Below are 142,835 nucleotides of genomic sequence, written 5' to 3'. Positions count from 1 at the left end.
CATCATCTCCATCACTCCATACTCCATCATCTCCATGACTCCACCATCTCCATCATCTCTATCACTCCATTATCTCCATCACTCCATCATCTCCATCACTCCATCATCTCCATCACACCATCATCTCCATCACTCCATCGCTCCATCATCTCCATCATTCCATCACTCCATCATCTCCATCACTCCATCATCTCCATTGTCTCCATCACTCCATCATCTCCATCACTACCCACTCCATCACTCCATCACTCCGTACTCCATTATCTCCATCACTCCATCATCTCCATCATCTTCACCACTCCATTATGTCATCGTCTCCATTGCTCCATCATCTCCATCACTCCATACTCCATCATCTCCATCACTCCATCATCTCCACCACTCCATTATGTCGTTGTCTCCATTGCTCATCATCTCCATCACTCCATCATCTCCACCCCACCCTCATCTCCATCATCTCCATTACTCCATCATCTTCATCACCCCATCACACCATCGTCTCCATCATCTCCATTGTCTCCATTACTCCATCATCTCCATCACTACTCACTCCATCACTCCATAATCCATCATCAACATCTCCATCATTCCATCATCTCCATCATCTCCATCACTCCATCGCTCCATCATCTCCATCATTCCATCACTCCATCATCTCCATCATTCCGTCACTCCATCATCTCTATCATCTCCATTGTCTCCGTCATGCCTCAGTTGACTCCATTCTTTAACAAAGGACACTTGCCAAGTTAATGCACAATGCTGGAGAGAAACAGTTCGTTTTCAGGGGAGTCTCAGCTGCTTCTGGAGCACTGCAGACCAGTTGGTTGATGGAATAAATATATCTAGCTAGCTGGCCAGCCAGTAATAAAACTCAACATGAGAGGAACTATAAAGTCAACAATTGGACTTTCACTCCTGATTTCATTTTTCATGTCTTTATTGAGATGCGAGTAGCATATAGTAAACACATTTCGAAGTGTATGTGATAGGTTTGTCGTATGATACACCCATGGCACCAGCGCCCCAGTGAAGACAGTAAACACATTCATCACTCCCCAGGTTTCCCTGAGCCTGTCGGTCCCCCGACCCACCACCCTCTGCCCATCAAAGGTTCCCTGTGGGGTGCCTTTGCAGTTTCTGGATTTTATGTGTGTAGGTTCATCAAGTACCTGCGTTTTGTCTGCCTTTCAGTTAGCATAATGTTGAGTAGTGCTCCATCGCACGGATCTGTCACAATGTGTTTATCCATTCACCTACTGATGAGCATTTGGGTGATGTCCAGTTTTCGGCTATTACAAAGAAGGCTGCAATGAGAGTTTATTTAAAAAGAAAATCAGAGATGAACACCTCTGCCCAAGACTGAAAACTCAATGACAAATGGATTTCAAGTGGGACCCACGTGAAAGACCTCCAGAATGACTGCATGAGGAGCTCTCTCAACCCACTCCCCAGCAAAACTTTTGAAAATGGTTTAAAACCAGTCATTTAAAGTCTCTGCTGTATGAGCCTAAGAATAAACATTTATTCAAGAAAAGCTACTATTACTATTATAATTCGACAAGAACAGCAAATGTCCCTGGTATTTGAGCTAAAACCTGCTCTCTCCCAACTGCTTCCAGCTCAGCAATGCAGATGCACTCCAGAAGCTGCAGCCAAGCACATGGGCTCTGCTGCCCACAGCTCCTAGTCGAAGGGCCTTCCTCCTGGAAGGGGCAGGGCCTTACTTTTCTCATCTTGTCTGCAGTTGCCTGTTGCTGAGACTAAATCCCAGGTGAGTGTGGCCCCGCACCGGAGATGCTCTTGTTCTGCCCAACCCGTTTGTGGAATGGATGCTCAGCCTGCAGCCTTGGGAATGGTGCTCCTAAGACTGCAGGAGCCTAGATCTCCTTGGTCTGGTTCATAGGCATTGGTTCCAGGCTGGGAGAGTCAAGCCCAGAACACCGTGTGTCCCTCCAACACACACACACAGTAGAGCACAGAGCCTGGGGTGTCACTCAGAGAGAAGATTGCCATTGTCCCCACTCTGCACTCCAGGGCTCTGAGATTTTGCCCAGAGGAAGAAGCAGACCCTCGTAACAGCTCCCATTCTCTTCCCAAAGGGATGGTTCCATTTGCAACAGAATTTAGTAAAGTGCAAGCCTCACTGGACATGAAAATAAAAGACATCCAAATTGGGAAGGAAGAAGCAAGCTATTTCTATTCACAGATGATATGATCTTGCATATAGAAAATCTTAAGGAATACACTAAAAAGCTGTAGAACTAATCCACAAGTTCAACAAGGTTGCAGAATACCAGATCAATACACAAAAATCAATTGTATTTTTATATAATTGCAACGAGCAATCTGAAGAGGAAACTAAGAAAACAATTCCATACTCAAAAGTATCAAAAGAATAGGTACTTAGGAATAAACAAAGGAAGTACAAAATTTATACTCCGAAAACCACAAACCGTCATCCACAAAAATTGAAGATCTAAACAAATGGAAAAATATCCCATGTTTATGGATTCAGAAGTCTTGCTATATTAAGATAGCAATATACAAACCATTGCAGAATTTTCTCCTTAGTTCAGCTAAAACTGGGTTCTTGTCACACGACCAGGAAAATCTAGGCACACGAACACATTGAAGGGTGAGCAGAGCAGGATTTTCTAGGGCGACAAGGGAAAAAAAGAAAAGAAAAAAACTCAGCAAAGTGAGATGGAGTCCTGCTAACAGGCTCCCACCTCACAAATTGAACCCCAGGCTGTGTGGTGGCCTGGGATTCAACTGGAACTGAAGAGGCCAGGCTCCTCCCCTGCCCGTGGCTTCACTCGTTTCCCCAGTGCGCATGTGGGCATGTGCAGACAAGGCCCTGGGCAGGTTCCCTCATCTGCACAAAAGCATCTGGTGTAAACACTTGTGGGATGGGGCAGAGATTCTGGGCATTTGGCTGTCTCAAACCCAATCTACAAATTCAATACGATCCCAATTAGAACTCCAGCCAATTTCTCTGTAGAAATTGACATACTGGTTCTAAAATTCGATGGATTGTTTTAGTCAAAACAATCCTGAAAAAGAAGATCAAAGTAGTAGGACTCACATGTCCTTATTGTTGCTGGGGAGCAATGGCTAACTCAGCCAGTGGCATGGGGGTAATGAATTTACCAAGACAGTTGTAGGTAAAGAAAGGCAGATTTATGAGAGAAAGTAGGAAAATATGTTTTGAGGAGGCAGTGGGCAGCCCATAGGAGAGAGGCTGACTAGAGGAGACCAAGGCTTGCTGGGCATTTTATAGGGTGGCATTTATGCTGAAGAGTGAGCTATCTTGCAGGTGTCTGGTGATAGCTCAGCACAGGAAAATTGTGAGCTGTTTGTGTGGGAGGGCTGTGTGTTCTGGACCATGAAGAAAGGTAGATTTGTCACTTACCTGCTTTATCTCTTTGCTTTCCCCTGCTCCCACCAGCCTGACTCCTCTTTTCTAATTAGGACTCCACACCTATTTCAAACTTACTAAGAAAGCTATAATAAATCAAGAGAGCATTACACTGGCATAAAGATAGACATATAAATCAATGGGAGTCCAGAAATAAGTCCATGTGTCTATAATCTATTTTCAACAAAGGACTATGTAACACTGCTCTCGAATGTGCAGTTCACAATAGGGTTCACACTCCTGTGACAATCTAATGCCGCTGCTGATCTGACAGGAGGCAGACCTCAAGCAGTAATGCCGGCAGTGGGGAGTGGCTGTGAATACAGATAAAGCTTCGCTCCCTCGCCTGCCACTCACCTCCTATGTGTGACCTGGTTCCTAATAGGCCACAGACTGGTATGAGTCCATGGCCCGGGGGTTGGGGACCTCTGCCTTTCAGGGAAAACTGATTAGATCATTGTTCTGTGCTTGTCAATGTTCTCATGCAGCCAACTAGACTTTGTCACCACCACCATTTCTTTCCTTAGAGAGGCTTTGTGGTGGCTTTTAATCCCATTTTGGCTCTACAACTCAGGTCCAAAATATGTCCCATACTCTTCCTCTAAGAGAGGACATTGGCCAGAAAGCAAGGAGAAGCTGTATCCGGAAAATAAAATATCTGTGATCAATGCATCTCCTTGGGTCACTGGGCAGTTTCACCATTCCATAGAGCTGGTAAGATCTGAGCCAGGCTCTTGGCGGGACCTCAGCTCACTCTGCAGTCTCTCCCAGCTTTAGACCTGGGCTTCACGCCTTCCAGCTGTGTGACCTTGGACCAACCGTCAGGTTCTCTGCTCCTTGGTTTCCCCATGTATAACATAGGAAACGCCCCTCCCGCAGTACAAAGTGAGCGCGCAGGGGCTGAGCGTGCCCTTTGCTCCTCTCTGAGCCAGCAGCTCCCACTCCAGCACCTGGAGAACCAGTTTCTTTTTTTTTTTTTTTTTTTGAGACGGAGTCTCACGCTGTTGCCCAGGCTGGAGTGCAGTGGCGCGATCTCGGCTCACTGCAAGCTCCGCCTCCCGGGTTCCCGCCATTCTCCTGCCTCAGCCTCCTGAGTAGCTGGGACTACAGGCGCCCGCCACCGCGCCCGGCTAATTTTTTGTATTTTTAGTAGAGACGGGGTTTCACTGTGGTCTCGATCTCCTGACCTTGTGATCCGCCCGCCTCGGCCTCCCAAAGTGCTGGGATTACAGGCTTGAGCCACCGCGCCCGGCCGAACCAGTTTCTTAAATGTTGGTTCAGTGGGAAGCAGGAGCAGACCTCTACCCCGGGACCCCTTCCTGCTCCGGAGCCTGTTGGCTGCCCTGTCGAGGGAATTGCGAACACACACGCTTTAATAAAATCCAAATTTCAAAATGTGTGTACTCTTTCCCGGAGTCTGCACAGGGGGAAGAGAGAACAGGAACTTCACAGACTGCGGAAGAAAATACGGCCGTTCTGGAAGGATTCACACACTCAGAACCATGGCGTGGTGCTCAAAGGTGGTGTGAAGACTGGGGCAGGGCTGAGGAGTCCTGGGTGCTGGTGTGGAATCTCCCCGGAGACAGCAAATGCGCCCAGCAGAAAGGTACCCGGACCTTCTTTTTCATCTAAAATCCATAGCTATTTGAAATTTCCCATCTTACTTCATCAGATTCATCAAAATTATGTATTCACTGATTCTTTGCCGTATTAGAGCATTTTGTTCAATTGTCAGCAAGAATATGTCAAATGGTCACATCCTAGTAACATTAGGTGCAGAACAGTCACCCAGCTGATGACCTCACCCACCATGCATCTGCTCACAAAATGGAGGGAATTAAAATAAGCTCAGCTGATTGATTGTAGATTGTGAGAGAAAGATTTGGTGGAAATAACCTAGCCAAATAGCATGCATAAAACATCATTAACACCAGCTTGGCCAGGCGCAGTAGCTCACGCCTATAACCCCCAGCACTTTGGGAGGCCGAGGTGGGAGGATCACTTGAGCTGAGGGGTTCGAGACCAGCCTAGGAAACATAGTGAGCCACTGTCTCTACTTAAAAAAAAAAAAAAAAAGAGGCCAGGCGTGGTGGCTCATGCCTATAATCCCAGCACTTTGGGAGGCCAAGGCTGGTGGGTAACAAGGTCAGGAGATAAGAGGCCATCCTGGCTAACAAAGTGAAAGCCCGTCTCTACTAAAAAATTTTTAAAAATGCCAAGCGTGGTGGCACAAAACTGTAATCCCAGCTACTCAGGAGGCTGAGGCAGGACAATCACTTGAACCCAGGACACAGAGGTTGCAGTGAGCCAAGATCTTGCCACTGCACTCCAGCCTGGGCAACAGATCGAGAGTCCGTCTCAAAGTAAATAAATAAAACAAAAATTAAAAAGAAAAGGAGAAGAGAGAAATCTTGTGATGATCCTCAATCAGCTGTCCCACAGAGTCCATAATGGAATTAAAAATCTGAGTTTGCCCCACAATTTAAACTCTAAACTCTCTTCATTTTATTCTCATTGGCAAAATTATAATTGTACAGGAAGAACCATGAGATTTAAATGTTGTCATTAATTATACTGCTTATAAATACCCCCAATAAATCAAATTAATTAGTTTTAAAAATCTTCTATCACTCTCTTTACCTGCATATATAACCATTATATTGTGGAACATTATAATGTGGAAGATTGCTTTCCTTAAAATCCAGTCCACCATAAGGAAAAATGCATAGACACCAATGATTAAATAAATGCTCCAGGGCCATGGACCCCACCCCTGCACAAGCTCCAAAACCACAGACTCCACCCCTGCACAAGCTCCAGGACCATGGATTTCACCCCTATGGAAGCTCCACGACCACAGACCCCCAAGCCTGTGGAAGCTCCAGGACCACAGACCCCAACCCTATGGAAGTTTCAGGACCAGGAACCCCACCCCATGGAAGCTCCAGGACAACGAACCCCACCCCTGTGGAAGCTCCAGGACAACGAGCCCCACCCCTGTGGAAGCTCCAGGACAACGAGCCCCACCCCTGTGGAAGCTCCAGGACAACGAGCCCCACCCCTGTGGAAGCTCCAGGACAATGAGCCCCACCCCTGTGGAAGCTCCAGGACAATGAGCCCCACCCCTGTGGAAGCTCCAGGACAATGAGCCCCACCCCTGTGGAAGCTCCAGGACAATGAGCCCCACCCCTGTGGAAGCTCCAGGACAATGAGCCCCACCCCTGTGGAAGCTCCAGGACAATGAGCCCCACCCCTGTGGAAGCTCCAGGACAATGAGCCCCACCCCTGTGGAAGCTCCAGGACAATGAGCCCCACCCCTGTGGAAGCTCCAGGACAATGAGCCCCACCCCTGTGGAAGCTCCAGGACCACAGACCCCACCCCTGTGGAAGCTCCAGGACAATGAGCCCCACCCCTGTGGAAGCTCCAGGACAATGAGCCCCACCCCTGTGGAAGCTCCAGGACCACAGACCCCACCCCTGTGGAAGCTCCAGGACAATGAGCCCCACCCCTGTGGAAGCTCCAGGACAATGAACCCCACCCCTGTGGAAGCTCCAGGACCACAGACCCCACCCCTGTGGAAGCTCCAGGACAACGAGCCCCACCCTTGTGGAAGCTCCAGGACAACGAACCCCACCCCTGTGGAAGCTCCAGGACCAGGAACCCCACCCCATGGAAGCTCCAGGACAACGAACCCCACCCCTGCACAAGCTCCAGGACAATGAACCCCACCCCTGTGGAAGCTCCAGGACTACAGACTCCACCCCTGGACAAGCTCCTAACCCTAACCCTGAACAAGCTTCAGAACCACAGACCCGACCCCTGGACAAGTTCTAGGACCACAGGCTCTATCCCTGCGCAACTAGTTGAAGTAGCACCTCATTGCCTTGGCCCCTGCAGTTTCCACTGGTGTTTGCACTGTCAGCTTTGCAGTGCTTCCTTCCATGCCTAGTAGAACATTGTAAGCTCTGCTGCTTGCTAGACACCTCTTACAGAATCCCGAAGAGTGAAGAGAACAAGTACCTGTGCAAAGACACATGACCGTTAAACAACTACTAACTCCGAAGGCGTTCAGAAAATCTAGTTTGCTTTGCAATTTACATTGAAAATTTGAACATATCCTGTCCAATCAAATTTGCTCAAATCTTTTAACTACAAAGCTAATACTTGCTTTTTGTAAACCGTAAGATGTCAAACAGTATAGAGGATGTAAGGAACATGGAAGTCTTCTCTTGGATGGCAGCCCCTGGAAGTAATCACTGTCAGCAACTCACTGAACTTTTTTTATTTGTCAAGTACACATATTCGAGATTTTGATTTTTTTTCTTTGAGATGGAGTCTCGCTCTGTCACCCAGGCTGGAGTGCAGTGGCTCGATCTCAGCTCACTGCAACCTCTGCCACCTGAGTTCAAGTGATTCTCCTGCCTCAGCCTCCTCAACAGCTGGGACTATAGGCGTGAGTCACTGCGCCCCACCATATTTGTTTGAATAAAAATGTGGTCCTAGCCTATGTAGTTTTCTGTAAATTGCTCATTTCACTCAATAATGTATCATACAAAGTTTCATTCCATACATGAAAGGCTTCTTCATTCCTTTGAGCAGTTACAAAATATTTTGTACAGATTTGCCTTAAGCAGTCCCCCAATTATTGAAATTTAGGTTGTTTTCCGTTTTTCGCTATTCCAAGTTGAAACTATGATCTTAACCCACATGTATCTTTACACAAAATTATGCTGTAACTTATGTTCCTAGAAGTAAAATTGTGAAAAGAAAAGGTAAGCACATTTAGGTTTTCAATGGATACCACCAAATTGCCCCCCACAGTCTAGCGATTTTCACCTCTGCTTAAAGTGGTCCCAGAGTATCTGTCTCCTCGTAATTTTGCCAACCCTGGATAGTAAATATATTTTTTAATTTTGGACCATCTGATTTCTTCCTGTATGAATTGTCTGTTTCATAGCTTTTGACCAAATTCTTAGCGTATGTTCCTTTTAGTTATTAATCTACAGTAACTATATTATCTGTATTTACCTTTTTTCTATTATCAATGTCATAAGTATTTCTTCCACATTATTGCTTATCAATTCACATAAACTTATTTTAAGGTACTCAAATCCATCAATAATTTCCCTCATGGCATCTGGTCTTTGTGCTATACACAGAAAGGGCTCTCTCAAGCTAATGTGTCCAGAACTGGTGGGTTCTTGGTCTGGCTGACTTCAAGACTGAAGCCGCGGACCCCCGCGGTGAGTGTTACAGTTCCTAAAGATGGTGTGTCCGGAATTTGTTCCTTCAGACATTGATGTGCCCGGAGCTTCTTTCTTCTGGTGGGTTCATGATCTTGCAAGGCCTCAGAAGTCAGGCTGCCGACTTTCTCGGTGAGAGTCACAGCTCTTAAAAGCAGCGTGGACCCAATAAGCGAACAGCAGCAAAATTTATTGTAAACAGTAAAATAATTAACTTATCACACTCCACAAAGTGACAGAAGCAAATTGCTGCTGGTGTGCGGCACCCTGCTTTTATTCCCTTATCTGGCCCCCACCCACATCCTGATGATTGGTCCATTTTACAGAGAGCTGATTGGTCTATTTTACAGAGCGCTGACTGGTCCATTTTACAGAGAGCTGATTGGACCATTTTACAGAGAGCTGATTGGACCATTTTGACAGGGTGCTGATTGGTGCATTTATAATCCTCTAGCTAGACATAAACGTTCTCCAAGTCGCCACTAGGTTAGCTAGATACAGAGTATAGATTGGTGTATTCACAAACCTTGAGGTAGACACAGGGTGCTGATTGGTGTATTTACAATCCCTTAGCTAGAGGTAAAAATTCTCCAAGTTCCCACTAGACTCAGGAGCCCCGCTGGCTTCACCTAGTGGATCCTGCCCCAGGGCCGTGGGTGGAACTGTCTGCTAGTCCCATGCCATACACCCACACTCCTCAGCCCCTGGGTGGTTGATGGGACAGGGCACCGCGGAGCAGGGGGCGGCCAGGAGCCCACCGCTGGGGTTGGGGGAGGGTTTGGGCATGGCAGACTGCAGGTCCCAAGCCCTGCCCAGTGGGGAGGCAGCTGAGGCCCGGTGAGAAGTCAAGCGCAGGGCAGGCACTGCTGGGGGATCTGGCCCACCCACCCTCTGCAGCTGATGGCCCAGCTGCTAAGCCCCTCACTGCCTGGGGCCAGCAGCGCCGGCAGGCAGCTCCGAGTACTGAGCCCACTGAGCCCACGCCCATGCCTGCCAGAACTCGGGCTGGCCTGTGAGCCCAGCGCCCAGCTACGGTTCCCGCCCCTGTCTCTCCTTCCACATCTCCCCCCAGGCAGAGGGAGCCGGCTCCAGCCTCGGCCAGCCCAGAGGGGGGCTCCCACAGTGCAGTGGCAGGCTGAAGGGCTCCTCAAGCGCTGCCACAGTGGACGCCGAGGCTGAGGAGGCGCCAAGAGTGAGGGCTGCTACCACATTATCACCTCTCACTAAGGTTATGCAAGTATTCTCCTGTATTGTCTTATAATACTGTAAGTTTTCTTGTTTACCTTTCAGTTTTTGGTAAATATGGAATTTAATAACTACCTCTCACTAAGATTATGCAAGTATTCTCCTGTATTGTCTTACAATACTGTAAATTTTCTTGATTACCTTTCAGTTTTTAGTAAATATGGAATTTAAAAACTATGGAATTGTGTATCATGCAAGTTAGAGATCAGTTTTTTTTCAATTTATTGCAAGTTACTAAAAATCAGTTTACAATGTCAAAAACTCTATTCTTGACACTTCACAGAAATTGTTCTCCAGAGGTTTGTAGCAGTGCTTTCCCACGTCCTCGCCAACATGAAGGGTTACCCGTGGGGGTACTCTTTGCTCATTTCACTGCCAAAAGCAGTGTCTGGTTTGATGCTGCCCCTCTTTAATTACAGGTGAGACACTTTCTCCCTCACAATGACAGATCATTGTGGTGACATGTCACAATTCCATCTGTGGTCTGGGCTCAGGCAGGAAAGTTAAATTGCCCAGGTGCTTGGCAGAGGCTTATGTCAAAGTCAAACCTGCAGAAAGTTTTGGGGATGAGATTTAACAATCCCGCACATATCTTGTTTCCAGTTATGAGAGTCAACCCCTCCTATATGTTGGGTCTAAGTACACAAGTCAGAATCTCACTAGTGGACTGAATTCGTGCATGAGAGCCTCCCAGGGCCTCCCACCTCTTCTGCTGGCTTTGCCCTTGTGAAGTCACCACAGGTGTGCTTCTCCCAGCCCATCTGTGTCTGTGACACTCCTCCAGGGATCTCAGTGTTTTCATCCACATTGTCACCACTGCCCTCCTCCCGGCTTGTTTTCAGGCATCATTTTACTTTTTAATATCTTTCAGTCATTTTATTTTACATTGTCTCATAAACAGAATAGCATAATTTTGCATTTTAACCTAGTCCCAGAGGCTTTCCCCACTCAGTTTTATCCATTCTTATATATTGACATAAGTATATTGTGTTTGTTCTCATTTCTGGCTCTTTTGTTTTCATTTCCTTACTTCTCCTCTTATATTAATACTATTGAGTTATTCCTCAGCAAACGTCAAGACAGTGCTTGCAACCAATGTTTCAAATTTATACTTAATTTGCTTTCTTTGACTCTTATTCTTCCTGCTTTATGTAACAGGAAACAGATAAAGCCCACCACAAGAGCAATGTTAAGATAAAGTCAAACAAAAAAAGGGAAAACAGAAGCCCTAGAAAGAGTTTTCTGCAGCCACAGACCAGGCACTGCACTTTATTTGAAGTCCCCAGCTTTGGCAACATGGTTCAAGTGTAGGCTCCAAGACAGAGCTGGGGAGGGGCAGGCTCTTGCAGGACACTGGCTCAGAGGCGTCCCTCCCTCACTTCCCTGTACCTGGACAAAAACGGGAAACATGGGAAACGACTCATTGTCTCTGAACCTCAAGCTGGAATTGTGGTCTGTGTGTCCCAAGAAGATGGCTTTCTCAGCAGCAACTTTAAGCTCCTAGAGACTTTGGCTCCTGTGTGTGAGGGAGGAAGGAGGCGATGGACCCAGGGCCATAGGGTACCTCAGTCTTCAATCCCCTTCCCTGCCATGGGGTCTGCAGTTTTGAACTACTGGAATGTGAATGCGTCTCTCAGTGGTGCTTCCCCACCTTGGAAACAGACTAGCCATGTATCAAGCTGAGATGGAGGGAGCACAGCACATTTTAGGACAGGTCTTCTCCTTTTAGAAAGAAAAACAAAGTTAAGTTATTTGAAAACTGCAGTTTTAGGAAAGAAAAATGCTAAGTTTTATAAGACCAGAAACCTGAAACACAGCCTTCAGAAGACCCTCCTGGGCCCAGGGGCCGCCTTGACCTGCTGTTGGACCACCTCCCTGTGGTCTGTCCAGCTGCCAGACCTTTGGGATCCGGGATCTTTGCTCTGGGATCTTTGCTGGGCTCGCATGGATGGGACACACCACTTTACCTTTATGGTCCCAGAAATTCATGACACTGGCAGAGAAACCCTGCCCAGCTCTCCAGAGCCCGGGCCCCTCTCCTCTGCCCCAGAGCTTCACCTGATGGAGGCTGCACTGCCAGTCTCCTGGATATCTCAATCTGGTTTAAATATTAACTTGCAAAATTTCTCAAGCGTTTTAAAGGAAGGATTTCAATTTTCCATCCTCCTTACCCCTTCAAGTCATCCCTCATTTATCCCTAACTCCAAAATGAGAAGATACTAATTTTGTACCTGTTTCTAGTAAAGAATTTCTATAAGATTATCCAACAAAACCCACTGGCCATCCTGGCACTTCCTGGAGCCCCCAGCTAACTGGAAGTGTGCATTGCTCTAATTTAGTGCCCCAACCCCAATAACTCCTGCACATGAGAAAGAAGCAAAAATTAAACACAAATGATCTGGAGGAGCAAAATTAGCTGTTTAAATAATCAGCTGGCTCAGTGCAGCTTGGCACAGGACACACAGTGGATGTGAGTTGGCTTTGAGCTCCTTGGCTTCCAACCATCATCTTAGACAAAAGCTCAGCCTCGGGAAGCCCCATTCTCACTTGTAAAGATGTGACAGGAACCACCTCCTAGACCTCGCGTCAGGGTTAAGTGAATAGCATTTGCAAAAATGACTGTGAAAGTGACTCACACTTGGCTGGGCATGGTGGCTCATGCTTGTAATCCCAGCACTTCAGGAGGCCGAGACAGGCAGATCGTGATTTCAAGAGATCAAGACCATCCTGGCCAACATGGTGAAACCCTGTCTCTACCAAAAATACAAACTTAGTTGGGCGTAGTGGCATGTGCCTGTAGTCCCAGCTACTCAGGAGGCTGAGGCAGGAGGATCACTTGAACCCGGGAGGCAGAGGTTGCAGTGAGCTGAGATCACACCACTGCACTCCAGCCTGGGTGACAGCGAGGCTCCGTCTCAAAAAAAAAAAAAAAAAAGTGACTCACACTTACTTGGCAAAAGATAAATTTGAGTTTCTTTCCTTTTTCCTCCTGAAGGCCCTTTACCATCCAGCAACAAGCCAACATGGCTCAGTTTACTGATTCTGGGTAAAAGTACCTTGCTGCATTTCAGAAAGATGTTTAACAACAAAATTGACAAAAGGTTATCTGATCATTTGAATAGAGATTTCTCCCAACAGGATATACAAATGACCAATAAGCATATGAGAAGATGTTCAATGTTACTAGTAAATGCAAACGAAGCCTACAGTGAGATGTCACTTCACAGCCACTAACTTGTCTGCAATCAAAAGGCAGATTATAATAGGGATGTGTGGAAATTGGAACCCTCATAGACTGCTGGTAGGGATAAAGAGTGGTGCAGCCACTTTGGAAAACAGTTTGGTAGTTCATGAGAAAGTTAAACAGTTGCCAAATCACCTAGCAACTCCACTCCTAGGTCTATATTCGAGAGACTTGAAAACATACGTTCATGCAAAAATCCATACACTGATGTTCACAGCAGCATAATTCACAATGGCCAAGAGGTGTAAATAACCCAAATGTCTATCAACTGATGAACAGATAAAACGTGGTATAGCCATACAACGGAATATTATTCTACCATCAAAAGGAATGATACTAGTTACAGAATAGATAAACCTTAAAGACATTATTACGTTCAGTGAAAAAGCTGGATACTAAATGCCACATGTTGTCTGATTCTTTTTATATGAAACGACCAGAATAGGCACATTCAAAGAGACAAAAAGCAATCAGTGGTTGTCAGGGGCTGGGGGAAGGGAAATTGGGGAGTGATCGCTAAGGAGTTTGATTTTTGGAGGGGGATGTGATGAAAATGTTCTGAAATTATACTGTGACAATAGTTGCACAACTCTGAATATACCAAAACACCCTAAAATATACACTATAAAGGGGTGTAGAATTGTATCTAAATAAAGCTGTTATTTAAAAGATTGTATGTTTAATTCTAAGTAAAGAATTGTCAATGAGTTGAAATAATTTCCCAAGTAAGTTGATAGTTTCTTGTTCTTGCCTAATAAAGTGTTAGTTTCAAATATGTATTTTTGATCCAGCAGGAACTGAAACTGGAATTTAGCAAGCGCACAGCCAAGCCTGGACCCTAAAAGGGAAGTGAGGAAGGGTGAGGATTCAGAACACAAATCCAGAAAGAAGACAAGTGTGATGAGGGGGTGACAAGGAAGACCCACAAGGCCACCGTGAGCTTCCCCAGGCTAACACAGCCACTGGTCTCAGGGCAGTGTGGAGTATCAGCCTTGCCCGAGGCCAGGGCCAGGGCAGCCCCGCTCTCTTCCTCTCTTCACTGTTATCACAGCCAGAGCAGCTGTGAAGTGCCCATGAGGCAGCTCCTAAAATGGTGTTTCAACAATGTGCCTGACCAGATGATGCAGCAAAGCTATTTTCTGTGCTTCTTGGACTGATAACTGAAAACAAATTATGCAGAGTAATATTAGGAGCTAAGGGTTTTGAATTAGATTTTTTTCTTTAGCTATGAAGAGTTATTCTGTTACCATATTTTGAGCTGTGGTGGATTTGTCTATAATTCCTAGGTGGATTTGTGTACTTAGCTTAAAAGCTCTGTGATTGTTCCTTTAACAAATATCTAAATAAATCATTAAACTTTTTCAACATGGTGAAACTACAGCTTGACTCCAGAGCACATAACCTAAGATATAAAAGGACCCAGAGGGCCAGGCACCATGGGTCACGCCTGTAATCCCAGCACTTTGAGAGGCCAGGGTGGGCGAATCACGAGGTCAGGTGTTTGAGACCAGCCTGACCAACATGGTGAAACCCCATCTCTACTAAAAATACAAAAAAGCCGGGCGTGGTGGCATGCGCCTGTAATCCCAGCTACTCAGGAGGCTGAGGCAGGAGAATCGCTTGAACCTGGGAGATGGAGTTTGCAATAAGCTGAGAATGCACCACTGCACTCCAACCTGGGCAACAGAGCGAGACTCCAACTCAAAAAAAAAAAAACCAAAAACCCAGAGAGTCTCGGTTGGAGACATTAAGGGTATGTCTGAGAACCCTTGGGATCTGCTTATGTTCTCTATCAGCCCCAGGTAGGATCTTGCCTAAACCGTTCCACAGCTATGAACATCTAGCCCATGGGCAATGCCTTTTAAAAATGAGTTAAAAGACTCACACACCTTCATTCAGCAAAACTCTGCATATGTCGTCTCGGCCTCATGGAACTGATAGCTGACCCTTCAGAAATGTCATGGTCCCTAACCTCTCCTTGCTATTTATTTATTTATTTATTTATTTATTATTTTAATTTTATTTATGCATTTATTTTTAGATGGATGGGATTACAGGCACATGCACCACCACTCCCAGCTAATTTTTGTATTTTTAGTAGAGACGGGGTTTCGCCATGTTGACCAGGCTATTCTCGAACACCTGACTTCAGGTGATCCGCCCGCCTCGGCCTCCCAAAGTACTCTTTGCTATTTTTAACCCATATTATAGATTTAGATTTTTGTTTTGTTTTGTTTGAGAATAAGAAGGTAATTTCAAGCTGGGCACGGTGTCACACACCTACATTCCCAGCAGTTTGGGAGGCCAAGGTGGGAGGGTCACATGAGCCCCGGAATTCAAGACCAGCCTGGGCCACATGATAAGACCCCATCTCTACCAAAAAAAAAAAAAAGCAGCAGCTAATTTTGTTCCTTATTTCATTCCTTTATGCACAAGCCGCTTTAAAATACACTTGACATGAATAGCCGGCCTTGCCTCCAGCTCCTCCACACGGAATCTGGCAATCCCAGGTTCCTCAGCGCTCCGTAGGGTGGACCTTCCATCGACAGTGTTTAAAATCACAGACTGTAGGGTCAGACAGGCCTGGATGTGGATTCTGGGTCTCCTGCTGATCCCCCGAGTGGACTTCTTGAAGTCTCACCTGTGCGGCAGGTGGTGCTGGAGCCTGAGATGCCTGCATCGGGCTGGGGGTGCTCAGCCTCTGCCCACTGCGGCCATGACCTCTCCAGGTGGCCCAACCGGGCACAGGACGTCCACGAACAGTCCACGTCTGCGCTAAACTTGGTGGAAAAATGGCCTCTCCGTAGCGATTGTGTCCTTGGTTTGCAAGCCTCGAATTTGCACCTCTTTTTTGAGGTGGCAGTTTAGGGTTGACTCTGGCAGCGTTTTCTGAATGTGTCTGTCTGTGTGTCCCCACCTTGTTCCACCCCACAAGGGTTGTACTCTGCCAGCCCTGCCAGCCCTCCCTGATAGGCCCTAATGCAATGAACTTTAAAGGATCTACCACAAAACTAGAAAGGCTGCTGTTTGGTCCTGAGAACATTATTCTCTTTTCAATCTGTCTCTTTCCAGAGAGCAAACAGTTCATAAAGACTGACAAATAGTCAAGAAGTAGATAAAATCTTCCCATTACACAGAAGAGCCATGATGTCAGCTCTGTTCCCTCCTGGACTTGGCTCAGAGAGTTAGTGGGCAAACGAGCATCCTGTCAGCAGCCTTAGTGTAAAAACCAGCCACCCACGAGCTCTGATGACCTGAAAAGGTCAAGTACCAGCTGCATTTTCAGACCCAGAGATGTGTCTGTCCCATGTTACACTGGGTATCAAATTAATTGAAACCTATAGAACTTTGAAATACTTTAAAACCATCATAAATATAATGGATGGAGCAGTGAGAACAGAAGCCTATCCTGTGTGAGGTGGGCACACAGGAAATATGTGTTAAATATAGAAAGGAAGAAAATAAAGGAGGGAGAGAAGAAGGGAGAAGGGGAAAGAAGGAAGAAAAGTAGTCCCATAGTGGAAGAGGAGGGGAAGAGACAGAAGGAGGAGGAGGAGGACAGACGAGGGAGGGGGAAGAGTGGGGAATGGGTGGGGAGGGGGAGGGGGAAGGGCTGGGGAGGGGAGGAGAAGTGAAGGGGGAGGGGGAAAGGGAGGGGAGGGAGATGAGGAGTAGGGAGGATAAATGAGGAGGGGAGGGGACAGGGGAGGATGGACAAGGAGAAAGAGGAGGAGGAAGAAGACTTGCAGGCGTGGCCCAGGCTGGTACTGGGGTGAGGGAAGGGAGTGCCTCCTGCAGAACAGGAGGGTGTTGCCCTCGGGTGTGCAGGGCTCACCTGAGGAGCCTCCTTCATTCTGAGCCCTGAGCGCCGCCTCTGCCTCACTCCCATCCCCACCCTGCAATGGTGAAGCCAAAGTCGATACAGCAGTGGCTGCTGTGTGTTTTCTCCAGGTCAGTAGGACATGGGCCTGCTGGACATCGCGGCCCTTTGGCCGTGGCTCTGCCGGGTTTGATTGCCACACTATTCCCTGCTGCCAAATCAGTCAGCGCCACCAGAAGGGTCACACAAGGCCACTCTCAGGACTCCCAGACCTCCTCTGTCTCAGAGAAGAAGGAGGCCACTATAAAAGGGCGATGTCTTTGGCCTTAGGGTGCATGTCAGCCCCTCTGGTTGCTATGTGGATAGAGCTCCAGATGTGAGGGAATGTTCTAGAAATGCGACCTGGGCAGCTGATGGAGTCCAGGCCCTTCGGGTGCTAACACTGTGAAACGTCTCTGTTCCAGAAATGGTTGCCAAGCCTGGAGGTCAGACTTGCTTAGCAGAGAAGGCAAACTCCACTGAACTACAGCTGGGTTCAGCACATGGGTCTGGTCAGGAAACACACATTGAAACTTTATTAAAACCAGCAAGACTGACACAGGCAGCGGAGGGTGACGTCTGTCCCATGTTACACTGAGCTTGTTTTCAGGTCCAGAGATGTGCCACACTGGGCTGGAGCCACTCCTGAAATGTCATTCTGTTCACGCAGCTGTAAAGCTCTCAGTATTTACCAACTAGGACTTTTCTTGTACAGGTATTTGTTTAATTGTCTTCTCTCCTCAACAGTAACTATAATGTCCTAAAACTCTGTAGACAATAAATAGTTCTTTAAAGATCAGATTTAGTTTTTATGTAACCCACAGGTTGGGGAAGGGGAACCACAAATTGTACTGACCCTCAGAACAGTGGCGAAATGGAAAGAACACCTTAAACTGAACCCTTAGGGAATCCATCTGTAAAACCCCACTGCCTCTCAGATTCTGTGATCTGGGCCCCAAGACAACTTTCAGAGTCCCTCGCCTGCGTAAGTGGGTGTCTGGCGAGAGACTTTCAAAAAATGAAATGCCCCAGGCCAGCAGCCATCGCCTAACAAGGACCTTAGAGAAAAGCCCATGGACGCATGGAGAAATGGTGCCCACTAGCGGCAATCTCCAGAATGGACGTCCTGTGAAGTAGATGCGGCCTGCAGTGGCTCACACCTGTCAGCACCTCAGGAGGCTGATACGGGCGGGGGGTGGTGGGGGACGGGGCGGATTGCTTGAGTCTGGAAATTCAAGACCAGCCTAAGCAACACAGTGAGACCCTATCTCTACAAAACATACAAATACTAGCCGGGTGTGGTGGTGCCTATGGTCCCAGCTACTCAGGAGGCTGAGATGAGAGGATTGCTTGAGCCTGGGAGGTTTAGGCTGCAGTGAGCAGAGATCCCACCAACACACTCCAGCCTGGGTGACTGAGGGAGATCTTGTCTCAAAAACAAATAAAAAAGATGCCGCTGACTGAAGTACCCGGGCAAATTAACCAGACACTTGGAGATTTTCTCATTTTCTACGAGGCTGAGGGGAAAATTTAAGGAGCCCACAATTCCAACACCCCATCACTCTTTCTCATGTTTTTCCCCATGTTTTCATCAAATCATAAGTTGTGGCAAAATAATGTCCAATTCTCAATACATACAAAGTAACCCAGAATAAGGAGGACTGATCAAGAAGAATGTCACCAATCACCGAGTGCCACATTCACTGGAATCAGCAGTTCGTAAGCATAGTTACCTGTGTGGCGTTGGGCGGGGGGGCTGTAGTGTGTGTGTGTGGTCTGTGTTGTGTGCACTAGTGTGTGGTGTGTGATGTGTCTGTGGGGTATGTGTGTGTTATGTTGTGTGGAGTATGTCTGTTGGGTTTGTACTAGTATGTGGTGTGTGGTATGTTGTGTGTGGTGTATGTGGACTAGTGTGCGGTGTGTAGTGTGGGGGGGTGTGCACCAGTGTGTGGTGTGTGTGTGTGGTGTGTGTCTATCTCCAGATTAGATATTTCATGCTTTTTTCAGTGAACTACTGCTGTCATTTTAAAAAATTATCCTCAGCACTATGTTTCAGGCGATAATGATAATTCGTCTTGGCATAAGCAAACTGTGTGTTAATAAAATATTTTTGGCACTGAATAACACCTGTAAGCATTGTAGATTATCCAGAGGCAGTTTTTTTTTCACATATCACTGTGGGGAGCTTTTCCTCATTCATCTTACGGGCCCTAAGTCACTGCGTTCCAGCCAGACGAGGTTCTCTGCATTCCCTGAATGCCCTGGGCCTTCTCCCACCCCCACTCCCTCCCCATCCACTGGGCCAACCCATCCTTCAGTTCCGTTTTGGCATCCCTTTGAGGACTGCCACTGTGGCCTCCACAGACATCAAGCCTGTGTTTGCAGGGCCCTCCACAATCTGCACTCCATCACCCGCTCCTGGCAGAACACTGGCACAGGAGACCACAGCACGTGTGAATGAGTCAATCAGAAGAACAACTTGTACTAGAAAGTGCTTTCCCAAATTTGACATCAAAATTGAGATCAGTGAACACTTTCATGGCTCATGACAAAGTTCATATCCACCTAACAAAAAATGAGGGCATTATTCAGTTAATTTAATAGTGAGAAAGATAATCAGATAACCAGCTAGAGATCACAACGTTTCTGAATTGGCTGTTACCCTCATGTCCGCAGGGCTGGGCCCATGTCTGCGGACAGCAGTCTTTGAGAAGCTGCAGAGGGAGCCTGTGCAGGATGACTAGTGCTGCTGTGTCCTGCAGGTGGTGGGACAGGATGCTAGGAAGAAAAGGTGTCCGGCGGCCGGGCGCGGTGGCTCAAGCCTGTAATCCCAGCACTTTGGGAGGCCGAGACGGGCGGATCACGAGGTCAGGAGATCGAGACCATCCTGGCTGACACGGTGAAACCCCGTCTCTACTAAAAATACAAAAAACTAGCCGGCGAGGTGGCGGGCGCCTGTAGTCCCAGCTACTCGGGAGGCTGAGGCAGGAGAATGGCGTAAACCCGGGAGGCGGAGCTTGCAGTGAGCTGAGATCCGGCCACTGCACTCCAGCCCGGGCTACAGAGCAAGACTCTGTCTCAAAAAAAAAAAAAAAAAAAAAAAAAAAAAAAAAAAAAGAAAAGGCGTCCGGCACCTCAGGATGCTCTGTCCGGGTGGCTCAGCTTGCTTCTCGTAGCCTCCCAGTCCTTTTACTGCAGTTTCAGGAGGTGATGCTGGCGACGCGGAGCCCGGCAGATTCCTCTCCAGGCTTCCCTTCACCCCGCAGAGCTTCCCCACACTGGCAGAACTCGATCACTGCCACCCAGAGGGCATCGTCTCTGAAGAGGCAGGGAGAGGGGGGAAGCTGCAAACCCCAGGTTGATGTTCTCGGTGTCCCCACAGCCTGCTTTTGCCTTAAAACCCCAGGTATATTCACGAATGGGTACGACACCCAAGAGGCCATTGTCAGCTCAGGGACTTGGTTTTAGTTGCAGCTTTGGGACCTCGGTTAGGTAAGTTACCCTCGCTGGGTCTTACTTTCCACATCAGTAAGTGCCACAAAGCTTAACATTTCTAAGCCAACAGAAAGCCTCAATTTTAATTAACAAACATTTACTTATCAATCATTTTTTACCTGGATGGAGGTTAATTTAAAAAAAAGGTATTAACCCAGAAGGTTTTTCTTTTTAAGAGTGTTAGTGGGGTGCTCATGTCCCGGCGGGGAAGCTCTGAACTTCCTCTGCCCAACTCTGCAGGTGACGCTTACAGCCCCTGTCTGTGGGGTCCAAGTGGACCTGGAGGTCTCCAAGGCAGCACCGGAGCAGACCTGCAGCTGCAGGATGTGGAGAAACGCAAGGTAGATCGAGATTTGACGTTTGGATAGATGTTAATTCTGAACCCTAGAACTGTCTTTGCAAAATGACAACAAAGACATATTTGCCAATCATTGACTTCTTAATCGTGGCTTTTGCTCTTTAAAAGCTTCAACATTTTGCAGTTTCAGCCAACAGAATTCTCTAACTTTGTAAACTGCTCTCGTGTGGCGACAATACCACCTCACTAATCAGTGAGAAGGGTGATTGTTCTCTCTTCCTTTCAGAGTCATTTAAATTCTTGAGAAACCACTTGGCATATTTAATATTCTGGTCATACTGAAAATCCAAGTCTTGTTTTCCTGACCATATTTCAGGAACTAGTTTAAGGAAGGATTATCTTTTAAAACCACAAAACACAGATTTTTACACACTCAATTTCACAAAACTCAGTATTGCAGAATTGCAAACATGCTCTGTGACTCAGTCTCCAGGGCTTAACTTCCCCCTTGTAGTAAATTTAGAGGGTCCTGAAATTTTATCTTCTTTAACAAGGGCAAATACTGGGAGAGAATGTAAGGAGAGGAAAATTAACAGAACATTCTGTTAGACAAACCAGCCTCAGGCATGTACATATTTGGCAGAGCTCTAATTTTGTTTGCTAACCTCTGATCACTACCTGAAATGGTCTCTGCAGGATATCAAGGCATCAGCAGTGCTGTGCTCCCGGAGCATCTAGGTGAGAATCCAGTCCCTGGCCTTTCTCAGCTTCTGGAGGCCACCTGCACTCCCGGCTCATCTACCCACCTTCCCCCTCCCCTCCCCTCCCTTCCCTTCCCTCCTTCTCCTCCTTCCTTCCTATCTTTAAAGCCAGCAGCAGCATCTTCCAGTCTCTCTGACTCTCACCCCTGCTGCCCACTTTCATGTGTAAGAACTCTTGTGATTACATTACACCCAGCCACACAACCCATCTTAACTTAATCACCTCTTACAAAGTCCATTTTGTCATGTGAGGTAATACACAATATTTGTGAGCCCTATCAGTTTAACCAGTTAGTAAGTGTGGTAGAGGAAATACAATGATGGAAGGTTTTGAGGAAAGAAAAATAGCTCAGAGCAGTCTGAACTATTTGAAGGATGCAAAATTTATCAGGACGTGAGTGTGAGACTCACTTCAGTCACTGCTCCCCATGCCACGGGGGCAATTGTTTAAGGCATTTTGTTCCTTACTGCTGCGTCACCCATTATTTTCACGTTTCTGGAGTCTGTGAGACAAAGAAAAATCTATAGTCAGTCAATAGCTTATGTTGTTTTAATGTAAATTCTTGATAAACAACCTAAGTTGCTTTCTTTCGTATGTTAAAATCTATTTGCATTTCTTTCCCTGTGAACTGTTTTTTGTCTTTCTCCTGAACCATTGATCTCTTCCCACTTACTTATTACATATATGTAAAGGGAATACTGGCTCTACGTTATAAGGAAATTCGCATTTTGTGATAGGTTTCCAATTTTTCCTAGGTTGTCTTTTGACTTCCTTTGCTGTTTGTGCACACTTTTTTTTTTTTTTTTTTTTTTGGTAATGAGAGTGCGTTGCTCTTGTTTTTAAAATGTTGACTACATTCTGGGGAAGGAAGGCTCAGCTAAAGCCCCACTTTCCATTGCTCAGCCACCTGCTTTTTGCCCGTGTGGGTGGTCCGGCCCCGAGCCCTCCTGAGTCTCTCGCCAATGCCCAAACGCGCCGCAGTGATTCCGGGGAGGCCGCGCTCTCGCCCCACGGCGGCCAGAAGCCCACGTGCCAGGAGAGGCATCGGAACCAGCAACTCAGGGCCGGTTTCCCGCGCCAGATGGGACTCGTTTGCTGGGGAATTCCGGGGCGGGGCCTGTCTGGAGCGGAAGAGCCTGGGCGGCGCACCGGGACTGGGCGGAGGTGCGGGTCTGCGGCCTTCGAGGTCTGGGGCGGCGGCGGCGGCGGCGGCGGGCGCGGGCACGGGCACGGGCACGGGGCGTGGCGCGGAGCGGGCAGGAGGCGCGCGCCGGGCGGCGGAGTGCGGCGTGAGGCCGGGCCCGCGCAGCCATGAACCTAGAGCGGCTGCGGAAGCGCGTCCGGCAGTACCTCGACCAGGTGGGCGGCCCGGACTGGGAGTGCGGGGCCCGGGCAGGCCGCGCCGGGTCCATTTCCGCGTGGCGTGGGGCTGGGTTGACTGCCGTCAGGGCTCTTGGTGGGGAAGGACAGGACCGGCCCTGGGCCTTCATGTGGGACCAGCATCGCTGTCTCCGCCTTACCCCGAAGGGAGCGGCCCCCGCCGCTTCACAGCCTGGGGAGTGGAGGCCCCGGAGCGCAGGGGGCGCCTCACTCGGGTCTGAGCCTCGTTCTGCGCCTGGGGAGGTGCCCAAGAAACACCGACTATTCAGTGCAAGTTGAAGGACAATTTTTGAAGGAAAGTTGCAGGGCTAGCGAATAAAACATTTTTGAGAGGTTTAGTTGTAATTTTTATTGGACTGAATTTAAGTGAATAAAGATGTGCAGAAGCCTGTTGTCTGAAATCAGTACTTTAAAAATTCTCGTTAACTATGTCTGTGTTCCCTGCACTACCTTTGAGTGAATAACAGTGTTTAAAGGAAAGAAGTGTCTTCGAGAATCAGCAGCATCAGTTTTATCTATAATGTCGTTTATTTTTTGTTGAAATGCTTGCTCTTTCAGGAAATTGGAAAGGAAGGGAAAGAAAAGCCATGGTAATGCAGAATTTTCGGAATTGGGTGCTAAATGACGTGGCCACATGTTCGCAGTCCATTTGGAGGGCAGTGTTTTTGTTTACCATAAGTCAGTTGAATTCAGTGTTTTGTGATCGTAGTGAGGAACATGACAGGCCTGGTTTCCAGACGGAGACTCCGGTATTGAGCATATTTGTAACCATCCCGTTGCCATTCCTCCTGCCTCGGGCTGGCAGCAGTGGTCCTGGCTTGCCTCCAGGGGAACTGAGGCAGAGACTGTAGAAGACTGAGGACCGAGGAGCAGAACAGGGACTAAAGCTAGCCGTAGGTCACTGGGTGGCTGGTTCTCATTGTTGGCTCCTTAATTTTTGTTAGACTTGGAGGAGGCGAGTTCTTCCCCATGCTCAGTGAAGCTTAGTTAATTTATGTGTGTGTGTTTTTAAATTTGAGTGTTATTAAAACTGCAACTGTTTTATATAAGGTATTTGCGTATAGTGTTCTATCTACTAAAATTCACTTTGGGATCCATTAACAGATCGTTGAAAGTGTTATATAAATAGCACAAGAATTGTTAGACTAGTTTTTGCTGTTTCACTTGCATTTCACTTGTATGTTTCGCGATACATTTTTACAGTGTATGAGTTTTAAAAAATTGTCTTCATGAGTTGTATATACACAGATATTACAGTAATATTTGTATTGTGACATTGAACTAAAATTCACCCGATGTGAGATATAAGATAGAGATGTAACAAATTGTTGTTTTGAGATGTAGATTTATTACATAGAATTATAATGATATTAGATACCAGTTTAAGAGTGTTGAAATAACAGGGCAGTTACCACTTTTTTTTTTTTTTTTTTTTTTTGATATGCAGCAACAGTATCAAAGTGCTCTATTTTGGGCAGATAAAGTAGCTTCACTCTCTCATGGTAAGTGACAATGCTAATTGTTTTTCTGATTAATCTTAAATTTTTTTCTATTTCACCTTGTACCTCTGACCACTTCTGTGAATTTTTCCCTCCAGAGGAACCCCAGGACATCTATTGGCTGGCTCAGTGTCTTTACCTGACAGCACAGTATCACAGAGCCGCCCACGCACTCCGGTCACGGAAACTGGACAAAGTAAGTAATGGTATGAACTTCAAAGCTCTTCAGAGCTTTAAAAAAATGTCATTAGTGGTCGAGCGCGGTGGCTCACACCTGTAATCCCAGCACAATATCACAGAGCCGCCCATGCACTCCGGTCACGGAAACTGGACAAAGTAAGTAATGGTATGAACTGTAAAGCTCTTCAGAGCTTGAAAAAAATGTCATTAGTGGTCGAGCGCGGTGGCTCACACTTGTAATCCCAGCACTTTGGAAAGCCAAGGCGGGTGGATCGCGACCTCAGGAGTTCAAAACCAAGATGGTGAAACCCCGTCTCCGCTAAAAATACAAAAATTAGCTGGACGTGGTGGCAGTCACCTGTAATCCCAGCTACTCGGGAGGATGAGGCAGAGAATTACTTGAACCTTGGAGGTAGAGGTTGCAGTGAGCTGAGGTCACACATTGCACTCCAGCCTGGACAACAGAGCGAGACTCCGTCTCAAAAAAAAGTCATTAGTGTTTTAGGTGTATATTCCATTATGTTGAAGTTATTTAAATTTATGCAATTTTTCTTTGTTTTTGTTTTTTTGAGGTCTCTGTGTCACCCAGGAGTGCAGTGGGATGATCGTGGCTCACTGTAGCCTCAGACTCCTGGGTTCGAGTGATCCTTCTGCCTCAGCCTCCCTAGTAGCTGGGACTACAGGTGCATGCCACCACACCCAGCTAATTTTAAAATTTTTTTGGTAGAGACGGGGCCTCACTATGTTGCCCAGGCTAGTCTTGAACTCCTGGTCTCAAGCAGTCCTCCTGCCTTGGTCTCCCAAAGTGCTGGGATTATAGATGTGAGTCATCACAGTAGGCCCAATTTTTTTTACCGAATGTGAAGGGAAAATGTCTTACACCTCATCTGTCACCTTCTTTTTCCCCATCTCCCGTCTAGTCTAAATTCTGAAGACTGTTTTCTAAACAGCTGTGAAATCATGGATATTCCTTTTCCTCCCCACTCATACGTGTCAGGCCTTTGATTCTTTGTCTGTTCTGCTACAGCCTCTCTTCTTGTCTCTTTTCCACAGTAACAGTTTTTCTCTGCTCACCTTCCCTGTGTCCAGTTCATCTTGTGAACTGTTACAGGGGTGAGTAGTCTTCCTAAAACACAGATGTGATTATATTCCCACAAGGTCATTCAGTGACTTCCCATTACCTACAGGATAAAGTCAGATGCATCAGTAGGTCTGTGAGGCCCTCCATGATTTCTCTCCAGTCTGCGTCTAATCCACCACCATCAATACCTGGAGCACGTGCTCCAGTCACGTGGGGCTGCTGTGAGCTCCTTGGACACCCAGCAGTTATTCACACTCAGTGCTTGAAGTGCTGCCCAGCGCTCCACTCCTCTGACCACTTACTCGCTGCCTCACTTGCTCTCCTGCAGATGTTTCCTTCTCCACCTGGCTGGTGCTTTCTGTGACCCCCTTTCATCATGCTTACCTGTTGTGCTTAGTTCATGTCTTCCCTACCGTAACCTCCTGGGGCAGGGCCTTTTTGAATCCTTGGTGCCTAGTAAACAGTAGGTTCATAATAAATATGGTTTAACAAGACTGGAATTTTATTTTTTTAACTGCAAGAGTAAAACGAGAAATTATGAAATTAGCTCTATTTTATGCTTATGGCTTGCTTTGAAAGTGAAAATACGTATTATTTTGACCACTATTTAAACAAATTAATTTCTTTCCTAGTTGTATGAAGCATGTCGTTACCTTGCAGCTAGGTGTCATGTAAGTATGCTCACAATTTCATTTTTATTTGGTTGAATAAAATGAGTGTTATGCATCCCTTATATATGTGTGAGAATTTTAGTGATGTAGCTTAGCAGGTTAGTAAAGTATTTCACGAGGAAGTGTTCTTTTCCTTAGTATTGTTTGCTGTAAAATACTGATTCTTCATTTACTAAAAGCTGACATGCATGAAGAAAATTCTACTTTAGACATTTTATATTTAAGTAATGGATATAATATATATTATCCTTTAAAAATCTGGATCATATGTTTAGTGTTAGAAATTGTGGGTGATGAGTGGCATTTCTGTTTTCCCCATAGTATGCTGCAAAAGAGCACCAGCAGGCCCTTGATATTCTTGATATGGAAGAGCCAATCAACAAAAGATTATTTGAAAAATACTTGAAGGATGAAAGTGGCTTCAAAGATCCCTCCAGTGACTGGGAAATGTCACAGTCTTCAGTAAGTAGTACTGTTAGCACACCTCAGTAACGGCAGCGAGAATTGCCCCCATTACGTGGTAGAAATACATTATTTTCTTTTACCGGCGTGTTACTCTATTAAAACAATTGTGGTTGCCAATTTATTTAATTTGCCCGCCAAAACCAAAAAAGATTCTGAGACATTTCTGAGCCCTCAGTTGGAAGCTGTAATTGTATCTGCAGATGCCTGCATCCAAAATAGGCTGCCTTGAAATCTTCCTTCTCCGATGTCTTAAGCTACTCCCTAAAAGTGGAATAATTTTTCTCCTTTCTGTGTTTCAACAGTGTTTTGGACCTACACCAAGAAACTTCGATTAGCTTACATTGTTTCTTTCCAGGAAATGGTTTTGTGTTCCTGTTTGCTTCAAAGTACATTGCTATGTAATTTTGTGTATTTCAGTTTGTATACTTCATATCTCCATGAAATTGCACATTCCTTGCTGGCAGAAATTGTATAATAACTTATTAAGTGACATTTATAGATCACTAATCTGGATTTTTAAAAAAAAAAATAAAAACTTATTGAGGTTTAATTCATATGCCATGCAGTTCACCCATTTAAACTGTATGGTTTGATTCCTTTTAGTATATTCACAGAGCTTTGCAAACCTCACCATGGTCAATTTTAGAATATTTTTATTATTCAGAAAGAATCCCTGTAAGCCTTATCTGACCTACCTACCAATTTATCTTTTTTCCCACATCTTTTTTTTTTTCCTTAATTAAGACGGGGTCTTTGCTTTGTTGCCCAGGCTGGAGTGCAGTGGCACAGTCACAGCTCACTGCAGCCTCAACCTCCCAAGCTCAAGTGATTCTCCCACATCAGCCTTCCGAGTAGCTGGGATTACAAGCACATGCAACCACAGTCAGCTAATTTTTTTAAAAATGTTTTGTAGAGACAGGGTCTTACTGTGTTGCCCAGGCTGGTCTCAAACTCCTGGGCTCAGGTGATCCTCCTGCCTTAGTTTCCCAAAGTGTTGGGATTACAGGCATGAGCCACCGCACCTGGCCCATTTATTCTTTATATTTTTGGTAGAACTTTATTCGTCTACTTTTCACCTTAGATAGTTATTTTTAAGCATAAAAATATTACACATTCTAGGTTTTTTTTTTGTCTGTTTTTTTTCTGGCCACTCATTAATTTATGTGTTGGGAAGCACATTCTTCTGCTAAGAAATGCATTTATGAGAGTGTCTGGTACAGTCATTATTTTAGGACCTCTTATCCATTAACTTACCTGCCACGAAATGTGTGATTTATTTGTAATGATTGTTATCGATTTTGTGAAATTATATTTTTAAAAAAAGCAAGTCCCAGGATATTGCTTATCTTGAAGACTCTCATAATTATTTTTTCTAAAATTTTACTTTACGAATCTTCTTCATATCCTTAATGATTTTAGCTGCCTGTTGCTGGATCATCTTTCAATTCAGTTATGTGTTTGAGGTCCAGAGTCTAGAATGGGCATCAGATTTCCATATCTTCTTGTTGATGGTAGTCGTGAGATGGCCATTGAACACCTTACCGTGTGCTAGCACCACAGAGAGGGTAGCACCTCTAGACCTCAGAGTTCTATAAGTTAGTGTTTTTACCCTTTTACAGACGAGGAAAGGAAATGGAGGCCAAAAGAGGTTCAATCACTTGTCCAAGGTTACAAGTGGCAGAGCTGGGGTTTGAACTCGGGTCTGTCCTGCCCCAGCAGGCCATTATGCTGACTGCTCTGACCACTGTGCTGCATTGCTGCCGGTTTCTGCTCATGAAGATCCTTTTGAGGGGTGTCTACCTATCACACTGTCAATCTTGGAGTTTTATACACATGCATACACACTCTGTTTGCCATCTCTAAATCATTGCACTGTTTTGGACAAAACAGGTAATGAACCTAGTAGCTGTGACATGGACTTTTGTTTTAAAGATGTGTTGGAACAGAGCGGTTAGAGCCCAGGGAAGGTGAATTGAAGAAACTTTGCTGGTTTTTTTTTTGTGTGTATATGTGTGTGTGTTTTTATTCATGCCTTGAGAGTTGTGATTAAATCCCTTTAAATGCAATAAAAACTTCTCAGTATTCTAAGACACAATTCTCTATCAAAAGTTAAGTTTAAGGGCCAGGCATGGTGGCTTATGCCTGTAATCTCAGCACTTCGGGAGGCCAAAGTGGGAGGATCACTTGAGGCCAGGAGTTTGAGAGCAGCCTAGGCAACACAGCAAGATTGTCTGTACAAAAAATTTTAGGAATTAGCTGTTCGTGGTGGTGTTCACCTGTAATCCTAGCTACTCAGGAGGCTGAGGTAGGAGGGTCACTTGAGATCAGAGGAGTTCAAGGCTGCAGTGAGCTATGATCGCACCCCTGAACTCCAGCCTGGGAGACAGAGTGAGACTCTGCCTCTAAGGAAAAAAAAAAAAAGTTAAGTTTAAAAATACTGACTTAATATGCAACTCATTATTTTTCCAACAGATAAAGAGTTCTATTTGTCTTCTACGTGGGAAAATCTATGATGCTCTAGATAACCGAACTCTGGCTACCTACAGCTACAAAGAAGCTTTGAAGCTTGATGTCTACTGTTTTGAAGCATTTGATCTTCTAACATCACACCACATGTTGACAGCACAAGAAGGTTTGGAAACTCAGGTGTTTTATGTTTAGCAAAATTAATATTGTTTGGATTTTTTGCCTCTGAAATCTTCTAAGTCAACAGCAGGCCACGTACGGGTTTAAATAGACCTACTGACTTTCTTAGTCTTCAAATGTAAAGCACATTGCAGAATGCAGTATTGTACGGTGCCTTGTGCTGTCCGAATCCAGGGATTGTAATAGGAAGAGACCATCTTTTTGAGAAGTGATTGAGATAGTATAAACCAGGATTTCAGTATCTCATTCAGTGATTCTCAACCGTGTTGCTCTTTAAATCCTTGGGAAAATTGAGAAACGTCCATGTCCAGTTCCCAACTCCAGAGCAGTTGAGTGGGTGTCTCGGGGTGAGATCCTATCAGATGGTTTAAAGCTCCCAGGTGATCCTAATGTACCACAGGCACTGAGAATCACAGTCCCAAGTATGTTGGCAGTAATGTGAGGTGGGTAAAGAAGGGAAACAGAAAATAGAGTGGTTGAATTAATGGGATTCTAGCGTATTTTAGCCTAGTGCAGGGGTTCTCAGCCAACCAGGGTGATTTTGCCACCCCCCAACCCCCCGGGAACATTTGGCAATGTCTGGAGACATTGTTTGTCACAGCTGAGGGTCAGGGAGGGAGGCTGAGAGGTTGCTGCTATCTAGCGGCTGGCGGCCAGAGGTCCTGCTTAGCACCTGCAGTGCACGGGCTCCCCCGTCCCCAGCAGAGCAAGATCCCCGCAGCGTCAGGAGTGCAGAGACTGGTGGTTCTTAGGTGACAAGAGCCACCTGGGACCTGGCTTCAGCCCTAGAAGAGTGGCCTCCACCTACCAGATGATTCCCATCTTCAGGCCTGGAACTGCTGTGTCAGCTTCTGTAGCACATTTTGATCTTCTTATGTTCTCTTTTGAGTTTGATTTACTTAGACCAAGAACTATAGAATAATATTTTTAGTTGTTGGCTTTTTTCCCTCTATAAATATTATGAGGATATTCTTTTTTTTCTTACCATTTTTAAGAAAAAGAACTTCTTGAATCACTACCTCTTAGCAAGCTGGGTAATGAAGAACAGGAATTGCTGCGTTTTCTATTTGAGAACAAATTGAAAAAAGTAAGTAAAACCAAAGAGTTAGCATTTGCTTTATGTAAATATCGTATTCCATTAAATTTGGCATCTAGTCTTGTATTAAATTTTCAAAATTAAAACTTTTTAAATTTAGCACATTTTCAAGAATAGAGCATTTAAAATACATAAGATTCCAAAAAAACACTTCCAAAAATACCTGTCTTCCTCTGAAAAACTCCTTATACTAAAAGATTGAATTACCAAGTGAATGGAATGGTGTTGCATTTTTTTTTGTTATGCTTCCTAAATGTTTACTTTGAGAAATACATCCCACTATGGAATTCTGTGATAAAATTGAGAAGGGAGTAAAACTTACTGAGAGGAGTACTTATAAAACCTAAAGTTATAAGTTTTCAGAGGCTCACATTTGTTCTTGTAAATGTTTTAACCACTTGGGTCAAACACAAATTGAATCGCATTTTATTTTGTTTTTGCTCATTGCGTTTATGTTTACATTTCTCTGTGTTTCAGTATAATAAACCTAGTGAAACGGTCATCCCTGAGTCTGTAAATGGCTTGCAAGAGAATCTGGATGTGGTAGTGTCTTTAGCTGAGAGACATTATTATAACTGTGATTTTAAAATGTGCTACAAACTTACTTCGGTGTAAGTATATCCATCAGTTTTTCTGTAGGAACATGGAGTTCACTCCATCTTACCTAAGTGATTCATGGACGTGCTCTCTGAATCATCCTGAACTAGATGATAATTTAAGTTACCTTTACCGTTTGTAGAGCGCAGAACAGGGTGCTGTCTTAAAAGAGCAGTTTGCAGACATGAGTTTATGCATATTTGTAGATTTATGACATTAACTTGGGAGGGATATACACGTTGCTCTTACTGATCTTGATAATTTGCAAGTTTGAAAATACCATTTTGGCACATTGTTTTGTAAAATTCATTCTCAATTAGAGACTCACCCTGTGGATGCTGGGTGTTCAATATGCTGCACTCGGTAGCTAAGCCATCTCCCACATGCATCAGTTTTCCAGTGTGCATAATTTAAACTTTAGCTAAATGACATATACTGTTTTTTGTAGATCTTGGTTGGGTTTTAAATCCTTGAAATTACAAAAATTTTAATTGACAAAACACGTAACCTATTTATTAGGTTGGTGCAAAAGTAATTGCAGTTTTTGCTGTTGGACGTAATGGTAAAACTGCAATTATTTTTGCACCAACCTAATGGTATTTCCTATTGGTTTTGATTCTTTTAAATAATCGGCCTACTTATTTTATAAATTATAATTCTGTTGACTTAAAGTAAATGTTTGTGATAATGTTTATTTTTATTCCTTTCAAACAAACCAGAATTTTTTCTTTAATTTGTCACTTAATTGTGGCCTTAACTGAATCAACCTGAAGATAATGGAGTGAAGAAAGTGCAGTATTATAACCCACAGCATCATACGTGATGCTGTGATGACTGCACATAGCTGATCCTCATGAGTGCCGTCACCTACTGTTTTGGGGTAGTAATGTGTTGCTTTTTAACTTTCAGAGTAATGGAGAAAGATCCTTTCCATGCAAGTTGTTTACCTGTACATATAGGGACGCTTGTAGAGCTGAATAAAGCCAATGGTAAGATTTTTTATAAATTAAAGTAATTCTTAGACATAAAACAATTTTTTTCTGTACCTTGAAATTTTGTCTTTGAAATTCTGGATAGTTGAGATTGCAGGTAACATAATGGAACTCTACTATAAGAGTAACAACTGGGGAGGAAATGTTTAGGAAAGTAGCAAATGGCCAATTTTGTTTTCTCATCAGAACAATTAGTTCTTTATTGCTGTTTCCTACTACCTTTTCTCAGATACCATTTATGTTTCAAGGTTTGTTAACTTTAAATTGTTGGGTGTCAGTTCTGCCATTTTTTTCCTTTTTGTTTTGTAAATTCCATTGGAAATCTGATATGGTAAGAGTCGATAACTACTTAGAAATTGGAGGGGAGCAGATTGTTTGCTCGTGTTTTCCGTATTTTTAACATTTGACATTTAGCTGTGTTTGGGGATGCATTTGTCCTTAAATTTTTCTAAACCGAATGGTGAGCTCTGTCAGGAAGGAAAACCGTCACCGAATCCCTGCTGCTCAGAGTGTGGTCTGTGGACCAGCAACGTCGCATTTGTGGAAGCTGGTTGGAAATGCAGCATCTCCAGCTGCCCTGGTCTGCTGAATCCAAGTCTGCATGTAGGAAGCGTCATCTCGAAATGCCAGGATTTACACATTTCTCAAGATTACATAGTATCACTGATCTGATAAAAGTTTGTTCAACCAAATTGGTTGTGGGTGGTTATGATGGTCCATAATAGGCCCTTGGTGTGACAGGCATGAGCTTCTGAGAGAGGTGAGGTGCTTTGCTGTATCCTCTGCAGTATTCAGGAAGTGGTTTCTTAGGGGCTGTCTGTTCCCACCTTGCGCACCATGTGTCCTTCATCTATCTCTCCAGTTAGTCAATTTTGTATCTAGAAGGAAAGACAAGTATAAAATTCTTACTTTGCTGTAAGAACAGAATTCTGTGACTGTGAAGAGTTGTAATGAAGTCATGTCTTAAATCACATGTGATACGAACAATTGTTCTTTTTCTGCTTTTTCCTTAACAGAACTTTTCTATCTTTCTCATAAACTGGTGGATTTATATCCTAGTAATCCTGTAAGTAATACAACTTTTAGTCGTAGTTTTTTTTTTTTTACCTGAACTTTAAGAAAATGCTTAACTTGTATTTAGACAATAGCTTAAATTCAAGCAAGTGCTGTTTTATGAAAGTGTTGCAGCAGAATCTCCTAGTGTTTAACGTATTTACAAAGCAGCATTAACTTTTCCACCCATGAAGGTATATTTTAATTATAACAAAGCAAAAAGGGTTTTTAACCCTCTTTTCTGATTATAGAAATTATACATGCTTATTTTAAAATACTTAGCATCTAGCAATATAAAATACTGACCATGACAGTCACGCATCCCTTTCCTAGGAAATGCTGATAATTGTTTGGTAGCTTTCTCACATTGCACATATAAGACAACTTATTGAATTGTGTACTGATTCCAAACTGTCGTGGATTGGAATGGAGAACTAGGAATGGAAAATGGAATCAGGGACTGCATTTTTAAAGACAAAATTGGGAATCAGGGTGTAAGACTCAGTCAAGACAAGAATTTGCACCCTATCCCAGTGTGAAACCAGTGCAAGAGAAAACCAGCTAAATAGTCAGAACGCAGTCAGAGAGCAAGGAAGAGCCAGGGTCAAGCTGGGGGAGATGAGCAGTGCAGGGGAGTCAGGACACTGGGATAGATGAGCAGTGCAGGGGAGTCAGGACGCTGGGGGAGATGCGCAGTTCAGGGGTTCAGGACGCTGGGGGAGATGAGCAGTGCAGGGGGTCAGGACGCTGGAGGAGATGAGTAGTGCAGGGGAGTCAGGACGCTGGAGGAGATGAGCAGTGCAGGGGAGTCAGGACGCTGGGGGAGATGAACAGTGCAGGGGAGTCAGGACGCTGGGGGAGATGAACAGTGCAGGGGGTCAGGACGCTGCGGGAGATGAGTAGTGCAGGGGAGTCAGGACGCTGGAGGAGATGAGTAGTGCAGGGGGTCAGGACGCTGGGGTAGATGAGCAGTGCAGGGGAGTCAGGACGCTGGAGGAGATGAGCAGTGCAGGGGGTCAGGACACTGGGGTAGATGAGCAGTGCAGGGGAGTCAGGACGCTGGAGGAGATGAGTAGTGCAGGGGGTCAGGACGTTGGGGTAGATGAGCAGTGCAGGGGAGTCAGGACACTAAGGGACATGAGCAGTGCAGGGGGTCAGGACGTTGGGGTAGATGAGCAGTGCAGGGGGTCAGGACGCTGGAGGAGATGAGCAGTGCAGGGGGTCAGGACTCAGGCTGGTTTTTGAAACAGGGACTCCAGGGGCCTTGTCTTTTGTAGACGTCTCCTTGAGAAAGAGCCACGGAGTGTCTGCCCTCTTCTTCTTTTGGACCTTAGTAGACTGTGTTAGAGAAATGTCTAACGTAACTAGAATATGTGATAAGAAACATCTAGTGTACCCTCTGTCTACCCTAATTTGTTGCAGATTCCAATTGGATATTCCAATTGCAGTCTTTGGTTATGGTACATTTTGAACTTTTTAGGTGTCTTGGTTTGCAGTGGGATGTTACTATCTCATGGTCGGTCATAAAAATGAACATGCCAGAAGATATCTCAGGTATGAACTTCTTTTCTTCCTCTCCAGGTAACCTACAGAATTGATGTCTTGCTCATAAGCTTTCAAGTAGTAATTAGTACTTTAAAAGCAATGTGAAAGAATAAATGTTCTTCTTTTTTTTCTTCCTTTCTTTTCTTTCTGTTTCTTTTTCTTCTCCCCTCCGCTCCCCTCTGTGAAGAGGTTCTCACTCTGTTGCCCAGACTAGAGTGCAGTGGTACAATAGTGGCTCACCTTGAACTCAAATGATCCCCTTGCTCAGCCTGCCAAGTAGCTGGGACTATAGGCACCACCATGCCTAGCTGATTTAAACATTTTTTTTTAATAGAGACAAATCTCACTGTGTTGCCTAGGCTGGTCTTGAACTCCTGGCCTCAAGCAGTCCTCCTGCTTCGGCCTCCCAAAGTGTTGAGATTACAGGCATGAGCCACCATGCCTGGCTGAATAAATGTTTTCTTCAAGAGGTTTTTTCTTTATAAGATGCCACGGGGAGAGAGAGAAAAAAAAAAAAATCAGTGATGTAGACCCTATTTTCAAGGAACCTATATATTTTATTTATAAATGAGAATAAATGGCCAGGCATGGTGGCTCATGCTTGTAATGCCAGCATTTTGGGAGGCCAACGCAGGTAGATCACCTGAGGTCAGGAGTTCAAGACCAGCCTGGCTAACATGGTGAAACTCTGTCTCTACTAAAAATACAAAAAATTAGCCGGATATGGTAGTGGGCATATGCGTCCCAGCTACTCAGGAGGCTGAGACAGGAAAATCGCTTGAACCCGGAAAGTGGAGGTTGCAGTGAGCCGAGATCGCACCATTGCACTGCAACCTGGGCAACAAGAGCAAAACTCTGTCTCAAAAAAGTAATAATAGTAATTAAAAATTAATAAATGAGAATAAATATGAAACAATAGAGAATAATGTAGTTTGAAAGTTTCTCTTTTTCACTTGCAGAGATCCTGTTAACCTTCTAGTTTTAGGATTTCTTTTATTAGTTGTGAAATTACACAAAACTTTACGTAAAATTGGGGTCACTAAATGTGACTATAAAACAGAGTTCTTAGCAGGGTGAACTGGTTCATATAATGATTTGCTGTGGTTTTAACTTAAGGAAAGTCATGCAGCCTAGTGAAGCTATTTAACCAGTATTATTCAAGTTTAGAAAAATGTCAACTATATGAAGAATTAATTGCTTAAACTCTAAATGTTCTAATTTCTGTGATTTCTTCTGTGCAAACAAAACAATTGATCTCTAAGGGAAAGAGCATAAACTTTGGAGTCAAATTTGAATTCTAATCCAAGTTCTGTGACTTACCAACTGAAATTCCTTGGGAAAGTTAATTTCTCCTACTCTCTTTCTTTAAAAATGGGGATGTCAGCTGGGCATGGTGGCTCACACCTGTAATCCCAGCACTTTGGGAGGCCAAGAGAGGCGGATTACCTGAGGTCAGGAGTTCGAGACCAACACGGCCAACATGGTGAAAGTCTGTCTCTACTGAAAATACAAAAATTAGTTGGGCGCGGTGACATGCGCCCATAATCCCAGCTACTTGGGAGGCTGAGGGAGGAGTAATTGCTTGAATCTGGGAGACGGAGGTTGTAGTGAGCTGAGATTGCACCACTGCACTCCAGCCTGGCTGACAGAGTGAGACTCTGTCTCAAAAAAAAAGGGGTGGGGGGTGGGGGGATGTCATGTTCATATACCAGGATTGTTAGAAAAACTGATGCCACGAAAGTACCCTGTACTAGGAGGAAACGAGAACGTTCCCTGGTTGGTTGTATGGTTAGCATTTTAGAAGAACTTCTACATAGAAAGATGATTAGTATTGTAAAAGTTCTTTTGAGCTATGCTGCTTTAATATAGTGTACAATTCAGTGATGGACTCTTATCAGTGGTCCCCTACCTTTTTGGCACCAGGGACCCCCACCAGGGGTGGGGGCACTGGTTTCGTGATGATTCAAGTGCATTACATTTATCGTGTACTTTATTTTTGTTATTATTACATTGTAACATGTAATGAAATAATTATACAACTCAATGTACAATATATACAACAATTGTATATAATTATACAACTATAATGAAGAATCAGTGGGAGCCCTAAGCTTGTTTTCCTGCAACTAGATGGTCACATCTGGGAGAGATGGGAGACAGTGACAGGTCATCAGGCATTAGATTCTCATGAAGAGTGTGCCACCTAGATCCCTCACATGTGTGATTAACGGTAGGGTTTGTGCACTTAGGGGAGCCTCATGCTGCCTCTGATCTGACAGGAGGCAGAGCTCAGTGTTTACGCACTTACAAGAACCTCATGCTGCCTCTGATCTGACAGAGGCTCAGGCGGAAATGCAAGTGAAGGGGAGTGGCTGTAAATACAGATTAAGCTTTTTTTTCTTTTTTCAAATGGCAAGTTCTTTCTTGACACATGAAGCTTTACTCACCTGCCTGCCACTCACCTCCTGCTGTGCCGCCTGGTTCCTAACAGGCCAGGGACTGATATACCAGTCCGTGGCCCAGGGGTTGGGGACCCCTGCTCTACATGAAACAGGAAACATTTGGATAAAAGAAAACTTAAAATACAAGGAAGTAAGGTATCACCCCATATGTTTTCCACGTTTTGTGGTATGTTCTCTGTATTCCTTGTGGGTTGATTATACAGTGTTCACTGTATAATTATACAGTTATTTGCTGATATATATGAGTCCAGTCCGTGTAACCAGGGTACATCTGTTGACCACCATCTACAGGATATCGCTTAATCCGTCAAGCCTCAGTATACCTGTCTTTAAAATATAAATGAATTTATCTTGCAAGTTATTAGGATGAGAGGATGTATCTACTAGGTTACATAGTGGAGTTTCTGGATTAAGTAAAATCTGTAAGTTCTATTTAGAATGCTAATGGGGTTTGCTACTGTACATAAAAAGCTGTGACACTCTCTCCTAAGATTTCTTAAAATTTTGCTATACTGTTAAACAGTTTTAGTTTAAATGACTCAACATAGATGTTACATTAGTGTTTAATATGTTGACAGTTCATTTATTTGCTAAATGAATGTTAATGTTTTTGAGGCCATCTCCTTATATAAAATTAATAATTTAAGAATAAATATTAGCCGGGCACAGTGGCTTATGCCTATAATCCCAGTGACTCAAGAGGCTGAGGCGGGAGGATCACTTGAGCCCAGGATTTTGAGGGTGCAGTGAGCTATGATCATACCACTGCATTCCAGCCTCCAGCGACAGAGCAAGACTCTGTCTCTAAAAATAAAAAAGAATAAATAGACCGGTGCCTGTAATCCCAGCATTTTGGGAGGCCGAGGCGGGTGGATCACCTGAGGTCAGGAGTTCGAGACCAGCATGACCAACATGGTGAAACCCCATCTCTACTAAACATACAAAATTAGCTGGGCACGGTGGCGACCTGTAATCACAGCTACTTGGGAGGTTGAGGCAGGAGAATTGCTTGATATTGGGAGGCAGAGGCTGCAGTGAGCCAAGATGGCGCCACTGTACTCCAGCCTGGGCAACAAAGTGAGACTTCGTCTCAAAAAAAAAAAAAATAAATAAATATTATATTTCTTAAATTAACTCTCTTGTTTTAGCAAAGCCACAACACTTGAGAAAACCTACGGGCCTGCATGGATAGCCTATGGACATTCGTTTGCGGTGGAGAGTGAGCATGACCAAGCGATGGCTGCTTACTTCACAGCAGCACAGCTGATGAAAGGGTACGGCAGAGCAAACTCATCAGACTCCATGAAGGGATGTTTTTCCTAATAGAAATGAAATTTCTGTTATTATCATCACTGCTATTTGGTTGCTAAACTAAACAAAAACATTTTACTTGCCTTTTAATCTAGTTGCTTGTGATTGTAAAATAACTGAAAGTGGAGGGGTAAAGAGGCTGGTGAAGTGAATTTGCCTAGCAGTTGATTTCAACCAGTGCAAGAAGGAACTAGGAAATTAGGCCAGTGGAGATGAGTTATGAAAGCCCTTCTTCACATGCTCATGCAAGAATAAAAATATTCATGAGCAAAATTATTATCTCTTATCTATTACCAAAAGGTATTTGATGTGGCTTAGTGGAAAGTGCAGGACTATGTTTGCCAATATTCTAGATTTATATCAATATTAAATGTGTTGATACTAAGAGTGTGTTACTTTGAGGAGTAGAGCACTGCTATTCACATTGACTGTTTGGTCTCGCCATCGGTTACAACTTACAGGGTTTGTTTGTGTGGACTGCTTCTGTTGACTGGTGACTCCATCCCTGCCTGGAGAGGTAGTGGGAGTGCAGTGGTCCAGAGGCCTGGTCTGGAGTCATACCTCCTGGACTCTTCCTGGCTCTTCCACTCCCAGCCATGTGATGTTGGGCAAGTTTCTTAGCCTCCTGAGAAATAGGAATAATAGCAAAATTTACTCACTGGCTTATTGTGAGAAGTAATTGAGATAATACCAATTAAAGACTTTGAAGAGTATCTTACGCATAGAAAGCACTCAATGAAAGTTAGCTACCTTTGTTTATTGTAGTATGCAGGGGTGGAATCATATATTTATCTATATTGAATTTCATCCTGTTAGGTTTGATCTCTTTGCAAACTGTTAGACTCTTTTTGGCACTCAGTTCTGCATCCAAATTATTATCAACCTCAGTCAATAGTCATATTAAATTTGGTAAGTATGAATTTTATATCTAAGCATCCAAGTAAATATTGTGAAGGACATAGCTCCTTAGCTGTATTAGTCAGTAGGGTTGCCCTAACAAAAGACCACAGACTGGGTGACTTAAAGGACAGAAATGTATTTTTTCATAGTTGTGCAGGTTGAGAAGTCCAAGATCAGGGTGCTGGCCAGTGCAGTTCCTCTTGAGGGGTTTCTTCCTGGTTTGTAGATAATTGCCTTCTTGCTGTGTCCTCACATGACAGAGAGAGCTCTGGTGTCTTTTCCTCTTGTAAAAACATTAACCCTATTGGATGAGAACCTTACACGAACCCTATTGGGTAAGAGCCTTACACTAGCCCTGTTGGATAAGAGCCCTACACTAGCCCTGTTGGATAAGAGCCCTACATTAGCCCTGTTGGATAAGAGCCTTACACTAGCCCTGTTGGATAAGAGCCTGACACTATCCCTGCTGGGTAAGAGCCCTACACTAGTCCTATTGGGTAAGAACCATACCCTTAGGACTTCATGTAACCTTTATTATCTCTTCATAGGCCCTATCTTCAAGTACAGGCACAGTAGGGGTCAGGGATTTAATGTATGAATCTGGGGGACAGAGGGGACACAAACAGTCCATAGCACTAACATATTACTAGAAATAACCTTCCAGATTACAGTTGTACACCCAGTTACGGATCCACCTAAATGATCCTCATACTCAGTCCAGGTCTTTCCATCCTGTTCACCAAGATGGGTGAGACCTTTTCCAGTTCTCTTCTGAAGCTCAACTCCAGTATCTGCATATTTCCCGTATGCCTCAATCTGATGATTTGTTACCAAAAAAAAAAATCCCAAGAATTCACTGAGTTGGTTTTTATGGGCACCTGCTGCAGTCTGGTAATTTTGATTTGACATTTTGGGTGCCCAGAAACAGAATAGTCATTTGTTAGTTCCTAGCTGGGAATCAGAATCAATGATAATTAATGACACTATACCTTCGGTGTTTCCAAATCTAACAAACTTTGTCATTAGATTCTCCATTAAGCTAGGGGTGGTAGCTCACACCTGTAATCCCAGCACTTTGGGAGGCTGAGGTGGGAGGATTACTTGAGGCCAGGAGTTTGATACCAGCCCTGGCAGCATAGTGAGACCTTATCGTTTCAAAAAAAATTTAAAAATTAGCTGGGTTTGATGGTGCCTGCCTGTAATCCCAGCTGTGTGGGAAACTGAGGCAGGATGGTCACTGTGCCACCACAATCAAGCCTGGGTGACCAGGTGAGACACCGTCTCAAAAACCTCATGATAACTCATCAAGATAAGCATTATTTTTCTTTCAAGTTTACTTATCTGTCAGAGCAGCCTGCACTTTCTTGTCTGTGTTTGGATAAATGCTTGAAATTGGATGAATATTTTTACGTTTCCTTTATAATTGTTTTTTTGAGTCATTGGTTATTTAAGAATATGTTGACATTTAACTTCCACATACTTATGAATTTCCCAAATTTTCTTCTTTTGTTGTTTTTTATCTTAATTCCATTATAGTTGGAGAACATACTTTGTGATTTTAGTCCGTTTAAATTTATTGAGGCTGGCCAGGCACAGTGGCTCACACCTGTAATCCCAGCACTTTGGGAGGCCCAGGGGGGTGTGGATCACTTGAGGTCAGGAGTTCAAGACCAGCCTGGCCAATATGGTGAAACTCCTTCTCTACTAAAAATACAAAAATTAGCCAGGTGTGGTGGCTCACGCCTGTAGTCCCAGCTACTCGGGAGGCTGAGATAGGAGAAGCACTTGAACCTGGAGGCGGAGGTTCCAGTGAGCTGAGATGGCGCCACTGCGCTCCAGGCTGGGCGACAGAGCGAGACTCCATCTTAAAAAAAAAAAGAAAAAAGAAAAAAATTATTGAGGCTTTTTTATGAGCCATTCTGGAGATCGTTCCAGATGTATTTGAGAATTCTGCTCTTGTTGGGTGGCGTGTTCCATAGATACCTGTTGTATCTACTTTTCATAGTGTCGTTGAAGTCTGCTATTTCATCATTGATCTTCTACTTATTGATTCTGCGCATTATTGCAAGTGAGGTATTAAAGTCTTCAAATTTTATTGTTGAATTTTCTATTTCTCCCTCCAATTCTGGTACATTCCACTTCATATATTCTTAGTCTCTGTTGTTAGGTGTGTATATAATTGTCATATTTTCTTGATGGATTGAGCCTTTTATCGTCATAAAATATCACTAATTATCTCTAATAGTACTTTTTGATAAAGTCTGTTTCATCTGATGTTACTGTAGGCACACCAGCTCTCTTTTGTTACTGTTTATATGGTGTGGTTTTTTTCATCCTTTTAATTCCAACTTGTGTTTTGAATCTAAAGCATGTCTCTTGTTGACAACATATAGTTAAATCAAGTTTTTAAATCTATTCTGCCAGTTGCTGCCTTTGGACTGTTTATCCCATTTATGTTTAGTTACTAACAAGATAGAATTTATGTCTGGCGTTTTGTTCTTTATTGTCTATACATCACATCTTTTGTTCCTGTATTTTTCATTACTGCCTTCTTTTGTGTTGAGTAAATATTTTATAATGTCCCATTTTAATCCCTTTTTTTATTATACTATATATATATATATATATATATATATTTTTTTTTTTTTTTTTTTTTTTTTTTTGAGACGGAGTCTTGCTCTGTCACCCAGGCTGGAGTGCAGTGGCCGGATCTCAGCTCACTGCAAGCTCCGCCTCCCGGGTTTACGCCATTCTCCTGCCTCAGCCTCCTGAGTAGCTGGGACTACAGGCGCCCGCCACCGCGCCCGGCTAGTTTTTTGTATTTTTAGTAGAGACGGGGTTTCACCGTGTTAGCCAGGATGGTCTCGATCTCCTGACCTCGTGTTCCGCCCGCCTCGGCCTCCCAAAGTGCTGGGATTACAGGCTTGAGCCACCGCGCCCGGCCTATACTATATTTTTTTAGTAATTTTCTTAGGTTGGTTATCTTTAGGATTATAATTAGCACCTTAATTTAAAACGACCTACTTTGAATTAATACCAATTTAATGTTAATAGTATACCAAAACCTTACTCCAATATAGCTCTGTTTCCTCTTGCCTCCTTATGCTGTCATTGTCATACAGAATACATCTTCCATATTATAAGTCCATCAGCACAGATCTGTGATTATTATTTATTAGTTGTCTTTTAAATCAGATAGAAGAGTTAAAAACAAAAACACATTTTATACTGTCTCATAATTACCAATATAGCTATTTTTATCAGACTCTCATTTCTTCATGTTGGAAACCAAAAATAAAATTTGAAGACCCTCCCCAACTATCTAAATGGGCTTCCTTCTCTAGGCCAGGGCCCTCTAAATTTAACCTGAAAGACTGGTTCAGGCCATGATGGGAAGTGGGGGTCCAACACGCCTCTTTACACCCTACAGCGTTAACATCAACATGGATGTTAATGGACCTTCAGTCTGATAAGAAGAAACACTTACCATCGATCCTCTCTGAAGCCTGCTACCTGGAGGCTTCCTCTGCATGATAAAATTTGGTCTCTGCAACCTCTTACAACCCAGATATTGCTTACTGTTGATAATAACTCTTTCAACCAGTTGCCAATCAGAAAAATCTTAAATCTACCTGTAACCTGGAAGCCTGCACTTCGAGTTCTTAGAGTTTGACTCTTCTTCAACAATGTGGATTTGAATTCCTATGTAGTATCCTTCTATTTTAGCATAAAGGACTCCCTTTAGTATTTCTTACTGGGCAGATGTACTAATGACAGATTTTCTCAATGATACATTGTTATTATTTATGTAATTTTGTTTTTCAAAGAAGCTGTGAGAAGTGTGTAATTTATATCATTTGTTATATTAACTCTGTTATTTACCATTTTTAGTTCTCTGTATTTGTTCCTATGGGTTCAAGTTACCATCCAGTGTTACTTTCTTACTGTAATACAGCTTTGCTGTCACCCGCTTCCTATTATGCTGTTATTGGTAAACCTTACATTTCTGTATGTGATAGGCCCAACAATATAATTCCATATTGCGTATCCCTAATGAGAAAATCTAAAGTTCAAAATGTTCCAGAAGCCAAAACTTTTTGAGCAGTGGCTTGACACTCAAAAGGAATTGCTCACTGGAACATTTTGGATTTTCAGACTAGTGATGCATAAATTCCCAAATTAAAAAAAAAAAATCAGAAATCCCAAACACTTCTGGTCTCAAGCTAAAGAATACTCAACCTGTACATAGAGTCTCACTCTCTTGCCCAGGCTAGAGTGCAGTGGCACCATCACAGCTCACTGCGTTCTCAAACTCCTGGGCTCAAGGGATCCTTCCACCTCAGCCTCTCAAGTGTCTGGGACTACAAGCCCATACCACCATGCTTGGCTAGTTTTTTGTTACTTTTTAGAGATGGGGTCTCACTGTGTGCCAGGCTCGTCTTCAACTCTGGGCTCAAGCATTCCTTTCACCTTGACCTCCCAGAGTGCTGGGATTATAGGCATGAGCCACTGCACCCAGCATACAATTGCTGTTTAAATCAAGAGAAAAAAGAAATACCTGTTAAATTGTCATTTGTAATTACATAATTATCTTTACTAGTACTCTTACTTTTTCTTGTGGATTTCAATTACTGTCTGGGGTACTTTCAGCTTGTAGAGCTTTTTTGTGTGTTTTCTGTAAGGCGATTTGCAATAAATTTTCTCATTTCCCCCCCCCCCCCGGGAATGTCTTAATTTTCAACAGATAATTTTGCTAGATGTAGAATTCTTGGTCAACTTTCTTTCAGTACTTTGAATGTCATCAGCTGCTTTCTGGCCTCCATGATACTTGGTGAGAAGTCAGCAGTTGATCTTACAGAAATTGCCCTTGTATGTAATTAATGATTTTCTGTAACTGCTTTAAACATTCTTTTTTTCATCTTTTTCAGTGGTTTGACTATTATTTGTCTAGGTGTGAATCTCTTTGAGTTTATTCTTCTTGGAGTTCTTAAAGCTTCTTGGAAATCTTCTGGCTGTTATTTTCTTCAATATTCTTTCTGCTCCTTTCTTCTGTCTTCTGGGACTCCTATTATACATGTGTTGGTATACCTGATAGTGTGTCACAAGCCTCTGTGGTTCTGTTCAGTTTTCTTCTTTTTCTGTTTCTCAGATGGGACAATCTCAGTTGAAATCTTTAAGTTCAATAATTCTTATTTCTGCCTATTCATGTCTGCTCTTAATCCCTTCTAATGAATTTTTTATTTTAATTTTTGTACTTTGTAACTCTAGATTTGCTATTTGCTTAATTTTTATAATTTCTGTATCTTTACTGGTGTTCTCTGGTGAGACATTGTTCTCATAATTTAGTTTTGTGGACATAATTTCTTTTAGTTCTTTAGAATTTAACATGGCTTATTTAAGCTATTTGTCTTGTTAGTCCAACATCTGGGCTTTTCCCAGAATAGTTTCTATTGACTGCTTTTTTCATGTGTATGGGCCATAGTTTCCTGTTTCTTTGCATGTCCTTTTTTTGTTGAAAGTAGATATGTAAAGTCACATAATGGGGCAGTTCAGGAAATGAGATTTTCCCACACAGCCCCAGGATTTATTGGTCATTGTCACTGTTTGTTTAGTGACTTTCCAGAACTAATTCTCTAGTTTATATACTTTGTTGTATGAAGCCACTGAAGCCTCTGCTCAGTTAACTAGCAGCTTTGATATCTTAAACCAGTAAGTCTTCCACCCTTTGTGGAAGGACTCTGCACACCTTCAACACTCAGCATTGTTGACAACTCTGCCTTAGCCTTCTCAAGATCGGCCAGAGATGAGATAATAGGGCCTTCTCAGGCCTTTTCTGTGCGTGCATATAGCCCTATGCATGTGTATGGCCTTCCCAATCCCCAGGAATGTGTCAGAGCTCTTTATAGCCCCCTGTGAACATCTTATTCCCCAGGTTTCCTTTTAAGTTTGTGGCCTGCATCCAGTTTGCCCTGACTGGGATAGCTGCCTGAGGCGGCAGCCAATGCTAAATAATTGCTGTTGGTTGTTTCCAACAAATCTCCTGGGGATAGAGATTTTCTCACTGAGTGGGCTGGGAGGTTAGTAGAAGACAAGCTATGAGTGGGGCTCTTTTAGGAGCTACCAGACAGGTCAAATAGCAGCAGTTCTCTGTGGGGTGTTTGAGGAACTCTAAATTAATTCTGCTTTCTCCAGTGGCTGCCAGGCTAATGGCTTTACAGCTACTGTGGTTATGAGGCTGCTTGTTTTCAAGGTTAATGCAAAGCTAGGGAAAGGGAGATGGGAATAAGACAAATTAAAGCAACATGAAGTTTGTTGTTCTTACTGAGATTTAGCCATTTTTCTTGAATATACACTCTTCAGATTGTTTTAAGAGCTTGATTACCTTCCAAAGTTCTGAAAAAGTTGGTTTTGATAATTTTTGCCAGTGTTCTTGTTGCTTCTATGGATGAATAGATTTTTGGAGGTTCTGACGCTGCCATTTTGAAAGTACTTCCAAGAGGTTAGTTGTAAACACTTTTAAAGAATTTGTCATGACCTTCTGTAGAGGATATAATCTTAATTTGAGTTATGGCTCTGGATTAGAACCAAAGCACATACCAAGCAATCAGTATTTATTGATGTTCTGAGATCATCATCAAAGAAAGATTGTCTTATTATACTTGCTTTAATGCAATCGCTGATCCAGTCGTGTGAACAGATGAAAATTCAATTAAAAAGTAGTTCTGACTCTGCCTAGAACTGTCTCAGAAGGTGGGAAAATTGAATCAATACACAGAGCATTCTTCATAACTCCTCTGCATAGAACTGATTATCATGGGAATTCACAGAAGGGAGAGCATTTATGTTAGAAAAGTCAGAGGTAGCTTCGTAAAGGGAAGTAGACCTTGAACACAGTCTTGAAGGATAAATGGTGTGAATAAATCAGAGGAAGACCAGTGTGGGCTGTGGCGTGACATTCGCATCAAGGAGGAAGACAGCACCACAGAGACATGCCCTTTTGCTTTAGAGAGTTTTTGTTTTTTTAATGTGGAATAAAATGAAAATTAAAGGTAAATACGTTGCAGATAGATTCTAGAAGTGGCAGCTGATTAGTCCAAAGTCCATTAGGCATTCATTAAATATTTGTAAATTAAGAGTTAGAAAAAAGTAAATGCTGTGTTTTGGCTACCTTTAAATTATTTTGCAGATAGGATTTGGAGTTGACAGATTAATTTCTGCGAAATCACAGTTTTTGGTGTTGAATATGTGAAATTTTCCAATTTTTTAGGTGTCATTTGCCTATGCTGTATATTGGATTAGAATATGGTTTGACCAATAACTCAAAACTAGCTGAAAGGTTCTTCAGCCAAGCTCTGAGCATTGCACCGGAAGACCCTTTTGTTATGCATGAGGTCGGCGTGGTTGCATTTCAGAATGGAGAGTAAGTACTGGAAGACTAGAAACCCTTCTGTTAACTAGTGATTGTAAATAGAGGAGACGGTTACTAGAGTTAACTGACCAAAGGGACTCTTCAGTAGATTTGTACTGTTAAGTGTTCTATTTTAGGAGAAGGAGATAGAAAAAAGAGAGAAGCTGTTATCTTGGATTTCCTTAAAAATTCTAAACCCAGATTTTGGTCTTTTTTGACCTGAGCTACCACTTGTTTTCTTACATGATTGGACAATTCAGATCACACAGACCCCACAGTGTGGCTGGGGGCCCTGTGGAACCCTTAGTTATCTCTATGTTGATAAGGAGTTGAATTTATGTATTTGAGAAACATTTGACATGGTTTTTGAAACAAAAGTGTTTTCTATTTAGTTACTAGTAAGTCAGAAAATTTAAGTAATTAGAATGACCCAATCTCTGAGTTTCCTGGTCAGTGGAGGCTTTACTGTACCCTAGGATATCTGTGGAATTAGTGGTGTTACACTCAAAGAGAAAAATGTCTGTAATCCTTTGCATTTCATGATATACAAATTTTAAAATGGTAAATTAGTTTTAGTTTTTTTTGTTTTTGTTTTTGTTTTGAGATGTAGTCTCGCTCTGTCACCCAGGCTTGAGTGCAGTGGCGCAATCTCAGCTCACTGCATTCTCTGTCTCCCGGGTTCAAGCGATTCTCCTGCCTCAGCCTCCTGAGTAGCTGGGATTACAGGTGCCTGTCACCACGCCCGGTTGATTTTTGTATTTTTAGTAGAGACGGGGTTTCACCATGTTGGTCAGGCTGGTCTCAGACTCCTGACCTCGTGATCCGCCTGCCTCAGCCTCCCAAAGTGCTGGGATTACAGGCGTGAGCCTCCACGCCCGGCCGTAAATTAGTATTAATACTACTGCAGTGTCATTTATGGCATGTATGTGTTCTAAAAAATGGGTTATCTAGGTATTTTTTTGAAGCTTGAAGCTTTTAATATAATACAGTAATCATCAGTATTTGCAAATTTGCCTACTCACTAAAATTTATTTGTAACCAAATCAGTTCCTGAGGTGCTTTCCTAGCCATTGGCAGACATGCCCACGGCTGGGAGAAAGCTGGGTCTCCTGGCACACACATTTCCAGCTGGAGTCTAAGAAGGCAACGCTCTGCCTTTTTTCTCAGTTCAACTATGAACCAGTGTACTTTTTGTGGTCTATTTAGTGCCAGTTTTCACATTTTTGTGCTTTTTGTTGCTAATTTCACTGTTTTGAAATAATCCCCAAGCTTAGTGAAATGCTGTCTAGTGTTAATTGTGATGTATCTGACAGAGGAAACACATGTGTTAGGGAAGCCTCATTCAGGCAGGCATCAGTTACAGTGCTTGCTGGCCCTGACTTCAATATTGATGAATCAACAGTATGTATCAAATAAGACGTCTTTAAACAGAAACACACATAAAACAAGGTTACACATTGATCGATTAGAGAAAATGTTACCATTCCCCTGGGAGCCGCGGTTCAGTATTTGCTAACTCAGTGTGCACAGTGACTTTATAGAACATAACTACTGTGGTTGGTTGCAGTGGCTCGTGCCTGTAATCCCAGCACTTTGGGAGGCCGAGACGGGCATGTTGCTTGAGGCCAGGAGTTTGAGACCGACCAGCATGTGCAACATGGCGAAACCGTCTCTACTAAAAATACAGAAATTAGCTGGGGATGGTGTTGTATGCCTGTAGTCCCAGCTGTGTCAGGAGGCTGAGGCACAAGAATCACTTGAACCCGGGAGGCAGAGGTTACAGTGAGCTGAGATCGCACCACTGCACTCCAGCCTAGGTGACAGAGTGAGACTCTAAAAAAATACATATATATATATATACACTACATCTCCCAAAATCTTGAAATCTTGAACTCTTGATATTAATGCCATAAAATTAATCATTTGTGACTTAACTTTGAATTTTTATAATTATTTCCAGCATTTTACCCCATTGCATTTTAGTACTACTAGAAAGATAATCAAAAGTTTTTTAAAAGTTTATATTTGGTAATTTTGAATAATCTGCAACCTTTTTTCCGTTCATTTTAGATGGAAAACAGCCGAAAAATGGTTTCTTGATGCTTTGGAAAAAATTAAAGCAATTGGGAACGAGGTATTCTTTGTTGTATCTGTAAATACACACATACACACCCCTGAGTGTTCATTGTTAAATGAGGAAATCTCATTGCCTTCAAAGATAATAAGCTGATATTTTCATAACAAGCAGCTGTTAATGTTTGCATTGTTAGTTAACTGTTTTACCACGTGGTAAGAAATGAGTTTTTTTTCCTAATTAAGAGGGCAAATGTTGGGCGTTTGCTTCTTAAATGGGCTCTAGCTTTGAAATGTGAGAGGCATCAGAACAGATTGAATGATTATTTGAAGCTAGGAATAGTCTTTGGTTCGCGGAACCTATTGGGCACTGTAGCGTCTGATGTAACATTCCTCCTCTAGGACTTCAGAGAGCTGCTTTGACTGAAGGGTAAATAAAGTATAGCGGCAGGTCCCACTTCTGAAAGAATAGGGGTGGGATAGTTATTACTGAAATTCACACCTTTTGTTTCTGTTATTGCATACTGAGTGTGTATTTGGGCCTTTCCATTTTAAAATATTTGACTGCTTCTGTTGCATGAACGATGTACCCCATGAATTGGTGCTTATGAGTTAACGTAACAGTTATCAAGGATGTGCATATACTGATATGACTTAAAAGTAGTAACAATTTTAGATGCCATAAACTTGCATAGGTAAGAGATTTGCATGATGCTCTTCTGTTTCATCCGTGCCTGTTTTGTTTCATTCTATTCTGATTTTCACTTCTCAGCTTCCTGCTATTCCTGTTTCTGTTCCTATTTGTGCACACCTGCCCACAGTTTTCTTCTCCCTTGGCTGTTAGCTCTCTCTGCTGTTATAGACACAGCTTTGCCTTGCTGCCTAGCGATCTGCCTGTCCCCATAGACACAGCTTTGTTTACTTTGGTCTCTCATGTTATCTGAACTTATAAACACTATTCCTGTGTTTGCACATGCATGTATATAAAGCAGGTGCCTCTGCCACATAGTCGTGGTTAGTTCTGGATAATCCAAGTGTTTTGTTAATGGGGATTGCCACTTGCCACCTTGTCAGTTTTCAGACGGGCTTAGCAGCATCAGCATCGCCTAGAAGCCTGCCAGGAGTGCAGAATCTCACACCAAATGAATCAAAATCTGCAGTTTTAGCAAGATCCCCAGGGGATTATCACACACAGAAAAGTTTTGAGAAGCACTTTACTAAACCATACTTTAGGTTCAACTGAACCTGTATTCTTTGATAATTAAGAGGCAGTAAATTTAGAGTCTTACAGAAATTTAATGGTTTGAAGTATGAAAGCACAATACTATCGAAATGTCAAAATGCCCATTAAAAAGCTATATGAAGAGGGAGAAGATACTGACTTTATTAGAAACTGCAGAAAATGTTAAAGAGAAATAGTCATGCCTAAGAGTCATTAAATGATTTGTTTTTCATTCACATGGGCTGTGCCTCCTAGAACTGGTCTCAATAGAGACAGAATCTGTGGCTCAGGTCTGTTCATTCATTTAGTTGACGTATATTTAACGAGTCATAGGCTCTGAGCTCGGCGTTGGGATGCAACGGGCAATGAGTTTACTATTTCCTGACCTCAGATCAACTGGGGAACGTAAATAAGTAAATTGATGGTGAAATACGGTACAATTGAGGAGCTAAAGGTGCCCACAGAGAAAGGCAGTTCACCCAGAAATGAGCCTTTTGCATACACCTCAGTCCTGAAAGTCATCACACATGAGCCAGGCAAAAATTAGGGCAAGGGTATTTCAGTATTTGCAAAAATTGGAGGTAATTCAGTATGACTTGGATTTTGAGTTCACAGAGAATGTTAAGGAGTGGGTCAAGAGGGTTAAGTGTGGGTCACTAAGGGCCCAGAATGAAAGAGTTTGTACCTTATCCTGAGGAGAGTGGGAAAACAAAAGGGATTTAAGAAGGAAACAATCTGGTCAGACTTTGATGATTGGGGCCCAGATTTGACTCTGTTAAAAATAGGTTGGAGTTATGCCTAGCAATTAGAAGGAACCAGCCCTGGTGTGCTTCGTGGAAGGGTCGGAGGGGATGGGGGTGCCATTCACTGACTGGAGAGGCACTCAGAAGCAGTTAGGTCAGGGGCGGGATGGCCAGGGAGAGACAGGTGTGGTGCGTAGCACACCGAACTTAAAGTGCTTGTAACAGTTCCAAGCAGAAGTATTTAGCAGGCAGATGGATAGAGAGGTCTGGTGTTTGAGGGAAAGCTCCGAGCTGCAGATACTCATTTGAACTCCAGCAGGGATTGGCTCTTGGATAAACTTGTCCTAATGATAACAGAGTCCTCAGAAGTCTCCTAGTAGGGAAGAAAGGGAGATAGATAAACCAGCAGTTACCCTGGCCTTGTGGCGTGCTGGAGGCACACACTGGGAGAGAGCCCAGCTTGCAAGGCGTGAAATAATTCAGTGCAAACAAATCAGGCTGAACCGTGACATATATAACTCGTGGGCTTGATGTTGCTATGTTTTAGGTAACAGTTGACAAATGGGAACCTTTGTTGAACAACTTGGGGCATGTCTGCAGAAAACTTAAGTAAGTGGAGTAGAGCATTTTCAGAAATATACTTTGTGACTCAAAGTTTACTTAATTTTGAATACTTTGTCATATTTTTATTTCATGAGATCCACTAGCTTTCTTGTACTTGGCTGCTCAGGTATAATTATCATCAAAATCAGTTTTTATTATTTATCTCTGTGGTGTAATTTTATTTTAGAAACATTGAGATTTTTGCTTTTTCATATGAAAATTTAGTGTTCAAAATTAATTCAGAAGAATTAGGACAGTAAGATATAATTAAAATCCTATCCATATTCTAACTGTTTTCTGCTCGAGGTTTTGTGGTGTGATAAACAGGCAACAGTTGAAAAATTGTTTTTTTGGTTAAATAAGTCTGGGCAATTTTAGGTTACTCAAGATTTAACAAGTGTTTCTATTGCAGGATTTCTTTGAGTCTTTACTATGTATTACAAGCTTATGGTATTTTCCAAAGTTTAATTGAGGATAAAACATTTTTTTCACAAAAGACTTTACAAGTCAAGTATTCCAGAGAACTTTGGGGAGCACTTTTCTAAGTAAATCTTTTGGACCTTAAAGCAATACACCTTGGCTGCTTTTATTTACCCCTGATATGGGACGCTGACTGTCACCTAAGGGGGGTGTGTGGGAAGGACACAGCCAGGAGGCAGGGACTGGGGTTCTGGTTGCAGTGTCCCACTAGACATCAGAAGGAATACAGCAGACATCCCTGCAGGAGTGCCCTTGGCCGGAGGAGGGAGCAGGCCTGGAAGATGCATTTAGAGGGCATATTGAGATGCGTGAGAGTAGGTGTGGAGGACGTTCACCAGTCTAGACTGCTATTTTTATCGAGATAGTGTTTCTTGGGTGTTGATATGGATGGACTCATCTTAGACTTAGGGATTTAGTGCTTTTACTGTGGCCAGTGATTGTGTTCTCCCCCACAGAAAGTACGCCGAGGCCTTGGATTACCACCGCCAGGCACTGGTGTTGATTCCTCAGAACGCATCCACCTACTCTGCTATTGGATATATCCACAGTCTGATGGGCAACTTTGAAAATGCTGTGGACTACTTCCACACAGTATGTCTTGTCTTTGTACCTGATTTTAAATCTGGTTAACACTGACCACTTCCTTTTTTGAAATATTTTTTCTAGGTAATATTTTACTTACTATTTTAATAATCTTTAGGCAACCTTACGTTTTATTCTTTTCTTTGCAGAGCGAAGCATGTAGGTGTTGTACAGTTTTCATCAAATTAGAAATAAACATAAGTCCTGTCCTCAGTGTTTGCAGGGAAGTGCGCAGGTGCCCAGCGGCACTCGCCAGTGATCTGAGTGCTGAGCACAGCGTTATCTGTCCACGTAGGCCCTTTGGGAACTCCCAGTCTTTCTGTTGATGACTTTTACAATTAATCCGCTTAGATCACTTTAGTAGATGAACAAAACAGTCTGTGCAGTCATCACAAGGAAAGAACCTTTCCTTAATCCATGTACCATATTCCATCAAATTTAAGACCATGAGTAAGCAGGATGACCATAAAGAAAAAAGTGCTGCCAATTAAACTTTAACATAATTTTTTCCTGTCACTTAATTTTTTTGTATTTAGAGAAAATATTCTTGAACATATTTAGGCAGATTTGTATTACTCTAGTACATACCTAGAAATGTACATGTAAGTGAAATAAATGGTTGCAATATTCAACCCAGAGGGCCAGTATCTGTGTTTTCCCAGAATAGTGCCCTGATGCTAGCACACATTCCCAGTTCCTGACTCTGGGTTTCCTCCCAGCCACAGACACCTGCTTTCCAACTCTCTCTCTCATCCCTCTCAGTCTGCTGAAGTGTCAACGGAGGGTTTTTAGAAAGCCACAACCCCTGTGTCTGTGTAAGTGTTCCTCACGTGGTTTGTGATCTAGTCTGTGCTGCCAGCATAACCACCAAGTCCATGCTGCTCAGGCAGGTTTTACCTACGTCGCAGCGGTGGCTGGTTGATGGCAGTAATAGGAAACCACAGGTAAAAGGGAAGCAGTGTTCGAATTTGAGAAAATGTGGGTCTTAGAATCAGTGAACTAATGCTATTTGGAAAAAGAGATAAAATATGAGAAAATTTATCAAAGATAAACTCATGAGCGGTTTGTAACTGATTTTCAGGAGTTCATTAGAGATTTTGAGGTTAGATGAAGTCGTGAAGGTACCATGATGGTCACCAGAGCACTGAGCTCGTCAGAAGTTTGGACTAAGCACATTTTCTAGTCCTGTATAATCTTTTAAATATGTATATTTGAGTGTTGTATAATTTACCTTTCTTCTGAGATCTGATTAATACAGAAGGCTCGGCTGGGCACGTTGGCTCACGCCTGTAATACCAGCACTTTGGGAGGCTGAGGCGGGCAGATCACGAGGTCAAGAGATCAAGACCATCCTGACCAATATAGTGAAACCCCGTCTCTACTAAAAATACAAAAATCAGCTGGGCACATGCCTGTAGTCCCAGCTACTAGCCCTGTGCCTCAGTCTCAGGCTGAGGCAGGAGATTTGCTTGAACCCAGGAGGTGGAGGTTGCAGTGAGCCGAGATCACGCCACTGCACTCCAGCCTGGCGACAGAGCGAGACTATGTCTGAAAACAAACAAACAAACAAACAAATACAGCAGGCTCAGAGAACTCTATATGGAGATAGAACTTTTTTTTTTCTTTTGAGATAGAATTTTACTTTGTTGCCCAGGCTAGAGTGCAGTGGTGCAATCTTGGCTCACTGCAGCCTCCACCTCCCAGCACTTTTCCTGCCTTAGCCTCCCAAGTAGCTGGGATTACAGGCACCTGCCACCATGCCCGGCTAATTTTTGTATTTTTTATTAGAGACGGGGTTTCACCATGTTGGCCAGGCTGGTCTGGAACTCCTGACCCCAGGTGATCCACCCGCCTAGGCCTCCCAAAGTGCTGCGATTACAGGCATGAGCCACTGTGCCCAGTCGAGATAGAACTTTTTAAAAAACCTTTTTTGGTGTAGGTTTCCAGCATAAGAAAATAGAATAGTGTGATGAACCTCCATGACCCATAACCAACTTCAACAGTCATCGGCTCATGGCCAGCCATCGGCTCGTGTAGCTCTGGCCCCACTAACAGTGCCGCTTCCCCCACCCTGGATGCTCTGGAATATTTTGAAATGAATCAGTGTGGTAATATTTCTAAACAAAAGAGAAGGAAATACATTTTCTTTTAATAACCATGCTGAATCTTTTATGGCAGGCCCTTGGTCTTAGGCGAGATGATACATTTTCTGTTACAATGCTTGGTCATTGCATCGAAATGTACATTGGTGATTCCGAAGCTTATATCGGTAAGATTATCATTATTCTTATTGGTATTGTACTCCATTTTTTAGGTTGTTATATGTCTCTGTTTATGTTTCTCATATTCTCATTGAGGTTCCAAGTTTATCTTTCTAACCATTCGTGCTGCATTAAAAACAAGAAACTCCATTTATTTTATTGGAACAATGCTGTGGGGAGTTAGTGACTCACCAAGGATACATTCAGTTTAAAGTTGAATACTTGCTTGTGGAAAATACCGCTATAGAGTAAGTGTAAAGCACTTTGATAGAAGGACCCGTCTGTTTCTATAATGGAAAAAGAAATCTTAGCAACATTTTTCTAATACACAATCGAAGGGGCTCTGTCATTATTTTAAATGCAGGGTATAACAATATAAATCTTTACATTTCAATAGAATGTTGAGATGCCATACATTTCCATAACAGTGAAGAAGTAATAATACAAGTTTGGATGGAATTGCTGTACTTGGGCACTCGTTTAGTTATAAACATTACATGATAAGGAGGATGTGGTGAGGTTAAATCTTGAGATCTAGGATAGGGAAGTTGCAAGCCTGCTAACTCCCATTCCTACTAAAGTAATTTCTTTCTTTTTTTTTTTTTTTTTTTTTTGAGACGGAGTTTCATTCTGTTGCCCAGGCTGGGGTGCAATGGCACGATCGCAGCTCACCACAACCCCTGTCTCCCGGGTTCAAGCGATTCTCCCGCCTCAGCCTCCCGAGTAGCTGGGATTACAGGCATGTGCCACCACGCCTGGCTAATTTTGTATTTTTAGTAGAGACTGGTCTTCTCCATGTTCAGGCCAGACTGGTCTTGAACTCCTGACCTCAGGTGATCTGCCTGCCTCAGCCTCTCAAAGTGTTGGGATAACAGGCATGAGCCACTGTGCCCAGGCCCTACTAAAGTAATGTCTGATGTAATTTCCCCAAAAGTCAAAAAGATCAGGTAATGTGATAGAAAACAGAGCAGAGCTTTAGATTTTGAGAAGGACCTGTCTGCTTATGTGTCTTGGGGTTCCCTGAGGGAAACAGAGGTTGCTCCTAAAACAGGGTCTGTGGTGCCCTCTGGTTTTCCCAAGGAGTCCGAGGCTGTCAGAAATTACCCTGGGTCGTCTCATGTGGGCATCCAGAGTGGCAAGAAGACAGACTGGGGAAATAATCCAGTCAACTGAGAAGAACAACAAAAAATGAGTAATACCCGTTGTAAAGTAGGATAAACTGAAGCACATCATAGTTTAAAAATGCATGTTCACATAGAGTTAAGCTCCACAGCTCACTCTCTTAACCATCCTGTAATTGTGCCTGCTCTATGCCCAGTCACTGATGCACTTGTGTGGTAGCTCATGGCACACTTAACAAACAGTTTCCCTGTCCCCTTAGAACCTGGGTTTCATTTCCGGCTCTACAGCAGTATAAACAATTTTTCTCTGAATGTGTTGGGTTCTATCCTTATGTGTCTCAAATTTTATTAATATTACTGAATCTTAGAGGGGGCTGTGATGTCTTTAATCCTTAGAAATATTAAACAATCTATAAACAAAGGAATGTATGAGGTTAAACAGTATTCAAATTTCTATGTACTTTAAAACATTCAGGCAATGTATCGAGAAGCACACCTAATAAACTGTAGTGAATCTACTCTGGATGAAAATTTAGAGAATATCTCTCAAAAGAAGCTATCTAGGCCGGGCATGGTGGCTCACGCCTGTAATCCCAGCACTTTGGGAGGCCAAGGCCGGCAGAGGTCAGGAGGTCAAGACTTACCTGGCCAACATGGTGAAACCCTGCCCCTACTAAAAAAAGAAAAACAAAAAACAAAACTAGCCAGGCATACTGGCACACGTGTGTAGTCCCAGCTACTTGGGAGGCTGAGGCAGGAGAATCACTTGAACCCGGGAGGCAGAGGTTGCAGTGAGCCAAGATTGCACCACTGTACTCCAGCCTGGGTGACAGAGCCCATCTCAAAAAAAAAATAAACCTATATGTCGGTAGTTATGCATATTCTTATATATATTAACAGTATTTTACATGCTTATAACCTTAAAAATAATTGAGAAGTGTCAAAATTATATGCCTTATACATTTCTGTGGGCTTGAAAATGATACAATATAGGTTGTTTGAAGCAGTCACTAGAATGTATAAACTTCTACATAATCACTAAAAAAGAAAGTTCATACCAAAAGTAGTAATACTAGGAATAAAAGAGGGCTCAACACTGCCTTTGGGAGAGGAAGGGTCCAGATTGGTATGTTTTTAAAGTCCTCCTCCAGCCTGGCATGAAACATGGCTGGATTTTTCTCCTTGTCCTGTGTAACCTCCCTTAATTTATCCTAGTTTACTGCCTTAGGTGCTCTCTCATTCCTCCAAGGAGAACCTCAAGAAATTTAGGTAACCCCAGCCAGTTGCCCTCAGTTACCAAGGAGCAATTAGGTAGGAAATGGCCACTGAAAGACTGAAAACAAGAAAAGGACTTGGGTCCCTCATCCAAACTGGGCAGTGGTGGCCAGGCACTTCCACACGGAAATCTTTCACTTCACCAGAGTGTCCCCAGCCAGAGACCCGCAGTTGTCGCTGTGCTTAGGTGCTATCCACTGAGGATCCCGAGTTGGAAAAGGGAAATAGCGAGGCGGAGAGTTCCCCTGTATACAGCTATCGCCGCATGGCGATAGCTCCAGCTCATGCCCACAAATGAAGGCTCTCTAGAGAGGAAAAAGGGAAAAATAAAAGAAAAATAAATCCCAAAATTTGGGCTTACCTCCTGACTGGCTCACCAAAATATGTTACTGGTGTGGAAGGTCTTCACTACAAGTCGTCCAGGTTCTTGGCATGGTGAAAAAAGATTGAACAAAACACACAAAGCAGTGGAAGACAAAAGCAGAGGTGTACTGAAGTGAAAGTACACACCACAGAGTGGGAGCCGGCTTCAGCAAGTAGCTGATGAGCCCCGGTTGGGGTTTAAGTACCCTTAGGGGTTTCCTGTTGGTCACACCCTATACGAATGAAGGATTGGTTTGTGGCCAATCAGAGGCTGAAGTGAAGTTACACCCTATGCAAATGAAGACTGTGACCAATCAGAGGCTGAAGTGAAGGCGCCCTGTCTTTAGACCCTATTCTCCCTCAGTTAAGAAGCAAATAAAGGCACTCAACATCATTACTTATCAGGGAAATGAAATTAAAACCATAGTGATGGTGTGTGCCTCTAGTGCCAGCTACTCAGGGCTGAGGCTGGAGGATTACTGGAGCCCAGGATATCAAAGCTGCAGCGATCACACCACTGCACTCCAGCCTGAGCAACAGAGTGAAAACCCTGTCTCAAAAAAGTAATATAAATAAAACCACAGTGAGAAACCAGTACACACCCCCCAGAATGGCTAAAAGTACAGTATGTGGTATTGGTGTGATGTGGAGCAACTGGAACTCTCGTAGATTGACTACTAGTGGGTTATAAAAGGGTAAAGACTTTTTGGAAAACTGCTTAACATCATAGTAAAGCTAAGCCTATTATATCAGTTCTCTATTGCTGCCTAACCACTCCAAAACCTCAACCAACAATGTGTTATTTTTACAATTCTGTGGGTTGAGTGACCCATTTGTGGGTCTTCTCTAGGTTTACTCATGCAGCTGTGGTTAGCAGATACTTGACTGGGTAGATGGTCTAAAATGGTATCATTTTCCAGTAGGGAGCTCAGCTTGGGTGCTAAGTCTCTTTCTCTGGGGCTTTCATCTTAGGTTTCTTTGTAGCACGATGTTCTCAGGGTTCTAAAGGACAAGAACTGAAGTTCAGGACCTCTTGAAAATTCAGAGTTGCACAACATCACTTCCATCACGTTCGGTTCCATCAGTACAAGTCTCATAAGCTCAGAGTCAATGTGGGAGGGGCTGTACCAGGGTGAGGGTGCTGGGAGGTGTGATTCATTGGAGTGGGTATGAGGGTGATGATTGACCATACTGATTCTGTGATGTAGCAGTTGTGCTCCCAGGTGTGAGCCCAACGGAAGCAAGTGCTTCTGTCCACTAAAGGTCACAAACAAGAGTATTCATGGCTTTATTCATAATAGCACCTAACTGGAAATGACTCAAACATCCACCAGTAGGAGAGAGGAGAAATAAATTGTGGCATGTTCATACTACTGAATCATTTAGAAACATGGATCAATTTTACAGATTTTTAAAAATTTTTAATTATTACTATTTTTTTTTCTGAAAGGGAGTTTCAGTCGCCCAGGCTGGAGTGCAGTTGTGCAATCTCAGCTTACTGCAACCTCTGCCTTCTGGGTTCAAGCAATTCTCTTGCCTCAGCCTCCCGAGTAGCTAGGATTACAGGCGCATGCCACCCCACCTAGCTAAGTTTTTGTATTTTTAGTAGAGATGGGGTTTCACCACGTTGGCCAGGCTGGTCTTGAATTCCTGACTTCGGGTGATCTGTCTGCCTCGGTCTCCCAGAGTGCTGGGATTACAGGCGTGAGCCACCACGCCTGACAAATTTCACAGATTTTTGACAAAAATATGAATATCTACTGATTACTTCCATTTATAAGATTAGTGTATTAGTCCATTCTCGCGTTACTATAAAGAAATACCTGAGCCTGGGTAATTTATAAGAAAAGAAGTGTAATTGGCTCACAGTTCTGCAGGCTATCCAGGAAGCATGATGCTGGCATCTGCTTGGCTTCTGGGGAGGCCTCAGGAAACCTGAAATCATGGCAGAAGGCTAAGTGGGGAGCCACCACTTCACATATCTGGAACAGGAGGGATTGAGAAAGGGAGGAGGTGCCACAGACTTTAAACAACTAGAACTGACTGTCACGAGAACAGCACCAAGAGGATGGCACTAAACCATTCAGGAGAAACCACCCCCATGATCCAATCACCTCCCTCCAGGCCCCACCTTCCAACATAGAGGATTACAATTCAACCTGAGATTTGGTGGGACACGGATCCAAACCGTATCAGTTAGTAATGAACAAAACTAATTGGTAGTGATAGAAAAGTCCATATAGTGCTTATTTCAGGCTTGGGAAAGCTGGCAGTATTGACCAGGAGCGGGCACAGGGTGGTCTTAAGGAGCTGTGCGTGTTCTGTGCCCTTCTGGCGGTGGTCATGTGGGATGCATGTACGTAGCGTTCATTCAGTCGTGTGCTTAAGGAGATTCACACTTGACTCTTGGTTTTAGCTCAGTTTTAAAAAAACAAATGTAAACTCTGGTTTCCTAGAGATGTTGGGTTGAAACCTCAGCTCTGCCCCTCGGCAGCCCTGTGGCAAGAAAGGCAAGTCTGAGCCTTAGTTTCGTCATTTGTTCAAGGCAAGTTCATAGGAAGCTAAATAAAGGCTGGAGAGTTGATAATGAGTCAGAGGGACGTCTCCTTGACCTTGCAGAAGAGATTTACCATTCATGTCATTTTTATTTCTAGAAGGTTTGCATGTCATTATCTGCCAAACTACCTATTCCTGAAAGCTATTGGTTTGAACCGTGTAAAACTCATTTTGTTTATGTCGAATGATTGTACCTAATATATCTGTTCATATCTGTTCAAATTTATATCACCCTTAAGGTTTTAATATATGGGAAATGAATTTTATTTCATTGTGGCTTCTGTGTGCATAAGATTGGTGACTATACCCAGTGGGCGCAGCAGTTCTTTTTTTTTTTTTGCGACGGAATCTAGCTCTGTCAGCCAGGCTGGAGTGCAGTGGCACGATCTCAGCTCACTGCAAGCTCCGCCTCCCAGGTTCACGCCGTTCTCCTGCCTCAGCCTCCTGAGTAGCTGGGACTACAGGCGCCTACCACCACATCCGGCTAATTTTTTTGTATTTTTTTTTAGTAGAGACGAGATTTCACCGTGTTAGCCAGGATGGTCTCAATTTCCCTGCCCACCTCGGCCTCCCAGAGTGCTGGGATTACAGGTGTGAGCCACCCCTCGCGGCCACACAATGCAGGTCTTATCTGTAATAGCAGAGGAAAAAGTTGCCCACAGGCCTCATCCGTATTTAGGAGGCCTTGGAAATAGGGCAGCTGTTGAAACCCTGGAGTTGCAACTGCCTGTGCTTCTAAAAGTCTCCTGACACCTCCATTGCAAATGGTGGAAAACAAATGAAAAAGAAAAGATTGGAATGTTGTTTTCCTTCTGCTCTCAACTTGTGCTCTTAAAAGTATAATTTGACTTAAATGATAGAGATGGTGTATAATGATGGAAATGATAGATAAATGGAGTTTTATATTTTATTCTAAATAGTATAATCTGACTTAAATGATAGAGATGGTGTTATATAACAATAGAAATGATAAATGATGGAATTTCTTATTTTATTCTAATTATAGTATTTCTTTTTAGGAGCAGACATTAAAGACAAATTAAAATGTTATGACTTTGATGTGCATACAATGAAGACACTAAAAAACATTATTTCACCTCCGTGGGATTTCAGGGAATTTGAAGTAGAAAAACAGACTGCAGAAGAAACGGGGCTTACGCCATTGGAAACCTCAAGGAAAACTCCAGATTCCAGACCTTCCTTGGAAGAAACTTTTGAAATTGAAATGAATGAAAGTGACATGATGTTAGAGACGTCTATGTCAGACCACAGCACGTGACTCCAGTCAGTGGTCCTGGTCCCGCTGTAGGTTAGTATTCTCTCACATCCTCTCCATGGCTTAAGAACGTCCCACTTCCTAACGTGACTCCAAACTGCATCTCTACATTTAGGAACAGAGACCCGCCTTAAGAGACTGGATCGCACACCTTTGCAACAGATGTGTTCTGATTCTCTGAACCTACAAAATAGTTATACATAGTGGAATAAAGAAGGTAAACCATCTGTTATGTCTTTTTTTTTATTTTTCTTTTCCAATAAACTTTTATTTTGGTCTAATTTGAGATTTACAGGAAAATGGCAGAGAGAGTACAGAGAGCTTCTATGTGCCCCTCACCTAGTGTCCCCCATTGTTAACCTCTTACGTTACCATGGAACATTTGTCATGACTAAGAAACCAACGTTGGTAGTTACCATTAACTAAAATCCAGCCTTTATTTGGATTTCACCAGTTTTTCCCTAATGTCTGCTTTCTGTCCCAGAGTCCCATCCAGGCACACACTACATTTAGTCATCTCGTCTCCTTTGCGGTCTCTCGCCTGTGACAGTTCCTCAGACTTTCCTTGTTTCTCATGACCCTGACAGTTCTGAGGAGTACTGGCCAGGCAGTCTGAAGAATGTCCCTCCATTGGAGTTGGTCTGATGTTTCTCAAGCACCTTTCTCATCACATCCTGCTGGGTGGTTGTAACCACCACATCACCTATCCCAGGCAGTGCTCACCTTGGCCACCTGGTCACAGTGGTGTCTGCCAGGTTTCTCCACTGTCAAGTTCCTGTTTTTCCCTTTCCATACTCTGTGGGTTGAGGAGGTTTAAGCTCCAACCCCGGGAGAGAGCAGTATCTGTGCATGTTATTCTTCTTGAAGATTTGTTTCTTCTCTCCTGTTTATTCAGTCATTTATCAGTATGGACTGGTGTACCTACAGGCATGTCTTGGGGACATTGCAGTTTTGGTTCCAAACTGGCGAAATAAAGCAAATATCACAATAAAACAAGTTTCACAAATTGTTTGGTTTCCCAGTACATATAAAAGTTGCGTTTATACTGTAGTCTATTAAGTACGTAATAGCATTATGTCCAAAAAACAGTGTACACACCTTAATTTAAAAATACTTTCAGGAATTCGAGACCAGCCTGGCCAACATGGCAAAACCCTGTTTCTACTAAAATACAGAAATCAGCCGGGCGTGGTGGCACGTGCATGTAATACCAGCTACTTGGGGGGCTGAGGCAGGAGAATCACCTGAACCCCAGAGGCAGAGATTGCAGTGAGCTGGACAGCACACCCACCACTGCACTCCAGCCTGGGCAACAGAGTGAGACTCCATCTAAAAATAAAAATAAAAAAAAAAAGAGAACACTTTATTGTTAAAAAAAATGCCTTTAACATTGAAACCCTTAGCAAGTTGTAATCTTTTTGCTAACGGAGGGTCTTGCCTCCATGTGGGTGGCTGATGATGATGGTTGCTGAAGGCTGGGGTGACTGGTAACTTCTTCAAATAAGACAGTGAAGTTTGCTGCATTGATTGACTCTTTGATGAAAGATTTCTCTGTAGCATGTGATGCTGTTTGACAACGTATTACAGTAGAACGTCTTTCAAAACGAGTTAATCCTCTCAAACCCCAACGCTGCTTTATCAGCGAAATTTATGGAATCTTCTAAATCCTTTGTTGTTGTTTCGGCAATGTTCAGTATCTTCACCAGGAGTAGATTCCGTTTTAAGAAACTCTTTTCTGTGCTTATCCATAGAGAGCAACTCCTCATCTATTAAAGTTTTATCATGAGATTGCAGCAATTCAGTCACATCTTTAGGCTCCATTTTTAGATTTCTTTTTTTTTTATTTGTATATTTTTTGACACAGAGTCTCATGTGTTGCCCAGGCTCATCTCGAACTCCTGGGTTCAAGCAGCCCTCTCACTTCAGCCTCCCAAGTAGCTGGGATTACCGGCACACACCACCACGCCCAGCTCCACTTCTGATTTTAGTTATCTTGCTATTGGATCACCACATGCTGCAAGCAACTTCTTCCAAACTCCCATTTTGACCACTCCTCATGAATCACAAATGTTCTTAATGGCATTTAGAATGGTGAATCCTTTCCCGAAAGTTTTCTGTGTTCTTTGCCCAGATCCGTCTGAGGAATCACTCTATGGCAGCTATAGCCTTACAAAACGTATTTCCTAAAAGATAAGACTTGAAATTCAAAATGACTCCTTGATCCGTGAGCTGCAGATGGATGTGTTAGCAGCATGCAAACAGCATTCGTCTTGTACATCTCCCACGGAGCCCATGGGTGACCAGGTGCATTGTCAGACTGTCAGTGAGCAGTGACGCTTTGAAAGGAATCATTTTCTGAACAGTAGGTCTCAAGGGTAGGCTTAAAATAGTGAACCATGCTGTAAACAGAGGTGCTGTCACCTAAACTTTTTCTATTTGTAAAGCACAGGCAGAATAGACTTAGCTCTCAGATTTTCTTCAAAATGTGAATGAGCATTGGCTTTAGTTTAAAGCCTCCAGCTGCATTAGCCCCTCACAAGTCAGCCTGTCCTTTGAAACAAGGCATCGACTCCTCTTCAGCTATGAGAGTCCTAGATGGCATCATATTCCAATATAAGGCTGTTTTGTCTGCCTTGATTATCTGCTGTTTAATGTGGCCATCTTCATTAATGATCTTTGCTAGACCATCTAGATGGCTTCTCCATCAGCAATTGCTGTTCCGTCTTGCACTTTTTATGTTGTGGAGATGGCTTCTGTCCTTAAACCTCATGAAAAGTCTCTGCTAGTTTCTACCTATTCTTTTGCAGCTCCCTCGCCTCTCTCAGCCTTCATAGAATTGAAGAGAGTTAGGGTCTTGCTCTGGATTAGGCTGGCTTACAGCAATGTTGTGTCTCGTTTGGTCTTGTATCCAGATCACTCAGACCTTCTCCCTATCAGCAATGAGGCTGTTTCACTTTCTTTTGTGTGTTTAATGGAGAAGCACTTTTAATTTCCTTCAATAACTTTTCCTTTGCATTCACAACTTGACCAACTGTTTGGTGCGAGAGGCCTTGCATTTGGCCGATTTTGGCTTTTGATGTGCTTCCTCACTTTCCGGCCATTATTTCTTTAGGGTTTTTTTGTTGTTGTTGTTTTTGTTTGTTTGCCCTTTTCCTCTCTTGTTGGGATTCCTATATGCGTGTGTTGGTATTTCTGATGGTGTCCCATAGGTTCTGTTCTTGTGCTCCTCAGACTGGATAAGTTCAACTGCCTTCTCTTCACCTTTGCTAATTCTGCCTGCTCAAGTCTGCTGCTGAATCCTTCCAGTGAATGCTGTGATCTCAGCTGTTGTGTTTTTCAATTCCTGAGTTTCTATTTGGTTCCTTTTTATCATTTCTGTCTCTGTTCACATTTTCTGTTTGTTCATACATCACTCTCCTGGTTCCTTTAGTCCGTTTTCCAGGGTTTCTGCTAGCCCTGTGAGCATATTAATACAGTTGATGAACATCTTTGACTAGTAATTCTAATATCTGGGCTTCCTCAGGGACAGTTTCTGTCATACTCTTTTTTTCCCATAAGTCAGCCATATTTTCCATTTTATTTGTGTGCTTTGTAATTTTGTGTTGAGAACTGTACAGTTTGAATATGACACTGCAGTAGCTCTGGAAATCACAGTATCCCTTTCCTCAAGGATTGCTTCTGTTACATGTTGAGGGCTGCAGTTCATTTGTGTAGTGAATTTTCCAAGTTATTTTTGCAAAGTCTGTATTCCTGAGGTTCCTGGTCTTTTTATTGTCTCTCTGGTCAGCCTGTAACCTGACAGAGATTTCCTTAAGTGTCTGGATCTTTTCTTTTCTTTGAGATGAGGTCTGTGTCACCTAGGCTGCAGTGCCGTGGCATGATCACAGCTCACTACAGCCTCTAACTCCTTGGCTCAAGGGGTCCTCTCGCCTCAGCCTCCCAAGTAGCTAGGACTACAGGAATGCACCACCATGCCTGGCTAATTTATTTATTTTTATTTTTGTAGAGACGCAGTCTCACTATGTTACCCAGGGTGGTCTTGAACTCAGGGGCTCTGATGATCCTCTCGCCTCAGCCTCCCAAAGTGCTGGGATTACAGGCATGAGTAACCGTGGCTGGCCCAATATCTGGATCTTTTTTTTTTTTGAGACGGAGTCTCACTCTGTCACCCAGGCTGGAGCACAGTGGTGCGATCTCAGCTAGCTGCAAGCTGCACCTCCCAGGTTCACACCATTCTCCTGCCTCAGCCTCCCGAGTAGCTGGGACTACAGGCTCCCGCCACCTCGTCTGGCTAGTTTTTTGTATTTTTTACTAGAGATGGGGTTTCACTGTGTTAGCCAGGATGGTCTCGATCTCCTGACCTCGTGTTTTTTTTCTTTTTTTAAAGTGTATGTCTCTAAATTTTCTGACAGATGGTACTGGGGAAATTGCTGCAGCCTAAGGGGTCGAGACAAAGGCACGCATCTACGCTGGTCCCTCAGGGCACCATTATATGACCAAAATGCACAGGGTCCTCGCTGAGGACAGGCTGCAGCAGGTACATAGGCTGTCCATCCACACCACCCTCTGAACCAAAAAGCTGCAGCCTCTGCATCATCAAGCCTTCCCCGGGTTGCAGTAAGCATCTGATGAGGTGACAGAGTTAGAAAACAGTTGATTCTGCTAATTTTTTGTCCAGCTTAATGGTTGTTTTGGAGAAGAACCAATCAATTCAATCCCCGAAGCTTCCTGCCCTGCCGTTTTCTATGACGTCACTGCTCTCTTTAAATATTAGTCATATTTAAAAAAAAACTATAGGCTGGGCATGGTGGCTCACGCCTGTAATCCCAACACTTTGGGAGGCCGAGGCAGGGAGATCACGAGGTCAGGAGATCGAGACCATCCTGGCTAACACGGTGAAACCCCGTCTCTACTAAAGATACAAAAAATTAGCCAGGTGTGGTGGCAGGAGCCTGTAGTACCAGCTACTCGGGAGGCTGAGGCAGGAGAATGGCGGGAACCCGGGAGGCGGAGCTTGCAGTGAGCTGAGATTGCACCACTGCACTCCAGTCTGGGGGACAGAGCGAGACTGTCTCAAAAAAGACAAAAAAAACTATAGCTAAATAATAGTCATATAAAATTGTTTGCAATACTTATCAAAATTCAGTTTTACTTTTGAAAGTCATAGTATTTAAGATAATAAACATTAATACATTTGTGATGCTTTAAAAAGCTCAAAGAATCGAACAGCCATTGTAACAGAAAATCATAAAGCTAGATTTTCTTTATGATATAATTTGTCATGTAAAATCAAACTATTTTAGAATCTTGATATGACTCCTAGGTGATAACTGTACAAGCAAACACCGCCGCCACTCTTTTCGTCATTCTAATAAAGAGAGAGGATTATATGCTTCATTGGTTTAAAGTCCTTTATTCAAACGCTCCTACTCCTAACGTCAGAGGACACATTACTTTTTCATAAAAGAAAAACAAACTTGTATAGTTACTACAAAGCATCTACTCACAGCATCATTAACAAATTAGGCATTATACAGAAGTGAATTTTCCAGGCAACTGAACTGCCTTAAACACAAAACTTTTTATCTTAACCTATCTAAAGTGTATTCCCTGTATTTCTACCTTCTGAAGCAGAACAGTGGTAGCGTTCATTTCTTGAGGATCCCCAGGTGTTAACTCCAGTAAATCTTTTAAGGAGGGCTTTCTTCCCCTTCATACAGTTGAGGGTCTAGCACTGTTGTATGGTGCGCTGAAGACCAGCGTTCAGACCCCATCCGGTCTGCAGTCATCACAGTGAAAGTCAGATACTGTGCTGGAAGTTAACACAGTAATACACTTAGAGACCATGAGTTACCCCATGCTAAATTAGACTCAAACTAATGTGTTTTCTTGTTTTCATTTTTAAATGGCTTTTCTGTCTCTCTGTCAGGCATCATGTGTGCCTCCCCTGTCTTGAGTTGGGGGTAGAAAATCAAGTGACTGAACGTAATTATTTTTAAAACAACTAAAATGAAAGTATTATATTAATAAAGTGCTGAGTTTTTACATTTATTTTTCCTGCCAGAGGAAAAAAAAAAAGAAAACCATTTAGTTTTCTCACTGATCACTGTTAGGATTTTTTTGGTTTCTGTAAGTGAATGTCCGGTAGGTGAGCCATTACTCTGTTGACAGTGCTTTACGACACAAAATGCAAAGGGTTCAGACACTTGACTAAGCTGTAATTCAGATTAGCAGCAGTGCTAACATCAGTGTTTAGGCCTCCTGAGAGTAAAAACAATGTGTCATCATACTGCCAAGTATTGTTCCTGTTACTACCCAGTTCTTCAGTATCTCATGACAAGTTTCTCCTAAAAAGGTGTCCTTCTCGCTAACTACAGTGGCCATGTTATCCTTAAGGGAAATACTTGGAAGTGTTATGGTCACCAGCTTCTTCAAGTCACTGTCATCTACCAATGAGATAGGGGCTACCAAGTAAAATGTAGCCCGGGGCCACATTCATAGATGGAAGTGTTCAGTTAAGCAAAAGTAAAGTTACATAGTATACAGCCCACATGAAGAAAGGTTTGGAGATTTTTTCTTACTGCTTTGCTTTGGCTGTAAAGTTCTCTACATGTATCAAACAGAACATTTCAACAGGCTGGCTAATGTGTAGGAAGCTAGATTTTCTTTATGATATAATTTGTCATGTAAAATCAAACTATTTTACAAGTGTATTTCATTCACTGTATCTTAAAATTCATGTAAGATTTTATTTAAAGATAATTTCATCAAACAGCTGAATTCTAAAATCCTTTTTTTCAAAATCATTTTTCAGAACTTTGCAATAACAGGAAGTAATGAATCAGGTGTTAAAAAATTGACTTGGGGGGAAGAAACATTTGGACATTTTGCTAGCTATGTTTACAAAATATACACATCCAGCAAACATGAGTCCCTTTACGTATACAGTGCAGTAAAGGGAGAAGTGGAAATGCTCACGGTTCTGGGGAAGGTCAAATGAAGGCTCCCTCACGTTGGCTGAGGCCAACCTGGCTTCAGCCAAGAACAGGTCTTTGCAGTGGTGAGGGCAAAACACGAACACAAGAAATACCCTAAGTTACTGTACCTGGTTGTGCCTGGTGAGAGGCGGGACCAGCTCTTTTTTCTCCATTTGGTAATTTTAGGAAATTTGGCAGAGTTGATAAATCCCCTGGTGCAAGATTGCTTCATTAAGAATGTGTTATAGATGGCAGATGTGAAGTTCAACAGTCCTTTTTATTATCCCAGCCTAATAACATGACTAGAGGTAAAATTAAATATTGAGTTAATTGTTTAATATTTTAAAACTAGAGGGAAGACATACAAATAGATTGAGAGCAGTTTCTTTTTTTTCTTTTTTTTTTTTTGAGACGGAGTCTTGCTCTGTCGCCCAGGCTGGAGTGCAGTGGCCGGATCTCAGCTCACTGCAAGCTCCGCCTCCCAGGTTTACGCCCTTCTCCTGCCTCAGCCTCCCGTGTAGCTGGGACTAGAGGCGCCCACCACCACACCCGGCTAATTTTTTGTATTTTTAGTAGAGACGGGGTTTCACTGTGTTAGCCAGGATGGTCTCGATCTCCTGACCTTGTGATCCGCCCGTCTCGGCCTCCCAAAGTGTTGGGATTACAGGCGTGAGCCACCACGCCCGGCCGAGAGCAGTTTCTTTATAATCAGAATATATCTCCTATATTTTAAACACTGCAGGAACAAACATTTAAAATAAATGGTTTCCACATTCTGCCCCTCACTATATGGTAAAATATTTTATCTGGCAACCACATTTTCCTACTTTTAATCACACACATCATCAGAGCTTTTCATCAGCCTAACTAGTCTTCCTACTCACTGAGCCTGGTCTAGGCCCTTTTACCACGGCCATATTTTTGCTAAGATCCCTGCAGACTGTGAACTACGAAAACCAGCCCCTGGCCCCGCTTGTGGGTGCTGCAGAGCCGCGTGTGAACTGCTCATAGGAAGCCACGTCTCTGGGCGGGGTGGCTCTCGGGCCTGTGGATCCGCCTAAAAGCTTTTCTGCCAGTGACGCCCTTGGTCTCTGGATGTGTTCAAGCCTCAGTGATGTTATTCTCTGGTTTCCTGTGTGTGCTTGAGATTCTTGGGAGAAAGCGTGCTGCAGATGAAATATACAGCCTACATGAGGAAGAGAAGGGGAAAGTCATTTTAAAATAACTTCCATATAAATTACTGTAATCAAAGTGCTGCTACCTGTGTGTTCATAAGAAAATACGTGCAAGGGCCCGGATCGGTGGCTCACGTCTGTAATCTCAGCACTTTGGGAGGCCGAGACAGGCGGATAACGAGGTCAGGAGATCGAGACCATCCCGGCCAACATGGCGAAACCCCGTCTCTGCTTTAAAAATACAAAAAAAAAGGCCGGGCGCGGTGGCTCAAGCCTGTAATCCCAGCACTTTGGGAGGCCGAGACGGGTGGATCACGAGGTCAGGAGATCGAGACCATCCTGGCTAACATGGTGAAACCCCGTCTCTACTAAAAAATACAAAAAACTAGCCGAGCGAGGTGGCGGGCGCCTGTAGTCCCAGCTATTCGGGAGGCTGAGGCAGGAGAATGGCGTAAACCCGGAAGGCGGAGCTTGCAGTGAGCCGAGATCGCGCCACTGCACTCCAGTCTGGGCGACAGAGACTGTCTCCAAAAACAAAAAACAAAAAACAAAAAAAACGTTCAAATGCCAACCCAGCTCTGATGGAGCCCCGGCCACAGAGAGCCTGGGGGAGGGGGATAAAAACGGTGCTGGGCTGGGAAGGCGGCTCGTCTGCGATCTCCTCTCACCACGACCAGACCAAAGCCGCCGGAGCTCTGCTTCCGGGGCCGCCCTAAACCTCGGCCGCCGCTCCCTGAGGGTCCGCCCGGCCCCGCGGAGAGCTAGGCTGTGTGGCCGGAGGTCACGACCCCGACCCCGACCCGTCCCGCAGCTTCCTGGCCCCTTCGTGGGCGGCCCCGAGCATCGCAGCCCGAGGAGGGGCGGGGCGGGGGCTGTCGAGCTCTCGCGAGGTTTCGTCGAGGGCTGACGGTTGCGGCTCCGCGGAGAGTGCGGGATGCGCTCGGAAAAGGAGGGGGCCGGAGGCCCTAGGGCGGCCGTTGTCGCGCGGGGACCGTGCGGGAGGGAAAAGCTGTCGGCCCTAGAAGTACAGTTCCACCGCGACTCGCCGCAGCGGGAAGCTGAGACGCAGCCAACCTCGTCCTCCGGTTGCGGGGGCGGTGCGGGCAAACCTCGCGAGGAGAAGAGGACGGCCCTGAGTAAGGTGGGGACGGGGGCGGGGCGCGCAAACCTCGCGAGGAGAGGATGGTCCTGAGCGGAGGAGGAGGGGAGGGGGCGGGGGCGGGAGGGGGCGGGGCCGGGAGGGGAGGGGGCGGGGCGGGGCCGGGAGGGGAGGGGGCGGGGCGGGGCCGGGAGGGGAGGGGGCGGGGCGGGGCCGGGAGGGGAGGGGGCGGGGCGGGGCCGGGAGGGGAGGGGGCGGGGCGGGGCCGGGAGGGGAGGGGGCGGGGCGGGGCCAGGAGGGGATGGGGAGGAGCGGTGCGCGGTCCTCCCTGCGCGGTGCGCGGTCCCTCCGGAGCTCCATGTCCACGCCCCGCTGCGGTGGGAACGGCCGCGCGCTCCCCGCAGGTGGTCATCCGCCGCCTGCCCCCGGGCCTCACCAAGGAGCAGCTGGAGGAGCAGCTGCGCCCGCTGCCAGCGCACGACTACTTCGAGTTCTTCGCCGCCGACCTGAGGTGAGGCCCGTCCCGAAGCGAGGAGGAGGAGGAGAGGGCAGAACCCAGAGCTCTGCGCCCCTGGCTTTCTCGTTGCCTTAAGTTCCTTACCGTGATTTCTCCTTTATGGGAGTCGTGTGAACTTTTTGAATAAATTACATTTCAGTAAAACGTGTAAGTCCTTTCAAAGAAAAATACCAGCAACAAGGAGACAGATGTGGTTTGCATTAGAAATGCGGATGATTTTCAGGCGGCTAACGCTTAGGAAAACGGGTGTCTTTGAAAGGACCAGCGTTGCCCGCCCGGCGCCTCCCGGGCCTCTCGGACGCGGACGGGGCGCGACGGGACGGGGCGGGAGGGCGCCGGCTCTTCCTGTGGCCTCCACGCCGGTGCCACAGCCAGTGCGGCTCTAAATACCGGAGAGGGTCCCCGGCGCCACGGGTTCCTCTGGGAGTGCGCCCTGGCTTTGCCTTAGGGTTTCAGCCTCCGAGGACCGGTTCTGGGCAGTGCAGAAGGGACCTGAGTTCTGCCTCGTAAAGTTAACGTTTTGCATTTGTTTTTGCTAAAGAATATTCAGATTGTTACAATTAACTGAGATGATTTGGCACAAAAGTTTTATCTAAAGTAGTTTGTTGTGCCCAGAAAAGGAAAAAGAGGCGAAAATAATGGAGTATTGTATTTTTCACTAACCATTTTCACTGTTATCTCTTATTTCAGTCTTTATCCTCATCTCTACTCAAGAGCATACATTAATTTTAGGAATCCTGATGACATCCTTCTTTTTAGAGATCGTTTTGATGGATATATCTTCCTTGACAGCAAAGGTTGGATTATTGGTTTTAAAAAATCTATTATAATCTCTAGGTATACTAATGAAGTATTGCTAGAATATCCGTGTTTTTATTATTATTATTTTTAGAGACAGGGTCTTGCTCTGTTGCCCAGGCTGGAGTACAGCAGCCACAATCACGGCTCACTGCAGCCTCACACTCCGGCTCAAGAGATCCTCCAGCCTCCCAGGTAGCAGGGACCACAGGCGTGTGCCCCCATGATCGACTGATTTAAAAAAAAAAAATTTGTAGAGACAGGGGTCTCACTGTGTTGCTCAGGCTGGTCTTGAACTCCTGGCTTCAAGTGATCCTCCCACGTCAGCCTCCCAGAGTGCTGCGATTACAGGTGTGAGCCACAGCATCTGGTCTGTTTGTGCGTTGTAATTAAAAAGTTCTCAGGCTAAAGTAAAATGATAAATTTTGATTATGTTACTGTAATTATGTGCAGATATTAAAAATTGAAATTATTTAATTTTGTTATTTAAACCAAAAAAATCCCAGAAATTCTGTGTAATAGTGACAGTCTATTTATGTATTATCAGAGAATGAAGGTTTTCATGAGTGAGTTTTTTGCATGAGAGAACTTTATCTTTTTGGGTTTTAAAACTAAATTATTTTACCTGTTTGATAGGAATTTTCCAAAATGTATACTGACTTCTATCTTCCTAAACAGCACCCTTCATGACTGTACCATTTATGATAATGTCACCAGGAAGTCACTGAGTGCTGTTAAACAGCTTTGCCTGCGGAGACAGCAGTCTTCACCTCTAGTCTCAATAGTTCCCTTCCCGGTACTCCTAGGGTTCTGCTTTGATCTTTTCCCCTTCTCCTCTCCTGTCAGGCTGTCTGCTGTTGTGTTCCTGGCTGTCAAGTTTGTGTACCTTTCACAGCAAGTTGTTTTCTGCCCTCCCCTCCCCGGCCACCCTCTTCGCACTCCAAGCGTTTTGACACTGATGAGTGTTTTCTTTTTCTCCACTGAGGGGTAAGGACTAGAAAGATTGTTACAAAATAAGCATTAGCCAAGCTAGTTCCTGTGACCAGAAGCAAATGTGATGCTTGAACTGACCTTTGTGTTCATTGCTCATTTATTCAGTAACTTACTCAGCTTCCCTTTTTCACTTAAAAAATGTTGATGGGCCCGGCACAGTGGCTCACCCCTGTAATCCCAGCACTTTAGGAGGCCAAAGGCGGGTGGATCACGAGATCAGGAGTTTGAGATCGGCCTGAGCAACAACGTGAAACCCCATCTACTAAAAATTCAAAAATTAGCCAGGCGTGGTGGCAGGCGCCTGTAGTCCCAGGTACTCAGAAGACTGAGACAGGAGAATTGCTTGAACCCGGGAGGCGGAGGTTGCAGTGAGCTGAGATCATGCCACTGCCTCCCAGCCTGGGCGACAGAGTGAAAAAATACGTATGTGTATGTACGTGTATATGTGTGTGTGTGTGTATATATGTAACATGGCCAGGTGTGATGGCTCACTCCTGTAATCCCAGCACTTTGGGAGGCTAAGGCGGGCAGATCGCTTGAGGTCAGGAGTTTGAGACCAGCCTGGCCAAGATGGTAAAACCCTGTCTCTACTAAAAAAAAAAAATTAGCCAGCCGTCATTGTGCGTGCCTGTAATCTCAGCTACTTGGGAGACTGAGGTATGAGAATCACTTGAACCTGGGAGGCAGAAGTTGCAGTGAGCCGAGGTGTCACTACATTCTAGCCTTGGTGACAGAGCGAGACTCTGTCTCAAGAAAAGTCACAAAATTTATACCGTCCTGTTTTCCACAGCAACTGTGCCATTTTACATTCCCACCAGTAGTGAGCAAGTCAGTCCTTATTTCCGGTTCTACTTTGTTGTTGTTGTTTAGTTTTTTAAATAGAGACGGGGTCTCGCTAAGTTGCCCAGGCTGGTATCAAGCGATTTCCCCCACCTTGGCCTCCCAAAGTGCTGGGCTACAGGCGTGAACTGCCGCCCCGCCGTTGTTTTGATGGTCTCTGGCCTAAGCCTGTGCTTTTGATGTCATATGCAAAAACCCATTGCCAAATCCATTGCCGTGGAGCTTTTTCCCCTGTGTTTTTTCCTAAGTGTTTTATGGTTTCAGGTCTTATATTTAGGTTTGATCCTTTTCGAGTTACTTTTTGTATATGGTGTTAGGTAAGGGTCCAACTTCATTCTTCTCGCTATGGATATCCAGTTTTCCCAGCACCAGCTGTTGAAAAGACTTTCTTTTCCCCATTGAATGGTCTGGGCACCCTTTTCAAAAATCAGTTGACCAAATATTACAAAGGTTTCTTTCTGGGCTCTTTATTTTATTCCCTCGATGGATGTGTCTGTCTGTGTGGCAGTACCACACTGATTACTTTTAGCTTTGGAATCAGGGACTATGTCATCTGCCATTGAATGAGTATCCACTGTGTGCTAGGCCTTGTGGGTGGAGCGGTGACTTGGACATCATCCCTGCTGGTCCAGTGCCCTACTGTCTCCCTGATTCTGACTTTATTCTGGATAGTGGAGGTTGGCACAAAAATGGCTCCCAGATAAGGGAGTTATAATTCAGTCACCTGACCATTACTGACAAGTCTAAAAATGACTCAGTGGGTTTAGTACCAAGGTAGCAGTGTTCCATTTGATGATTTGGCATATAGCAGGTTCTCTTAGTGAACATTTCTCTTTGTGTATTCATTTTTCCCCCACATAGCAACAAAGTTAGTTTCTAATGGCTTCCATTCTCTACTTTTATCAGAAGCAGATTTCACCTGGAATATTCTATAAACCCTTTGAAGCTCTCAATTTTAGCCATGGTGTCTTCTAAGCAAAGTAATTTTCTTAAATAACAAATTGATAGTTGAATTAACCTTTTAAAATAAAATATAAAACGTAGTTAAGAAATCTGATTATTTAAAGGTATTCCAACAATAAATTATTTGGGATGGGACTGGGGAGGTCAGGTTTATTGAGGTGTAAGTTATATATGGTAGAAGTCACCCTTTTAAAGTGAACAATTTGATGAATTTTGAACAAATTCAGTTACACAACCACCACAACATGATGGATTGTTTTGTTTAATAAATAATTGTTCTTCCTACCATGAGTTCATCCTTGTTTTAGTCTGGAGTTTGCCATGTGAAGGTTGCAGGTGCTTGAAAATGTAATTGTAGGTTTTTAAATGTTTTTTTTTTTTTTAATCTCTTACTGGAAGGATGAATTATAGTTTAAATAGTAATAATACATTGTCATTGTTACACTTACTCTTTAAGTAAGCTAGGTCATTATTTTCCAAAATGAATGTAGTAGAATTTCAGAATGGCTTCTGGAACATGTTTCCTGTTAAAAGGCCTAGAATATCCTGCAGTGGTAGAGTTTGCTCCGTTCCAGAAGATAGCCAAAAAGAAGCTGAAAAAAAAAGATGCCAAGACTGGAAGCATCGAAGATGGTGAGCCCTTTCCAAGTGCTACATTATGAAGCTGCCAAATTAAGAACACTGAGCAAATGTAATTCTCCTGTAGATGGGAAAGATTATATTTATTTTCTTTCTGTTTTTTTTAATGTCTAGATCCAGAATATAAGAAGTTTTTAGAAACTTACTGTGTGGAGGAAGAGAAGACCAGCGCCAACCCTGAGACTCTGCTGGGGGAGATGGAGGCGAAGACAAGAGAGCTCATTGGTCTGTGCTCATTTCTTCTCTTTTCTTTATTGAGAGATTTACTCGTAGAGGATATACTTTTTTTTTTCTTGATTGTGATAAGTTGAAACTTGTTACAGGCTTGGCAGAAATGTAGAGTAATTTCCAGTTTTGACAAAAGAATGGCAAGATGGCCGCATGGGAAAATATTTCTGAGCATTGGTTGATGGAGAGCACGTGATTTTTTTAGTTACGATCCTTTTAAGTTGTGATGCTTCGGAATGAGCAGTGGCGAAGACACATGAATGGCATGTGCCTGACAGCGTCAGGGAAAGCGCGTTGTGTCACAGAGTTGAAGTCAGTGGTCACAGACGGATGCCTCAGGAGCCCGTAGGAATGAGATGTCTTGCTCGTGGTGAGGTCGTCTTGCTGCTCTTCAACAGCAATGCCAGGCTCCCTGAGCCAAGCCAAGCCAACTTGTGGATAAGCCCGGCCAGAGCACAGAATCGAGTTTAAATCCAGCCTTCCACCCCATGCCCACAAGTCGTGTACTTTAGAAATAGTTCTCAGTAGCACTGACGTGAAAATCAGGCAGACAGTTGTCGTTTAGTCCCAGACACACCTGGAAGAGTTTCTCCTCTCTGTGGATCTCCTTTCCTCAAAGCCCCCGTTCTTCACCCCTCACCTCTCCCACCCAGGCTGTGCCCTGCCCCCCCATCAAGAGGAATGTACTTTGGGAGGCCAAGGCGGGCGGGTCACAAGGTCAGGAGTTCGAGATCAGGCTGGTCGACGTGGTGAAACCCCGTCTCTACTAAAGATACAAAAACTCAGGTGGGCATGGTGGTGGGCGGCTGTAGTTCCAGCTACTCGGGAGGCTGAGGCAGGAGAATCGCTTGAACCCAGGAGGCGGAGGTTGCAGTGAGCTGAGATCACACCACTGCACTCCAACCTGGGCGACAGAGCGAGACTCCATCTCAAAAAACAAACAAAAGAAATTGATGTGTCGTGACAGCCACATTGTCCGTCTCCCACCACATAAACTCCCTCGTTTGGTTTCCCCAGTGGAACTATATTTTCATCTTCACAGTTGCCACACAGAAAAGAAAAGTTCAGGAATTTTGTAAATGTTGATTGAATTAATAAGAAAGGTCAATGTTATTGAAATAGTCCACTCACTTTCTTCATTTGTCTAATAATAAAGCTTTTTTTTTTTTTTTCTGAGACGGGGCCTCACTCTGTTGCCCAGGCTGGAGTGCAGTGGCACAATCTCAGCTCACTGCAACGTCTGCCTTCTGGGTTCAAGCAATTCTTCTGCCTCAGCCTACTGACTAGCTGGGATTACAGGCACCTGCCATCATGCCCGGCTAATTTTTATATTTTTGTGGAGATGGGGTTTCACCATGTTGGCCAGGCTGGTCTTAAACTCCTGACCTCAGATGATCCGCCCACCTCAGCCTCCCAAAGTGCTGGGATTACAGGCATGAGCCACCACGCCTGGCCGTAATAAAGCTTTTGATCGCTAAAGTAAACAAGATGTGCTGAGGCTGCATGCTGCCTGGGCACTGACTCGGCCTCAGCGTGGGGCCAAGTGGTAAACAGGTCGCACAAGGTCTCTGCCTGCCATCAGGGATGACAGGTAGGAAGCAGGAGCGGGAATAGCCCAGCCAGGACCCCTCAGTTTGTAATCAGTGCCACTGATGTGACAGTGGAATATGGGAGGGAAAGAGGTTGGGAGACTCCCTCCAAGATGGTGGTGGAGCTGGAGCTGAGACTGGCTACGGGAGGGAAAGAGGTCAGGAGATGAACTGAGACTGGCTGTGCTGAGCAGTGGAGGAAGGAAGCACCAGGGGCAGGGCCGGCGGCCGTCACTTTTCACCGCAGGTGCGGATTGCAGGCTTGTGGGGCTGGCACACGTGGGTGAGGGCAATGCGGTTGGAGGGTCGGGGCACTGTGCAAGATGTTTAGATTCATTCCAGGGCAACTGGAAGCCACTGGGGGAGTGGCATGGTCTGATTATTTGTCCCCATCACTCTGGTGGTGTCACATGGAATAGATTGTGGATGCCAGGAGATGCGTGTGTGTTTTGGAGGTGGACTGGACGGGACCGACAGACGGATAGGGTGTGGGAGGTAAGGGAACAGGAAGAATTAAGACTCCAGGGTTTGGCTTGAACAGATGGGTGGATTGTGGCCCCATTACACACAAGGGAAGATGAGGGTAGGACAGTATTGGGGGCAAAGTCGAGACCAGTGATGAATTTACATGAAGTTCCTTTTCAGCATGTTAGTGACTGTTACAGCTGAGTAACTAGCGAAAAATAATAGCAAATGGGAACAGTAAATATTTAATGCTTTTATATCATTTTTAGCTTACTGTGGAATATGTATTTTGATTTAGGAAGGACATGAGAGACTTAGACATTAGAGACAATGCTAGTTTGAGCCTCATTCCTTGTTTCCTTTTCTTTCTTTCTTCTTAGTTAAAAGGATAAAGTGAGTTGTTGTGAGATGGATTTTACTAGGGGAGTGGTTTTTCTGTAAGTTTTAGGTCACAAGATCCATCTTTCCTGGCAGTTAGAATCTATATGTTCTTCACTTAAGAACTTGATAAATTGAAGAAGAGCTAGAAGAAGTAAATTAGATGTTAATTACAGGCCTCACCTCCCTGCCCCTCCCATTTCCATCTCACTTTGTTTTAAAAGTCCCCTTGCATAGGATTGGTCACTTTAGGGCTGTTTTGAGACATACCTTTTTGGGGCAGACCCGTGGCTCCTGCCGGGGTGGGGAGGGGGGGCGTGTCCTGGCACCTCCCGAGAGTCTGCTGCACAGCCAGTGCTTTACCAGAGTTGAACGAATGAATGAACGAATGAATGAATGAATGAATGAATGAGGCTTAGAATTCACCATCCCTGGCCGGGCGCGGTGGCTCAAGCCTGTAATCCCAGCACTTTGGGAGGCCGAGACGGGCGGATCACGAGGTCAGGAGATCGAGACCATCCTGGCGAACACGGTGAAACCCCGTCTCTACTAAAAAAAATACAAAAAACTAGCCAGGCGAGGTGGCGGGCGCCTGTAGTCCCAGCTACACAGGAGGCTGAGGCAGGAGAATGGCGTAAACCCGGGAGGCGGAGCTTGCAGTGAGCTGAGATCCGGCCACTGCGCTCCAGCCCCGGCGACAGAGCGAGACTCCGTCTCAAAAAAAAAAAAAAAAAAAAGAATTCACCATCCCTGATGGGAACGACTAATTCATTCCAGGACTTGGCTGTAGAGTCTTCCTTCTTGTTGTGATTGCTGTTTCTACATATTAAAAATTGAACCTTGGCCGGGTGCGGTGGCTCACACCGGTAATCCCAGCACTTTGAGAGGCCAAGGCGGGCGGATCACGAGGTCAAGAGATCGAGACCATTCTGGCCAACATGGTGAAACCCCATCTTTACTAACAATAGAAAAATTAGCTGTGTGTAGTAGCGTGTGCCTGTAGTCCCAGCTACTTAGGAGGCTGAGGCAGGAGAATCACTTGAACTCGGCAGGTGGAGGTCACAGTGAGCCAAGATCACGCCACTGCGCTCCAGCCTGGTGACAGAGTGAGACTCTGTCTCAAAAAAAAAAAAAAAATTGAACTTTAGGCAATTCATGGCAGATTACCTTTTTCTTTACTAAGCTTTTGGCCTCCAGTGGAGTCTTCTTTTTTTTTTTTTTTGAGACGGAGTCTCGCTCTGTCGCCCAGGCTGGAGTGCAGTGGCCGGATCTCAGCTCACTGCAAGCTCTGCCTCCCGGGTTTTTACGCCATTCTCCTGCCTCAGCCTCCTGAGTAGCCGGGACTACAGGCGCCCGCCACCTCGCCCGGCTAGTTTTTTTTTGTATTTTTTAGTAGAGACGGGGTTTCACCGTGTTAGCCAGGATGGTCTCGAACTCCTGACCTCGTGATCCGCCCGTCTCGGCCTCCCAAAGTGCTGGGATTACAGGCTTGAGCCACCGCGCCCGGCCCAGTGGAGTCTTCTGAACAGGTCTGAGAAGCGAGTATTACATGGAAATATTAATAAGCTCTTGCTGACAAGGACTCTGGAGTTGTTGAGTTAGTCTGGTGCATAGGCCTTTAGAGCAGATAGGCCCGGGTTCAGCTCTGAGGCTTCTGTTTACTTGTGGTCTGTTGCATGGTTGTGCGTATTCTGTCTGATAAATAACATACTTTCATGATGTGTAGAACACTTTCTTATTCAGGTCTTACGTACTTTTGCTGTGATCTCTGTGGGTGATGGGGCAGACATTTTATAGGAAGAGGAAGGTGGGCAAGCGGGGTCTGGGTTCAGCCTCCCCGCGCATCCAGGTGGTCTCGCCCTGCTCCTGGCTGACAAGTCCAGGCCTTTCACAGAGCAGAGCAGAACCCTGGCTGATTTGAGATAATTTGCCCATTATAAAGAGCCGACTATTTACCTGAGCCAGTGTGCTGTACTCACCTTGAGCCAGAGTTCATGGTCAGCCCAGAGACCCCTCTGGGGAGTGGGTTCTCTGTAGCAACTGTGTCTGCCAGGAAATGTGGCATTTGTACCCGCATCAGCTCTTCCCTACAACCACTGTGCCTGGGGCAGGACTCCTGGGACAATCATCTCTTCCCTAAACCACTGTGCCTGGGGCAGGACTCCTGGGACAGGTGCCATTTCATCTGTGATGTCAGGGTGTCAGGGTCCTCAGTTCCAAGTGAGGGACCCCCAGCCAGGGCTTCTCCTATGATTCCTGATTCATTCCTGGTCCTCAGAATTCCAGAGACGATGTGTCAGTTTTCAGGTGCATTCAGGGATTCTTCAGAACGCTGTTTAATCTGAGATCTTACCCACAGAATAGACCCAGACCATCTTCCCCCTTCCCGTTTGTGTCCTCATGTTGGTGGGATGTGGGGCCTGTCCACCTCAGCGTGAGTCCCTCAGAGGCAGTGCCTGTGGGGCCTCCAGCTTGCCTGGGCACCCACATCCAGGTCAGATCTGAGAGGTCCAGCATGAAAGCGGAGGACCAAGATAGAGTTTGTAGACATGTTCATTCCCTAGTAGTTGGTGCCTTTTCTGAAATCAGCAGTGCCATGTGAAGTCATTTTCTTTCTTCCTTTTTTTTTTTGAGACAGAGTTTCACTCTTGTTGCCCAGGCTAAAGTGCAGTGGCACAAAATCTTGGCTCACTGCAACCTTTGCCTCCCGTGTTCAAGCGATTTTCCTGCCTCAGCCTCCCAAGTAGCTGGGATTATAGGCACGTGCCATCATGCCCGGCTAATTTTGTATTTTTTCAGTAGAGATGGGGTTTCTTCATGTTGGTCAGGCTGGTCTCGAACTCCCAACCTAAGGTGATCTGTCCACCTCGGCCTTCCAAAGTGCTGGGATTACATGTGTGAGCCACCACGCCCAACCCGTATGGAGTCATTTTTTAAACTACAATCCAGAGTTGTATGTCTTAGCATTGGGATTTTATGGAGTGTATATTGTAAGACATTATACGAATCCGTGTTATTTAAAACCATTGCTTGGAGAACGGAAAACAAAAAAGTTCTCAGAATATGTGATGTATCAAAGTAAATATATGTTATTTAATGATTTAAGGTACCTACAAAAATATCATCTTTGTAATACTTTAAGCCTCCCTTAAGAATCAGGAGTTAGATGTTTACTATGTATAAAATTGTTGATACTTTCAAATTACTTGACATGATAGTAATGGAATAAAAACTCCCCTGGAGACAGTATGTGATCATGTAAATTTAAAAAGTAATGATATTGTTCCCTTATTTATTTTAAAGATCAAATTGAAAACAAATATTTAAAATAATCTTTCTTTAGGAGTTAAATACTATATTACAACTTTTGTGTTTTAGCTAGAAGAACAACACCTCTTTTGGAATATATTAAAAATAGAAAATTAGAAAAGCAGGTAGGTCTGGCCTTTACCTCATGAACACCCTCCCTGCTGCTGCCGTTCTCATCCAGGCGGTTTATATACACACCCTTCCATGTCTTTAGAGAATTCGAGAAGAGAAGCGAGAAGAACGGAGGAGGAGAGAGTTAGAAAAGAAACGTTTGCGGGAAGAGGAAAAAAGAAGAAGAAGAGAAGAAGAAAGATGCAAAAAAAAAGAGACAGATAAACAGAAGAAAATTGCAGAGAAAGAAGTAAGGATTAAGGTAATTCTGAGGAAACATTTCCTTTTTCCAAAAATAGTTCTGCTATAGTAATTATACTTTTTACGTATCTTAGTTCTTTAGAATTTTGAAAACATTCTGAATTAATCTAATATTGTGGTGGTGTTTTTTTCCATCTTTTCCACCCTACAGCAGTGGTTTTCACACTGTGTCCTGAGCCTTGGGAGTCCTCAGGCTGCTGTGGGCGCCTGTCCTCCTGGGTGTGCAGTGGGGAGCACACCCCCACAGGAGCCCCACGCTGGCACACGTCGGGCTGCTGCTGACACTGTCTTTTTTTTTTTTTTTAACTTTCCAGCTTTCATTTTCAGTTCAAGGGCTACATGTGCAGGTGTGTTACGTGGGTAAATCAGGTGTCTCTGGGGTTTGGTGTACAGATAATTTTGTTGCCCAGGTAGTCAGCACAGTACCTGATGTTTTTCAGTCTTCACCCTCCTCCTATTCTCCACCCTCTACATTTCCCTTTTGAAAAAAGTTTTCTGGCCGGGCATGAGAGCTCACTCCTATAATCCCAGCACTTTGGGAGACCAAGGCGGGCAGATCACGAGGTCAGCAGTTTGAGATCACCCTTACCAACATGGTGAAACCCCGTCTCTACTAAAAATACAAAATTTAGCCGGGTGTGGTGGCGGACGCTTGAAACGCTTGAATCCTCAGGAGGCTGAGGCAGGAGAATCGCTTGAACCCCGGAAGCAGAGGTTGCAGTGAGCCGAGATCGCACCATTGCACTCCAGCCTGGGCAACAGAGTGAGACTCCATCTCAAAATAATAATAATAATAATAATTTCCTGGCCTGGTACAGTGGCTCACACCTGTAATCTCAGCACTTTGGGAGACCAAGGCAGGCGGATCACTTGAGGTCAGGAGTTTGAGACCAGCCTGGCCAATATGGTGAAACCCTGTCTCTACCAAAAACACAAAAATAAGCCGGGCGTGATGGCGTGTGCCTGGAATCCCAGCTACTCAGGAGGCTGAGGCAGGAGAATTGCTTGAACCCAGGAGACAGAGGGTGCAGCGAGTCGGGATCGAGCCACTGCACTCCAGCCCAGGCGACAGAGCGAGACTCTGTCTCAAAAAAAAGTTTTCCTGATTAAAAAGTACACATTTGAAAACCAATGGTTTTGCCTTTCTGTGTGAAGGCTGACTCATAGAACCAGGTTTTATCATTTCTGTTGTGGTAGCACTAATGAGTTTCTGTATTTCTTGCTGAGTTTTTCTTGTGACTGATACATTCATTGATGAGGGTGGTTTAATACACAGAGGGAATTTTTCTCTGTGTGAAATGTGTTGGCCAGAATTGGGACCAGCCATTGTCTTCTCAGGACTAAACCTAGATTTAGACCTAAGGTATCACTCCATGAAGGATTTAAGGCATATTCAATATTACTTATATTTATTGAATACCTTATATTCAATAAAATTGTATAAGGAAAAAAAATGTCAGGACTTGGGGAAAGAAGGTAGGTTAGGAAAGGGTGGGGAAGAGATCATTGAACCATAGATTTGTTTCTGATATGGTCAGTCAAAAACAGAAAAGTTGGCTGGGCATGATGGCTCGTGCCTATAATCTCAGGACGTTGGGAGACCAGGGTGGGTGGATTGCTGTAGCCTGGGAGGTCAAGACCAGCCTGGGCAACAGAGAGAGACCCTGTTTCTATTCACTATATTGCCCAGGCTGGTCTCATACTCCTGGACTCAAGTGATCCTCCTGCCTCGCCCTCCCAAAGTTTGGGGATTACAGGCCTGAGCCACCATGCCTGGCCTGGTTTAGCTTTTAATAAGCATCTGTGCTCAGTATGGGGGTCTTTCACTTCTAAATCATGTGGAACATTGAAATTTTTTTAATGCCTGAAAAATGGAATCTGTGGAGGAATGCAAAAGAAAGTTTATCAACAGCTTAAAGACAGATGGCTCATGACTTTTTTGCTATTTTTTTGTTTGGTTTTTGTGGGGGGGTTTGAGACAGGGTCTCAATGTGTCACCCAGGCTGTGTAGTGGCACAGTCACAGCTCACTGCAGCCTCTACCTCCCAGGCTCAAGTGATCCTCCTGCCTCTGCCTCCCGTTACAGGGTGCACCATCATACCTGAACAGCTAATTTTAAAAAAATTGTAGAAATGGGGATCTCACTGTGTTGTCCAAGCTAGTCTTGAACTCCTGGGCTCAAGCGATCCTCCTGCTGCTGGGATTAGAGGCATGAGCCACCATGCCTAGCCCTCATGGCTATTCTTAATAAAGAGAAATATGGTTTGGGAGGCCAAGGTGGGCGTATCACAACATCAGGAGATCGAGACCATCCTGGCTAACAGGTTGAAACCCCGTCTCTACTAAAAATTCCAAAAATTAGCCGGGCTTGGTGGCGCACACCTGTAGTCCCAGCTACGCGGGAGGCTGAGGCGGGAAAATTGCTTAACCCGGGAGGCAGAGGTTGCAATGAGCTGAGATCACGCCACTGCACTCCACCCTGGGCGACAGAGCAAGACTCCGCCTCAGAAAGGCTGGAGGCGGGCGGATCACTAGGTCAGGAGATCAAGACCATCCTGGCTAACGTGGTGAAACCCCGTCTCTACTAAAAATACAAAATATTAGCAGGTCGTGGTGGCGGGATCCTGTACTCGCAGCTACTTGGAAGGCTAAGACAGGAGAATGGCATGAACCCAGGAGGCAGAGCTTGCAGTGAGCCGAGATTGCGCCACTGCACTCCAGCCTGGGCGACAGAGCAAGACTCCGTCTCAAAAAAAAAAAAAGAAATATGGCACACAGACAGCTCAGCTGTTTAATGTTCCTCTGAGGATGCTAAGCAGTGAGCTTATGTGTGGCCACATGGGTGAACACACACAGGCAAGGGCTGGGAGGGAGCTCAGCTGCCCGTGCACTCTGGTTGGCCTCCGGAAGCCTCTCAGGGCGTAGCAGAGCTGGCCTGCTCCCCAGCTCGTCTCCAGTGGCTCTGGCCTGCTGGTTTCTCCTGAATGTACCAGCGGATTCCACCTTAGGCCTCCACAGGGACTTCCCCAGATGTGCCCGTGGCTCCTTCTTGGCATCTGGTCTTAGTTCCCGTCTTGGCTCTGCAGAGAGTCCTCCTGGACCCTCCTCTTCCTGCGTCTCTGCTGCTTTACTCTCCCTTCGTGTGTTCGTAGCTGCTGTCTGAGGCTATCCTATTCCTTTGTTTCCTCCCCTTGACCACCGTTGCCTCAGGTGGAGCATCAGGTGCGAGTTCCTTCAAGGCAGGGGCACCCCTGTCTCATTCATAGCCATTCCCTAGTGCCTAGCACAGGGTCTTAGTCCCTGGTTCCTGCACACAGCTCCTCAGACCCCGGGCATCTGCAGTAATGTGAGTATCTTACATGCCAATGAGAGGACTGGGGGCTGGAGGCCCCAGGCAGCTTCAGGATGGGGACTAGTTGGCAGAAAGACTAAGGCAGGACTAGAGGGTTGGGACGTTCAGTCCCATCCTAGCAGAGGGCAGAGGGCCTAGAGAGAGGTCACCATTGGCCAGTGACTTAATCACACCTGTATCATGAAACCTTAATAATGCCTAAAGACAGGGCTTCCGGGGCCCAGGCCTAGTGGCTCATGTCTGTAATCCCGGCACTTTGGGAGACCGAGGTGGGTGGATCCCAAGGTCAGAAGTTTGAGACCAGCCTGGTTAACATGGTGTGTAACCCCATCTCTACTAAAAATACAAAAATTAGCCAGGCGTGTTGGCGCACACCTGTAGTCCCAGTTACTCAGGAGGCTGAGGCAGAAGAATCGCTTGAACCCAGGAGGCGAAGGTGCAGTGAGCCGAGATTGCGTCCCTGTACTCTAGCTTGGGGTGACAGCAAGACTCTGTCTCCAGGAAAAAAAAAAAAAAAGGCGGGGCTTGCTGGGAGGGTTACTGCACGGAAGCTCCAAGCACTGCTGCGCCATCCCCCATACCCACCTTGTGTATTTTTTCCATTTGGCTGTTCCTGGTTGTATCCTTTATGATAAGCCAATTATCGAGAAGACAGTGCCTTTCTGAGTTCATGAGCCATTTCAGCAACTTATCAAATCTGAGGAGAGGCCGTCGAGAACCTCTGAATTTATTGCTGATTGGTCAGAAGTACCGGTGACACTCCAGGACTTGGAACTGTCATCTGAAGGGGGCAGTCTGTGGGTTCTGGTGCTAACCGCAGGTCGACGGCCTCAGCGTTGAGTTGAATGTGGAGCACGCAGCTGGTGCCGGAGAGGTGGAGAGGTGGAGAGTTGGTGCAGAAAAAGACATGCAGTGTCAGAAATGTTGTGAGAACAGTTCCTAGGCACGCAGAGTATTTGTTGAGTGGGTGGATGGAGATTGGCACTTCCCTATGGCTCGCATTTGTTACAGACATATTACTGTTGCGATTTTTATAAAAGATGGACAGTTACCGGAAAGGAAATGTGTAAGTTCCCAGATTCCACGTAGGCAGAATAAAAGGATGTTCACAGCTGACACAGGGCCCACGCTTGATGAGAAGCCGCGTCCGGGGCTCCACCTTTCATGATGCGTTGCGTTCCCAAGTGAGCATGTGTAATTGAATGCGTCTGTGTATGGTCTTGCTGTGCTGCAAGTTAAAGTTTGTCCACTTTGTGAGTGAGAACAGAATTGTCAGAAGTACACCTTCCATTTATGTTCTACAAATGATCGATCTGTGGTGCTTCCATTGCTTTTTTTGTTTGTTTTTCTCCCTTTTCCCAAGTTAGCTGAGGTGCTTTAGTTTCAAAAACTATGCAGAGAGCAGGGAGAAAGGCCCAGGGACATACAGGGCAGATGAAATATGTCGTGGCAATTTGTCCATTTATTCTGTTTCAGGAAAGAGAATAATCAGTGTTTTGAAAACTATATTCTAAATTATCAGTAGGAAGCAACCTTTTAAAAAATTTTTTTTCCTTATTACAAAACTAATGCTTGTCTATTTTAGGAAAACTAGACCCTATACATGAAAGGAAATAAAGTCATTTCAGTTCTGCCATCTAGAAATAAATCACTATTGGCCAGGCATGGTGGCTCACGCCTGTAATCCCAGCACTCTGGGAGGCCAGCGTGGGTGGATCATGAGGTCAGGAGTTCAAAACCAGCCTGGCCAAGATGGTGAAACCCCATCTCTACTAAAAATACAAAAATTCACCAGGCACGGTGGCAGGAGCCTTTAATCCCAGCTACTCAGGAGGCTGAGGCAGGAGAATTGCTTGAACCAGGGTGGCAGAGGTTGCAGTGAGCCCAGATTGAGCCACTGCACCCCAGCCTGGGTGACAGTGAGACTTTGTCTCAAAAAAAACAAAAAACAAAAACTACAAAAACTAGCCAGGTGTGGTGGCACACCCTGTAGTCCTGGCTACTGGGGAGGCTGAAGCAGTGGAATCGCTTGATCCCAGGAGACGAGATTGTGCCACTGCACTCCAACCTGGACGACAGAGCGAGACTCCATCTCAAAAAAGGAAATAATCACTATTAACAGTACTGCAGAGCCCTTTAGATGGTGGGGTGTGTGTGTGTGTGTGAGTGAGTGTGCGAGTGTGAGTGTGTGTGTGTGAGAGTGTGTGTGAGTGTGCGAGTGTGTGTGTGTGAGTGTGCGAGAACATAAATAGACGTGGGGGCTGGGCACAGTGGCTCACGCCCATAATCCCAGCATTTTGGGAAGCCAGGGTGGGTGGATCACCTGAGGTCAGGAGTTCGAGATCAGCCTGGCCAACATACTGAAACCCCATCTTTACTAAAAATACAAAAAATTAGCCTAGCGTGTTGGTGGGCGCCTGTAATCCCAGCTGCTTGGGAGGCTGAGGCAGGAGAATCACTTGAACCCGGGAGGAGGAGGTTGCAGGGAGTCAAGATCGTGCCACTGCACTCCAGCCTGGGCAGCAAGAGTGAAACTCCGTCTCAAAAAAAAAAAAGAAAATTAAACGGGCGTGGTGGCGCATGCCTGTCGTCCCAGCTACTCAGAAGGTGGAGGCAGGAGACTCGCTTGAACCCTGGAGGCAGAGGCTGCAGTGAGCCGAGAGTGCGCCACTGCACTCCAGCCTGGGCAACAGAGCAAGACTGTCTCAAAAAAAAAGAAAAGTACAAGTGGGGTTGTGGTGCATGTTCTATTTTTTAGCCCTTTATTCGTTACGTGAACATCTTTGCATCACATTAACCTACCTTTTCATGACTAAAAAATATTTCATTCACTGAATGTTCCACCATGTATTAAACCAAAAACCTCACTTTTGGACTGTTAGCTCTAATTCTTTGCCTTGCAAACATTTGGCTTCAATATTGGGGTATATTTGTAATTATTTATTTAACAGCTTCTTTTAAAATGTGCTCTTGAGGTGATATTTTACTAACGTTGTAATTTCTCAGCTTCTTAAGAAACCAGAAAAGGGAGAGGAACCAACCACAGAGAAACCAAAAGAAAGAGGAGAGGAGATTGATACTGGAGGTGGCAGGCCCGTGGAAGGCTCGCTGGAGGAGTCCCAGGAGACGTGAGCGTGCTTTTGTTGTTATGACCGCGTCAGTTCCCAGTCATGGTGACGTAGGCCTTGTCAATACGAGTATGCCTGTTTCACGTTATTCTTGGAATCCCAGACTTTCCAGGGTGTGCGAGTGCACATTAGCCTTCATTTCCCGTCAGCATGGCAGGAACTTAGTGAACTCGCCTCGTCTGCAGTCTCAAGTCTGTCTTCAGATCAGGGAATTTCTTCCTGTCTTTTGCTTTGCTTTTCCCTCCACGTCCTCCTTTTACTCCTGAGCCATCTCCTGGATTCCTGCTGTTGCATGTCAGGTCTTCAGGATCTGTCTTCCCAGTCTTTCTTTCTTTTCTGTTTTTTGTTTTTATTTTTCTCTGTGTTTGTGATATCTTGCCCTTCGCTCTTTTAGCCCCCTTGCAATTTATCTACAGAATTGCATATTTGGGAACCCCATCTTTTAGGGCTGGCAGATCTTTTGTGGTAGAGAAACAGAATTGTAAGTGCTGTGATCCTTTGGTTGAAGCTGTCCCTGGCTCCTCCGGCTGTGGGTCTTGACCAGCAGCTTTGGCTGTGCACTGCGGGTCCTCCCTTTTTCTTTTCCTTTGCTGCTTACAACAGTGCAGCTCTGTGGAGGGAGCAGCTCTGTGGAGGGAGCAGCTCTGTGGAGGGAGCAGCTCTGTGGAGGGAGCAGCTCTGTGGAGGGAGCTCATCTGCAAAAGGGACAGACACAGCAGCATCTGCCTGGTGGGCCAGAGAGACCAGCCAGATGCCAGTCGGGGGATCTTGTCCCTCTTGCTCCTGGCACCCACCGTCCTCAGGACCCTGGGTCCCTGGGCTTGCCTTCCCCTCTGGGACTCCTGCCCACTCACCACATCTCACCACCCACGGTCTCCTGGTGCCCAGGGCCACCTGGCTCGCAGGGGATGGTGGACGTGGGTTTTACTTGGGAAGACTAATGGGATTAGGCCGCCAGCTTCCCAGAGTCACAGTCGTAGGGGTGATTTCTCACTGCCTTTCTTTCAGAGTTGATGAAGTATTCTTTCTGCTTCTTGGGGGTTTTGGTTTATTGCTTTGTTTATAAAATTTATGTCTGATTATCAAATCCGTGATTGTGAAGCACTGGGTTATGTTATGGGTGTCGTTACTGTGACTGTTCTTGACACTGCCACGTGTCTGGTGTGAATTCATGCTTGGTTACAGATCCTCATGGTCCCCACTAGCCCTGCCAAATGAGCGAAGCAGCCATTTATTTACTATTCATTTAATATTCTGATAAATGCATAAAGATAATGGATCTGCCATTATTAAATGTCAATTAATTTTACTCTGCACATCATGATGGATGTGCACCTGGGCTCCCAGGACAGCCACTGGACCACTTTAGTCTCAGTCACTTTGTAGAAAAGAAGGTTTATTTTATTTTATTTTATTTTATTTTTGATAAACAAAGTCTCGCTCTGTCGCCCAGGCTGGAGTGCAGTGGCACGATCTCGGCTTACTGCAACCTCTGCCTCCCACGTTTGAGCAGTTCTCCTGCTTCAGCCTCCTGAGTAGCTGGGATTACAGGCACGCGCCACCACGCCTGGCTAATTTTTGTTTTTTGTTTTTTTGAAATGGAATTTTCGTCTTGTTGTCCAGGCTGGAGTGCAATGGCATGATGTCAGCTCACCACGACCTCCGCCTGCTGGGTTCATGCACTTTTGCCTCAGCCTCCTAAGTAGCTGGGATTACAGGCATGCCTCTCCGTGCCTGGCTAAATTTGTATTTTAAGTAGAGATGGGGTTTCTCCATGTTGGTCATGCTGGTCTCGAACTCCTGATTTCAGGTGATCCGCCTGCCTCGGCCTCCCAAAGTGCTGGGATTACAGGCGTGAGCCACTGCACCTGGCCTAATTTTTGTATTTTTAGTAGAGACGGGGTTTCTTCATGTTGGCCAGGCTGTTCTCAACCTCCTGACCTCAAATGATCTGCCTGCCCCTGGCCTCCCAAAGTGCTGGGATTACAGGCACGCGCCACCACACCCACCTAATTTTTGTATTTTCAGTAGAGAGGGGGTTTCACCATGTTGACCAGGCTGGTCTCCAACTCTTGAGCTCAGGTGATCCCACCCACCTTGGCCTCCCAAAGTGCTGGGATTATAGGCGTGAGCCACCATGCCTTGCCGAAAGAAGATACTTACTTTGGAAGGTTAGTGAGAATTAGACAATATGTATAAAAAGTACCTTAGCGTGAGGCATATTGCTTATCTGTCACTCAACTGAAATGACAAATATTATTACTATGATTTATTCTTCTTTGTAGTGGTTTTTGTCAGTGCCTGCTGTGTGCCCATCACAGTGCAGCCTCAGCAGTGCAGTGCTGACACGGGCCCCTGTTGTCTGGGAACCTGCGGGCTAGAAAGGAGGGTGAGCAGCCGACTGGCGGTTACTGCAGTCGCTGATGCTTGGGTTGAACCACAGGTCACGCAGCGGCAGTGATAAAGAGTACAGGGATGTGGAGAGATCTCAAGAAAAAGAATGTGAAGCACAAAGACACCATGTGGATGACGGCAGGAGGCACAGAGCTCACCACGAGCCTGACTGGCTTTCCAGAAGGAGTGAAGATGAGCAGAGATGGGGGAAAGGACCTGGCCAAGACAGAGGGAAGAAGGGGAGCCAGGACAGCGGGGCTCCGGGGGAGGCCATGGAGAGACTGGGAAGAGCACAGAGGTGTGACGACGGTCCAGCACCCAGAAAGGAGCGACTGGCAAACAAGGTTTTTATTAAACCCAAAAAGAAAAATCTGTCTGGCTGTCTTAAGGTCCAGGTTGCACGCTGACCGTGTCACCCCCACTTGGCCTTGTGTCTTGGGAAGCTCGTTATTCCTGAAAGTCAGATCCTAGAGTGAGACTAGTCGTCATGTTTTCTCAGAGAGTCAAATTATTTTTCACCAGGAAAAAGAAAGATTGTATTTAGTATAAAACTAGCACGTTTGTATGATTCACTTGAGAATAAGATTAAATTTTCCCTTGAGACAGGAAGGAAAGTTTTAATATTTCATGGAGGTTTCTTCCACATTATCAATAACATTCTGATTATTAGTGAATATTCCCGTGGCTGACAAACACCTGAAGTTAGTTCTGCACAGACGCTGAGCACAGGACTGTGGTTACCCCCTTAGCCAAGCAAACAGCTTTTTTTCCAGAAGTTTGAAGCTGATTTTTGTTCAGGTTGCGTTTTCCCAGCGTAGCACTACAGACGGCACCACCCTTCTGACAGCACCAGGCCCCACCCCGGCTCCCAGCAAACTGAGGGCTGCCTCGGGTTCGCATTCCCACTCACCTCCCTCCCCATGTCTGACCTCTGGCAGCCACTGGCTGTTCTCTGCCTCTGTGATTTTGTCATTTCAAGAATGCTTGATGAGTGCAAACACACAGTGTGTGAGCTTTGAGAGTGGCTCTCGTCACTCAGCCTAATTCCTTTCAGATCCTTCCAGGTTGTTGTGTGTAGGAACGATGTTCACTTTTAAAGTGTTTCAGTGTAGCCGGGTGTGGTGGTTCATGCCTGTGATCCCAGTACTTCGGGAGGCCGAGGCGGGTGGATCACCTGAGGTCAGGAGTTCGAGACCAGTCTGGCCAACATTGCGAAACCCCATCTCTACTAAAAATACAAAAAATAGCTGGGCGTGGTGGCGCGTGCCTGTAATCCCAGCTACTCAGAAGGCTGAGGCAGGAGAATCACTTGAAACTGGGAGGCAGAGGTTGCAGTGAGCCAAGATCACGCCATTGCATTCCTGCCTAGGCAACCAAAGCAAAACTCCGTCTAAAAAAAAAAAATGTTTCAGTGAAGTCGAGGCTGAAAGCCAGAGGAGAGCCTTCTTGTCTTCACCCTTGAATAAACACCTCTAGAATACTCCACAGTTTTCTGGGGTTGCCTGGACCTTGGGGGCACAAAGTACAGCCATGGGTCTTTTCGATAGGGAGTCCTCAGTTTTCAGTTGCCTTATTTTAGCAGTGGTGAATGGCCTGGTGCTCCCCTGAACTGAGGTGGGGGAGCATTCGCTCCTCTGTTTAGCCTCACAGTGCTGTGGTGGGAATGTGTGCAGGAGCTGCTTTCCCGGGAGCCTGGCATTTGTCATGTACTTCTGAGGTCAGGTTCCATGCTCCATCTGTGTACACAGGTACTGCCCTGGTAAGAAGCCGAATTGTCGGCCGGGTGCGGTGGCTCACGCCTATAATCCCAGCACTTTGGGAGGCAGAGGCGGGTGGATCACCTGAGGTCAGGAGTTCGAGGCCAGCCTGGCCAACATGGCGAAACCCCGTCTCTACTGAAAATATAAAAATTAACCGGGCGTGGTGACACGCGCCTGTAGTCCCAGCTACTCAGGAGGCTGAGGCAGAAGCATCAGTTGAACCCAGGAGGCGGAGGTTGCAGTGAGCCGAGATTGCGCAGTTGCCCTCCAGCCTGGGCAACCAGAGTGTAACTTTGTTTCAGGAAAAAAAAAAAAAAGCTGTGCATGCTGCTCCAGGCAGCCTGTCTCCGCCCCACAGGAGCATTCAGGTGCAGGGGCCTGCTGAGCCTGTTCGCACCCCTTCCGTTGGTCAGGTTCATACCAAGGAAAAGAAAATTCAGTTAAACCCCTTGATGGCAACCTGATGTGGGCTTCCACACACAGTCCAGGAGAAGGTAAAGGTGAGCTGGTGAATCCTGGAGAAGTGTGTGAGATGTGCCCACATGGTCGTCCTTGCAGCCCACACTTGGGCTCCTGGTGACTGTTGGAGGCCAAGGCTGCAGCTCAGCAGGGAGAATAGGCAGGGAGCGGGAGGCACATGGAGCAGGAGGCTACAGGCCTCGGGAAGCGGGAAGCCACCTTCCTCCTCTGCCACCCCTTCAGTGCTGGGGCAGGGCTGGTGGCCCCGTCAGGGAGGAATTGTGCTGCTGTCGCTGCTGACTCTGGCCTTCAGGGCCACTCTGTGCTTCCCTGGCTGTTGCCTTCAGGCCCTGAACAGTTACCCTTCATGGATTTTTTGGTTCATTTTTATTGCTTTGCCTCCAGGAATTTAATAAAATGATGGGGTAGTGTTTTCCCAAAAGGGAGCAGTTCAGTTTCCCTGCTGGTAGATGCTAGGCAGGGATAAGCCCCGTGGAAATTGCTTACCACTCACGTTAATAACAGTTTGAGTTCGCAGATCTGAAGCCATCTCTGAGGGTCCACATCTCATTTTGTTTCAGGCCTAGGGACTGAGGTGGACATGTTTGAGTTTTCACCTCCCCAGCTCAGATTACAAGGTGTTCTTGGTGTGAGCAGTAACATTTGCCCAGATAACCGACATTTACGTGGCTTTTTAAATTGCCTGAGAATTCTGAGAGAGTGCTGTGAAAAGGGCTGATTTTTAGCTGCCAGGTTGATTTTCTTTGGACAATTCATATTATCAAGTTCTAGAAATACAAGGAGATGTTGACCCTTCTGTGTTGCCAGCCCTTGGAAAAGTAACATGCCCTCTTATCCTGGCAGGACCGGCCGGCCTTGCAGCTGTATGATCCAGGAGCTCGCTTCCGAGCACGAGAGTGTGGCGGAAGTGGGAGGATCTGCAAGGCAGAAGGTTCAGGGACTGGTCCTGAGAAGAGGGAAGAGGCAGAGTGAGTCACTGGGTGTACCTGGCCTCCATGGACAAGCGAAGGAATCTCAGAAACGTGTAAAGGACCCCGAGTGTGACTGGAAAGGAGAACTTACTCCTTACCAGGAAACTGGAAGCTAAAAATACAGAGGGTGACACAGAAACACGCAGACACCATTCTAAAGAAAGTAGTGATCTTGTATTAAATTGAGCAGAATTCTCACGGATTTTACCATTCCTGTTATAAACTAATATTTGTTTTTCAGCCAAAACAGAAAATGATTTTCACTGGACAGTAGAAAAATATGTGTAAAATAGGGAAGAAAGTTAGTATTGGATCAGTGTGAGTCCTGAAGCACTTTCAGTGCTGTGAGAACGACATCCAGTGTGGGTTTCATTCATTTATAGGCAGAGGAGCTGTCAGTCTCTCGTGCCTCTCGGTGGCCTCTGAGCTGTGCTGTCGAGTAAAGAGTAGTTCTTGTTTGTTACAGCCTCCGGGAGTCAGCCATGCCTGCAGAGTGCGCTGTGTTTTAGTCCTGGTAGGAATATATACCAGAGTTCCCAGTATTTAAAACCCAACAGCTTCAACTATTGCCCTTTCAACAGTTTTGCCACTGACCGGATGAAAATGGTTTCACAGTCTTTGGATGGATGCATTTGTGGTTTGTAACCATTACAGTTTAAACCATGGTTTAAGAATTTGCCCAAATAACAGAAATTTTGTTTGGGAAGGGATAAACTAGGTATAGCATATAGAGCCTGTCTTTGAGTTTTAGATACTTTATTTGTAAATAACTTAAAATAGCTTTCTGAAACCGTGCATTCTACAGTTTCTTCCTTTCAGTGAAATTGTTAAATGTTAATGTCTTTTTGGCACTGCGATTTTAACCATTTATTAAATACAAATTTTGTTAAAGAAGTATTGACATGTTCTTTGAATCTGTGTCAGGGAAATTCTGATTTGTTAGTTCAAATGCCTGACAGCATAATCATACAGATCTTCTCTTTTCTTGGTTTGGATGACACTGAGCAGCTGTCAAAAATGTGCAAAAAATTCCAAAAGGTAAGGCCTTAAAATATTTTACTGGTAAATATTACACAGACTTTCAAAAGGAGAGAGAATGACTTAGAAAGTCTTTTTGTTTGTTTGTTTTCTCGGAGATGGAGTCTCACTCTGTCGCCCAGGCTGGAGTGCAATGGTGTGATCTCAGCTCACCGAAATCCACGCCTCCTGGGTTCAAGCAATTCTCCCGCCTCAGCTTCCAGAGTACTGGGATTACAGGCGTGTGCCACCACACTTGGCTAATTTTTCTTAAACAAACACTGTCTGCATCTGCCCTAACAGAGTGAGAGAGAAAGACGAAACGCTAGTTATGACAAGCAAATTAACCCACCCACTCTTAAAAAAAAATCAGGGCCAGGCATGGTGGCTCACACCTGTAATACCAGCAGTTTGGGAAGCCAAAGCGGGCAGATCGCGAGGTCAGGAGGTTGAGACCATCCCGGCTAACACTGTGAAACCCCATCTCTACTAAAAATACCAAAAAAAAAAAATGAACCGGGCGTGGTGGCGGATGTCTGTAATCGCAGCTACTCCGGAGGCTGAGGCAGGAGAATGAACCTGGGAGGTGGAGCTTGCAGTGAGCCGAGATCACGCTACTGCACTCCAGCCTGGGCAAAAGTGCGAGACTCCATCCCAAAAAGAAAAAAAGAATACTAAACACAATTCAGAAGGGCCACCCAGAGGGAGACAACAGTGTCACCACTACTTGCGCCACACACACAGGCTGTGCTCTTGTCTGTTGGTTCTACTTGACAAAGGAAAACTAGCTGTTTGTTTCATCAATGAACCACAGCTGCAGGTGGATTTCCATACCAGGATGAATGAAGACTCAGACATCACCTTCCGTTTCTAAGTGTACTTTGGCCGTTGTGTGGTCACAAACAGCATGAGAATGGGGCCTGGAAGCCTGAGGTGAAATCCAAAACTATGCCCTTTCAGGATAGCAAAGAATTTGACCTGAGCATCTTGGTGCTGGACAATAAGTACCAGGTAGTAATGGTCAGTGGCCGATGCTTGTAGAGCTTTGACCATCGAATCCCACCTGAGTCTGTGAAGATGGTGCAAGTGTGGAGAGATGTCTCCCTGACCAAAATGAGTGCAATTGAGGGTGATAACCAGGCTCCCTGTTGACAAGGAATCCCTGTTTCTGCATGACCATGGGATTCCCAGAGCCAGGTGACAGCGTAATTCCTCCTCACTTCAGCCCTTACTCTTGCTCATTAAAACCTCGCCAAACTTAAAAAAACAAAAGAAAAAAAAACACTGGATTTTAAAAACACATATGCTTATGCTTCTTCACAAAGGGAATATCTTACCTGTAAAATAAAGCCGTATTCACACTGGAAAGTTGGTGATCATTAAGAATTTCTAGATTGCTTAAATAAAAATACCTTGCATTTATGAAGTTCTTTATGTTTCTCAGCCAGAAGATTGATAGCTGTTAAAACTGATGAGAGTCCATTATATTACCCTCTCTTCCTTGAATGTTTAAAATTTCTAGTAATAATGCATTAAAAAGGAAATTCAGCCGGGCGCGGTGGCTCAAGCCTATAATCCCAGCACTTTGGGAGGCCGAGACGGGCAGATCACGAGGTCAGGAGATGGAGACCATCCTGGCTAACATGGTGAAACCCCGTCTCTACTAAAAAAATACAAAACACTAGCTGGTTGAGGTGGCAGGCGCCTGTAGTCCCAGCTACTCGGGAGGCTGAGGCAGGAGAATGGCGGGAACCCAGGAGGCAGAGCTTGCAGTGAGCTGAGATCGCACCACTGCACTCCAGCCTGGGTGACAGAGCGAGACTCCATCTCAAAAAAGAAAAAAAAAGAAAATTCATCTCAGATAGATGGGGATTTATTTTCCCAGTTGGTTTATCTATCAGTGGATGAGTTGAATACCTTTTACTAATAGAATAAGATAATGTTGGACAATTCTATTCCAGTTTTTAATTTTATTAATATAATTTCTGAAAAATCTTGTTCACATAGGAAAAAGGAACAGAGGAGTTTTATTATATTAACACCACTTAATTCTTTAATTTCTGGCTGGGCGTTGTGGCTCATGCCTGTAATCCCAGCACTTTGGGAGGCTGAGGCAGGCTAATCACTTGAGGTCAGGAGTTCACCACCAGCCTGGCCAACATGGTGAAACCCTGTCTCTACTAAAAATACAAAAAAATCATCTGGGCATGGTGGCACACGCCTGTAATCCCAGCTACTGGGGAGGCTGAGGCAGGAGAATCGCTTAAACAGGGGAGACGGAGGTTGCAATGAGCCAAGATTGTGCCACTGCATTCCCGCCTGGGTGACATAGTGAGACTCTATCTCAAAAAAAAAAATTTCTTTCAAGTTATATTGCAAAATGTTCAGTTATCTATAATCAGTATTACTTCTGTTAGTCTACCATCTCATAATTCTTTCAATTTTATTGAAAGCTAACGATGAGGAACCACTTGACTTCTAAAAGGATTTGTTATTCAATCACTAAAGTCATCCAGTTTCTCTATTTCTGAGAATTAAATATAAAAGGTTTCCCAGGACTTACCAGCTAACTATGAACTACACCTGTTGCTTTTCCACTCTTAGAAACAGCTCAATCTGACATACTCAGAAAGGTTTGGGGGGAGAATCAAAGCAGTGATTTCAGCACATCTTTGTCAGTGCAATATTTTTATGAAGTGTTCAGTGCATATTTGCCAAAGTCTTGGATTGCAGATTTAATTCATCCAATTTCTGGAAATTGCAGTAAAGTCAAGATTAAAATTATATAGAGCAAATAGTCTGTTTCTCATTACCTAATTTAAATAATAGAATATAATGTTTAGCTGAATGTGTGAGTTATTGATGAGGCCAGCAGTGTGATAATGGAAGTTCTGTTTCTTCAGTAAATATGTGTATGAATATATAAAGCCCTAGCATCGGGCTTTTGGGAATGAGAAGATTGGTTTTTAAAATTATAATTTTGTTTTACAACATGACCAAGTGTTTTACATGTATTTAATAAAATATTAAAGTATATACTGCTGAAAACTAACTGCATTTAGCATTTAGTTTATAACTTTTTTTAACTAATGGAAGGTGGAAATAATTTTTTTTTTTTGAGACAGGGTCTTACTCTGTTGCCCAGGCTGGAGTGCAGTGGCGCAGTCTCGGCTCACTGCAACCTCTGCCTCCCAGGTTCAAATAATCCTCCCACCTCAGCCTCCCAAGCAGCTGGGACTACAGGCGTGCACCACCACGCCTGGCTAATTTTTTTCTATTTTTAGTAGAGACGGGGTTTCCCCATGTTGGCTGGGCTGGTCTTGAACTCCTGACCTTAGATGATACACCCACCTCGGCCTCCCAAAGTGCTAGGATTAATAGGCGTGACCCACCATGCCTGGCCATAAATAAAATATTTAATTGGATAAAGAATGACTGCAACTGGGAAACATTTTATAGAAACAGGTTTTAACTATCTTAATGATTACTGCACACTTCATCAGGGTGAAACCACATAAAAATTTACCCTTAGGTTTTATAGGATGTATTTTGGAAACGGCCCCATTAGCAAGTTGCTTAAACTTTGACATATGTTCATTGTTCATTCTGCATCTGTGAGAGAGTCATGTTTATGGAGCTGGGGTCTCGCTGTGTTGCCCAGGCTGGAGGCCAGTGACTCGTGCACTGCAGCCTCAAACTCCTGGCCTCAAGCAGTCCTCCCACCTCAGCCTCTCAAGTAGATGTTTTTGCCTTTCTGAAAATCATACTTTAAGCCTCTCCCCTTACCTGTTTGCTCAAACTGTCTCGCAAATACTGTATTCTTACTGGATCCTGATACTCATCCTATGACGTAGTATTCTCTATTGGTCAGAGTTCTTGTTACTGTAAATCAGTATAAAATAATGGCATCTAACTGATTATGTTCAGTGTGCTAGCACTAAGTGCTCTGAACACTTCATGCAGTCTTATGCCAAAACAAGCTGATAAGGGGGGTACTACCGTTCTACTGCATGCGAATGCATGAGAAAGTAGCTTGCCCAAGTTCACATTCAAGTTTGTGCACACACAGAAAGTAATAGAGGCAGATTCTAATGTAGGTTGGTCTGACTTGACAGCCAAAGGTCTCAGCCACTGTGCTTGTCATTCCCAGGAGAAAGTATGTTCTCAACCAGCATTAAAGCTGCAGGTCTCTGGCTTTGCCAGTGCCTTACCTCAGCTTTAGTGATGGCAGGTGGTGGAAGTCCTTGCTCGTACAGGGAGCCTGGCTGCACACCGGGTACACAATGTTGGGCAGTAGAGACGCCACGGGCTGTCTCTGCAGTTCTGCAACCATGAGTGGTATCCAGGGCCAGGCTGGTTTCTGTGCTCATCGCTCCTGCTTTTTTTTCTTCAACCAGTAGAGCAGGTGACCGTAGTTCTTGGGCAGCCTGCTTGAAGCAAAGTGCCCTCTACTGCTCCTTTCATGAGTGCAGCAGGATTGATTGAGGCTGGCTTTACACCTGCATGGTAAACCGGCCATGTGAGAACTCAGCTGCACTGCCGGCCGGCACCAGGCTCCCGGTTGCCTTTCACTCGCTCACTGGTGCTCAGCTAGTGTTGACTGAGTGCCTGTGATGCAGCAGTCAGTGCCCATCTGCCACCCTTGGCAGCTGTGTGGACCTAGACTGCCCTTCAGCAAAGCCTGCTGCTCTGCCTGAGAGGAAAGGAAGAGCCCCACGCCCACCAGCAAAGGCTTCTGGGGATCCTCTCCTCCCTCCAAAACTGGGGCTAGTGAATGTTAAGACCTTGTCTCTAAAAAAAAAAAACTTTAAGAAAATATTAATGGGCTTGATTCTAATTTTTATATTTGATTTTTTTTTTCAGTCCTATTTTTTAAAAAGTCTGAAACTTGGAAATAAGGCAAAAAAGGAGTGATTGCATGGCTGTATCATGTCTGACAAGCTAGGATTATTTAACGGTTGACCCACATTTGTGCCCACACTGTGACATTACATGTTTACTTACAGATTTTTGTCCAGTAGAGATGTGAGTGATTTCTGTATGATGGCCTTAAAGGTGGCAGTTGTGCTGCCCTGTAGGATCTTAACCACTTTTGTTTCTAACTGGCCATTTGACTCCATTTTTTCCAGTAGCTGCACGTACTCAGCTTTATGAACTTTCTGAACTAGCTTTATCCTCCTCTGGATTTCTTCATGAATGAGTTAAATAAATCCTCTGAGATTGAGACCATCCTGGCCAACATGGTGAAACCCTGTCTCTACCAAAAATACAAAAAATAGCCGGGCGTGGTGGCGGGCGCCGGTAGTCCCAGCTACTTGTGAGGCTGAGGCAGGAGAATTGCTTGAACCCGGGAGGTGGAGGTTGCAGTGAGTAGAGATCGCACCACTGCACTCCAGCCTGGCAACAGAGCACGACTCTGTCTCAAAAAAATACAAAATAAATCCTCTGATACGTGTTCACTTTATATTTGTGTGAGTCATGTGTTTAACTCTTGAGAACTATACTTGGACATTCCCCAAAGCCCAACAACAGAGTTACTCACCCAGGAGGAATTCCATTTTGTCATACTTCCCATTAAGTAACTTATTTTAGTTCCCATTATTTTGCATTATTATAAGTTAAGTAGAAATAGCAGAATAATTAATCCTTTTTATTATGAAGTAGCTAAGTTGATTGTATTAGATCTATATTATAAGCTGGACTGCTTTTATTATTTCTCTTACAGGAAGCATTTCACAATTTCTAATTTTTATTATGTTCCTTGTAATACCTACTAATGCAGCAATTTGAATGGAAAAATTAAGTCTGAATTTCTGACAGAAAGCCAGTCTGATTTTGGCTGCTTCATTTGACAACATGATTCTGTGTAGGTTTTGAATATGTGCAGACACTCAGCACTGTTATTCTTCATACACAGATGACAAATGACAAAGTCCAGTGCCATCTCAGCTCCTGAGTTTGGGGTTCCTCCTCAAAGGCTGTCAAGCTGCCACTTTCTACTGCAGTTGTAGTTCACCTGCCTCTACCCATTCCCTGATTCAGGTCTGGCCCTTGGAACATAGTATAACATGCTGAGAAAACATCTAAATAAACTGTTGAGAAGTATATGTTCAATAGATCCTTAAGGGAAATTTTGAAAGTCCAGAAGGGTCTGGTTTTAGTACAGGATTTTATGAGAGTTTTTTCTGCTTCCTTTGGTTACTTTCAAGTTTAGGGCAATATACTGGGAACCTTTCAAAAGGCCAAATTGGGAGTTTATTTGCATTATTCATCTTGAACTATTTAATATTGTATAACTACAATAGCTTTTTTTAAAACATGATTTTAATTCAGCATAATAGCAGAGGGTGTTTTGGTGTTTTGTTATTTCATTGTTATTTACACAAGAAATATCAATGAAAAAGACCCAGAGTTATTGCCCCATCATAGTCTAGATTCTGGCTTCCAAGAGTTGCCTTATGCTCGAGTTTTGTTCAGCCTTCAGTTGGGATAGGTCTTGGGATCATCAACTCATTCTGACACTTCAGGAAAAAACAACCGAAGCAGCCATTCAAAGTAGGTCCTGCAGCCACAATGAACCGGTTTCATATTAAGAGTCAGGATCTCAGAAAGTTCTCAATCAGTGTATCTTTGCTATTCAGAGAAAATGAAAGATCCTCTCATTTCTGCATTTAACATTACAGTTTACAAAGTGTTTTCATTGGCATTTTTAAAAGCTTGTGACTAGGTGGATACTTTTTAAAGCTATTAAATTTAATGAATCAATTTTGCTGCAAAAACAAAACTTAGAAAAATCCTAAAATATTTGATACTGATATTTGAATCCTAGAAATCAGAATTATTACAGAAATTAACACAGGATCCTAAATTTTGCATGAAAGGAAGGTAGAACAATGACAGAAGAAAACAGAGTGGAGCCTGCACTGAGTTCCCACGGGAACCCAGACGCCGTGGAGCAGGAACTTGAGGTCAGGGCCTGTGTGTTCTCTGGTAGCAGGTTCTAGCTGGCATTCTGGAACACAGAGAATCTTCAACAGGGACTCTTGTCCTTGTGCAGCACCACCTCAGTGCTGACCACTTAGGCCTATTGTGCCTAAGTGGACTTTAAAGGACCAAACAAAAGAGAGAAAGAAAATAGGGAGGATTCTGGGAAGATGGCAAAGTAGGAATTTAATGTAAATGTTTTGAAACTCTGGAGTCTACTGAACTGAAGACTTGTAACTTCCAGGGGAAGTGTTGGATGATAAATTGCTGTGAATTACAGTCAATTTCAGCTCTCAGCACAGCAGTGACTGCCCATCCGCCACCACTAGTTCCATGACAGGCAGTGAACTTGAAGACAGGACCATTGAAATTACTGTCTCTGAGGAACAGAAAGAAAAAGATTGAAGTGAACAGAGCTGTTGATGAAACAACGCTCTGTAAAATATTTAAAGAGGTTTATCGTTCCTGGAGCAGCTTGTACGTAGCTTACAGGAGCCAGGGTGGGCAGAAAGAACACTGTCCTCCAAATATTGGGAATCTGTGCTCTGATTGCTGATTGCTGCTTCCGAGCAGAGAGGTGCAAATAAAGAGGTGGGGAGTCATTATATTGCACCTTCCACCATTGTTACAAGCTCCTCCTCTTCTAGCCAGAATGACTTCCAGGGAAGTTAAGGGGCTGGCACCCCCTTTCTCCCCTGCTATGGTTTTCTTTTTCTCCTTTTGGGAGCCAGACATTGGAGATTAGGACATTCAGAAACAACTTTATACATGGAGAAAATTATTAGAAAGTGACAATGCATACTCAGGGGAAGGCACAGGTTTCGAAAGGACCTGAGGAGACCTCAAGTCTATACCTCAGGCCGATCCCCAGGCACAGAGGCAGCCTACAACAATGCAAAACCAAAATCAAAAATCAGCATAACCTGGGGAATGGGAGAATCTGATTCCAGAGTTGCCACGTTATTATATTCAAAAGACCAGTTTCTTTTTTTTTTTTTTTTTTTTGAGACAGAGTCTAGCTCTGTCACCCAGGCTGGAGTGCAGTGGCATGATCTCGGCTCACTGCAACCTCTGCCTCCCAGATTCAAGCAGTTCTCCTGCCTCAGCCTCCCGAATAACTGGGATTACAGGTGCCTGCCACTATGCCCAGCTAATTTTTGTATTTTTAGTAGAGACAGGGTTTCACTGTGTTGGCCAGGCTGGTCTCGAACTCCTGACCTCATGATCTGCCCACCTCGGCCTTCCAAAGTGCTGGAATTACAAGCATGAGCTACCGCGCCTGGCCTCAAATGAACAGTTTTCAACCAAAAAAATCACAAGGCATATGAACAAAAAAGAAATTGTGGCCCATTCCAAGGAAAAAAATAACAGAAACTGTCCCTAAAAAAGATCTGATGGCTGGTGTTCTCAAGAAAGACTTTAACATAACTGTCTTCAAGATGCTGAAAGGACTAAAAGGAGGTGTGGAGAATGTCAAGAAAATGATGTATGAAGAAAATAGCAATACCACTAAGGAGATCGGAAACCGCAGAGAAATTCTGGAACTGAAAATTGTAATAACTGAAATGAAAAAAAAAAATCACTAGAGGGATATTCAAAGGCAAATGTGAACAGGTAGAAGAAAGAATCAGTGAACTTGAAGATAGGATAATTGAAATTATTGTCTCTGAGGAACACAAAAAGATTAAGGTGACAGAGCTGTCAATGAAGAGTCAGGCTCCATAAAATATTTAAAGAGGTTTATTCCAAACCAAATATGAGTGACCAAGACCTGGAGGCACAGTCTCAAGAGGTACTGAGAATATGTTCCCAATGTGGTTGGGTTACAGCTTGGTTTTTATATGTTTCAGGGAGACATACATCAATCAATACCTGTGGGGTATACATTGGTATGTGGGATATACATTGGTCAAGAAAGGCAGGACGGGGGCTTACAAGTCATGGATGAGTTCAAAGGTTTTCTGATTGGCAATTGGTTGAAAAAGTTAAGTTATTGCCTAAAGACCTGGAATCAATAGAAAGGAGTGTCTGGGTCTGGATAAGGGGTTGTGGATATTAGGGTTCTTATTATGTACATGAAGCCTCATGGTTGGCCACCCTTAGAGACAATAGATGGCAAATGTTTTTCCTTATTCCTTAAAAGGTGCTAATCTCTCAGTTAATCTCTTCATGATTGAGAGGTCCTGGGAGGGGAAAAGATCTAGTTGTGTTAATAGAGAGTCTGTACAGATGCAGTTGTTCCCGCACAAAAATGACTTTGCAATCCTTTTCAAAATATGACCAAAGGAAAAAAAAAAACCCTATATTTTTGGGTAAAATATTTTTATTTCCTTCTTTTTTTTTTTTTTTTTTTTTTTTTGAGATGGAGTCTCGCTCTGTCGCCCAAGCTGGAGTTCAGTGGCCAGATCTCAGCTCACTGCAAGCTCCGCCTCCCGGGTTCCCGCCATTCTCCTGCCTCAGCCTCCCAAGTAGCTGGGACTACAGGCGCCCGCCACCTCACCCGGCTAGTTTTTTGTGTTTTTTTTTAGTAGAGATGGGGTTTCACCGTGTTAGCTAAGATGGTCTTGATCTCCTGACCTCGTGATCCGCCCGTCTCGGCCTCCCAAAGTGCTGGGATTACAGGCTTAAGCCACTGCACCTGGCCTTTTATTTCCTTCTTTATCTGTAATGTAATGTTGTACCAGAGTCAGGTTGGAAAGTAAACCTGTATAGGCCAGGCCCGGTGGCTCACACCTGTAATCCCAACACTTTGGTAGGCCAAGGCAAGCAGATCACAAGGTCAGGAGTTCGAGACCACCCTGGCCAACATAGTGAAATCCCATCTCTACTAAAAATACTAAAAATTAGCTGAGTGTGGTTGTGGGTGCCTGTAATCCCAGCTACTCAGGAGGCTGAGGCAAGAGAATCACTTGAACCCACGAGGCAGAGGTTGCAGTGAGCTGAGATCGCACCATTGCACTCCAGCCCAGGTGACAGTGTGAGACTTCATCTCAAAAAAAAAAAGAAAAAAAAAAAAAAGAAAAGTAAACCAGTATATATAGAATTAAATAAAACTCCTCTGAGGAAATTTTATGGCTTGTGGGGCGTGACTCCCTTGCCCCTTAGATAGGAAGAAAGGGCAAGAGAAGAAAAAGATCAGAGTTTAGTCCTAAGAGCTTAAAGGACCTGTGGAACATCATCAGGTGGACCAACATAGGCATTGTGGGAGTGCCAGAGGAGAACAGAGAGAAAAAGGGGTAGAGAGAATATTTGAAAAAATAATAGTTTTGTTATCTAATTTGATGAAGACATGAATGTGAGCATCCAAGAAGCTCCAAGAACTTCAAATAAGATGAAGTTATGGAGATCCACACCAAGACATTGTACTCAGACTCTCAAAAGCCAGAGATAGAATCTTGAAAGCAGCAAAAGAGAAGTGATTGACATACAAGCAATCCTCAATAAGCTTATCTTTGGATTTCTCATTAGCAACTGTACAAGCCAAAAGGCAGTGGGTCAATATAGTCAAAGTGCTAAAAGAAAAAATAACTGTCAACCAAGAATCCTATATCCAGCAAAACAATCCTATATCCAGCAAAACTTTCATTCAAAAATGGGGAAGATGGCCAGGCATGGTGGCTCACGCCTGTAATCCCAGCACTTTGGGAGGCTGAGGTGGGTGAATCACAAGGTCAGGAGATCGAGACCATCCTGGCTAACATGGTGAAACCCCGTCTCTACTAAAAAAATACAAAAAAAAAAAAAAAAGGGGGAAGAAATTAAGACTTTGCCAGATAAACAAAAGTTGAGGGAGTTCATTACCACTAGACCTCTCCTGCAAGAAATGTTCAGGGGAGTCCTGCAGGGTAAAATGAATACTAGACAGTAGCTTGAAGCCAAATGAATAAAGATCTCAATAAAGGTAAATACATGGGCAATTATGAAAGCTAGTATTATTGTAACCTTGGTTTATAACTCCACATTTTGTTTTCTACATAATTTAAGAGGCTAATGCATTTAAAAGAATTATTAGTTTGTTTTAGGGCACACAGTGTCTAACGATGTAATTTTTTGAAATCAACAACTGAAAGGGGTAGGAGACGAGCTATTAAATGAGCACAGTTTTTGTATGTTATTGAAGTTAAGCTTGCATAAACCCAAGTTATAGTGTTATAACTTTAGGGTATTAAATGTAATCTCCATGGTACCCACAAAGAAAATAGCTATAGAATATATTTTAAAAGGACACCATAAAGAAATTTAAACATTTCACAGCAAAAAATCAACTCAACTTTTTTTTTTTTTTTTTTGCAAGAAATAAGGGATGTAAGAGTTGTCAGGCAGGCATATAGAAAACAAATAGCAGGCCGGGCGCGGTGGCTCAAGCCTGTTATCCCAGCACTTTGGGAGGCCGAGATGGGCAGATCACGAGGTCAGGAGATCGAGACCATCCTGGCTAACACAGTGAAACCCCGTCTCTACTAAAAAATACAAAAAAACTAGCCAGGCGAGGTGGCGGGCGCCTGTAGTCCCAGCTACTCGGGAGGCTGAGGCAGGGGAATGGCGTAAACCCGGGAGGCGGAGCTTGCGGTGAGCTGAGATCCGGCCACTGCACTACAGCCTGGGCGACAGACGGAGACTCCATCTCAAAAAAAAAAAACAAAAAAACAAAAAACAAAGAGCAAAATGACAGAAGTCCCTCCTTATAGTAATTAAATGTAAGCAGGTTAAATATTCTAACTAAAATATACGGATTGGTAGAATGGGTAAAAAATGATTTAACTATATGCTGTCTTCAAAACATTCACTTTAGATCCAAAGACAAATAGATTGAAAGTGAAAGGATGGGAAAAGATATTTCACGCAAATAGTAACCAGAAGAGAGCAGGGGTGGCTATACTAATATCAGACAAAATAGATTTTAAAAAAGGTTATAAGAGACAAAGAACAGGGCGTGGGCGCGGTGGCTCACACCTGTAATCCCAGCACTTTGGGAGGCAGAGGCGGGCAGATCACGAGGTCAGGAGTCCAAGACCAGCCTGGCCAACATGGTGAAACCCCATTTCTACTAAAAATACAAAAAGTAGCCAGGCGTGGTGGCACGTGCCTGTAGTCCCAGCTACTCAGGAGGCTGAGGCAGGAGAATCACTTGAACTGGGAGGCAGAGGTTGCAGTGAGCCAAGACCAGGCCACTGCACTCCAGCCTGGGTGACAGAGCGAGACTCTGTCTCAAAAAAAAAAAGACAACAAAGTTATATGTTAATAACAGTTTCAGGCCGGGCGTGGTGGCTCACGCCTGTAATCCCAGCACTTTGGGAGGCCGAGGTGGGCGGATCACAAGGTCAGGAGATCGAGACCATGGTGAAACCCCGTCTCTACTAAAAATAGAAAAAATTAGCCGGGCGCAGGGGCGGGCGCCTGTAGTCCCAGCTACTCGGGAGGCTGAGGCAGGAGAATGGCGTGAACCCGGGAGGCGGAGCTTGCAGTGAGCCGAGATTGCGCCACTGCACTCCAGCCTGGGCGACAGAGCGAGACTCCGTCTCAAAAAAAAATAAATAAATAAATAAAAAATAAAAAAATAACAGTTTCAATGTGGCAAGAATGTATAATGATTATAAACATTTACACACCTAATGGCAGACCATAAAACTATATGAAGCATAAAATGACAGAATTGAAAGGCGAAAGACAGTTTTACAATAATAAATGTCAGTATCACCCTCTCAGTTATCAGAACAAGTAGAGAGAGATAAGTAAGAAATTAGAGGCGAGGACTTAACACAATAAACCAACTAGATCTGAAAGACACAGAACACTTACCCAACAATAGCAGCATACACATTTTCAAGTGCACATGGAACATTTTACAGAATACATCATATGTTAGACCACAAATTAATTCTTGGTAGATTTAAAAAGATAAATATCAAGCAATGTGTCATCTCAGACCACAATGGAGGAAGTTAGAAATGCTTAACAAAATTATGATGGGGCTGGATATGGTGGCTCATACTTGTAATCCCAGCACTTTGGAGGCTGAGATGGGCAGATAACTTGAGGTCAGGAGTTTGAGACCAGCCTGGCCAACATGGTGAAACCCCGTGTCTACTAAAAATACGAAAATTAGCTGGGTGTGGTGATGCACGCCTGTAGTCCCAGCTACTTGGGAGGCTGAGGTGGGAGAGTCGCTTGAACCTGGGAAGCGGACATTGCAGTGAGCCAAGATCACACCACTGCACTCCAGCCTGGGTAACAGAGTGAGACTCCATCTCAAAAAACAAAAAAGTGGGAAAAATCAAAAATTTTTGAAAATATAAACAAGACACTCAGAAAAAAGAACAATAGATCAAGAAAAGAAATCACAAGGAAAATTAGAAAATACCGAGATGATTGAAATGTAAATACAGTATAGCAACTTTTGTGATGCAGCAAAAGCAATGCTAAAGGGGGAGTTTATAGCTACAAATACATCAAAAACTAAGAAAATCTCAAATTAACAACCTAACTTTACAACTTAATGAACTATAAAAAGAAAAACTAAATCCAAAGCTGGCAAAAGGAAGGAAATAATAAAGATTAAAGCCAAGATAAATGAAATAGAAAATAGAAAACGATAGAGAAAATCAATGAAACCCAAAATTGGTTCTTTGAAAATGTCAAAGCATTATTCACAATATCCTGAATAGGTAAGCAAGCCAAGTGTCCATCAACAGGTGAGTGGATAAGCAAAATGTGGCATATCCATACAATGGGATAGTATTCAGTGTTAAAAAGGAAGGAAATTCCACAATGTGCTACAACATGGATGAACCTTGAGAATGTTCTGCTAAGTAAAATAAGTCAGTCACAAGACAAATACTGTATGATTCCACTTTCACAAGTGGTCAAACTCAGAGACACAGAAAGTAGGATGGTGACTGCCAGGAAGTAGAAGGTGGAGGGGACCCGGGAGTTAACATGTAATGCATACAGTTTGTGTTTCAAGATGATAGAGTTACAGACATGGATGGTGGTGTCATGAATATACTTACTACCACTGAACTGTACACATAAAGATAGTTAAGACGGTAAATTCTACGGATTTTATTTTTATTTAATTATTTTTTTGAGACAGAGTCTCACTCTGTCGCCCAGACTGGAGTGCAGTGGTGCGATCTCGCTGTAACCTCCGTCTCCCAGGTTCTATGGGATTCTCCTGCCTCAGCGTCCCGAGTAGCTGGGGTTACAGGCGCCCGCCACCACGCCTGGCTAATACTGTATTTTTAGTAGAGACGAGATTTCACCAGGTTGGACAGGCTGGTCTCGAACCCTGACCTCAGATGATTCACCCGCCTCGGACTCTCAAAGTGATGGGATTACAAGTGTGAGCCACAGTGCCCGGCCATTCTATAGTTTATTTTTAACCACACACACAAAAAAGAAATTCGCAACAAGCAAAACTTAAGGGTACAAAGGTAGAGAGCAGTGTGAGCTAATTTCAGTCTTTCAAAGCATAGAGACTGATAGCATCAGCATTTGAGGTGCGTGCATTTTAATTAGAATTGTGGTAGTAACATTCATAAAACTGAAAACAAAAAACGAAGAAGATAACTTCCGGGAATGGGGACTTTCAGTGGAGGCGTGGTGATGAGAAAAGCAATATTTACTGTCATCCAACAACTTTGTCTTGTACTTTTGTCACAGGTATCACGCCAGTAATATCCCTGAGAATGTATGGGGCAGGTCCAGCTCTTTTTTTCCTAATAAATTCATTCACACAACAATCAAAAAAGCAAGAAAAAGAAGAGAGAGCCGCACGGCGGCGGCAGGCCGGGGCCGTTCCGAGGGCCCGGCGGGAGGCCACAGGCCAGACGCGGCTGAACCCTCCCGGAGCCAGCGCCCGGGCGCGCGCGGGAAGCGCAGGCGGAGTGGGCACGTGCGGCACTTCCGGGGCGGAGCGGGCGCGCAGCCCTTCCGAAGGCCCGCGCGAGCCGCTAGTTTTGCCCACGCGCTTTTGGCACAGCCGCGCCACGCGATCCGCGATCTGATTGGCCCGCGCGGGAGGGCGCGCGGCGCCAAACTTGCTTCCCGTCAGCCCCCGCCCGTCCCGCGGGAGCGCGCACGCTCGCGCACCCGCATCCCGGCTCTTGCGTCCAGTCGCCATTCGGGAGGCCGCTGCGCTGCAGGGCCTGGCGGAGCCGCCCGCTACCGCGAGCCGGGCCCTCCGCGCGGTTCTTCGCCCACTGGACGCCGCCCGCGGCCGGACCGGTGAGGAGCGAGAGCGAGCGGGGGAGGGGCGTGGTTGGGGCCTGCATCCCTGAGCCCGGTGTCTGCCGCCGACCTGGCGGGGCCGGTCCCGGGTAGCCGCGGGTCCGAGTGAAAGGGGCCTGCGCTGCCTCGCCTCCCACACGGCCCGCGGGAAGGGCCCGCCCCCAGAGGCCGGGGCGGGAGTGCGTCTTTGTGCAGGGAGCGGGGAGGCCCGGTGTCAGTCGCGGCCAAGGCTGGAAACATTGCGTTTGAAACCGTTGGGAAGTTGGGGGCAGCACAACACGAAAGCCTTTCTTTCCGTTTTAGCTCTAGACTGTCTCCTTTTCTGTCATTATTACTGTTTTAAAATCCGATATACAGCCCCCAAAATGGGAGAGGACCTTTGTAAATCATAAACCTGATAACGGGTTAATGTCTCGAATTCAAGAGAAGATGCAGCTGACCAACAAAAAGCAACCCAGTTCAAGAATGGGCAAGGAATTTGAATAGCGTATTTCTCCAGAGAAGATAGACAAATGACCAATAAGCACGTGCAGTGATGCTCAACATCACTAGCCATTAAGAAAATGCAAATGAAAACCGCAATGAGATACCACCTCACACAAGTTGGGATGGCTATTAACAAAAAATGGGAAATTGTGAGTGTTGGGGATGTGGAGAAATTGAAGCTCGGGTGCGTTGCTGGTGGGAATGTGGGGTGGTGCAGCAGCTATGGAAATTGGTAGTCGTTCCTCAATTCTAGGTTTATACCCCCCAAAAATGACAGCAGGGACTCAGATATTTGTTCACAAATGTTCACTGCAGCATTATTCAAAATCCAGATGTCTATCAACATGTGAATGAAAGACAAGCTGTGGTATGTGCATATAATGGACCATAGTTCATCTTTAGAAAGGAATGAAATTCTGATACACGCTACAATATAAACGAGCACATTGAACACATTATGTTGAGTGAAATAGGACACAAAAAAGACATACTGTGTGATTCCCCCTCAGGCATAATTGAGATTACCAGCACTGAAAGTGTAGAGTGAGAGTTACTGTTTCATGGGTACAGATTTCTGTTTGTGGTGAAGTAGTTCTGGAAGTGGATGGTGGTGATGTTTGCACAACGTTTTAGTACTAAACTAACCAAATTGTGCTTTTAAAAATGATTAAGTGGCAAGTTATTTTTGTTTTTGATTTTTTGAAACGGAGTTTCGCTTTTGTTGCCCAGGCTGGAGTGCAGTGGCCTGACCTTGGCTCACTGCAGCCTCCGCCTCCTGGGTTCAAGGGATTCTTCTGCCGCAGCCTCCCAAAGTGCTGAAATTAGAGGCACCCGCTACCATACCTGGCTAATTCTGTGTTTTTAGTAGAGACGGGATTTCTCTGTGTTGGTCAGTCTGGTCTCAAACTCCCAACCTCAGGTGATCCACCTGCCTCGGCCTCCCAAAGTGCTGAAATTACATGCATGAACCACCACGCCTGGCCTAAATGGCAAGTTTTTTGTTCCATTTTACCACTCTTTAAAAAATACACATGAAAAAGCAAAATGACGGAGACAGTGAAAAGATGAGTGGTTGTCGGGAGCACAGGGATGTTAAGCAGTGAAATTATTAGTGGTGGATACATGATGCTATGCATTTGTTGAAACACGTAGAACTGTACATCATGAAAAGTGATTCCTTGGTGGGGCGCTGTGGCTCGCGCCTGTAATCTCAACACTTTGGGAGGCCGAGGTGGGCGGATGACGAGGTCAAAAGATCGAGACCATTGTGGGTAACATGGTGAAACCCTGTCTCTACTAAAAATACAAAAATTAGCCGGGCATGGTGGCGGGCGCCTGTAGTCACAGCTACTGGGGAGTCTGAGGCAGGAGAATCGCTTGAACCTGGGAGGTGGAGATTGCAGTGAGCCGAGATTGTGCCACTGCACTCCAGCCTGGCAACAGCACCAGACTCCCTCTCAAAAAGATGAAGAATAAATAAAAAATAATTACTTCTTGTGTAAACTATAGACTTAATAATAAATCAATATTAGCTCATCATTGTAGCAGATGTCTCACACTAATGCAAGAAAATGTTAATACAAGTTGAGTATCCTTCATTCGAAATGCTTGGAACCAGAAGTGCTTTGAATTTTTTATTTTTTTTTATTTTTAATAGTTGCATTGTACTTACTGGTTGAACATCCCTAATCTGAAATCTAAAATGCTTCTTTTGGCCCTCAAAAAGTGTTGGATGTTGGAGCATAATCGGATTTCAGATTTTCAGATTAGGAATGCTCAGCCTATATAATAGGAGAAACTGGGGGCAAGAAGATAGGTGGGAATTCTTGTACATACTCTTCAGTTTTTCTTTAAACATAAAACTACTTGAAAAATTAGTTTATTAATTTCTTTCTTTTTTGGGTGGGGGGCGGGTATGGAGTCTTACTCTGTTGCCCAGCTGGAGTGCAGTGGCTCAATCTCGGCTCACTGCAACCTCCATCTCCCAGGTTCAAGCGATTCTCCTGCCTCAGCCTCCCAAGTAACTGGGATTATAGGTGTGTGCCACCACGCCCAGCTAATTTTTGTATTTTTAGTAGAGACAGGGTTTCACCATGTTGGCTAGGCTGGTTATGAACTCCTGTCTTCAAATGATCCGTCTGCCTTAGCCTCCCAAAGTGTTGGGATTACAGGTGTGAGCCACTGCACCTGCCCGATTTATTAATTTCTTAAAGGCCAGGCGTGGTGGCTCACACCTGTAATCCCAGCACTGAGAGGCCAAGGCAAGAGGATCACTTGAGGCCAGGAGTTCAAGACCAGCCTGGACAACATAGTGAGACTTCATCGCTACAGAAAAAAAAAAAAATTAGATGTGGTGGCATGCACCTATAGTCCCAGCTACTTAGGAGGGTGAGGCGGGAGGCTCTCTGGAGCCCAAGAGTATGAGGCTGCAGTGAGTTGTGATTGTGTCACTGCACCAAAACCTTGGGCAACAGAGCGAGACCCTGTCTCTTAAAAAAAAAAAAAAAAAAAAAAATCCGCTAAGATAAAGAATAATGCTAGTGTGTATAGACTAATAGAACCCACTTAGCTTTAAACATGTTCTACATATTGAATTTTAATTTAAAAAAACTATGCATCAGATGTGTTTTAAAAGATGATCAGTGGTGTTAGATTTCAAAGAAGAAATGGAATGGGAAATGGGAAATAGGTATGATACACCATATGGCATAACATTGCATTGGAGAATACTGGGTGACAGACCGGCAGAGCACCAATTATTAGAATTTGGGTTTTTTAGAGACAAGGCGTAATCTGTCTCAAAGACAAAAAGAAATTTTTGTTAATCTGGACAATTCTGAGTTAATTTTTAGTTAGGGTTAGGAGTTCTTTTTTTTTTTTTTTTTTTTTTTTTAACGAGACGGAGTCTCGCTCTGCCGCCCAGGCTGGAGTGCAGTGGCCGGATCTCAGCTCACTGCAAGCTCCGCCTCCCGGGTTCACGCCATTCTCCTGCCTCAGCCTCCCCAGTAGCTGGGACTACAGGCGCCCACCACCGCGCCCGGCTAGTTTTTTGTATTTTTTAGTAGAGACGGGGTTTCACCGTGTCAGCCAGGATGGTCTCGATCTCAGGGTTAGGAGTTCTTAAATTTAGGAAGAAATTTTGCTAGAGCCTTAAAGCTGGAAGGATGCCCAGCTCTCTAGGCTTTGCCTAAAAGCTGAATTCTGGGACTCAGTTCTGTAACACCTTTGTAGATCGTTCTGCTACTGTGGGAAAGAGACCAGAATTGAGAAAACCAGAATAAACCAACTGTTTCCTCTGACCTCAGTGTTGTGATCTTTGACAGGTCACTTCTTTCCCTCAGCATCAGTCTTTTCAGTTATGAAATGAAGAGGTCGAACTCAAGCCCTCTGAAGATCCTTCTAGTCCTATGCTGATCATCAGTGGTTTTTTTTTGGTTGGTTTTTTGGTTTTCTTTTTTGAGACAGGGTCTCGCTCTGTCATCTAGGTTGGAGTGTAATGGTGCAGTCTTGGTTCACTGCAACCTTTGCCTCTTAGGCTCAAGCGATTTCTCTTGCCTCAGCCTCCCAAGTAGCTGGGACTACAGGTGCATTCTGCTGCACCCAGCTAATTTTTGTATGTTTTGTAGAGACGGGGTTTTGCCATATTGCCCAGGGTGTTCTTGAACCCCTGAGCTCAAGGGATCCACCTGCCTCAGCCTCCCAGAGTGCTGGGATTAAAGGTGTGAGCCACCACACCCGGCCTGATCGTCAGCTTCTAATTATGGAGTACTCCTACCTAACAAAGGAACTCATTCTAGTTCATAATAGTTTGTAAACTGTGTTGAGCCACAGTTCTTTTCCTGCTAGCTTCTGATTATCACTTCTAGGATAGCTCATATATTATCTATAATTCTTACCCTTTTGAAGTTAAATGTCTGTATTCATAAATGACTTTTTTTTTTTTTTAAAGGGCCATCTGCCATCCTGGTTGCCTTTTTTTCTTTTTCTTTTTTTGTTTTTGTTTTTTATGTTCTCTAGTTTCTTAGAGACTCTATCTTAAAGTGTCCTTCCTGCCCAGAGCTGGGGACAGTGATCCACTGGTATGGTGTACTCTGCCCATGCAGAATATGGGATATAGTTCTCTATAGTCCTGTATTTATGCACTTGATATGTGGATTCTAAGTGTTTGTTTCATCTTGTTTCTTCTGGCCTATTGTACAGGCTTTAAAAGAGCTACTAAATTCCACTGTTTTAGTTTGTGTATATGTAGAAAAAACCTGGACAGAACTTGATTCTCTCATCAGATACTGATCATTTGTCTGACTTGGGCAAGCTGTTTAATGTCAAGCTTGAGTTTCCTTAAGTATTAATTGAAGTTTTAAAGTAGATGATCCCTGAGGTCTTTTCCTATCCCCAAATCCTATGACTTTGAGACTAGATAGTAGCTTAGGTTTTCCTCTAGTTTTGAAATCCTGTGAGTCAAAGATTGAGAAAATGTTAGGATTGAACAGAGCACATGCTGTGTGCCAGGGATGTGCAGCGGTTCCAGAGGTGAATAAATGGATAGTCCCTCCTCTCCAGGAGCTGGCAACCTGTTGTTGGTATCAGGCTGTAGTGCCAGAGGGTGACATATACAGCTGGGGCTTCTAGGAAGATTGGGAGGGAGTGGAAAATTGGCCAGTGCAGTTGACGCATGAATAACAGAGGTTTGAACTTCAACCAAATGCCAATAAAAAAAGACAGCATTTACAGAATGTGAAACATTTATATGGAGGGCAGATTTTTCATATATGGGAATTCCACAAGGCTGACTGTAGGACCTGAGTATGTGTGGATTTTGGCATATGGGAGTGGTCCTGGAACCAATCCCGTGTTTACAGGGAGACAGCTGACTTAAAAAGCCATCCTGCCTGAAGGCCAGGCAAGACAGGGAGTGTAAAGGAGAGGAAATAGTTTATACAAAAGCCCAGATGCTGGAATAGTCAGGGAATTACATGTGGGCCAGTATTTTGAGAACGCAGTCTGGTCATGGGCCAGACTGTGAAGAGCTTTATATGCCGTATTCAAATCGTGTAGTGTAGGTGTCTTAGTTGCCTTGGAGGAAATGTGAACAGGCAGGTCACATTAGGCTTCTGTTTGGAAGACAGGTTTGGTAGCTGGAAGAAAGGGAGACTAGTGGCAGGAAGTTAAGATGTCAGAATTAAAGCAGTGACGGGGTAGGGGATAGAGAAGGGGTAGATGAATGTGCTGGAGCTAATGAGAAGCACAGTGTGCGCTGTTGTGTAGCTTGTGCACAGCCAGTTTATCACATTTTGTTCTTGTCAGCAGACTCATCTACACCATGATGCTTTATCTTTGAAATGCATGCAGGAAGAGAAGAGGGCAGAGCAATCACTGAAGGAGGTCCATGTGTTCTTCCTTGGGGTCAGGACACCGCCATCCTCCTCCCAGAGTCCTTTCTTTTTGTACCTCTTGGTCCTGTTTGTTGTGGTGTCCCTTCCTCCACTGCCTGTTAATTTGTCACTCTGCTGTGTAATATCGATAACTGACAAAAGTCAGCCATTGTTAGCATCAGTAGTCACACCAGCAGTCTTCTGAGTGCTTATCAGAGAAGTGAAGTTAGGTGGTTGGTTTGAGAAGGATATGATTACACACATGGGCATAATTCCATAGTGGATTACTAAAGAGAAAGTAGACAAAGATGGTGTCAGGAGTGGTATCTACTGTAGTCTTTGGTGTCATTTCATAAAAGTAAGTGTTCAGGCCTGTACAGTGGCTCACGCCTGTAATCCCAGCGCTTTGGGAGGCCGAGGCGGGTGGATCACGAGGTCAGGAGATTGAGACCATCCTGGCTAACACGGTGAAACCTCGTCTCTAATAAAGATACAAAAAAATTTGCTGGGTGTGGTGGCGGGCACAGTCCCATCTGCTCGGGAGGCTGAGGCAGGAGAATGGCGTGAACCCGGGAGGCGGAGCTTGCAGTGAGCTGAGATCGTGCCACTGCACTCCAGCCTGGGCTGGACGGAGCGAGACTGTCTCAAAAAAAAAAAAAAGTAAGTGTTCAGGCTTAGTGGATTGGACTCCTCTCACTGTTAGGGCAGGATGGTGAGCGAAATACACAGAATTCTATCACAGGGGACACACATGATCACAGATACAGTTTTGATCACTTTTTTTTTTTTCCAGGTTCAACTTCTCGTCTTGTTCTTCTTATACTATAGGCTGTTTGCTGTGGTTTAGTCAAAAAGCCATGTAGAATGCCTGCCTTTTGAAGACCAATTTTAAGGTGTCTAGTAATACAGCAGGTAAGTCTAGTAGGGAAAGCATGCTTAGGAGAATATTTTATGAGGAGAAAATTAAAAAAAAAATACTTGGAGTTCTTGAAGGAAATCTCTAAAAGTATACACGCCCTTATGGATATAACGTGTGATGTGCGCTAGATATACATAATTTGGGATATGAGAAGTGAATTCTATAGCATTCTTTTTAGGTTTAAGTATGAGATTGGCCTGAAGAGCTGATGGTAGGCAGCGGGAAGAGGAGGGCTGGCTGGGAGGGATGGGGAATGGTAGGTGAGTCTGACTCAAACCCAGCACACCTGAGCTCTTAGTCTCTGTTGTAATTACAGTATGTAATATAGTGCTCTTTAATGTTAGCTTGGCTGTTCATTATTGCCAGTTATAGCTGCATGGGATTATTGAGACTTATTCTCCGGTTTCCCTTAAAGTCTTCTAGTTTTATTTAACAATGGGCTCTGAGACGGATGGTTAACCCATTATTTCTGCATGTATTCAATTATGTTTGTAAGTTAAAGATCATTTTTAGAGATTTTTCTTTTCTTTTTTTTTTTTTTTTGAGACGGAGTCTTGCTCTGCCGCCCAGGCTGGGGTGCAGTGGCCGGATCTCAGCTCACTGCAAGCTCCGCCTCCCAGGTTTACGCCATTCTCCTGCCTCAGCCTCCCGAGTAGCTGGGACTACAGGCGCCCGCCACCTCACCCGGCTACTTTTTTGTATTTTTTAGTAGAGACAGGGTTTCACCGTGTTAGCCAGGATGGTCTCGATCTCCTGACCTCGTGATCCGCCCGTCTCGGCCTCCCAAAGTGCTGGGATTACAGGCTTGAGCCACCGCGCCCGGTCGAGATTTTTCTTCAGTACTGAATTATTTATTTTTCTTTTGTTACAGTCCTAGTCCTAAAAACAATATTCTAAAATACAGAATAACTGCTGGCAACGCAGAAAGAGTAAATAGTTTCCGAAGAAAAGTATTTATTTCCTCAAATACCTGTTACCTTTTTAGCTTTAGACCAAAAAATAAAAAAGGCAAATGATATACCATGGATAAAAGTGTTAGGAAACAGTATTGTCATTGAGAACATCTTTAAAAACAAGTTATCAAAGTTAGAAATATTATACTTTTTTTTTTTTTTTTGAGACGCAGTCTCGCTCTGTCACCAGGCGGGAGTGCAGTGGCACAATCTCAGTTCACTGCAACCTCCAACTCCCTGGTTCAAGCGATTCTCCTGCCTCAGCCTCCCAAGCTGGGACTACAGGCACACACCACCATGCCTGGCTAATTTTTGTATTTTTAGTAGAGACGGGGTTTCACCATGTTGGCCACGATGGTCTTGATCTCCCGACCTTGTGATCCACCCACCTGGCCTCCCAAGTGCTGAGATTACAGGCGTGAGTCACTGCGCCTGGCCTATACATTTTTTTTTTTTTTTTTTTTTTTTTTTGAGACGGAGTCTCGCTGTGTTTCCTAGGCTGTAGTGCAGTGGCGTGATCTTGGCTCACTGCAAGCTCTGCCTCCCGGGTTCACGCCATTCTCCCGCCTCAGCCTCCCAAGTAGCTGAGACTACAGGCGCCTGCCACCACGCCCGGCTAGTTTTTTGTATTTTTAGTAGAGACGGGGTTTCACCATGGTAGCCAGGATAGTCTCGATCTCCTGACCTCGTGATCCACCCGCCTCGGCCTCCCAAAGTGCTGGGATTACAGGCTTGAGCCACCGCGCCCGGCCTACATTTTTCTAAATTAATGGTTTTGTAATTAATAAAGGGAGAGCCAGAGTTTCTAATCTGTACCATTCTTTAAGATGCAGTAAATATCATTACCATCAATAAGGGAAAAGTGTTCAGTCTTTCTCATTAAGAGAAGCACATTAACACAGTAGTGAAATACTGGCTTTCACCTAGGTTGTAGCAAGGATTAGGAATTTATATGAAATTGTCTTTCATATATACACTGTTGTTTTGCAGTAATGTAAGTTTTCGAGAGTTTGGTAAAATGTATCAATTTTAAACACAAATGGCTAAGTAATCCATTTCTAGGAATTTTCCCTGCAGAAATAACCTTACATGCAAAGATAAGTACAAGGAAAGTCAGTGCTTACTCCATATGTAAAAATGTCTTAAAGAGATGAATTCTAAATGAGAGTAAGTTGCCAGATAATATGTTTAATATCCCATTTGTGTAAAGCATGTGTGTTAATCAATATATGCCTAGGACATTTCTTCCAGGACACATGAGTACACTGGCTACCCCTGCAGACTGACACTCCGTATCTTGTACTGTGTGAATGTGTTTTTTTTTTTTTTTTTTTTTTTTTAAGTTCTAGGGTACGTGTGCACAACGTGCAGGTTTGTTACATATATATACATGTGCCATGTTGGTGTGCTGCACCCATTAACTCGTCATTTACATTAGGTATATCTCCTAATGCTATCCCTCCCCCTTCTCCCCTCCCCCCTCCCCACAATAGGCCCCGGTGTGTGATGTTCCCCTTCCTGTGTCCAAGTGATCTCATTGTTCAATTCCCACCTATGAGTGAGAACATGCGGTGTTTGGTTTTCTGTTCTTGCGATAGTTTGCTGAGAGTGATGGTTTCCAGCATCCATGTCCCTACAAAGGACACGAACTCATCCTTTTTTATGGCTGCATAGTATTCCATGGTGTATGTGTGCCACATTTTCTTAATCCAGTCTGTCACTGACGGACATTTGGGTTGATTCCAAGTCTTTGCTATTGTGAATAGTGCTGCAGTAAACATACGTGTACATGTGTCTTTATAGCAGCATGATTTATAATCCTTTGGGCATATACCCAGTAATGGGATGGCTATGTCAAATGGTATTTCTAGTTCTAGATCCTTGAGGAATCGCCACACTGTTTTCCAGTGGTTGAACTAGTTTACAGTCCCATCAACAGTGTAAAAGTGTTTCTATTTCTCCACATCCTCTCCAGCACCTGTTGTTTCCTGACTTTTTAATGATTGCCATTCTAACTGGTGTGAGATGGTACCTCATTGTGGTTTGGATTTGCATTTCTCTGATGGCGAGTGAGGAGCATTTTTTCATGTGTCTGTTGGCTGTATGAATGTCTTCTTTTGAGAAGTGTCTGTTCATGTCCTTTGCCCACTTTTTGGTGGGGTTGTTTGTTTTTTTCTTGTAAATTTGTTTGAGTTCTTTGTAGGTTCTGGATATTAGCCCTTTGTCAGATGAGTAGATTGCAAAAATTTTCTCCCATTCTGTAGGTTGCCTGTTCACTGTTATGGTAGTTTCTTTTGCTGTGCAGAAGCTCTTTAGTTTAATTAGATCCCATTTGTCAATTTTGGCTTTTGTTGCTGTTGCGTTTGGCGTTTTAGACATGAAGTCCTTGCCCATGCCTATGTCCTGAATGGTATTACCTAGGTTTTCTTGTAGGGTTTTAATGGTTTTAGGTCTAACATTTAAGTCTCTAATCCATCTTGAATTAATTTTCGTATAAGGAGTAAGGAAAGGATCCAGTTTCAGCTTTCTACTTATGGCTAGCCAATTTTCCCAGCACCATTTATTAAATAGGGAATCCTTTCCCCATTTCTTATTTTTGTCAGGTTTGTCAAAGATCAGATGGCTGTAGATGTATGGTATTATTTCTGAGGGCTCTGTTCTGTTCCATGTGAATGTGTTTTTAACTGTGAGCTTCTATTCTTTTTACTACTTAAGAAGACTGGTTTACAATTTTTTTTAATTCATGTTTTCCGGCAACTGTGTTCCAGCTGCCGGCATGTCCTGTGATTTGCCCTTTGCTTGGTATGCGCCTTCACATCATTCAGGATCTCTGCTGGAATGTCTCATGTATAGAGGTCTTTTCCAACAGCCTCTCACATCACTCTCCACCTGGATCTCTGCTGGAATGTCCCATGTGTAGAGGTCTTTTCCAACAGCCTCTCTACATCACTTTCCACCTTATTTTCCCAACTCATGAACGCCATATTACAAAGCACTGCTTTAAACCTAGGTTCCTAGAAAAGTATAGGATACAAAGTTATTTATTTATTAAATGGATTAATAAAATACTATATTGGGATAGATTAAACATTGCAAAATATGTTGACATGAAATCAAGCCAGCATCATATTTTAAAGTTGTCTTTTTATAGCTAGATTAAATTTATTAAGTGCTTTCTGCAAAAGGTTTAGTCTCTTGTTCATCCTTAAATAGCCAAGATTTAATTTTGATATTCACTCGTCTTTGTGTGCCGAGGACTTGTGTACTGGAGTTTGAGAGTCAAACTATAAAGCACATGCAACAGCTAATTCTAGAGTGAGGCCCAGATCACTGATAGTCCTATAGCCTGGACCAGAGAAAGTCATGTAACTTCTCTGAACCTGTTTCTTCATCTGTAAGTGAAAATAATAGTTGAGTCATATCATTAGGATTAAATGAGATGATGTATGTGAAACTCCTAGTACAGTGCCTGGGACTGTTCTCTGTCTCCTTTTCTTCAAATTCTCCCTAGAGATACTACCAAATAAAGCACGCACTGTTCTAGACTTAAGATTATGCAGTTATAGAATGGACTGACAGCATTGTATTCAGAATTACAGTTCATGAAAATAATTTATTCCTACTTTATTGCAGTGGTATTGAAAGTTTTTAAAGAATATAACCGTGTGTGTTGGTAACAGAAAGAAGAATGGAAGTATTCCAGGAACTTCGTAAACCATCAGCACGTTTGGAGTGTGACCATTGCAGTTTCAGAGGCACAGACTATGAAAATGTACAAATCCATATGGGTACCATCCATCCAGAATTTTGTGATGAAATGGATGCTGGTGGGCTAGGCAAAATGATATTTTACCAGAAAAGTGCAAAGCTATTTCACTGCCATAAATGCTTCTTCACCAGCAAGATGTACTCTAACGTATACTATCACATCACATCCAAACATGCATCCCCAGACAAATGGAATGAGAAACCTAAAACTCAGTTGAACAAAGAAACAGATCCTGTGAAAAGCCCTCCTCTTCCTGAACACCAGAAAATACCCTGCAATTCTGCAGAACCAAAACCCATACCTGCCCTTTCAATGGAAACACAGAAACTTGGTTCAGTTTTGTCTCCAGAATCACCAAAACCTACTCCTCTTACTCCCCTGGAGCCTCAGAAACCTGGCTCTGTTGTTTCTCCTGAGCTACAGACACCTTCTCTTCCTTCTCCTGAGCCTTCAAAACCTGCCTCTGTTTCTTCTCCTGAACCTCCAAAACCAGTCCCTGTTTGTGAATCTCAGAAACCTGCCCCTGTTCCTTCTCCAGAACCACAGAAACTTGCCCCTGTATCTCCTGAGCCCGTAAAGGCTACTCTTCCTAATCCCAAACCCCAGAAGCACTCTCATTTCCCAGAAACACTGGGCCCACCTTCAGCCTCATCTCCAGAGTCACCAGTTCTAGCTGCTTCCCCAGAACCTTGGGGACCATCCCCAGCTGCATCTCCAGAATCTCGGAAATCAGCCCGGACTACCTCCCCTGAGCCAAGGAAGCCATCCCCTTCAGGGTCTCCTGAACCTTGGAAGCCATTCCCTGCTGTCTCCCCAGAGCCTAGGAGACCAGCCCCTGCTGTGTCACCAGGCTCTTGGAAGCCAGGGCCACCTGGGTCCCCTAGGCCTTGGAAATCCAGTCCTTCAGCGTCATCAGGACCTTGGAAGCCAGCTAAACCTGCTCCATCTGTGTCTCCTGGACCTTGGAAACCAATTCCTTCTATATCTCCTGGACCTTGGAAACCAACTCCATCTGTGTCTTCTGCATCCTGGAAATCTTCATCAGTCTCACCCAGCTCCTGGAAGTCCCCCCCTGCATCTCCTGAGTCATGGAAGTCTGGCCCACCAGAACTCCGAAAGACAGCTCCCACGTTGTCTCCTGAACATTGGAAGGCAGTTCCCCCAGTGTCTCCAGAGCTTCGCAAACCCGGCCCACCACTATCCCCAGAGATCCGTAGTCCAGCAGGATCTCCAGAGCTCAGAAAACCCTCAGGGTCACCAGACCTTTGGAAGCTTTCTCCTGATCAGCGGAAAACTTCTCCTGCTTCACTTGATTTCCCTGAGTCCCAGAAAAGTTCCCGTGGCGGTTCTCCTGATCTCTGGAAGTCTTCCTTTTTTATTGAGCCTCAGAAACCTGTCTTCCCTGAGACCCGAAAACCAGGTTCTTCTGGACCATCTGAGTCCCCCAAAGCAGCCTCAGATATCTGGAAGCCAGTTCTCTCTATTGATACTGAGCCTAGAAAACCTGCCCTGTTTCCCGAGCCTGCCAAAACAGCCCCTCCAGCTTCTCCAGAACCACGCAAACGTGCCCTTTTTCCAGAGCCCCGGAAGCATGCCCTTTTCCCTGAACTCCCCAAATCTGCTCTATTCTCAGAATCACAGAAGGCTGTTGAGCTTGGTGATGAACTACAAATAGATGCCATAGATGATCAAAAATGTGATCTTTTGGTTCAGGAAGAACTTCTAGCTTCACCTAAGAAACTTTTGGAAGATACTTTATTTCCTTCCTCAAAGAAGCTCAAGAAAGACAACCAAGAGAGCTCAGATGCTGAGCTTAGTAGTAGTGAGTACATAAAAACAGATTTGGATGTGGTGGATGTTAAGGGCCAGGAATCAAGCAGTGATCAAGAGCAGGTTGATGTGGAATCCATTGATTTTAGCAAAGAGAACAAAATGGACATGACTAGTCCAGAGCAGTCTAGAAATGTGCTACAGTTTACTGAAGAAAAAGAAGCTTTTATCTCTGAAGAGGAGATTGCAAAATATATGAAGCGTGGAAAAGGAAAGTATTATTGCAAAATTTGTTGCTGTCGTGCTATGAAAAAAGGTGCTGTTTTGCATCATTTGGTTAATAAGCATAATGTTCATAGCCCTTACAAATGCACAATTTGTGGAAAGGCTTTTCTTTTGGAATCTCTCCTTAAAAATCATGTAGCAGCCCATGGGCAGAGTTTACTTAAATGTCCACGTTGTAATTTTGAATCAAATTTCCCACGAGGTTTTAAGAAACATTTAACTCATTGTCAAAGCCGGCATAATGAAGAGGCAAATAAAAAGCTAATGGAAGCTCTTGAACCACCACTGGAGGAGCAGCAAATTTGATAGCTCAGTATGAATATTTGTTCTACAAAGGTGTTCGTTGAAACCATTCTTTGTAAGTATAGCTTATCAAATAGCCTAGTTGGATATGTAGATGACATGTGGTGTACCGTGTTTCACTGTCTCAGTTGTGTTACTAAGAATGAGCATTTGATTATTTTTTTCTGGTCTCTGTCTATGTGGCTATCTTGTAAGTCAATCAATTTCTATATAGTCCAGATGGATTAAACTTCTCATTTCTTTTAAATACGTATGAATAATAAAACAAGGAAGTAGGCATTCCATTTAATAATCAAGAGCAAGTTGTACTCAAAGCATTCAGTTAAAGTATATCTGTGTGTGGAACTAATTTCAGATAATAGAAAATATTAGTTGAAATGTTTAAGAATTAGGCATGAAAAATAAATTTGAGAAATTTTGTTTCCTCACATGTATTTTTAAATCATAAGAGTTATTTTCTATCTGATGTAAAATTAGTTTATAAATCTTAATCAGCTTCTAGACGTTTATTAGCTTTTATGTCATGAAATGTTGGAGTCTCAGGGTTGCTGATTGTCTGCTAATGGGAAAAATTGAGTAAGTCTTTAAAATAGTTTGCAGCCTTCTCCCACAGGAGACAAGTGGAACGATAAGTGTGATTTTAGATCTTTTTTGTCCATAGTTGTTTTCAGTGGAGTCTTCCATTCTATATCTTACCCTAAGATCTGGTTCTTCCCTCCCCATCCCCATCCCAGCCCCCACCCGCCAGCTCACACTAATAGATGATTCTTTTTTTTTTTTTTTTTTTTTTTTTTTTTGAGACGGAGTCTCGCTCTGTCGCCCAGGCTGGAGTGCAGTGGCTGGATCTCAGCTCACTGCAAGCTCTGCCTCCCGGGTTCACGCCATTCTCCTGCCTGAGCCTCCCGAGTAGCTGGGACTACAGGCGCCCACAACCGCGCCCGGCTAATTTTTTGTATTTTTAGTAGAGACGGGGTTTCACCGTGGTCTCGATCTTCTGACCTTGTGATCCGCCCGCCTCGGCCTCCCAAAGTGCTGGGATTACAGGCGTGAGCCACCGCGCCCGGCCTAGATGATTCTTAATTGCCAAATGTGTTAGAGTTTGTATGTCCTACTCCTGGGCCTTACATGTCGCCTGTTGGGGCTTAAGACCAGGTTAATAAGTAGGAACTGAAAGTCTTCCAGGTTCACAGTAGAAAATTTTATAGACATTTCTGTTAAAGAAATATATCGATTTTATGTTTTTCACTTCTGTTACTGTAAATACCTTGTACCTGTTCATGGATTATTTTATTCTAAAGTATTTTGTCAAATGTGTATCAACCAAATTAAAAAAGAAAGGCTTTCGTGTCAGCAACATTTTCATGTGTGTTTTCTTTTGTGTAATTTGCATGTATGATATACAAATCCATTATTTCCATGTTTTCAACATAGGAATTTTCTTATCTGGAGCAGCATTTTCTTAGCTGTGTTTTCTCCAAGTTCTGTGGTCAGGTAAGTTAGGGGAATGCTTGTATAGGGAGGACTCCATGTGAAAAATCTCATCCTTTCATATGAAAGGTTTTTTAATTCCAGTGGTTGCCTATCCTGCCTGCCTCTAAACAGTGTGAGGCATTTAATCTCAGAGGATTCTGATGTGTAGCCAGGATTGAGATGCTGTACTGGGTTTAATTTAGCTATTCCCAGACATTTTTTTAACAATGAACAGTTTTGTCCTAGTTCCCCACTGGCTGGCTTCCCTACTAATATGCCCGTTGGGATATCTTAACAATATTTAGTGATGTGGTTTGGCTCTGTGTCAAATCTCTCTCTCTTTTTTTTTATTTTGAGACCAATCCTTGCTCTGTCACCCAGGTTGCCCTGCAGTGATGTGATCTTAGCTCACTGCAACCTCCGCCTTTCGGGTTCAAGGGAGTCTCATGCCTCAGCCTCCTGAGTAGCTGGGACTACAGGTGCGTGCCACCATGTCTAGCTAATTTTTGTAGTTTAATAGAGATGGGGTTTTGCCATGTTGGCCAGGCTGGTCTCGAACTCCTGGGCTCAAGTGATCCACCTGCCTCGGCTTCCCAAAGTGCTAGGGTTACAGCTGTGCGCCACCACACCCGACCCCCACCCAAATCTCATGCCGAATTGTAATCACCAGTGTTGGAGGAGGGGCCAGCCTGGTGATAAATGATTGGATCATGGGGACGGACTTCCTCTTGGTGTTCTCGTGATAGTGTGTGAGTTATTTAAAAGTGTTTAGCACCTTCCTCTTCGCTCTCTTCCTCCTGCTCCAGCCCTGTTGGATGTGCCAGCTTCCCCTTCGCCTTCTGCCGTGATTGTAAGTTTCCTGAGCCTCCCCGCCTCCTGCTGCAGCCGTGTTTCCTCCGCAGCGTGTGGAACCATTAGCTAATTAAACCTCTTTTCTTTATAAATTACCCGGTTTCAGGTAGTTCTTTGTAGCAGTGTGAGAACAGACTAATACATTTAGATAATACCAAGTAAGGTCTTAGAAGCCTCAAATTTGTTAACTTTGGTGAACACTGCACTGAGTAGCTGCTGCTATCAATTTACATGGCACCTTGAGAACAAGCTTCCAGATGAGTTCCCTTGTAGGCAGTGATGCCAACAGGTAGGACAGGTAAGATCTTGGTTATACTAGTCGTCCTTTTCTTGTCCATACTGACTGACTGAAATTGTTTTCGAGAAACAAGAAGGGTCTGCATTACCTAGAAACTCTCCTGGCTCCTGCACCCTCAGACCAACCCTGTTAGACAGATTGTTTCCTAAGACTTCACCCTGTCTGGTGCAAACCTGGCAGTTCATCCTAGACCTTTGCTCCAGGTGGCACCAACTAAGTCACATGAGTTGCCATCTGAAATGGGGTTTTTTATAATAGTGCCATAGGATAAGGGCTGACTTCCCGGTAAGTGGTAGTGATGCATGTGTAGTTTTGGCTTTAAGGCCTGAGCTGTGTTTGGCTAAACCCCTGTGTTCTTGGTTTACCTCAGTGTGGCTTCCACTCTTTTTTCTTTTCTTTTCTTTTGAGACTGAGTTTTGCTCTTGTTGCCCAGGCTGGAGGGTAGTGGTGTGATCTCAGCTCACCACAAACTGCCTTCCGGGTTCAATTGATTCTCCTGCCTCAGCCTCCCAAGTAGCTGGAATTACAGGTGCCCGCCACCATGCCTAGCTAAATTTTTGTATTTTTAGTAGAGACGGGGTTTTACCATGTTGGCAAGGCTGGTCTCGAATTCCTGACCTCAAGTGATCCACCCGCCTTGGCTTCCCAAAGTGGAGGATGGAGACACTGAGCACAAAGGAGGTACCCTATCCTTGGTAGCAATTATTATTCTAACCTTGTTAGTCCCCTTCCGATTGAATATATACCATTCACTAGTTTGTTTAAATAATTTGTGAACCAGTTTATATTTTCAAGTTGCCGTGTGTTTTAGGGTTCTCCAGAGAGTCAGAACCAATAGGAGATACATAGATATAGCTATGGTATAGAATGGTAACCAGCATTCTAGTTTGTTTTTATGAGTCTGACTTTTCTAGATTCCACATACAAGTGAGATTATGCAGTATTTGTCTTTTCTGTGTCTGGTTTATTTTACTTAACATAATGTCCTCCAAATTCATCCATGTTGCCATCAGTGACAGGATTTTCCTCTTTTCAGACTGAATAGTATTTCATTGTGTGTGTGTATATATATACACACAATTTACTGAGCAGGGAGATCTGCAGACTCTCTTGGCTCCCAGAATGCTGGGGTCAGGCTTGCAGTCTTAAACAGGAAATTGGTGAACTGTTTGGAGAGGATCTGCAGATGCCAACAGTTTCAGGGTTTCCTAAGGTCCAGGAGTGCCAGGCTCCTGTGCACTCTTCCTTTGGGGAAGCAAAGGAAGACTCCATCTGTGCACACAGAATATATTAATTATACTTTCTTATTTTCTGTTTTCTTGATGCTCTGGCATCTGGGGTTTACTGGGAAAAGATTGCCTTTTCCAGGGCCAGGCAATTAAACTACCAATCCAGAACCCATACTCCTAACCATCTACTTTATCTGTATATGTATTATCTTTTTATATATACACACACACTACATTTTCTTAATCAGTTCATTCATTGATGGACACGGGTAGATTCCATATTTTGGTTATTGTGAGTAATGCTGCAATGAACATGGGAATGCAGCTATTTCTTTGGGATCCCGATTTCATTTTTCTGTGGATAAACACCCAGAAATGAGATAGCTCTTCATTACATTCTGTGAAAGGCCCTAAAAGCTACCACACCCATAGGTGAAATTACCGGATTAGTGAAAATAAGCTGTATCTCTCCACCCAAAGTTTTCTTCCCATGCTCTTAGCATTCCTGGTCCTAGTGCCAAGGGTTTTCTGTAACTCCAGCTTTTTGCATGTTCTATTAGCATTAGAAAATTATTTCTCTTTAATCAGGAAAGCCACGCTCAGGCTGTTGCAAATCATCCACTTTGAACAGGCCTGTAACAAGCCTAGACTAGATACAAGTAATTAATAAGAGGCAGGGTTGGGCGCGGTGGCTCAAGCCTGTAATCCCAGCACTCTGGGAGGCCGAGGCGGGTAGATTACGAGGTCTGGAGTTCAAGACCAGCTTGGCCAGTATGGCGAAACCCCGTCTCTACTGAAAATACAAAAACTAGCTGGGTGTGGTGGTGCGCACCTGTAGTCCCAGCTACCCGGGAGGCTGAGACAGGAGAATCGCTTGAACCTGGGCGGTGGAGGTTGCAGTGAGCCGAGATCGTGCCACTGCATTCCAGCCTGGGCAACAGAGCAAGAGTCTGTCTAAATAAATAAATAAATAAATGCTGGTAAAATAATTAAGCAATAAACACAATTGGCAGTGGTCATCCAGAGGACTGTGACTTCCCTGAGGAGGACGTGTGAAGAAACCAGGTAATAACCCGAAGACATCAAGGAGTTCAAGTGACCCCATTATTCATTATTCGTTAATCTGTTCTCGAGCCAAGACGGGTTAGTGCCTCCCACTTCCATGGAGATAGCCGACTGTATCTTCTCACTTCCATGGAGACAGCCGACTGTATAAAGACAGGCTGTGTGGGGATGGGATTTCAAGGACTCTCGGCACTTTTATATTTGCTACTTTACTGAGTTGGATACAGGCAATAAGGTCTCCATTTGACTTGCGAGGGGCTGAGGCGCTGTGATATTCACAAATACAAGTATACTACTGGGTACAATGGACCTGATGGGCATTCTGATTTGGTTAAATTTTTGTTGGTAGATGGCTATAAATAACAGAGCAACTACCTGCTCTGGTTTGCCCATGACTGTCCCAGCAACTTGGGATGACTGGTCAGAACAGCCATTCTTAGAGCACAGGGTGCCCCCAACATCACTGTGTTTGCAGGTGCCAACCTTTGAGCCCTACAGCTGCCTTTTTTTTTTTTTCCGAGATGGAGTCTAGCTCTGTCGCCCAGGCTGGAATCTGGAATGCAGTGGTGCAATCTCAGCTCACTGCAAGCTCCGCCTCCCAGGTTCACGCCTTTCTCCTGCCTCAGCTCCCGAGCAGCTGGGACTGCAGGCGCCCGCCACCACACCCAGCTAATTTTTTTGTATTTTTTAAATAGAGACGGGTTTCGCTGTGTTAGTCAGGATGGTCTCGATCTCCTGACCTCGTAATCCGCCTGCCTCGGCCTCCCAAAGTGCTGGGATTACAGGCGTGAGCCACCGCGCCCGGCCCAGCTGTCATTCTTGAGATGGCATCTTCCTTTCAGTCTTACCTTTTCTGGCACCAGACCCAGCAGAAGGCAAAACAACAGGAAGCAGCCCACGGCTTTTTCTATTGAGCTTTTTTTTGGAGCCTGAGGCCCCAGAACCTGCATCTGGAACCTTCTAACTACAGAGGCTGCTCCCAGGGGTCGGCAGAAGGGATGGCATCTCTTCCCGTGGTCTATGTCATGGGCCCCACCGACATAGTCTCCAAGGTCTTACCGGCAGGTCTTTAGGGTTAACAGTAAATTCAGGAAGCTCCCTACAGACAACATAGGTTCCTGAATGTTGTCTTCTAATCTAGCTTCAAAGTCTTCACTTACATATGGGGTGCACATTCTTTACTTGGAAAGTGATTTCACAGGAGAATGACTGAAATTTACTCATGAGTAAACCTTTGCATTCTTTCCTCTGAAAAATATTAACATGAGGCCCATTGTCAGTCAGTGATAATCTAAGAAAAGTGGTGAAGACAGAGGCCTAGATCTGTTCTGACTTGGGATTGCCCAAACCTGCAGGGTGAATAGCCTCTGATTTGTACCTTCTGGTGGGTGAGGTAAATGTGCTCCTGGCGGGTCTTATACTCATTGCATTATTTCCATGTAGCATCACATACGTCTTTAAAGCACTGCTCAGCCAGGCACGGTGGCTCACGCCTGTAATCCCAGCACTTTGAAAGGCCAAGGCGGGTGGATCATGAGGTCAGGAGATCGAGACCATCCTGGCTAACACAGTGAAACCCCGTCTCTACTAAAAATACAAAAAATTAGGCAGGCATGGTGGCTGGTGCCTATAGTCCCAGCTACTTGGGATACTGAGACAGGAAAATGGCATGAACCTGGAAGGTGGAGCTTGCAGTGAGCCGAGATCGCTCCACTCCACTCCAGCCTGGGCGACAGAGCAAGACGCCGTCTCAAAAATAAAAATGAAAAAATAAAGCACTGTGCTCATGGAGACAGTGGTTGGGGGAGGGGACCCCCTGAACCCTCCATGTGATCCTGTGTCAAGTGCACACATAAGTTTCTTTTTTTTTTTTTTTTTTGAGACGGAGTCTCGCTCTGTCGCCCAGGCTGGAGTGCAGTGGCCGGATCTCAGCTCACTGCAAGCTCCGCCTCCCGGGTTTACGCCATTCTCCTGCCTCAGCCTCCCGAGTAGCTGGGACTACAGGCGCCCGCCACCTCGCCCGGCTAGTTTTTTTTGTATTTTTTAGTAGAGACGGGGTTTCACCATGTTAGCCAGGATGGTCTCGATCTCCTGACCTTGTGATCCGCCCGTCTCGGCCTCCCAAAGTGCTGGGATTACAGGCTTGAGCCACCGCGCCCGGCCTACACATAAGTTTCAAAGGAGATCCTTTCTTGTCTATGGTGAAACATGACAACAGGAGGCCCTCCTTCCCCATTTCCCAGTCACCTGTCCTGGCTGACTGAAGAGTGCCATCCCCGAGCACGCAGTGAGAAGACTGAAGATGACCTTGGAGATCACCTAATTCAGCCCAGCCATGACACACTGACATAAAAGAAATGTGAACTTTTCCCATCAGATGTCCTCAAGGTGAGGCAGGGCCAGATTTCTCCTTCCAAAAGCATAGCTCAGGGGTCACGCCAATTCCCAAATCCTCCTCTGCGGGGTCCTCCCGACCAGCATCACCACCACAGGCTCCCTGTGTGGTTTGAGGCACAGGGAATCTGGCTGCTTTGGGAGGAAATTATGTTTATAACCACATGCAAGTACTGTAAACTCAAGGGACAGGGCCCTTGCCATTACACTGGGAGTGCCCTCACCTTAGCATAAAACAGTTAGCTTCAGACGCTTCTGGCTGGCAAAGCCCTCCTCTTATCCTAACTCATAGGTCACCGTGATGTTTCCTCCTAATTCAGCCCCCAGTCCAGGCAGAACTGGCATTCTATAAACACCTCTTCACACACTCCTGAAGGAAAAAGGACATTATGCATCCTGGGCCATAAGCCACCTTGCATGGCCTTGGTTTAAAAGCTATTCTCAAGGCAACTGATCTGGCCTTGGGTTAAAAGCTATTCTTGAGGCAACTGATCTACCACCTTGTCAGGAATTGTTGGGTCCTGGCCACAGAACTCTTCCTATCTCTTTCGTGCCTGCAGTCACCTTGTTTTTCTCACTTCTCCCCCCCCAACTCCATCTTTCTATCCTTTTCATTCTGCTTTGGTCTGTCATAGATTTATTTTGTATCTGCTCATCCAGACTAGTACTTTGCGTTACTTCATAGGAGACACATTCTTTCTTGCCTGTGCACTCTTGCAGACTATCAGAGAGAGAGAGAGAGAAAGAAAGGACAGCAGCCAACACTGGCTCTCCCAGCTTTGTAACCCGCCTTCGCCACAGCATTCCATTCACCCACTGGGAGTGGTCAGTGCTGCAGCTTCCTTCTCCTCACAGTGAGGGCCATCAGAACATGCCACCCAAAATATGCTGCTTTGATGTATTGATGATTTTGAGCGAAGGCACTTGAGAAACCGCAGATGCCAGAAGGCCTCTCTGGCTTCCCTCTGTATACCTAAAATTAGGGCGTGGAATCCTTTGAGAAAGGTGCCCCCCTCTTTACCAGAAAGAGGAAACCATTCTCATCACCAGAGATGGGGAGACCGTGCTGAGATGTGTCTGTACAGACGGCCCTCCTAAAATGACCCACTTCTTCCACTAGTTTCCTCATGAGTTTTCTGATCACTTTACCACAATTTGCCCCAGCCCCTTTTTCCTTTTGTCTTGTGACATGTTTGCAATTCATCATTCCTTGTTAAAGTGTCATATAAGCTCTTCGCCCTATCCGCTTCTTTGAGTCTTCATTTCTTCCTTAAGAATACCTCTGTGTACATGCAAAAATATTAACATCAAACACAATGTGCATGCTTTTCTTCTGTTAATCTTCTTTATGTCAGTTTAATCCTCAGGTCCTGTGGGCGGCAAGCCACCCAGGTGCTGAGGCAAGAGACAGAGGGCACGAGCTGTTCCAGTATAATAAAATATATAAAATAAGAATAGTTATACTAGATATAGATCATAGATATGATTATATATGAATATCATTAATCATTAGTTTGTAGCAATTACTGTTTATTCCAATATTATAATAATCCTCACTCTACAATCATAACCTAGGAAAAACCAGTCTATGTAGAGATAGGGGCTGAGGGGACATAGTGAGAAGTGACCAGAAGACAGGAGTGTGAGCCTTCTGTTATGCCCGGGCAGGGCCACCAGAGGGCTCCTTGGTCTAGCGGTAACACCAGTGCCTGGGAAGATGCCCATTACCAAGCGGACCGTGGTCTAGCGGTAGCGTCAGTGTCAAGGAAAAACACCTGCTACTTAGCAGACCGGGAAAGGGAGTCTCACTTTCCCCAGGGCAGTTTAGAGAAGACTCTGCTCCACCACCTCTTGTGGAGGGCCTGACATCAGCCTGCAGTTATCCGGAGGCCTAACTGTCTCCCTGTGATGCTGTGCTTCAGTAGTCACGCTCCTAGTCTGCCTTCATGTTCCATTCTGTACACCAGGCTCTGCCTTTTAGATAACAGTAGCAAAATTAGTGAAAGTACTAAAAGTCTCTGATATGCAGAAATAATGGCGTAAGCTGTGTACTCTCTCTCTTTCTCTCCCTCTGCCTCGGCTGCCAGGCAGGGAAGGGACCCCTGTCCAATGGACATGTGACCCATGTGACCTTACCTATCATTGGAGATGGCTCACACTCCTTATCATGCCCCTTTGTCTTGTATCCAATAAATATCAGCGCAGCCTGGCATTCGGGGCCACTACTGGTCTCTGTGTCTTGGTGGTAGTGGTCCCCCAGGTCCAGCTGCCTTTTCTTCTATCTCTGTCTTGTGTCTATTTGTACAGTCGCTTGTCTCCACACATGGGGAGAAAAACCCACTGACCCTGTGGGGCTGGACTAGGGTCCAGCCACAGAATCTAAGAGGGTAGAGGAAACCTCTTTCCTCCCCCAACACCCCTGAGACTTACCTGCAAACAGTTTTCTAGAGCCATGAGTACTTCACCAAGAGCATTTGCAGTGAACAACAAAATGTCTCATGGTTCCAGTTGTCCTTTAATTCCTCTTGCTTCAGTCAATTGAGGCATCCCCTACTCACTGTGTCTTTAGGAGAGTTCCACACCAAGCCATGGGGTATCTTTTCCCAGTCCTCATGCTTCATTCTCTTCCTTTCACCTTCCTTTCCGGCCCTCTGTTCTTGCACCCCTTCCGTCTTGTGTGCTGCCTCCCACACAAGTTTCTGGTTCTGCAGCAAGAAGAATGAAGGAGACCTCCTCTGCTGTCATAGGTCACCATCCCCATTAATTCTGTCTTTTATGATGCCCCATGAAAATGAAACTTTCTACTGCCCAGTAAATGAAGCTTTCTATTGCCCAATGAATTATGCCTGACAGCACAATTAACTGCTTCACAATTGATCATTTTTTTACCCTCAGAGCATCCTTGAAATGATTGACAACCATGAGAGAAACACTGTAAATATTCTCAGATACAAACCCACAGTATCAACTTCACAGAATACCTGTAGATGCAAGTAACTAAAACTCCAGCTCAATTTGACTTTAATAAGAAGGCACTTTATCGATTCAGGTGGGTAGTTCAGAAGCAGGCCAGGCTTCAGGGTGAATTTGAGCAAAAAGAAGCTCATGGATGCTACCAGGACTCAGTCTCTTCCCAATTTTCTGCTCTGCCTTCAGTGAAGTCAGAATCATTCTGAGTGTGGCAAAATCTCCAGGAACAATTTCTGAGGCTGCATTCTTCATCAAAAAGGGAACATGAACAAGCACACTCTTGTACCTAACAACCTAGCACAACTTGTATTTGACTCTAATTGGAACAACTCAGGCCTTTGCCCATCCCCTAGTCCATTAGGGGGCCATGGGAATGCTGCGTGGCACCTGGAATGAGCCTCAGTTATGCAACTACCTTGGAACCAATAACCGTGACATAGGGTGAGACAGTGTTGGTTAGGTTAAGTCAACCAGCACCCACCCCATGTTTCAAACCATGTGACTGAATAATTCAGGGCTCTATTAGGAAGGAGAAAGGGGGATGCTTCTTGAATAGCACCCAACACTCAACTACAATTTGATTTGACAGGAACCCAGAGGCCTTGCCCATATAAATCTCTCACAGTTGCTTGGAAAGAGCACTCAGTACAAAAATCCTATGGCAGCAACCCTGTGGCCCCAAGGCCACAGGGACTTGGTGTGGAGGGTGGAGAAGGGAGGGTGGGAAGGGGCTCAGTGTCTTCTGAAGATGAAGCAGAAGAACAGATGGCACTGACTTAGCAGAGTGGAAAATGTTTAACCCCAAGAGATGCCTACAGAGACAGCTGAGCCACACCACAGGCTCCTAGAAGGGCTTGGGTGAGGGTTCCCAAGTGTCTAGGTAAGGAGAGGAGATGGTGAGGCTGACACAGAAGTGTTGGTTCAAAGCGCATTGGGAAGAGTGTGATCCCAAGACCCCTCATTCCACACTGGCAGTCAAATGCTCCTCCCCTGACATCAGAAAAAGAAACAGTTTTTTTTCTTCAGACATCGAAACAACTTTTCTAAGCTCCAGGACACTGGATAATGCTGCTTATGCAAAGAGAGTATTTAGTGAAAGCCATTTACTGAGCAGGGAGATCCGCAGACTCTTTCTCCCTCTTGGCTCCCAGAATGCTGGGGTCAGGCTTGCAGTCTGAGGAGATTGGCAAACTCTTTTTGGAGAGGATCTGCAGATACCAACAGTTTCAGGGTTTCCTCAGGTCCAGGAGTGCCAGGCTTCTGTGGACTCTTCCTTTGGGGAAGCAAAAGAAGACTCCATCTGTGCATACAGAATGCATTAATTATATTTTCTTGATGCTGTAGAATCTCGGGTTTACTGGGAAAAGATTGCCTTTTCCAGGGCCAGCCAATTAAACTACCAATCCAGAACCCATACTCCTAACCACCTACCTTATCTGGCTCTGATGCTGTAGGAAACAATACCGTCCTTCCGTAATCACCCCAGGGCCAGGTACTAGGTAACTAGAGATGGCTCCTATGCCCCAGAGCCTGCTGAAGTTATTCACACTGGCCAGCCTAAGCCTGCCTGCCCTGCCTGACATTGCTGTCCCACAGAGACCACAGCAGAGGCTCCTGCCCATGTCTTCCTCTCTCTCCTTCTGCCTCTGCCTGGGGCTTCCCTGTGCCTCCTATTTCTAGGGATCTGTGAGTATGAACATATTTCCCCAGGACAGTCATTTCCATGTCTGCAAGTCTTAACATCCCTGATTAAAACAAATTCTGGGTCAGGCGCGGTGGCTCACGCCTGTAATCCCAGCACTTTGGGAGGCCAAGGTGGGCGTATCACGAGGTCAGGAGATCGAGACCATCCTGGCTAACACGGTGAAACCCCGTCTCTACTAAAAAATACAAAAAATTAGCCGGGCGTGGTGGCGGCGCCTGTGGTCCCAGCTACTCGGGAGGCTGAGGCTGATGTGAACCCGGGAGGTGGAGCTTGCAGTGAGCCGAGATCGCACCACTGCACTCCAGCCTGGGCGACAGAGGGAGACTCTGTCTCAAAAAAAAAAAAAAAAAAAAAAAAATTCTGAGTACATTTTAAAACATAAGGCTTCCAATGGAATTTTTTTTTCTTTTTCTTTTTCTTTTTTTTTTTGAGATGGAGTCTCGCTCTGTCGCCCAGGCTGGAGTGCAGTGGCTGGATCTCAGCTCACTGCAAGCTCCGCCTCCCGGGTTCTCGCCATTCTCCGGCCTCAGCCTCCCGAGTACCTGGGACTACAGGCGCCGCCACGCCCGGCTAATTTTGTATATTCTTTAGTAGAGACGGGGTTTCACCGTGTTTGCCAGGATGGTCTCGATCTCCTGACCTCGTGATCCGCTGGTCTTGGCCTCCCAAAGTGCTGGGATTACAGATGTGAACCACCGCGCCCGGCCCAATGGAATTTTTAAAACCCTTATATGGAGAATTTTAAACATATATGTAAATAAACAATGAATATAACAAACCCCTATTGTCTATAACCCTTCAGAATAACCAGAAACACATGGCCAATTCTGTTCCGTCTATATTCCCAAATAAAATTCATACATTGTGATTAGTTGATGTGTTTTTAAGTCTGTATAATTTATACATTTCCCCTATATCTCCTATATATCATTTTCTTGTATTTATTGAAGAAGCTGCATTGATTTTCCTGATTCATCTTCAGAGTTTAAAATACAATTTCACAAAAAGAAAAAAATAAAAACAGAAGGAATAAAAATATCAGAAAAGAAATCAATGGGATTTAAATGGTACAGCTGCTTTGGAAAACAGTCTGGCAGTTCCTCAAAAAGTAAGACCTAGAATTACTCTTTGATCCATCAATTCTACTGAAGTCTTCATACTGAAGAGAATTAAAAACATGTCCACACAGAAACTTGGACACAGATTTCCATAGCAGCATTATCCATAATAGCCGAAAGGTAGAAACAACTGAAACGTCCACCAATTGATGAGCAGATAAATAATATGAAGTATTCCCACACAATGGAATAGTACTCAGCCTCAAAAGGGAATGGTTGCCAGAGGTTGTAGGATGAAAAAATGGAAAATACAGTGTTTCTTTCTTGGGTGCTGAAAATATGTTAGAATTAAGTAGTGGTGAAGTCTGCTACTTCCAGAAAGTGCTAAATTGAACACTTTACATGCGTAAAATGTAGTATGTGAATTACATATCTTAAAAATCAAGAACATTTTCCAGAAATAAAGTTTATGAATTTTCAGATTTAAAAGATCTATTGAGTTCCCTTCAAAATGAATTTCAAAGTTCTTCTACACTAAAGCACATTATTGTGAAATTTGATAACATCAGAGATGAAGATCTGAAAAGCTTCCAGAGAGGTAAAAGAAAAAGATCACCTGCAAAGAATCAAGAACCAAAATGGCACTGAAATTTTTCGTTGAAATTTTAGATATAATAAGAAAATGAAATTTGGCCTTCACATTCTGAGAGAAATATATATATTTTAAACCCAACTAAACCGTCAACCCAGTGTGAGAATAGTGCTCAGGCATTTTGGGACATGCACAGCATCAAAGCTTTACCTTAGATCAGGAAGCTACAGTAAAGTGGCAGCCTAAGAAATGGGAGAATGAATTCCAGGAACAGGTGATCCATGCAGGAGAGAGGAGCAGCATTGCTGAGAGCCAGGGGTGAAGCAATTCAAGCTGGAGACACTGAGACAAACACAGGAGCGCCTGGCATTCTCTGAGAGGCAGTGCAGTGGTTCTCACAACTCAGTAAATGTGGTAATTACCTCTTATCTGGTTACAATGCACCTTCCCAGGCCTGCCAGCAGGGATTCTAAATCCTTATGCAAATGATATGGCAGCACTTGTGGTTATAGACATGAGTGTTTGAATCACAGATCACAGGTCCAAACCCAAATCCCCTCAGTAATTAACTGTATGCTGTCATTTAATTACTTAATCTCTCCAGCACACACTTCCTCAGGCCAATTCATATGGGAATATTAATTCATCTGAGTGTTTTAAAGGGTAGTTTGTACAATGAGCTCGTGACTATGAAATGCTTAGCATGGCATCCAAAAAGTCCTCCATAAGTGGTGCAAAAATACCTTTTTATTACAGAAAACACACCCAACCTAGAAAACAGTGTTCATAGGAGGTTAAGAGAAGTCAGTACAGTTGGGTGAGCAGAGGGAACCAGCGTGGCAAGGGCCTTTCTTAGGTGAGGTACTCATCACATTTGAAAGTGGGATGCAGGAAGCCAAGGAACCCAGACTCTTGTTAACTACCTACTCCTGCAGGAATTAATCCATTCCTGTGAGAGCAGAACTCACTTACCCCCATGGAGGACATTAACCTATTCATGAAGGATCCATCCCCATGACCCAAACACCTTCCACTGGGCCCCACCACCCCACACTGCCACATTGGGGGTCAAATTTCAACACGAGTTTTTGCGGGGACAAACCACATCCAAACCATAGTAATTTGTAGCATAGTTAAATTCTTTTTCACATGATGTATTCTGTCCTGGGATACTCCACATCCTGAGTAATTTTATTTAATTTGAATAGAGTTTGATTTACCCATTTGGTTGTAAAATTCTGCGTATTTTGACCAGTGCATAATGGCAGGTACCTACTATTAAAGTATCATATGGAATGCTTCAAACCCCCACCCCATGGAGCCAATGGTTTCCTATCCATGTGGTTTGCCTTCTGTAGTGTCTCATAGAATGAGGTCACACTGTGTGTATTCTCCTCAGACTGTCTTCTTCCACTTAGCAATGTGAATACAAGATTCACTCATGTCTTTGTGTGAGTTGATAGCTTGTTCCTTTCTATGGCTAAATAGTATTCCATTGCATGAATGTACCACAGTTTGGTTATGCATTTTGGGGAGCAAAAGCTTCCTCTTCTAACTTTGTTCCAGGGTTGGAGACCTTCAAATTAACTGACAATAGATACATTAGTAGGAGAGACAATACTTGGCTTCTGATTCCACAAGTATCATTGTGGGACAAAATTCATCAGATGGCAGGATCCAGTTTACAAAGAGGTAAAAATAGCCCAAAAACAATAAACAAGACTAGAATCTGATAACCCACAATAGCTAGAGCTTTCCTTTAAAAAAAATTTTTTTTTGAGACAGGGTCTGGCTCTGTCGCCCAGGCTGGAGTGCAAAGGTGCAACAATCTCAGCTCACTGTAACCTCTACGTCCTTGGTGCAAGTGATCCTCCCTCCTCAGCCTCCTGATTACCTGGGGCTACAGGCACGTATCATGGTGCCCATCTAATTTTTATATTTTTGGTAGAGACGGGGTTTCCAACATGTTGCCCAGGCTGATCTTGAACTCCTGGCCTCCCAAAGTGCTGGAATTATAGGCATGTGTCACCATGTCCGTCCAAGTTATAGTTTTCCATTGAAACATAAAATTTCTCTCTGTAGTAACCATCATTTTTGATCATAATCAAAGTAAGACTATTCTTGTTTTAAAAATAAGTCTAGTTTTGTTAGATTTTGCTGGATTATTTACGTAAGTGCAGCAAGAACAGGAGATGGCCACATAGGTGCTTTCAAGTTTCTTTGCTGGAAGTTTTCATACAGAATCTCAGATTTGACTTTTAAAGGCCTTATTCAGGCTAAAAGCCAAGCTAAGAACATACTATCAAATTTCAGCTGTAGTCCTTATAGCTTTGTGTGAATTCCTCTCTTCTTGAGGCCCCCAAAATATCCCTAAATTCCTGGGCCTACCAGGAAATGACCTTCTTTACTAACCAGTAAGGCTGTGAACCCTGTAATCTAAGTATCAGCCTGTCTTTTCTCAGAGTGCTGTTGGGAATGAAGTTTCTGGTGTTCCAAAAAACAACAACAACAAAAAAAGAATTAACGTGGGAACAAATGATCTCTTAGCAAGGTGAGCTTTACTTTCTGCAGAAAGGGTGCTACTCAATAGCTGTCCAGCCACAAGAGCACATCGAACAAAGGAGACAGAGTTACTTATAACCTGATGCGTCTACCCTACTGCTGTGTCCAGTTTCCACTGGCTGGAATAGGACCTCACATTTTACGCTTTACCCAATTGGCTATTAGTTTAAAACGTTCTTAATTAGGTAAGGGGAATAGAACAAAGAAAGAAAAGGAAGTTGCCAGGGATAGTTAAGGAAGCATCTCCAAATAAGGAATGGTATACACTATGGGCTGGGGCTTGTCTAGTTCTGTCCAGGCATGCTGGAGCAAGCTAGGACAACAGATTTGGAACACACCTACACACACACACACACACATAAAAATAGTGGATAGCAATCTTATAGTAAGAAATTGTGACTTTTTACAATCTTTGAAGAAGAACTTTCCCATTTCTCACAGTGCTTTGTAAGCATTGTCTCCATAAAAGTCAACCGTACTTCCTTAAAATTGCTGGTCGTAACTGATCTTAGGTACACTTCCAAAATATGATATTCCAGTAAAAACCTTGATAATATAACCAAATTTTCCAATTATGTCCTGTTATAAGGTGAACAGATTCTTACTGGACTTTTGCTAATAACTGCATCATCATGAAAATAAGAGTATTCAGTAAGAATTTCAAAATTCTGGAGAAATCAGGCAGGGGAAAAAAGATAAATGCTTCATTTCTGTTTACAAAAGTATAACCTACAAAACTGTTGTAAGTTACAGTTAGATTAAGGGAAAGAGATTTCTTAAATTCAGAAACTAGAACATTAAAGAACCAGCAATGCTCTAAAAAGCTATAAAATTATAATCAATTTTCATCAGTTCATTCAGTGCCATGTAATAAATTCCAGTCTTGTTGGATCTTGGGTTAGCAGTCTCATGACCCCATCAATTTCTCCACCAGGCTTCTGGAGATCTTCACCGAGTCAAGTGTGTGGTCTTAAAGTTATTTAAGCAATATCATCAGAAGCCTTTAACCAGAGTACCTGTCATACTCTTTTCCGTGAGTCTCAGAGGGAGTCCTGTATCGGAGATGAACATTCTGACCTGTAGCTGATTGGAGGAGCTTTCAGGAAAGCATCAGGGGGAAAGAATATCTAAATGACAAAAAATATGAAATGGCTGTAATTATACCACAATTGAAAAGGATATTCGATTCTTTCTGTGGCATACAACATTTATTTATTTATTTATTTATTTACTTACTTACTTACTTAGAAACGGAGTCTCGCTCTGTCACCCAGGCTGGAGTACAGTGGTGCGATTTTGGCTCACTGCAAACTCCTCCCCCTGGGTTCACGCCATTCTTCTGCCTCAGCCTCCCGAGTAGCTGTGACTACAGGTGCCTGCCACCACGCCTGGCTAATTTTTTGTATTTTTAGTAGAGATGGGGTTTCACCGTGTTAGCCAGGATGGTCTCACTCTCCTGACCTTGTGATCCACCCGCCTCGGCCTCCCAAAGTGCTGGGATTACAGGTGTGAGCCACTGCACCCAGCACAACATTTAAAATAATAATTGGAATTATGACTCATAACTCTATACTGGCACATAGCATGGATAAGGAGGACATTGACAAATTTCCAGGAATTTTATATAATTTCTGAAAACATAACATTTTACCCAAACAAATATAACACAGGGAAGGTTAGATATCTCTTTTTATTTGTATTTTTTGTAAGGTTTTCCTTATAAAAAATACATCCTACTTTACTTGTGAATCATGCCCTACTTTTCTTGCATGCTTTGCATAGAGTCGTTTCTAGTTATTCTATTACTTCTAGTAGTTTTATTTGCATATATTGATTATAATTTTAATACTTAGTAATCTTTTATTTTCCAGAGAAAACTAGGAAGTAAACAGTCATAAACCGTCATATATTAGTATTCTATAGTAGGTTAGAAAATGTATGAGTATACCATCTCCCAACATCTACAGGGATGTGTTTCCTCATCGTACAATTTCTCATTGTGAGGAAACCATGTTTATTAATGGGCCAAAATATCTTTAGTCTTTCTGTAAAAATAAGAAGCCAAAAGTATATAAACTTGAATTATTTATGTTCAATAATTAATGTTTTAGTATTATATCTTATTTATAAATGGTCTAGATATTTCATGCAAATCTTTTACTTAGCTTAACTTTAAGGTTAAAAATTACCGAAAGTATTTTGTAAGCTACTATTAAGCAGGTTTACAGTAAACAAATTATTTTTGAAATAATGTGTTTCACTTTTCACAAGATGGCACCAAAAGTGAAGAAGGAATCTCCTCCCCCCCTAAAGCCAAAGCCAAAGCGAAGGCTTTAAAGGCCAAGAAGGCAGTGTTGAAAGGTGTCCACAGCAACACACAAAAAAGAAGATCCGCATGTCACTCACCCTGAGGTGGCCCAAGACACTGCGACTCCAGAGGCAGCCCAAATATCCTTGGAAGAGCACCCCCAGGAGAAACAAGCTTGACCACTATGCCATCATCAAGTTTCCGCTGACCACTGAGTTGGCCATGAAGAAGATAGAAGAAAACAACATGCTTCTGTTTATTGTGGATGTTAAAGCCAACAAGCACCAGATCAAACAGGCTGTGAAGAAGCTCTGGGACATGGATGTGGCCACAGTCAACATCCTGATTCGACCTGATAAAGAGAAGAAGGCAAATGTTCGACTGGCTCCTGATTGTGACGCTTTGGATG

The 142,835-nt window shown here is 44.3% G+C and overlaps 3 protein-coding genes and 1 long non-coding RNA gene across 17 annotated transcripts; 3 read left to right on the top strand and 1 right to left on the bottom strand.

Annotated features, from left to right (window-relative positions):
- Positions 1–22,733: 22,733 nt before the first annotated feature.
- Positions 22,734–61,636, top strand: LOC105485230 (cell division cycle 16). Of its 4 annotated transcripts, XM_011747462.2 has the most exons (19): positions 22,771–22,927; positions 24,396–24,450; positions 24,546–24,643; positions 26,341–26,379; positions 26,701–26,841; positions 29,317–29,476; positions 30,486–30,577; positions 31,064–31,197; positions 32,093–32,172; positions 33,192–33,241; positions 34,709–34,782; positions 38,384–38,509; positions 46,714–46,866; positions 48,925–48,988; positions 51,440–51,501; positions 52,431–52,566; positions 54,736–54,826; positions 61,153–61,442; positions 61,525–61,636. In XM_011747462.2, exons 1-18 carry the CDS (start codon positions 22,880–22,882, stop codon positions 61,410–61,412), a joined length of 1,863 nt encoding a protein of 620 aa, XP_011745764.1. In that variant the 5' UTR covers positions 22,771–22,879; the 3' UTR covers positions 61,413–61,442; positions 61,525–61,636. The 4 variants fall into 4 exon arrangements, with proteins under 4 accessions (XP_011745763.1, XP_011745764.1, XP_011745765.1 ...); XM_011747461.2 differs by having other exon boundaries at positions 22,734–22,927; positions 61,153–61,636; XM_011747463.2 differs by lacking the exon at positions 61,525–61,636 and having other exon boundaries at positions 61,247–61,396.
- Positions 61,637–61,645: 9 nt separating this feature from the next.
- Positions 61,646–70,422, bottom strand: LOC105485228 (uncharacterized). 2 transcript variants are annotated; one of them, XR_011614552.1, is made up of 4 exons: positions 70,134–70,422; positions 68,515–68,688; positions 67,032–67,221; positions 61,646–62,371 (listed from the first exon to the last, which is right to left on the bottom strand). It is a non-coding gene; the product is annotated as an uncharacterized lncRNA (long non-coding RNA). The 2 variants fall into 2 exon arrangements; XR_989417.2 differs by lacking the exon at positions 70,134–70,422 and adding an exon at positions 69,271–69,791.
- Positions 70,423–70,424: 2 nt separating this feature from the next.
- Positions 70,425–94,733, top strand: LOC105485229 (UPF3A regulator of nonsense mediated mRNA decay). Of its 8 annotated transcripts, XM_071080966.1 has the most exons (10): positions 70,456–70,702; positions 71,065–71,171; positions 71,868–71,974; positions 75,306–75,404; positions 75,525–75,635; positions 81,449–81,504; positions 81,594–81,752; positions 88,110–88,231; positions 90,675–90,969; positions 93,709–94,733. In XM_071080966.1, exons 1-10 carry the CDS (start codon positions 70,496–70,498, stop codon positions 93,835–93,837), a joined length of 1,392 nt encoding a protein of 463 aa, XP_070937067.1. In that variant the 5' UTR covers positions 70,456–70,495; the 3' UTR covers positions 93,838–94,733. The 8 variants fall into 8 exon arrangements, 6 of the variants coding, with proteins under 6 accessions (XP_070937072.1, XP_070937067.1, XP_070937068.1 ...); XR_011614550.1 differs by lacking the exon at positions 88,110–88,231 and having other exon boundaries at positions 70,451–70,702; XM_071080967.1 differs by lacking the exon at positions 75,306–75,404.
- Positions 94,734–109,909: 15,176 nt separating this feature from the next.
- LOC105485227 (chromosome alignment maintaining phosphoprotein 1) lies at positions 109,910–124,691 on the top strand. Of its 3 annotated transcripts, none has more exons than XM_011747454.3 (3): positions 109,910–110,063; positions 116,718–116,836; positions 121,477–124,691. In XM_011747454.3, the coding sequence occupies exon 3, from the start codon at positions 121,485–121,487 to the stop codon at positions 123,924–123,926; it is 2,442 nt and encodes an 813-aa protein (XP_011745756.1). In that variant the 5' UTR covers positions 109,910–110,063; positions 116,718–116,836; positions 121,477–121,484; the 3' UTR covers positions 123,927–124,691. The 3 variants fall into 3 exon arrangements, with proteins under 3 accessions (XP_011745756.1, XP_011745754.1, XP_011745755.1); XM_011747452.2 differs by having other exon boundaries at positions 121,430–124,691; XM_011747453.3 differs by lacking the exon at positions 109,910–110,063 and adding an exon at positions 110,160–110,701 and having other exon boundaries at positions 121,430–124,691.
- Positions 124,692–142,835: the final 18,144 nt, after the last annotated feature.

This window comes from Macaca nemestrina, chromosome 16 (genome assembly GCF_043159975.1).
Source record: "Macaca nemestrina isolate mMacNem1 chromosome 16, mMacNem.hap1, whole genome shotgun sequence".
NCBI lineage: Eukaryota > Metazoa > Chordata > Mammalia > Primates > Cercopithecidae > Macaca > Macaca nemestrina.
This window is presented reverse-complemented; position numbering and strand designations above follow the sequence as displayed.

Coding starts and splice junctions, on each gene's coding strand:
- LOC105485230 (XM_011747461.2), top strand. CDS start 22,880: ATGAACCTAGAGCGGCTGCGGAAGCGCGTCCGGCAGTACCTCGACCAG. Junction 29,477..30,485: donor CATGTTGACAGCACAAGAAG/GTTTGGAAACTC, acceptor ACCATTTTTAAG/AAAAAGAACTTCTTGAATCA. Junction 48,989..51,439: donor TTAAAGCAATTGGGAACGAG/GTATTCTTTGTT, acceptor GCTATGTTTTAG/GTAACAGTTGACAAATGGGA.
- LOC105485229 (XM_071080966.1), top strand. CDS start 70,496: ATGCGCTCGGAAAAGGAGGGGGCCGGAGGCCCTAGGGCGGCCGTTGTC. Junction 71,975..75,305: donor TATCTTCCTTGACAGCAAAG/GTTGGATTATTG, acceptor TCCTGTTAAAAG/GCCTAGAATATCCTGCAGTG. Junction 75,405..75,524: donor GACTGGAAGCATCGAAGATG/GTGAGCCCTTTC, acceptor TTTAATGTCTAG/ATCCAGAATATAAGAAGTTT.
- LOC105485227 (XM_011747454.3), top strand. CDS start 121,485: ATGGAAGTATTCCAGGAACTTCGTAAACCATCAGCACGTTTGGAGTGT.